The 144,179-nt window shown below is 39.3% G+C and overlaps 1 long non-coding RNA gene and 1 pseudogene across 2 annotated transcripts; one reads left to right on the forward strand and one right to left on the reverse strand.

Moving 5' to 3' along the window:
* Positions 1-2,090: 2,090 nt before the first annotated feature.
* LOC113931505 lies at positions 2,091-112,144 on the reverse strand. 2 transcript variants are annotated; one of them, XR_004819794.1, is made up of 4 exons: positions 112,093-112,144; positions 111,741-111,881; positions 52,399-52,553; positions 2,091-3,657 (listed from the first exon to the last, which is right to left on the reverse strand). It is a non-coding gene; the product is annotated as an uncharacterized LOC113931505 (long non-coding RNA). The 2 variants fall into 2 exon arrangements; XR_004819793.1 differs by lacking the exon at positions 2,091-3,657 and having other exon boundaries at positions 52,256-52,553.
* On the forward strand, positions 109,015-116,271 carry LOC113931504 (annotated as a pseudogene).
* Positions 116,272-144,179: the final 27,908 nt, after the last annotated feature.

A 144,179-nucleotide genomic window follows, 5' to 3' on the forward strand; every position in this document is an offset into this window, starting at 1 on the left:
TTCTTGTTTTCTTGGGATCCAAACACTCTGCATTTTACCTTTATTTTTTTCTTAGTGTTTTTATACCTTTCTTTGCACACATCATGCATTTTTGTTACTGAAACTAGAGAGACTATGGATGAGCAAAGTGAAGCTCCCTGTGTTGTTCATTTTGAGCTTATGGAATGACATAAATAGCCAATGTGTCAAAACCTCGATTAAATAAACTCTTTTAAGAGTGAATACACAGAACTAGCACAGATTTAGCAGAGAACAGGGTGTTTACCCTCTGTTACTTCACCCTTGTACAGGCTGCCCAGACCCTCTTTCACCCACTGCCTGTCACTCCCTGTCCATGACACAGGACACAGCTGTTCAGACTCTGCTGTGATGCTCCACCCTCTCTCAGTCACCTACCTCCTGTTTTGCCCTGCACTGCCACGGCATACCTGCTACTATGACCATGGCACTCCACTGGTACCTGGTGTTTCATTGTCAGCAGAAACCCAGAGTATATGTTTTCATAATCTCCCTTTGCACCGAACAGGTTTTTTTTTTTCAGAGTTAAAATAATTCTGTATAGGTTCAAATCCTGAGTTTTGAGGGAAATTATCGTTATTTTATTTTACTCCCGGTAGACAAGGCTAGGAGAGATGTTTGATTATGGTAGTCCTTTGGTGCCACCTTGTGATAAAAGCCTGAACTGCTGCTTGACCAGTAAGGCACAGGAAAAGTGGGAGGAAAGGTCTGTGACCCAAATCCTACAGACAGAGCTTTCTGAAAGTCAGGATGGAAAGGGCGGTGTTCCTTGGGTATAGCATATTGACAGCCATTCGCTGGACACGTCAAATAATGGAATCACACAGCTTTTTGCATTTTTTGGCTTCTTTCACTTAGTTTAACGTTTTCAAGGTTCATCCATGCTACGGCAGGTATTAGTACTACATTCTCCTTTTTTAAAAAATACTGCCACGGGGCGCCTGGGTGGCTCAGATGGTTAAGCGTCTGCCTTCGGCTCAGGTCATGATCCCAGGGTCCTGGGATCGAGCCCCGCATCAGGTTCCCTGCTTGGCGGGAAGCCTGCTTCTCCCTCTCGCTCTCCCACTCTCCCTGCTTGTGTTCCCTCTCTTGCTGTGTCTCTCTCTGTCAAATAAATAAAATCTTACTAAAAAAAATAAAAAATAAAAAAATATTGCCAAATAATATGCTACATTTTATCTATCTACTTATTAATTGGTGGATATTTTGGTTCTTTCCACTATTATGAATAATGATGCTACGTCCATTCGTGTACCGGTTTTTAAGTAGACGTATGTTGTCATTTCTCCTGGCTGTGTACCTAGAGTGGAATTGCTGGATCCCGTGGTAACTCTCTGTTGAAATGTCTGAGGAATGTTTTCATGACCCTGACCGTCTTGAGGAGTACAGGCATAGGCTGTTAATTTTCTCCTGATTAGACGGCAGTTAGGAGTTTTGGCAAAGAAGGCCACAGAATTGAAGTGCCCTTCTCATCACCTCCCATTTAGGAGGAAGTGATACCCACTTGACCTCACTGTGCCACTGGGGATATTGACCCTTATTAACAGGGTTCAGGTGGTGTTTGTATAGCTTCCCCAGTGTACAGTAACTTCAATTCACCTACTCAATTCTTTGGAAAAGAATCACTAGGTCTGCCCTGGCCTTGGATTTGTAGATTGGAATTTCGTCTCACCTCATGGAGGCGGGGTATCTACGTGTATTATTTGGAATTATTTGATAAGGACAACTTTTTATTAATTCAAACATTTTTACATTTATATTTATTTATATATTTAGATTCGTGTATGATATTTTGTAGATTTTTTTTTCATGGAAACATCCCCAAAGAAAGTCTAGCATCATGATTTCTATGGTGCAGAAAAAGAATTTTAACTGAACACTCAGAAGCCTGCAAAAGAATTCTCTATCTCCACCATTATTTATCACCACCATTATATTGTCTAAATATGGCATATTAGAAAATGTGTTCAGTCGATATATTTAACCATATCAGAAATTGGAACATTATAATTACACACTATTTTATTTCATACTTGTAATCTTTATTTTATTCCATACTGGTAATCTTTTAAAAGAAATAAAAAAAAAAACAGATAAGACAGAGGTTATTGAAATGACGATAAAGATTATTGCTAACATGTATAAAATATGTTTGAACAAATTCTTTTCAATGAATAGATGTATGTAGCGTAAAATTTACATATTTGTCAGCCCATATAGATGCAAGAAAGTATATCTAAAGACATACGTTACATGGAATGTGTATAAAATAAATTTCTGAAATTAAAAATATATGATTATTATTTTCTTAATTACTTGACTATTCTTCAGTTAAATATGTATGTAGGAAACAAAACAAGCAATTCCTATGGTTTGGTTTTTATCATCATCAAAGCACAACATTTTCCTTTATAAAAGAAAGAAAGGCTAATATTTCTATTTTCCCTTCTTGGGGACAGTTTCATAACTCCACCTTGTTATAGTCACATATTAAATATTTACTATAATCTTAAATCTGAAGAGAATCCCGTATGTTTTTCTACTTCAGTGTATACGAATTGGATAATTTGGTGATTCACAAAAGAAATGGTAATCTACATGATTCCTAAACAGAAGTCTTCTTTAATATATATTAGGTATTAAATATTCAAGAAAGTATTTCCCAAACGTTCATAAATGTTTCATATATTTTTGTCAAATAAAAGATAATTTAAATTGATAAACAAATAAATGGCTGAACATAACAAGCCAGATGAGAATAAAATGCAACCTGTATGATTCCACGGACATAAAATTATAGGAAATCAAAACTAATCTACTGACAAAAGATTGGTGGTCGCTCGGGGACGGGGCATGGTGTGGTTGGCAACTATAAATCTAAATGTGATGTCCTGGGAATATAATCATAATGATGTTTAAGAATTTCCGATTATTATAAGCGATATTACTTGGTATCACGATAATAGGGCAAAGACCCACAGGTCATTATTATTTTATAAAATTCCAAATCCTTTTAACTGACATTTTAAACTAACACTTGAAAAATTTTAGGCTCCTAAAAAATTCTCTTTACCAAACAGATAAAACCACGGTTACCAGGAAAGAAGACATGTTAGAATCTCAAATTGCTAGGAACCCTTCAAACTAATGCATATTTTCACATTCTCAGAGAGAACGTAGGATTAATCATTTCTACAGCAAGAAAAAATATATGTGTATTTATTGCAAGTGCATGTTAAAGAACAAGTGTTCGTCAAGTTGGAACCATTCACTGCTTTCAGACAATGGCAGATTTCTCTAAGATGGGGCTCAAGGGCTATTACACTAAGCTTGTAGCTGCTGACCAAATGAAATTCCACCTGCTAAACCTCTTCTCCCATCATGAGATCAAAGTGGCTTCTCTACATTCAGCCTAGTTTGTGAGCCTTACCGGAGCTGTTATACTACATGATATTCTTCATATCAATGAACCCACTTGATCCAGGGTTCATATCCCACCAGGGATGTGAAGTTTTGGGGTCTCCTGAGGACTGCTGCCCTTGAGTCTGGAATGGAAGCTTCAGCAGCCATCAGGACACAGAACCTCACAACCTGACTCCTTGAGGCACCTGATATGAGCTGGGCCACTGTCGTGAAGAGCTGCACAGGGAGAGACAGATCCAGAAATCACTATGCTTTACTGGAGTAACTACATGCTTGGCACCATGCTAGGCACTAGTTTAGTGACATGACCCTGATGCAATTGGGTCATGATCATGACAACCACATGTTATAACAGACTTCTCACAGGGCTTTTTTCTTTTCCTTTCTTCCTTCCTCCTCTAATGACAAAATTGAAGAGGAGTAAGAAGTGGCCTGAATTCATATAGGCATTCATGATCCCACAGTAGCCACAGGGCCATGGGCTTGCTCATGTGTATCACTGAGGGTTCTCAGCAATCCTGTGGGTGAAGCATTCTCATCCCCATTTGACAGACATGAAAGCTGGGACTCAGAGGCCTTACCTGTCTTCCCTCCTGCACCCCTCTCTGCCTTTAGAGGAAAGCAGCTCTAGGACACTCCTGAAACAGGACCCACACTCACTGGAGTTGGCAGGAACCCATGACTACCTTTCAGACATCCAGGGCATGGAGCCCCAAAGGTGGAAGGAGGAGACTTGGTTCTGAATCCCTTTGCTTCCCCACACCCCAGGACAGATCCGCAACCCCCTCCAAGATCCACCCTCAGCTGAGTCTCAAGCACTTAAAGGAAGTACTTGCTCTTCTTGTCAGGCGGTGACTGTGTCTATTACAATGTCATCACGATCCTCACAATGACATCAGGTCTCCTTGGTGACCCTCAGGCCAGTCCCATACACCCTCAGTGCCTTCCATCTTGAAGCCATCAGTTCCAGAGCCCTGAGAAACTGCATCCTCTTAGCCACTGAACACCATGGGTTCATCAGCTTCAAAGAAGAGAGCTCTGCTTTGGCACATAAAAATCTGTGACTTCCAATCAGAGAAAGACATGTATCACATGACCTCACTGATATGAGGAATTCTTAATCTCAGGAAAGAAACTGAGTGTTACTGGAGTGGTTGGGGGTGGGAGGGATGGGGTGGCTGGGTGATAGACATTGGGGAGGGTATGTGCTACGGTGAGCGCTGTGAATTGTGCAAGACTGTTGAATCACAGTTCTGTACTTCTGAAACAAATAACGCAACATATTTTAAGAAAAAAGAAAAAGAAGAAGATAACAGGAGAGGAAGAAAAGGGGAGTATGTCAGAGGGGGAGACGAACCATGAGAGATGATGGACTCTGAAAAACAAACTGAGGGTTCTAGAGGGGAGGGGGGAAGGGGGATGGGTTAGCCTGGTGATGGGTATTGAGGAGGGCACGTTCTGCATGGAGCACTGGGTGTTATGAACAAACAATGAATCATGGAACACTGCACCAAAAACTAATGATGTAATATATGGTGATTAACATAACAATAAAAAATTAAAAAAAAATCTGTGACTTCACAGCACATCTTAGACACTTCTTACATCCATCCATCTATCCATTCATCCATTTATCTAATTAAGAGGCATTAAGACCAAACTCTACACCATTTGGTTATGTTTAGGGCTTCCCCAGAATGGAAACAAGGACGTCAGGTATGGATAGGGTAGTGTAGTCAATTTAGATGTTAAATCTAAGAAGAGATGGTTCCTTCCCATTAGGATTTCAGCCTGATGCAGTCTCTTAGAATTAATGATTTTAAAATTTGCTTGAATCTTTGGGACCCTACCTACATCTCTAGTTACAGCCCCTTTACATATATTCTCACCTTTGCACCAAAATTCTAAGAAGAATTCTCAATACTCAATGCATATTTCCCTGCACCTGTCCTACAACTCAGTCTTCATCCCTCATGCAACCAGGCCATGTTCTCTCTTGCTTCCATAGGAATTACCCTTGGCCAAGTCAACTATCATCTCTCTGTCACATGTAGAGATCAGGAATGTCGAAATGATTGTGCAAATGAAGACAAAGTATTTTCCCACAGGGAAAGGATTTGCTTCCTCCAGGAAAGAATACAGTTGCTTGAGTAAGACAGGGATTGTATTTCAATGCAGTCAGTTACCTAAAAGTTAGAGCTGTAAAGGACCTTCCATAGAGTCAGGGTCAGATAACTATGTGTCCACCAGCAATTGCCCTCTCTCCCTTTTTACATAGATATGTGAACTCTCTTATCCAGAATAACTGGGAAATGAGGTCTTTTCTTCAACTGAGTATCCATCTACAGTGTGGCATCATTGATTTATCAATGGATTTCATATATTCTGAACCCCAGATCAAGACCTCACCCTTTTTCACCTGTCCTTGATGACCCAAAAGACACTTTAGAATCCAGCCAGGTCTCAAGGTCACTGGTTTTTGATGGACAAAATTAAGTGATGTAGATGGTTGGTTAATCTGTCCTGACTCTGGAAAGTGTTTCTTTGAATAAGGTTTTGACATACTTACTCTGTATGTCATTCTGTGGGCATAAAATAAGCACCACAGGGAGCTTCACTTTGCTGATCCATAGTTGCTACATTTTTGGTAATGAAAATGTATTATTTGTGGAAAAAGAGTTACAAAAACACTAACACAAGATTAAAGGTAAAGTGCAGCACATTTGGATCCCAAGAAAACATGGATTTACTGTGGTAGAAGTCAGGATGACTGATCACAGAAGTATGTAGTAATTGACAATGCTCTTTGAACAGACTGCATTTTTGCAAAGTTTTGTATATTACCATTAGCCTCAGTTTTCTATCTGATTTTCATTACTAGAATCAATAACTGGAAAATTTAAAACGTATCAATAATAACTATTTCCAGGTAAGTCACCCAGTACACACTTCTCACATTTCTTTTAGTTTTGGACATAAAGGGGATCTCATCTCAGAGAACAATCCTTGCTGCACACCCACCAGCTCACGCATTCCCCTTTTTTTTGCTGAGAAGCTCCAACTCTCACGACAGTTACAAGGTTAAGTGCTCCTCTGATTTTTGACATAGTGCTTTTGGGTCTTCAAAAAAAAAAAAAATAGAGGTATGCAATTCCTTCTTAAATATGGCTTCCAAGTGGAGGTCTTTGACCAAGAGCTCCTCTTTGACTTCATCAAGTGTCACTGGTGATCTGGGAGCTCCAAAGCTTCCCACTCTCTCTTGAAAGCTTTGTTGGTGTCTGCAGGCATGGCCATTGGTGACTCCAGCCATCTGCTCCTGCATCATTCCTCATTGGTCTGTGGCATTATCTTGGGCCAAATCAGAGTAATTGCTCTAAAGTCCAAAGACACGGGGGAAGTACAAGGATAGAAACCTGACCCAGGATGCATCTAATGTGAGTAGCTGGATTCTTTGCTGTAGCATAGGTTTAAAATAAATGGTGAGTGGATCACTGATATGGGGAATTCTTAATCTCAGGAAACAAACTGAGGGTTGCTGGAGTGGTGGGGGTGTGGGAGGGATGGGGTGGCTGGGTGATAGACATTGGGGAGGGTATGTGCTGTGGTAAGTGCGGTGAATTGTGTAAGACTGTTGAATCACAGACCTGTACCTCTGAAACAAATAATACATTATATGTTAAAAGAAGAAGAAGAAGAAGAAGAAGAAGAAGAAGAAGAAGAAGAAGAAGAAGAAGAAGAAGAAGAAGAAGAAGAAGAAGAAGATAGCAGGAGGAGAAGAATGAAGGGGGGAAATCGGAGGGGGAGATGAACCATGAGAGACTATGGACTCTGAGAAACAAACTGAGGGTTCTAGAGGGGAGGGGGTGGGGGGATGGGTTAGCCTGGTGATGGGTATTAAAGAGGGCACATTCTGCATGGAGCACTGGGTGTTATACGCAAACAATGAATCATGGAGCGCTACATCAAAAATAATGATGTAATGTATGGTGATTAACATAACATAATAATAAAAAAATAAAATAAATGGTCAGTGGAAACGGGACCTTGTTTGTGACAGAGCCTACAAACGTCATGCACCTTATTCAGATTAAGTGTTTCCAGAATGACTATCCAGAGCTGCACAGACTTAGCAAACCTTCTATATTACTTAATACTGTCCAGCAAAAATCAATGATCCTGAGACACTTTTGGATTCTCAAGTGCCTTTGGGATCATGAAAGACAAGTTAAATAACATGAGATTTTGATCTAGATTTAATAATATATCAGATCCAATGAGAAATCAATGTGCTGTACTTTATAAGCCTACTCAGGCTTGAAGAAAAGACCTCATTTCCCAGTTATGCAAGATAAGAGAGAGCTTACATATATATGTGAAGTAAGGAAGGGCAATCGCTGGCAGAAACATAGTTAAGGGTTGCCCTGGAAATATTCCATCTGCCTTAACTGTCCCGAGGAAGTGTCAGGGTACCCTTTTTGTACCAAGTGATGAATGTAAATTTGTGTGTGTGTGTGTGTGTGTGTGTGTGTGTGTGTGTGTGTGTGTTTCTATATCCCCATCCAGCTCTACCACCTCCATACATTCCACAGTTGCAGCATTATTCTCAGTTCAGACAGGAGCTGGACCTCCAATCTCAGGCTTAGATATCCCAAGAAAAGTATTTTTTTATATCTTAGAAAAGTGATGGATACAGAGGGATTGTACCAGTTAAACAAAAATTCAGCTGTAAAAATCCAGAAAGCCGCTGATCCCATAAAGTCAAGCTCCCAACCTCTTTCCTCCCTCCCCTTTGCTGAGTCCCCTGGTCTGAGACTCTCAGAGGCTCTATCTTAAGTGTGAACACTGGGTGGCATCATATTTCCTCCATTTTTTTTCAATAATGAAAAGGAGTACATTTTACAAAGGGTAAAAAATATCACGAAGTGGTTTGTTTACCATGATACCAATTCTGCTTGGAAAATTCATATGTATATTAAAGTAATTCCATATAGTGTTGAACCAAAACTACATCAAGCTCATTGATTTACAGCTTTCCTCATCACTATCAGCTGACGCTCACTGTGGATTCTTCAGAGAGACCCTATCAGAGAACAGGGCATTCATCATCCATTCTCCCACCCTTGTACAGGCTGCCCAGACCGTCTCCCACCCCTTGTCTGTCAGCCCCCGTCCACGACACAGGACACAGCTGTGCAGACCCCGCTCTGCTGCTCCATCCTCTCTCAGGCTCCTACCCCCTGTTCTCATCTGCACAGCCCTTCACACACCTGTCCCAGATTGCCAAAGCATGCCACTGCCACCTAAGGTTTCATCCTCTGCAGGCCCAGGAGTATATTTTTTACAGTCTTGTTTTACCCTTATCTGTTTTTTCAGACAGAATTAGAACATTCTACATAGCTTCAAAACCTGGGTTTTAAAGGTTATGTTTATTTTTTTACTCCTTGCAGACACTTAGGAAAGTTTGATGATGGTGGTACGTTGGTACCACCTTGTGACAAAAGTCTAAACTACAGCATGAACGTTTGTGGAGCCTGAAAGTGGGAAGAGAGGCTGTGACCCAACCCTACTAGATCTTTCTGGAAGTCAGGATAGAAAGGAGGGAATTCCTTGGACACAACTATACTGATAGCCTCTTTCTGGATATTTCATATAAATGGAATTACACAATATATGGTCTTTGCATATGTGACTTCTGTCACTGGCATAATGTTTTCAAGATTCATCCATGTTGTAGCATGTATCGTCAGTACTTCATTTTTTTATTAACAAATAATATGCCTCACTTTTTATCTATTCATTAAATGGTTGACATTTGGGTTGTTTCCACTTTGGGATATTATGAATAATGATTCCATCTTTGTACATGCGTATACTAGTTCTTATGTAGACATATGTTGTCATTTGTCCTGGCTGTGTACCTAGGAGTGGAGTTGCTGAGTCATATAGTAACTCTGTTGAACTGTTTGAGAAACTCCTAGACTGTTTTCATGACCCTGACAGTCTTCAGGAGTGCAGGTGTAGTCAGTTATTTTTCTCCTGATTAGACAGACTGTGGTTATGGGTTAGAATACCACAGTTGAAGTCTCCTTCTCATCACCTCACATTAAGAAGGACATAAGACCCATCTGATATCATTGGGTCATTAAAGACGCTGACCCTCATCACAGGGTTAAGGTGGTGTTTGTCTAATATCTCCAGTGTACAGTAACTATTTTCCATTCACCCACTCTATTCTTTAGAAGGAAGTCACTAATTCTGTCCTGCCTTCAGAGGTGGGAGGGAGATTAAAGTTCACCTCATGGAGGCAGAGTATCTATACATATTATTTTAAATTATATGATAAAGACAGTCTGCCACTTGTGACCGATTTTTATTAATTAAACCATTTATGTATATCAGTATGGATTCATATTTACTTATTTTCTCATTTAAAAAAAAATGAACCCATCCAAAAAGTTTTAGCGTCATGATTTCTATGGTGAAGAAAAAAAGAATTTTGACTCAGCAGGCAGGAAACTATAAAAGAGTTCCCTATCTCTGCCATTATGTATCACCACCATTTATTGTCTGAATATGGTATATTAGAAAATGCATTTAGGCAATATATTTAACCGTGTGGAATTTGGAACAACAGTATGTATTGAGACAATTTTATTCCATACTTGGTTTCATAAAAGAGAAATAAAAAAACTGATAATACAGAGGTTACTGAAATGAGCATAATGTTATTGCTAACATGGACAAACATTAGCATAATCTTTTTTTTAAAGAATTTAGTTGTTTATTTGAGAGAGAGAGAGAGAGAGAGAGAGCACACGTGAGAGAGCGGAAGAAGCAGGCTCCCCTCTGAGCAGGAAGCCTGATGTGGGGCTCTGTCCCAGAATCCTGGGATCATGACCTGAGCCCAAGGCAGACAGTTGCTTAGTCGACTGAGTTACCCAGGCCCCCCTGCATAATCCTTTTCAATGAAGCAAAATATGAGCTATGCTGGAGAATATATGGGCTTCATTTGAAAACTCACTGTCTAAAGCATAACCCTCCAGTTAGCTTACCCTAACACTGCAGAAAAGATTCAAATCTCTAGCATTTGCATAACAAATTGCACTGCAATAGAATCCTTGTCTATACCCAAGCAATTGAATTCTATTATTGGAAAAGGACATTCCTTTCTCTTGGGGAAATGTTTTTGTGTTTCCATTGGAACAATCATTTCAACGTTCCTGATCTGTGCATGTGACAAAGAGGCGGTGTGGAATTGTCAAGTGTAATCTCTGTAGGAGCATGGGGGAACACATCCCCATTAGATAACGGATGAAGATGCAGTTGGAGGGGAGAATCGGGGGATTTCAATTGCTTATCAAAAATTCTTAGAATTTCAGTTCAAAAGCGAGAATATATGCAGAGAGAGCAGTAATTAAAGATGGAGACAGGGGCCCAGGGTATTAGAACTTACTTTTAAATCATCACTTATAAGAGACTTGATCAGGTTGAAATCTTTATGGGTAGGAGCCATCTCTTCTTAGATTTCACTTCTGAATTCACTTGTCCCACCCTTTCTGCACTTTACTTCCTTGTTTTCATTCTGGAGAAGTGTAAAAGTTAACCAAAGGGATGGTGTAGAGTTTGGTTTTAATGCATGTTAACCGGATGAGCGGATGAACAGATGGGTGGATGGATGCAGGAGGTGTCAAATATGGCTGCGGTAGTATATATGTAGTTTATATGTTTCTAGGAATTTATCCATTTCTTCCAGGTTCTCCAATTGTTGGCATATAGTTTTTCATAATATTCTCTTATAATTATATTTCTGTGGTGTTGTTATTTCTCCTCTCTCATTTGTGATTTTAATTATTTAAGTCCTTTCTCTTTTTTCTTTCTTTTCTTTTCTTTTTTTAGGGAGAGTGCAAGGAGGCGGGGTGGGGGCAAAGGGAGAGAGAATCTTAAACAGGCTCTATGCTCAGCACAGAGCCCAATGCAGGGCTCAATCTCATAACCCTGAGATCATAACCTGAGCCAAAATCAAGATTTGGATGCTAAAAAAAAAAAAAAAAAAAAAAAAAAGAGTTGGATGCTAAACTGACTGAGCCACCTAGTCACCCCCTTTCTCTCTTTTTTGGATAAGTCTGGCTAGATGTTTATCAATCTTGTTGATCTTTTCAAAGAACCAGTTTCTGGTTTCATTGATCTCTTCTATTGTTTTTTATAGTTTCTGTATCATTTATTTCTGCTCTTGTCTTTATTTTTCCTTCCTTCTGCTGGTTTTAGGTTTTGTTTGTTGCTCTTTTTCTAGCTTCCTTAGGGATAAGGTCAAGTTGTTTATTTGAGAGTTTTCTTGCTTCTTGAGGTAGGCCTGTATTGCTGTAAACTTCCCTCTTAGAACCACTTGTGCTGCATCCCAAAGGTTTTGGACTGCTGTGTTTTCATTTTCATTCATTTCAGTGTACATTTTTATTTCCTCTTTTATTTCCTGGTTGACCCATTCTTTGTTTAGTAGCATATTCTTTAACTTTCATGTATTTGTGGTCTTTCCAGATTTTTTTCTTGTGGTTGACTTCTAGTTTCATAGCATTGTGGTCCGAAAAGATGCATGGTATGACTCTGATCTTCTTGAATTTGTTAAGGCTTGTTTTGTGGGCTAAGATGTGATCTATTCTGGCGAAAGTTCCATGTCCACTCGAGAAGAATGATATTCTGTTGTTCTAGGATGGAATGTTCTGTATGTATCTGCAAAGTCCATCTGGTCCCATGTGTCATTCAAAGCCATTGTTTCTTTATTGATCTTCTGCTTAGATTATCTGCCCATTGCTGTGAGTGGGGTGTTGAAGTCCCCTACTATTATTGTATTATTATCAATGTGTTTCTTTAATTTGGTTATTAATTGGTTGTTATAATTGGCTGTTTCCAAACTAGGAGCATAAATATTTATAATTGTTAGATCTGCTTGTTGGGTAGACACTTTAAGTATGATATAGTGGCCCTCTTCATCTCTTGCTACAGTCTTTGGTTTAAAATCTAATTTGTCTGATATGAGGATTGCTACCCCAGCTTTCTTTTGATATCCATTAGCATGATAAATTGTTCTCTATCCCCTCACTTTCAGTCCGGAGGTGTCTTTAGGTCTAAAATGAGTCTCTTGTAGACAGCATATGGATGGGTCTTGCTTTTTCATCCAAACTGATATCCTGTGTCTTTTGATTGGAGCATTTAGCCCATTTACATTCAGAATAACTGTTGAAAGATATGAATTTAGTGCCATTGTACTACCTGTAAAAATCCCTGTTTCTGTAGGTTGTCTCTGTTTCTTTCTGGTCTATGTGACTCTTGGGCTGTCCCTTCACGTACAGGATCCCCCTTAATATTTCTTGCAGGGCTGACTTAGTGATCACATGTTCTTTCAGTGTCTGTCTTTCCTGGAAGCTCTTTATCTCTCCTTTCGTTCTGAATGACAGCCTTGCTGGACAAAGTATTCTTGGCTACATGGTTTTCTTGTTTAGAAGCCTGAATATATCATGCCAGCCCTTTCTGGCCTGCCAGGTCTCTGTGGATAGGTCTGCTGACAGTCTAATGCTCCTACCCCTGTAGGTTACAACCTCTCATCTCGAGCTGCTTTCAGGATTTTCTCTTTGTCTCTGAAATTTGCAAGCTTCACTGTTATATGTTGGGGTGTTGATCTATTTTTATTGATTTGGGGAGGGGCCCTCTCTACCTCTTGGACTTGAATGCCTGTTTCTTCCCCAGATTAGGGAAGTTCTCAGCTATGATTTGCTCAAATATACCTTCTGGCCCTCTCTCTCTTTACTCTTCTTCAGGCATCCCAATAATTCTAATATTGTTTCATTTTATGACATCACTGATTTCTTGAAGCCTCCCCTCATGGTCCATTAGTTGTTTTTTTTCTCTTTTCCTCAGCCTCCTTCCTTTTCATCACTTGTCTTCTGTGTCACTTACTCTCTCCTCTGCCTCATTTACCCTAGCTGTTAGAGCATCCAATTTAGACTGCATCTCAGTTAGAATATTTTAACTTTGGCCTGATTAGATCTCATTTCTGCACTGAGATTCTCTAGCATCTTTTATGCTTTTTTCAAGTCCAACTAGTAACTTTATAATTGTTATCCTGAATTCCAGCTCTGACATTTTACTTATATCCATATGGATTAGATTTGTGGCAGAGTATTACCTCTGGTTCTTTCTTTTGTTGTGAATTTCTCCTTTTAGTCACTTTGCCCAGAGAAGAATGGATGAACGTGTGAACAAAATAAAAAATATCAACCACGACCAGAACAAAATACACACTTTGGACAAATCTGAAGAGCTCAGAAACCAAAAAAGAAAAAAAAAAGGGGGGGGGGAGAATATAATCTCACAGGTTGGACAAAACCGGGTGATCCACTTGGTCCTGAGTGTATTTTGGTCTGTGTGTTAGAAGACACTAAATCCCAAAATTGTAAAGAAAGCAAAACTTACACACACACACACACACACACACACACACACACACAAAGATTGAATAGCGTGAAAGGAAGCCAAAAGCGAAGAATATACCTATAAAAAGTAAATTTAAAAAAATGAAAGTTAAAAAAGACTTAAAAACAAAGTTGATACAATAAACTAGTTGAAAAGGGAAAAAAGGAAAATAATGCAAAATTTTAAACTGGAAGATAAACAAATCATGAGAAAAAAACCTCGAATTCTATATACTATATCCTATATACTAGCGCTGGTGTTTTGCAGTCCTGTGAGGTCTGTAAACTTGCTGTTCGCCTGTTCTTTCAGGTGTTCTTCTGGGGGTGGGGCCTGCTGCACTGATTCTCAGTGCATGGAGTTGCATGGCCCCTTGCTAGGGGGCCCGGGCTTCAGCGTAAGCTCTTTCTGGTTGCTCTGTGTGGCTTTTATTCCCTGAAGGCTTTCTGCACCTCTTTAGAGGATCAAAATAAAAATGAACGCTCCCAATCTCCAGCCCCAGAACTGTAAGACTGTGGTCCCCTCTCTTCAGTAAACCCTCAGAGATAAGCCGTCTTCACTTTTGTGTGTACCAAACTCTGCAGACTCCTGCAGTGCATGCCCACACCTATCCTCCTGGGGGAAGGTGGAGGATCTGGCCTTCCTGCACTTTGCAGGGCTCCAGCCCAGAGAGTGGTCACCTGATCATGTGTGCACCTGCTCTGCCCCTCCCTGGAGAAGTCGGATAATCACCCCGTTCCTTTCCTTTAGCAGGGCCCCTGCTCTGAAAGCGGTCACCCCATCAGACTGTGGCTCATGGTTTATGGTGAACCAAGCTGAGAGCCCCCTCCCGGACTCACTAACCTAACCAGTTTCACCGCTCCAATGCTTGGGAACTTTACGGGCTCAGGCACCCCTGTTCTTTCTGTGATTCCGGGGATCCTGAGACCACACTGTCCCACCTAGAATTCTGCCCCATTTCTCCACCTGAACTCCTTTCAGGCAGGGATGTCTCTCACTGGAGCAGATTTCTAAGGGTTCTGGTTTTGAGCTCCAGGGCTATATCACTTTCTGGTGGCTGGCTTACAGAGGCTCCCTCTCCCCACCATTTATCTTCCAATATATCCCCTCAGATTCATTTCTCCACACCTCCTACCTTGCAAAAAGTGGTCGCTTTTCTACCTGTAGAGTTTCAACAATTCTTCTCTTACATCTCAGGTTGAATTCATGGGTGTTCAGAATGATTTGATAGTTCTCTAGCTAGATTCAAGGGACCAGATGAAACAAGGTCCCCTACTCTTCTGCCAGCTTGCCTCTCCTCTCAGAAAGGATAGTTATTTCAACAAATGGTTCTGAGACAAGTGGGTCTCCAGATGCACAAACATCAACTATGAGGGTGCCTGGGTGGCTCAGTTTGTTAAGCGACTGCCTTCGGCGCAGGTCATGATCCTGGAGTCCCGGGATCGAGTCCTGCATTGGGCTCCCTGCTCAGCGGGGAGTCTGCTTCTCCTTCTGACCCTCTTCCCTCTCGTGCTCTCTATCTCTCATTCTCTCTCTCTCTCAAATAAATAAATAAAATCTTTAAAAAAAAAAAACATCAACTATGATCCGTGTATTGCACCATAAACAAAAGTCAACTAAAAATTTATCACAGACATAAATATAAAAGCTAAAATTATAAAACTGTTAGAAGAAAATAGAGGATAAAATCCCTCTGGCCCTATGTTAGATGAATATTCCTTAGATATGACATCAACAGCAAAATCAAAATCATAAATGAATAAGCTGAAAAACTAGAATTCCTTAAGCTTAAAGACTGGTTCTTCCACACTTACTGTTGAGAGAATTAAAAGACAAGCCGCTGCCTGGAAGAAAATCTATGCCACCCCAATGTTTATAGCAGCAACGTCCACAAAAGCCAAAATATAGGAAGAGCCCAGATGTCCATCAACAGACGAATGGATAAAGAAGATGTGGTGTATATTTATACAATGGAATATTACTCAGCCATCAAAAAAATGAAATCTTACCATTTGCAATGACATGGATGGAACTAGAGGGTATTATGTTAAGCAAAATAAGTCAAACAGAGAAAGACAATTATCATATGATTTCACTCATATGTGGCATTTAAGAAACCAAACAGAGGATCACAGGGGAAAGGAGGCAAAAATAAAATAAGATGAAATCAGAGAGCGAGGCAAACCATAAGAGACTCTTAACTATAGGAAACAAACCGAGGGTTGCTAGAGGGGAGGTGGGTGGGGGGGATGGGGTAACTGTGTGATGAGTATTAAGGAGGGCATGTGATGTAATGAGCACTGGGTATTATATGTAAATGATGAATCACTGAACTCTACCTCTGAAACTAATATACACTATATGTTAATTAATTGAATTTAAATAAAATTTTCAGGAAAAAAGAAAAATGTATGCAAATCATATATCTGATACAGGGCTTGTATCCAGAATAAAAAAAATATCACTAAGGTAAATGAGAAGATACAGATACTCCAATAAATAAGTAGGTAACATATTTGAAAATATACTTCACCAAAAAAGACACACAAGTGTCACATTATTACATAGGAAGACGCTGAACATCACTAGTCATTAGGGAAATGTAAACCCATTATACCCGTCTGAGAATGGATAAAATAAACCGACTGACCATACCAAGTCCTGGCAGGGTTGTGGAATATGGAACTCTCATACACTGCTGGTGGCAATGAAAAATGGTGCCAACACTTTGGAAAAGAGATTATCGGTTTTTCCCTTTTTTTCTTTTAATTCCAATATAATTAACATACAGTATTATATTAGTTTTCAAGTGTACAATATAGTCATTCAACAATTTTATACATCACCCAGTGATCATCACGACAAGTGTACTCTTTAATCACCCATCCCCTCCACCCACCTCCCCTCTGGTAGCCAGGAGTTTGTTCTCTATAGTTAAGAGTTTATTTTTTGGTTTGTCTCTCTTTCTCTCTCTCTCTTTTTTTTCCTTTGCTCATTTGTTTTGTTTCTTAAATTCCACATATGAATCAAATCATGGTATTTGTCTTTCTCTGACTTATTTCACTTAGCATTATACTCTAGCTCCATCCATGTCATTGCAAATGGCAAGATTTCATTTTTTTTTATGGCTGAATAATACTCCATTGTATATACACCACATCTTTATCCATTCATCTATCGATGAACACTTGGGCTGCTTCCATAATGTGGCTATTGTAAATAAAGTTGCTATAAACAGACAAGTGCATGTATCCCTTTTAATTAGTGTTTTTGTATTTTCAGGGTAAATACCCAGTAGTGTGATTACTGGATCGTGGGGTAGTTCTATTTTTATGTTTTGAGGAACCTCCATATCATTTTCCAAAGTGGCTGCACCAGTTTGCATTCCCACCAACAGTGCAAGAAGTTTCCTTTTTCTCCACATCCTCACCAACACTTGTTGTTTCTTGTGTTTGATTTTAGCCATTCTGACAGGTGTGAGGTGATATCTCATTGTAGTTTGATTTGCACTTACCTGATGATAAGAGATGTTGAGTATTTTTTCATGTGTCTATTGGCCATCTGGATGCCTTCTTAGGAGAAATGTCTGTTCAAGTCTTCTGCACATGCTCAATGTCTTCTGCACATTTTAATTGGATTATTTCTTTTTGGGGTCAGATTGTCAGTTTCTTATAATGTTAATCCTACATCTACTATATGATCTTGCTGTTGCACTCCAAGTGTACTTATCAAAAAAAAAAAGACCTATGTCCAAGCAAAGTTATGTTCATAACTACATTATCTTTAAGAGCCTCAAAATGGAAAAGAAAAAAAAAAAAACAGAAACAAATATCTATGACCAGGTGAATGGATAGAACAAATTATGATATAGCCATATAGTGGAATAATATTCAACAATAAAAAAGAAGGAAATATTCCTTTATGCCACAAATAGATAAATCTAGAAATAATTAGGTCGAAGGGAAGAAGACTGACATAAAAGAAAACACATTGTAGCATTCCACGCACATAAAATTACAGAAAAATAAACTTATCCATAATGACAGAAGATCAGTAGTTGCCTGGGAACAGGGTCAAGTGACGTGAAGAGGAAAACTGGAGGGGGGGTAGATGGGACCATTACAACTGGACACAAAAAAGCATTTTGAGGTGATAGATATGTTCATTATCTTAACTATAGTGTTGGAATCACATATATCAAAACTTGTTAAAGCATATACCTTAAATATGTACAGTGTATTTTATATCAACCATGCCTCAGTGAAGTATTTCACATATATTTATATATTCATAATTCCCTGATACAATTAAATAAATCAGGTGGAAGATTCCCGCGATTATATTCTTATACTATTAACAAACTCATACTATATCTTATCAAACTGGTCCACACTACATATAATCTAAATAGAAATCATCATTTGCAATGAAATTTACCCAAATATTTACAGAAAGTTGATGTTCATTTATTGCGTTGAGGATAGAAATAAAAATATTATAAATTAGGAAGATAATCATAATGTTATCTAAGAGTAACTGGGTTTTTTTGCGGAAAGAGGCTAAGTATCATTATACTAGGGCAAACTCTCAGGTAATAAATACTTTTAATATATTAAATTCTAGTCATTGGCATTTGAAACTAACACTTGGAAAATTTCTGGCTCTTTAAAAAAATTTCATTATGTAGTGGAAAAAAACTCAGGGAAGAATCTATATTACAATGCCCAATTGTGAGGCCAATCTAACAACCGCACATTTCCATATGCATCTATGAGATACACGGTAATTGTTAATTATTATTTATATGGTGAGAACAATGTAGGTTTATTTATTGCAAATTCATATTAAAGTCCAGCTTCTTTCTCCAACTGGACTGTTTATTTCTGTTGAGCAAAAAAAAAAAAATGCATCTCTAAGATGGTGCTCAAGGGCTACTACGTAGTTGCTGATGGGATGACATTCCACTATGTTAAACCTCTTCTCCCATGATGAGATCAAAGCAGCTTCTCTACTTTTAGGTTGGTTTGCAAAGCTCACAGGAGCTATTCCACAATGTGCTTTTGTTTATTTAGGTTCATGAACTCACTTGAGCCACGAGTCATACACCAGCAAGGATGTGAAATTTTGGGGTCTCCTAAAGACTGCTGCCCTTGAATCTGGAGTAGAAGTTTCAGCAGCCATCAGGACACAGATCCTCAGAACCTACCTCCTTCAGGTACCTGATATCAACCTGACCACCAGCATGAAGAGCCGCATGGGGAGAGACAGACACAGCTATCACTATGCTTTACTGGAGGAACTATGAGCCCTGCACCATGCTAGGTGACACTGTTACAACTGGGTAGTGATCGTAACAACCACATGTTATAATGAGCTTCTCACCGGAGGCTTTTTCTCCCTGTTTCCTTGTCTACCCCCTAACAACAAAGTTGAAAAAGAGTAAGAAGTGGAATTTATACAGGCACTCATGATCCTGCAGTAACTATAGGGCCATGGGTTTGCTCTTGTGTATCACTGACTATTCTCAGTGATCCTGTGGGTGAAGCGTTTCCATTCCTCTTTTACAGAGGGGCAAGCAGGAGCTCAAAGTCTTACCTGTCATACCACCTGTGACCCCTGCCTTTAGAGGAAAGCAGCTCAGAGGTGTTCTGGAGCCACACTCACTGGGGCCAGTTGGGACCCTAACGTCTTTACCAATGAGATGGCCAAGGCACAGAGCCCCAAAGCCGGAAAGAGGTGATTTGGATCTGAGATCCTTTTGGTCTCCCCATACCAAAAGGAGGCTCCACTTCCACATAGCTGAGTTCCAAACACCTGAAGGCTGGACCCTCCTCGCCAGGGTACTCTGGCTCTATAAAAGTGGTCAGGCCCACCAAGTCAAAGTCTGGTTTCTATGGCAACATCTAGGCGCCTGTTAATCCTCCAAGTGGAAATGCCTCCTACACTCACCCACTCAGAGGCCTTTCACTGAAAATGAAATATCTTATTCTTGAGTCCACCATGTGAGAAAGCATATTAATTAGAGGATCTAGACTTGAACCTGGGCAATAGGCAGAACTGTACCCAGACTGACGGAACAAGGAATATTACTGCATTTGGAATTGTTTCTCGGGATTTCAGTCTATTGTACAGCAGACACATCTTAGTACTCTGTTATTCTGTACTGCCTCCTTTCTGCCACTCAAAGGAAGTTTGCTATTCCAGTGTCAAATGGAAGGTACAAAGATCAGAAGGAACATTAAAAAAAAAAATAGATACGATGATTTCCTTTTCACTTCCACCATCTTCAGGTAATTCATCCTATAAATAAATATTACCAAAGCTTAACCCTCATAAATATGTATATATTTCCTTTCCCTCTGCTCAATCTGAATGATCTCTGTGAAACATCTCTTTTGTGAGTGGAGGAACGCAATCAAAACTATACACATATTTGCTGAAATATTATGTATCAGATTCTTTCTAAAGGTTTGCTCATTTCTCATAACAGCTCTCTGAAGTAAATACCAATATGCCCATTTTACAGATAAGTAAGTTCAAGCTCACAAAGGGTAACTCACTACTCCAGTGTCACACACATCTTTAAAAGCTGGAATGCAGTTCTACAAATTTTATGTATAAATATATAACAAAAATGTTCATTTACATATAATCTTTGCCCAAATTATTACATTATACATACTCTTTTTTTTAAGATTTTATTTATTTATTTGTCAGAGAGAGAGAGAGCACAAGCAGGAGGAGTGGCAGGCAGAGGGAGAGGCAGCAGGGAGCCCAATGCGGGACTTGATCCTAGGACCCTGGGATCATGACCTGAGCCGAAGGCAGCTGCTTAACCAACTGAGCCACCCAGGCGCCCCCATTATGTATACTCTTAAGAAACATCTTTTTCACTCAGCCTCACAGCTCAGCATATTAATTTGCATTCCTTTATGTATTGTAATTGAGCACATTTTTAAGTTAATGAGTATGTATATTGTTTACTATGTGAACAATATGTTCACATTACTGACCATTTCTATTTATTAGTAAGACTTTATTCCCTATCAATGATATTAAGTAGGGTTGTTAATGATTTAGTATGAGTACCACCAGAACAAAACAACAACCATTCTAAATACTAAATAAAAAAGGAAAACAAATCAAGCACACAGTCTGGCGTAAGAATATATCATTTCTGTGAGTTTATGAACAATGTGACACAACAGAACATAAGTGACCAAAGGTATTGATTATATCAGTAAATATAAATGTGCTTAACACCCATAGTAAAAAGAAAAGTGTTTTCAAATTGCCTACTGAAGAAAAACCCAAAACTACGCTTTATCCAAAACAATACCTAACACAAAAGGAATTCAGAGGTTAAAATTTAAAATAAGGAAATATATATCAGGCAATTGTCAATAAAATAGAGAAGGGGTTACAATCTTGATATGGGAGAGTAGAGCTGAGATCAAAATGGGTAAAAGACAGAAAAGCACAGTTTCTAATGCTAACAGCTAAAATTCACAAGGAAGATGTGAGATTTTATTTTATTTATTTTTTTAAAGATTTTATTTATTTATTTGTCAGAGAGAGAGAGAGGGAGCACACAAGCAGGGGGAGCAGCAGGCAGGGGGAGGGAGAAGCAGACTCCCCGCTGAGCAGGGAGCCCGATGCGGGGCTCGATCCCAGGACCCTGGGGCCATGACCTGAGCCGAAGGCAGATGCTTAACCAACTGAGCCACCCAGGCATCCCAGATATGAGATTTTAATACATATATACCAAATAATACATCAAAATATTCACGGAGAAAAAACTACAGTAGGTGCAAGGGGTAACAGAAGAAACACAGTAATTACAGTTGATTCTAACAAATTTCCTTTAATCCAAAATGATCAACTGGAAAAATATTTAGTCATTGTAGAGAAGACATAAACAACATAATCCCAAAGGCAGATCTTACACATAGAGACACTGAATTATGAAGCCTATTAGACAATACTTACTTTCTGGAAAAGTGTAGACCATTCATGAAAATTGATTCTATTTTAGAGTGTTAAACAAACCTTGGGCCCCAGAGATTACTGAATTTGATTAGGATAATGGTAATGAAAAAATAACGTACCAGTATCTAGTTAAAACAATCGTCAGAGGACATTTGAAGCATTAAATACCTATATGAGGGGTGGGGGTTGGGCAAAATGGGTAAAGGGGGGTCAAAAGGTACAAACCTCCAGTTATAAAATAAATGAGTCATGGGAATATGATGTTCAGCATGGTGACTATAATTAATAATCCTGTATTGAATATTTGAAAGTTACTAAGAGAGTGGATTGTAAAAGTTCTCATCACAAAAAGAAATTTCTTTACCTATGTATGGTGATGGATGTTAACTAGATTTATTGTGGTGATCATTTTTTTTTAAAGATTTTATTTATTTATTTGACACAAAGAGAGACAGCAAGAGAGGGAACACAAGCAAGGGGAGTGTGAAAGGGAGAAGCAGGCTCCCCACCGAGCAGGGAGCCCCGCAGGACCCTGGGATCATGACCTGAGCCAAAGGCAGATGCTTAAAGGCTGAACCACCCAGGTGCCCCTGTGGTGATCATTTTGCAAAATACAAATATTGAATCATCATGGTGTACATCTGAAATTTATATAGTATTATATGTCAGTTATACCTCAATAAAGAAAAGATGGAGGTAGTCAAAATGTACAACTTCCAGTTATAAAATAAATCAGTTCTGGAAATGCAAAGTACAGTATAGTGACTATAGTTAACCATACTGTAGTGTATCTTGAACAGCTGCTGAAGGAGTAGAACTTTAAAGTTCTTAGCACAAGAAATAAAAATTGTAACTATGTGAGGTGATGGATATTAATTAAATTTATTACAATTTTTTTGCAATACATACATATATCCAATCATTATGTTGTACTCCTTAAACCCATACAGTGTTATATTTCAATTATATCTTAATAAAGTTTGAAAAAAAGAAACAATAAATACCTATATCAATAAAAATAAATTAATTAAACATTCAATTCAAAAAGCATGATAAAGAATAACAACCTAAACTATAAAATGAGAATAAAAGATAGTTAAAGGTAAAAGCAGAAATAAATGGGTTAAGAAACAACATCCCTGTTAAAGCTCAGAGCAACTGGGATGGAAAGGAAGCAAAAATTGACATTGTGGGTGATGCATCCAATAGTGTGCCAGGATCTTGAGAGACATTTCCCTTTGAACTTCTCACAACATTTTCTTGAGAATAATGATCATGTTTTCTGTGTGTGTGTGTATAAATATACACTATACACGTACACATATATTCACACTATATACATAAATAAATTATATATATGCATATATTATCTATAAGACATATATATATATATATAAATGTATGTATGTACACACAATGTTTAATTAGCAAGCCAGAGAATGGGGGCACCTACTTTGTTTATATGTATGTGTGTGTGCATCTTTATATAATGAAATCATAAAAAAGAACACTATATTTTGTCTAGAAAAGCTCTCATTTGGTTTCTATAGCAACTGAGATGCTCAGGCGGGCGAATGCCTCCCATCCTGCAAACATCAGTTGCAGAATCCTGAGAAAGCTGCATCCTGTTAGCCACTCAACGCTGCAGGTTCGTCAGTTGCACTTAAAACTCTGTCCTGAAACATAAAAATCCATGACTTACCAGCACATGTTTGACACTTCCTGCGTCCATCCATCCATCCATCCATCCATCCATCCATCCATCCATCCAACTAGTAGGCATTAAGACCGATGTCCTTATACTATCCCTTTGGAAAAGTTTCAGGCTTCTTCAGAATGCAAACAAGGAAGTAAAGTGCAGAAAGGTTAGTGTGGTAAATTCACTTGTTAAATCTAAGAAGAGATGCCTTCTTCCCATTAAGATTTCAGTCTGCTCAAGTCTTTTATAATTGATTGTTTAAAACTATGCTTTAATGCCCTGGGCCCTTCTCCACATCTTTAGTGACTCTCCTCTTTACATATATTCTTGCCTTTGCATCAGTATTGTAAGATTTCTTGATACTCAATTCACATCCCTCTGCACCTCCCCTCCAACTCAGTCTTCATCCCTCATCTAACGAGGCCACTTTCCTCCATGTTTCCATTTGAAATTACACTTGCCAACTCAACAACAATCTCCATGTCATATGCACACATCACAAATGTTGAAATGATTGTCCAAATGGAGACAAACAAGTATTTCCCTGAAAGGAAAGGATTTTCTTTTCCCAGGAAAGAACTCAATTCTTGGGTAAGACAAGGATTGTATTTTGGTGCAATCAGTTACTTAAAGGTTAGTAACTTAACTTCCGTATAGTCAGAGTCAGAAATCTGGAAGGCTGTCATTCAGACAGTGGATTTTCAAATGAAAGATACATTTTCTATGACATATCTCATTTTTTCTTCAGTGAGAGTGATTTTTCAAGTACATTTTCTGCATTTACCAATAATGTGATATCATCATTCCAATAACCTCTGTCTGAACTGTTTTTTTATTTCTTTCTCAAGAAAACCAAGTATGTAATAAAATCATATGAAATTAAAATGTGGTTCCAAATTCTGCCATGGTTAAATATATTGTCTACAAGCATTGTCTAATATGCCACACTTAGACAATACAATGCTGGTGATATATAATGGTGGAGGTAGGGAACTCTTTAGTAGTGTTTCAAGTATTAGATTATTTTTCTGTGCCATAGAAATCATGATGCTAAACTTCTTTTGAAATGTGTGTATTAAAAAATAACCTACAAAATAAGTATACATGAGTAAATACTGACATAAATAATGTTTGAATTGATAAAAAAAAATAGGTGAAAAGAGACAAACTGTTTTTATCAAGTTATACCAAATAATATATGTAGATAACCCGCCTCCATGAGGTGAACTTTAATTCCACCTCTCACCCATGAGGGCAATGTAGACTTAGTGATTAACTTATAAAGCGTAGGGTAGGTGATGGAAGATAGTTACTATACACTGGAGAAACTAGGCAAACTCCACCATAACCCTATGATGATGGTCAACATCCTTAGTGACCCAGTAATTTATGTGGGGAGCATGTCTTCACAGATATCATGTGACAAGAAGAGCACCTCAAGTCTGTTGTGTTCTTTCTCAAAACTCATAACCACAATCTAATCAGGAGAAAAATGACAAACTATGTCTGCACTCCTCAGGAATGTCAGGGTCATGAAAACATTCTGGCAGCTCTTTTTTTTAAGTTTACTTAACATACAGTGTTATATTAGTTTCAGGTGTACAATATAGTGATTCAACACTTCCATACATCACCCAGTGCTCATCACAAGTGCACTCCTTAATCCCTATCACCTATTTCACCCATTTCCCCCTCCCTTCTGGTAACCATTCATTTGTTCTCAGTCCTGCAGTACTTGAAATGCTTCAACAGAGAGTTACCATAGGACGCAGTAATTCCACTCCTAGGTACACAGGGGAAATGACAACGTATGTCTACAGTAAAACTTGGACAAGAGTGTATGTAGCATCATTCATTATAGCCAAAAGTGAAAAACCCCAAATGTCCACCAATTAACGCATAATTAAAATCTGGCATATATTTTGGCAATAAAAAGATATGAAGTACTAAGAAATAGACTCTCCAGAGAAGTGTCTGTTCATATCTTCTGCCCATTTTTTGACTTGATTATTTGTTTTTTGGGTGTTGAGTTTGAGAAGACATACAAATGGCTAACAGACACATGAAAAAATGTTCATCATCATTAGCCATCAGGGAAATCCAAATCGAAACCACATTGAGATACCACCTTACACCAGTTAGAATGGCAAAAATTGACAAGGCAAGAAACAACAAATGTTGGAGAGGTTGTGGAGAAAGGGGAACCCTCTTACACTGTTGGTGGGAATGCAAGTTGGTACAGCCACTTTGGAAAACAGTGTGGAGGTGCCTCAAAAAATTAAAAGTAGAGCTACCCTATGGCCCAGCAATGGCACTCCTGGGTATTGACCCCAAAGACACAGATGTAGTGAAAAGAAGGGCCATATGCACCCCAATGTTCATAGCAGCAATGTCCGCAATAGCCAAACTGTGGAAAGAGCCAAAATGCCCTCCAACAGATGAATGGATAAAGAAGATGTGATCCATATATACAATGGAATATTACTCAGCCATCAGAAAGGATGAATAACCAACTCTTACATCAACATGGATAGGACTGGAGGAGATTATGCTAAGTGAAATAAGTCAAGCAGAGAAAGTCAATTATCATATGGTTTCACTTACTTGTGAAACATAAGGAATAGCATGAAGGACATTAGGAGAAGGAGGGGAAAAATGAAGGGGGGGGGAATTAGAGCGGAAGACGAACCATGAGAGACTATGGACTCTGAGAAACAAACTGAGGGTTTTAGAGGGGAGGGAGGTGGGGGGATGGGTTAGCCCAGTGATGGGTATCAAGGAGGGCGCATACTGCATGGAGCACTGGGTATTATATGAAAACAATGGATCGTGGATCACTACATCAAAAACTAATGATGTATTGTGTGGTGACTATCATAATAAAATAAAATTTAAAAAAGAAATAGACTCTTGACTATAGAGAACAGACAGATTGTTGGGAGGGGAGGTGGATGGGGGGATGGGTGTAACAGGTGATAAGTACACTTATCATGATGAGCACTGAGTAATGTATAGAATTGTTGAATCACTATATTGTACACCTGAAACCACCATAACACTGTATGTTAACTATGCTGGAATTAAAATTTAAAAACTTAATTTAAAAAAAAGATATGAAGTACTGATACATGCCACAATATGGATGAACCTTGAAAATCTTAAGCTAAGCAAAAGAAGCCAAACATTCAAAAGAACACATATTGTCTGATTCCATTTATATAAAGTGTCCAGAGAGAGCCCTTCAAAATGCTGTGCCCAAGGAGTTTCCTTTTCCATTCTGACTTTCAGAAAGCTCTGTCTGGTTAGTGAGAGTCACAGCCCCTTTGTCCCTCTGATCTGCTCTATGATGTTTACATTACAGTTCAGGCTTTTGTCACAAGGTGGCACCAACGTACCATCATCCTGAAACTTCTAAGCGTCTGCAAAGATTTAAAATAATAACAATAATCTCAAAAAAAAAAAAAAAACCCGCAAAAACAAAACCCCACAACACAGGCTTTTAATGTATACAAAATGATTCCAATTCAGTCTGAAAAAACTGATAGGTGTAAAGGAAGAATATGAAAACATACTTCGGGGCCTGCGGAAGAAGAAACACCTTGGTGGCAGTGGCATAACTTGGCAGTCAGTGGCAGGTGTGCGAAGGGCAGTGCAGGGCAAGAAGAGGGTAGGTGACTGAGAGGATGGGGTGTCAGAGGGGGGTCTGGGCAGTTGTGTCCTCTTGTGTCATGGGCAGGGGATGATACACAAGGAGTGGGAGAAGGTCTGAGCTGTATGTACAAGGTTGGGGCAATGGAACATGAACACCCTGTTCTGTGGTAGGAATCCTCTGTACAAGCCCACACTACACATCAGCCAATAGTGATGAGGAAAGAGATAAATCAGTGAACATGATGAAGTTTGGGGTCAACAGAAAATGGATCAGCTTTAATATACACAGAAATTTTCCAAAAAGATTTGGTTATGGTAAACAAACCATTTCATGGTTTGTTTTGTTTTGTTTTGTTTTGTTTTTGCTCTTTGCAAAAGGTACTCTTTTTCATTTAACAAGAACCACAACAATTGAGATAAATGTGATGTCAGCTGGTGGTTAGATCCAGGATGACAGCTCTATAGTCTCCACCACGGGGTTCTCAAAGGGTCAGGGGAGGATAAAGGTTAAGAGCTTGACTTCATGGGATCAGTCAGCTTTCCGAATTTTCACATAACTCAAACAATCCCTCTACAACCATCAGTTTTCTAGGATATAAAAAAGCCACATGATCTGGCTATCCAAACCTGAGACTGGAAGTCAGCTCTGGTCTGAATTGAGAGCAAGCTGCAACTGTGAGGGTGTACTGTATGTGATAGAGCTGGAGAGAATATAGAAGCACATAAACACACCCACATTTCAATATTTTTATGAGAAAAAGGGATGGTTTAATTTGTAGAGTCAGGAGTTGTTCTTGACTACAGCATTCAACAGGGAAATTACATTCACATCCTGCTACAGAAATGGCACCCTGCCACTCCCTTGGAAAGTTAATCCAGACGGAAATATTCCCGGGCAGTCCTTAACTATGTGTCTGCCAATTGCCCTCTCTCCCTTCTTCCATAGATACGTAAACTCTCTCTGATCCAGAATAACTGGGAAACTAGGCCTTTTCTTCAACTGAGTAGCCAGATACACTAGAGCACCACTGATTTGTCAATGGCTTTGATATATTCTGAACTCCAGATCAAAGCCTCACATTAAACCTGTTTTTGATGATTCCAAGGGCACTTGAGAACCTGGCAGTGTCTCAGGGTCACTGATTTCTATTGGACAGTATTAGGAAATATGGAAGGATGCCAAGTCTGTCCTGGCTCTGGATATTCACTCTAAAGAAAGGTTAATCTGAATAAAGTTTTGACACATTTGCTCAATGTCATTTTGTAGGCTCAAAATAAACAACACAGGGAATTTCACTTTGCTCATCTATAGCCACTACATTTTTGGTAATGAAAATGCATTATTTGTGTAAAGGGAGTTTAAAACCAATGACAAAAGGTTAAAGGTAAAATGCAGGGCGGTTGGATCTCAAAAAAACAAACGTTTACTGTAATTAGAAGTCAGGCTGTGGAACTGGAGGGTGTTATGCTGAGTGAAATAAGTCAGTCAGAGAAAGACATGTATCATATGACCTCACTGATATGAGGAGTTCTTAATCTCAGGAAACAAACTGAGTGTTGCTGAGTGGTGGGGGGTGGGAGGGATGGGGTGGCTGGGTGATAGACACTGGGTAGGGTATGTGCTATGGTGAGCGCTGCGAATTGCGCAAGACAGTTGAATCACAGATCTGTACTTCTGAAACAAATAATGCAAGATATGTTAAGAAAAAAGAAAAAGAAGAAGATAGCAGGAGGGGAAGAATGAAGGGGAGTAAGTCGGAGGGGGAGACAAACCATGAGAGAGGATGGACTCTGAAAAACAAACTGAGGGTTCTAGAGGGGAGGGGGGTGGGGGGATGGGTTAGCCTGGTGATGGGTATTAAGGAGGGCACGTTCTGCGTGGAGCACTGGGTGTTATGCACAAACAATGAATCATGGAACACTACATCAAGAACTAATGATGTAATGTATGGTGATTAACATAACAATAAAAAAATTTTAAAAAAGAAGTCAGGCTGACTACATATAATAATGAGGAATAATTCACAATGCCTTTTCCACACAACTGATTTTTTGCTAAGCTTTGTATATTATCAGTGGCTTCAGTTTTCCTTCTTTCTCTGATTTTCATTACTGGAACCACCAGGAGGAAAATTTAAAATATTTCAAAAATAGGTATTTCTGGGTAAGTCACCCAGCACAGTCCTCATATTTCCTCTAGTTCCAAACATAAAAGGGGATCCCAGCCCAGATAAGAACAATAATGATACTCAGCGTCTTTCCATAAAATAACCAGTTACTCTTAAATATTATTATAATTATTGTCCTAATATATAATATTTTTATTTCTGTACTTCAGATAGAAATGAACATCAACTTTCTATAAGTACTTGGATAAATTTCCTTGCAAATGATGATTTCTACTTGGTTATATGTAGTGTGGGCCAATTTTACAAGATATATTGTGGGCCTGTTAATACTGTGAGAACATAACTGTGGAATATTTTACCAAATTCATTTAATTGCGTCGGAGAATTATAAATATATAAATATATATCAGATACTTCAACGAAGTATGGTTGACACATATAATACACTGTAAATAGCTAAAGCATATGCTCTAATCAGTTTTTACATACATATACACCTGTGAATCCAATCCTACATACACACCTGTGAATCCAATCCTACAGTCAAGATAAAGAACATATCCATCACCTCAAAAAGCTTCTTTGTACCCCTCTGTAATTCCCCTATCTACTTCTCTCCAGCCCCTCTCCACGTCACCCACCTCCACTCCCAAGCAACCACTGATCTTCTGTCACTCAGATTAGTTTTCTTTTCCTACAATTTTATGTGAATGGAATCATACAATGTATATTTTTTTCTTCTTTCCTTCAACCTAATTATTTCTAGATTGATATTGATCAATATTTCCTTCCTTTTAATTGTTGACTAATGTTCCATTATGTGGATATACCACAATTAGTTCTAACCATTCAACTGGTCACAGATATTGCTGCTTTTTTTCAATTTGGGGCTTTTGTAGATAAAGGTGCTATATAAACATTTGTGTATAATCTTTGTTGGACATATATTTTCATTCTCTTGGGTAAATACATATGGAGTGCAATAGCTGGATCATATGGTAGGTGTAGGATTAATGTTGTAAGAAACTGACAAGCTATTTTCCAAAGTGTTGGCACCATTTTTCATTGCCACCAGCAGTGTATGAGAGTTCCACCCTCCACAACCCTGTCAGCACTTGGTATGGCCAGTGTTTTTATTTTAGCTATTCTCAGGGAGGTGTGGTGGGATTACATTTCCCTAACGACTAATGCTATTCAGTATTTTTTCACATGCTTATTTGATATTAGTGTATCTTCTTTGGTGTAGTATCTTTCCAAATATGTTGCCCACTTTTCTATTGGAATGTGTGTTTTCTTCTTATTGACCTTTGTGAGATTTTTTTCTAGATACAAGTCCTTTAGTAGATACACAATTTGCAAATGTTTTCTCCCACCTAATGGCTTGTCTTTTAATTCTCTCAACAGTGTCTTGAAAGGGGAGAACAGAAGATTTTATTTTGAGAGAGTCTAGTTTTTCAATCTATTCATTTATGGTTTTGATTTTGCTTTTCATGTCATATCTAAGAAATCTTCATCTAATGTAAAAAAAAGAATACCTGAAAGAACTTATATGACTCAACACCACAATAACAAATAATTCAATTAAAAAATAAGCAGAGTAGCTGAACAGACTTTTTTCTAAAGAAGACATTCAGATGGACAACAGACACACACAAAGATGCTCAAGATCACTAATCATGAGGGAATTGCAAATCAAAGCCACAATGAGATATCACCTTACACCAGTCAGGATGGCTAGTATCAAAAAGACAAGAAATAACAGTGTTGGCAAAGATGTGGAGAAAAGGGATCCTCATGCCCTGTTGGTGGGAATGTAAATTAGTGCAACCATTGTGGAAAACAGTATGGGGATTTCTTACAAAATTGAAAATAGAAATACCATATGATCCAGTAATTCCTCTACTGAGTATTTACCCAAGTAATGTGAAAATGCTAATTTTAAAAGATATATGCACCCCATTGTTTATTGAAGCATTATTTATAATAGCCAAGAGACGGAAACAAACTAACTGTGCATTGATAGATGAATGGATAAAGATATTGTGTATTTATACAATGGAATATTTTTCATCCATAAAAAAGAATGACAATCGGGGCACCTGGGTGGCTGTCGGTTAAGCGGCTGCCTTCGGCTCAGGTCATGATCCCAGGGTCCTGGGATCGAGCCCCGCATCGGGCTCCCTGCTCAGCGGGAAGCCTGCTTCTCCCTCTCCCACTCCCCCTGCTTGTGTTCCCTCTCTTGCTGTGTCCCTCTCTGTCAAATAAATAAATAAAATCTTAAAAAAAAAAAGAATGACAATCTTGCCATTGTCACAAGATGGATGAACCTAGAGAGTATTATGCTAAGTGAAATGAGTCCGACAGAGAAAGACAAATACCGTATGATTTCATTTATATGTGGGATCTAAAAAACAAAACAAACATACAAAAAAGACTTTTAAATTAAAAAAAAACTTAAAAAACAAGTCTGCAGTAGCTAGTAAAATTTTCTGCTATAGACCATTAATATTACACTGGTATAAAACAAACAATTTTTAAATTCCTCATTATGTGGGATAAAATATCCTACTTATAAACCGATATACATGCAATAAATTATATCGAAAGATATTTGTTCCAAAATACGTCTAACATAAATTTCTGAAATTAAAAATATTCATGTGATTATTTTCTTGCTATCTTTCCTATTCTTGCTTTAAGTATGTATGTAGGAAACAAACACCAGCCATTTCTGTGGTTAGGTTTTTACCATCAAAGCACAAAATTTTGCTTTACAAAAGGAAAAAATGCTGATATTTTTATTGTCACTTCTTGAGAGAGTTTAATAATTCCAACTTGTTATATTCACTTACTAAATATTTACTATAATCCTAAATCTGAGAATAATTTTCTATGTTTTCCTACTTCAGTGTATATGAAATGGATAATTGGGCGATTCACAAAATAATTGCTAATCTACATGATTCCCAACCACAAGTCTTCTTCCAGCAGATATTGGGTATTTAATATTCAAGGAACCGTTTCCCAAGGAACTCTAAATAAATAAGTAGCAGAATGGAACAAGCCAGATGAAAATGAAACGCAATCTCTATAATTCCTTTTTCATAAAGCTATAGGAAATCAAAGCTAATGTATTGTCAAAAGATCAGTGGTTGTGTAGGGACAGGGCATGGTGACCGAGTGGGTGGATGGTGACTACAGACCTAAAATGTGATGCTTTAGGAATATAATCACAATGATATTCAAGAATATCTGCTCATTATAAGGGACTTTGCTGGGTATCGTTATAATAGGGTAAATGCACAGGTAATTATTATTTTATAAATTTCCAAAGCCTTATAACTGACATTTTTAACTAACGGTCAAGTATTTTAGGTGCTTAAAAAAATTTCATTATAAAATGGTTAAACCATGGTTACCAGGAAAGAATACATGTTACAATCTTAAATTGCTAGGAACCCTTCTAACTAATGGCATATTTTCATATTCTTCTTAGAGAACATAGAATTCATTTATTATTATTTACATGGTCAGAAAAATAAATGTACATTTATCCAAAGTACATGTTAAAGATCAAGTGTTTGTCAAACTGATTTATTCATTGCTTTCAGACAAAAGGGAACTCTCTTAGATGGGCCTCAACGGCTACTACACAGCATGTAGCTGCTAATGGAAATTCCACCTCTTCTCCCATGATGCGGTCAGAGTAGCTTCTCTACTTTTAGGATAGCTTCTGAACCTCACAAAAGCTATTGCACAACAACTTTTGTTCAGGTCTGTGAATTCACATGTGCCAAGTATCATACACCACCAGGGATGTGAGGGGTTGGGGTCTCCTGAGGACTGTTGTCCTTGAATCTGGAGTAGAAGCTTCAGCAGCTGCCAAGACACAGATCCTCACAACCTGCCTCCTTCAGGCATCTGGTATGAGCTGGGCCACTGGTATGAAGAGTTCCACAGGAAGAGACAGATCCAGCTATCACTACGCTTTACTGGTGTAACTATGTGCCCCGTACCATGCTAGGCACTAGGTTACTGACAATGACACTGATACAACTGGGTTGTGGTCATAACAACATGTTTCAATGGACTCACCAGGGAATTTTTCTTCTCCTTTCCTTGTCTATCCCCTAACAACAAAGTTGAAAAGGAATAGGAAGTGGCCTGAATTCATACAGGCATTCATGATCCTGCAGTAACCACAGAGCCAGGGGTTTGCTCCTGTGTATCACTGACTGTTCTCAGCAATCCTGTGGGTGAAGCATTCTCATCCCCGTTGTACAGAGGGGGAAGCAGGGGCTCAGAGTCCTTACCTGTCCTCCCTACTGCACCTTTGCCTTTAGAGGAAAGCAGCTCCAGGACACCCCTGGAGCCAGACCCACACTCACTGTTGTCAGGCAGGACCCCAGTGGTTTTACTTAGGAGGCAGCAGAGGGCACCAAGCTCAAGGCAGGAAACAGACAACTTGGATCTGGATTCCCTTGTCTCCCCACACCCCAGTGCAGTTCAGCCCCCACCGCTTGGACCTCAATGGCTTTACAAAAGAGATAGCCCAGGGCACTGAGCCCCAAAGTGGGAAAGAGGCTACTTGGATCTGGATCCTGTTGTCTTCCCACAACCCAGGACAGATCTGCTGCCACTGCAGGGATGTACTCTCCCAACTCAGTTCCAGGCATCTGAGGTGGGACATGCTCTGGAAATTGCCGGGACACATCTGTCTCTATTAAAGAGCCATCACGGTCACCAAAAAAACAAAACAAAACAAAACAAAAAAAAAACTTTGTCCTAAGAAGACATAAAAATCTGTGACTTTCCAGCACATGTTTCACACTTCCTGCATTCATCTATCCATCAATTCATCCATTTATCCAGTTAACAGCTATTAAGACCAAACTATTTCATTGGTTAAGATTTAGTCTTCTCCAGAATGGAAAGTGTGGATAGGGTGGTATGGTAAATTCAGATGTTAAATCTAAGAAGAGATGGTTCCTTCCCATTAAGATTTCAACCTGCTCCAATGTCTTACAATTGATTATTTAAAAAAGACTCTCAGCTAAGTTCTTTGAGAAGAAAGACTATTCTTAAAATACCATTTCCCCACTAATTTACCAAAATAAAAACCAAAACAAAAGTCTCTTGGCTACTTTGCCTAATGTTGAATAGGGTTTTCAAGAGAAGAAACTAACATGAACACCCCATCATCAGTAAAGACTAAAAACCAGCTGGATCATATAATATATATGCCACTGCTGTGTGTGTGTCTGTGTGTGTGTGTGTGTGTGTGTGTGTGTGTTTTGTTTCTTTTTTTGTTTTTTCTAAAAGTGCCCACATGGGCTTAAGCCTGCCAGACTGCACACACACCTACAGCAACAAGGGCTTCTCCTATTCCATCTACAACATGTATTAGGGGGAAAAAGAGGGATAGGGGAAAGAAGAGCAGAGGGGGAAAAATATACACTCAGCACCACTGAAAGAAAGAAAGAAAGAAGAGAAGAGAATAAAAGAAAAGAAAAGAAAGAAACGAGAGAAGAAAACAAAGGAAAGGAAAAGAAAAGAAATCCCACAACAGGGAGATCTATGTGCCAAGCATAATGGAAGAGTGTGCTCCCCAAACAGATGGTTCTGCACAGGCTAATGGTCTGCTGGTTTTCCTCAGAGGCTTATTTTGAAAAGTTAAAAAAGTCCAGGCAGAGAGTTAGCACACTTTCTACACTTTCTAGAATTGTGGGTTTGTAGCATTACTCTGATTTTCTGTCTGATGATGTCAGAGAATGCTGGTAGTTTAAAATTTTTATTTAGGACTTACTCGTACTATGAATTTTCAGGAATGGTGAAAGGAATAACAGCAAAGATAGGACATTTTGGACTTGAGAAATGCCTGTGATGCGTATTTTCCAAACTGCCCCCATATGTACAGTTCAGTTTAACCACTGATTGCCTTGTTATTTTCTTACTAGGTTCTTTATGAGATTAAAACAAAACAAAACAAAACAAAACAAAACAAAACAAAAAACAACTGCTCGTTCTAAACCAACAATGCCTAGTGAGTATGTGTCCACAGGCCATACAGGGTAGAAGAGAGACATAAAGCAACCCAATGAGTAGCAAAGAGACTGTTGCTGACGAAATGGTGTACTGTTATTTTCGCGGATTCTCTGCCAGGTTCAATGTGCTGATCTAGAGAAGCTGTTCTTCTGCTCCTTCGCAGAAGGCAGTTGTGACCGGGCTGCACTGACAAAGCAAGTTGAAGGAGACCATGCCGGGGCTCTTGCACTCTACCTCTAAATATTAATAGTGCTCTGCTTCTAAGGATTTGAATAAAGGCTCAGGGTCATCTTGTCTTGCTGGAATTTGCTATGCAGAGCCATAAACTTCCCATTTTTTTAGGATCAGCTAGGCCAATAGGAATGGACTGGGACCTTGTCGCACACTGATGATACCTCAGACGTTGGCTGGCTATGTGAACTGCCTATTTCCCATGCCGGAGTTGTTTCGATTTTTAACTAAATAAATATCTGTAGATTCTCTCCTCTCCCATCCCAGAAAACAAAACAAAATAATGCTTTTTGAAACTGTTTCTAGAATTTTAAAGTGAAAAATGATAGTACTCTCCAAAATTCTTTATTTCAGAACATGACAATAGATTCCTTTAACATAGGTTCAAGATCAAAACAGCATACCCTCTAAACTCAGACTGTCTATTGACTTCAAGGGTTTTGACCAATACAGTAACAGTCCTTTCCCCTTTGACATGCTCTGATTTTTGTTTGCGGGGAGTGTGTGTGTATGTGTGTGTATATGTGTGTGCAGTGTCCAGCAGTATCAGTGCCTGCCTGAGATAGGAAAATTACATTCCTGGTTCTGTATGAGGAGAAGGGTGTATAAAGCGACAAGAAACATTATCCCTCATTTTGTTTTAAATTACATACCAATGTTAATTATTCTCAGAACTCGATTTTCTTCCTCAAAATTAAAAGTTTTTTTCTTTTGGATTTAATGAAGTATTGCTAGCTGAAGCCAGTTCGACATGGTGAGAAAGATGTCAGACTGATGAAAGGTGTGCAGCCTGATTCAAAACCAAACCCTGAACCCTTTTAAAGAACAATAAAACTTATTTTACATGCTCAAAAAAAAGTATGCTTTAATGTCATGGGCCCTTCTCCACATCTCTAGTGACTCTTTACATATATTTTTTGCCTTTGCATCAAAATTCCAAGAACAATTCTCCACACTCAATTCACATCCCCCTGCAACTCCTCTCCAACTCAGTCTTCACACATTATCTAACAGGTTGGTGGTCCCCCATGCTTCCACAGAAATTACACTTGACAATTCAACACCACCTCTTTGTCACATGCACAGATCAGGAATGTTGAAGTGATTGTTCAAATGGACACAAACAAATATTATTCCAAAGGGAAAGGAAATCCTTTCCCCAGGGCAGAATGCAATTGCTTGGGTAAGACTAGAAATGTATTGCAGTGCGATCAGTTACCTAAAACTTAAGAGTTGGAAAATACCTTCCATAGAGCCAGGGTCAGATAACTGGAAGGCTATGCTTTAGACAATGGGCTTTCACAACGCAGAGTACTAACCACTATACGATCACGGCCGACAATGGGCTTTCAAATGAAGGACACATTTTCTATGATATATCTCATACTTTTTCTTTATTGAAAAGGATTTTTCAAATATGTTTTCTGTGTGTTAGCAATAATTTGTTATCATTATTTCAACAACCTCTATCTGAACCTCTGTTTTTTTATTTCTTCCTCAAAAACCTGTTTCTTATTTCTTCCTCAAGAAACCACATATGCAATAAAATCATGTAAAATTATAATGCTTTTCAAACTCTGCCATGGTTAATTATATTGTCTGAAAGCATTGTCTACTATACCTTATTTAGATAATACAATGGTGGTGATATATAATGGTGGAGTTAGGGAACTCTTTTGCAGTTTCCTGAGTGTTCAGTCAAAATTCATTTTCTGCACCATAGAATAATGTTAGACTTTCTTTTGTGATGTATCCATTTTAAAAAATCTACAAAATAAGTACACATGAATCCATATATATATATACACATATATATATAATGTTTCAATTAATAAAAAATTGGTCACAAGATATAAACTGTCTTTTAAAAATTCCAAATAATATATATAAATGCCCTGCCTCCATGAGGTGAACTTTCCTTCTGACTCTCACAGCTGCGGATAGGGCAGACCTAGTGACTCACTTCTAAAGAACAGAGTAGGTGAATGGAAACTAGTTACTGTACACTGGAGAAACTAGACAAACACCACCCTAACCCTGTGATGAGGGCCAACATCTCCAGTGACCCAGTGATGTCATGTGGGTATCACCTCCTCCTAAATATGAGGTGATGAGAAGGGCACTTCAACTCTGTGGTTTTCTTTCTCAAAACCCATAACCACAGTCTAATCAGGAGAAAAATAACAGCCTACGCCTACACCCCTGAATACTGTCAGGGTTATGAAAACAGTCTGGCAGTTCCTTGAACAGTTCAACAGAGAGTTATTATATGACTCAGCAATTCCACTCCTAGGTACAAAGCCAGGAAAAGTGAAAACATATGTCTACATAAATACTAGTATAATAGTGTACATAGCATCATTATTCATAATGCCAAAATGGAAACAACCCAAATGTCTACGTATTAATGCATGGATAAATAAAATGCAGTGTATTATTTGGAAACAAAAAGGAATAGAGTACTGATACATGATACAATATGGATGAACTTTGATAACGTTAGTCCAAGTGAAATAAGCCAAATATGCAAATGACATATTCTATAATTCCATTTATATAAAGCATACAGAAAGCACCCATCAATATGCCATCACATCTCTTCCCTCCCACTTCCCTGGAGATGTTCAAACTGCAGTTCAAGCTTTTGTCACAAGGTGGCACCAAAGGATCACCATCTTCAAAGTTCTTTCCTAAGAAGTGTCCGCAAAGAGTATAAACATAAAAAATAACAATAATCTCTCCCAAATACAGGGTTTGTACCTATAAAGAATGCTTCTAATTCTGTCTGAAAAACTAATAGGAATGAAAGAAAATTATGAAAGCATATACTCCAGGGCCTAGATACACCAAAACACCTGGTGCAGTGGTAACCTTTGGCCAACTGTGGCAAGTATTCCAACAGTGGTGCAGGGCAGAGCAGGGGTAGGTGACTAAAAGAGGTTGGGACATCAAAGAATGGTGCGTCCTGTGTCATGGACAGGGGATGAAAAGACAGGGGGTGGGAGAAGATGTGTGCAGCCTGTACAGGGGTGAGGTGATGAAGGGTGAATGCCCTGTTCTCTGATGGGGACCTTGCGTACAGTCCATACTGTACATAAGCTGACAGTGATGAGGGAAGAGAGAAATCAACGAGTACAGTGCAGTTTGTGGTCAACAGCAAATGGTTCTGCTTTAATATAATTTTTCCAAGCCAAATTTGTAAAATAGTAAACAAACAATTTCGTGATATTTTTATACTCTTTGCAAAATGTACTCCTTTCCATTGAAAAGGAAGGACAAAAATGGAGATAAATGTGATGTTACCTGGTGGTGAGATCCTGGATGGCAGCTCTGAGAGTCTCAGACCAGGGGCCTCCACTAAAGGGAGGGAAGTTGGAGGTAGGAAGTATGACTTCATGGGATCAGCCTGCTTTCTGGATTTTCAATTAAGTGGAACATCCCCTCTGTATCCATCAGTTTTCTAACATATATTTAAAAAATCATTATCCGGGATATCTAAACTGGAGATTGGAAGTCCAGCTCTGGTCTGAACTGAAAGTAATCTGTAACTGTAAGCATGTACGAGGTGCGGTAGAGCTGGAAGGGACATAGAAACACACACACATAATCCATTAAAAATTTTTAGAGAAATAACTGGATGGTTTAATTTGTTGTCAAGAGTTGTTTCTTCTTGGATGAAGGAAAAGATGGCAGAGGACTAGGGGACCCTATTCCAACCAGTCCCCGGAATTGAGCTGGATATCTACCAGATCATTCTGAACACCCAGGAAATCAGCCTGAGATGTAAGAAGATAGATCTGGATCTCTACAAACAGAATATCGCAGGCGTTTGGTTTCGAGGTACAAAGCGGGGAGCCCCGATTCTGCGGGCAGATATCGGAGGATAAACAGCAGCGGGAGGGAGCCAGCTGCCAGGATCCTACACCGATCGTGAGCGACAGCCTCCCGCACTGGGGACCGGGCACAGACTTGCAGACCTGTAGAGGCAGGGAAAGGACTTTAGGGCAGCCCCCAGGACGGAAATCCTGAGCGGCAGGGCTACGCAGGCAAACTGGGGGCAGCTGGCGGTTTTAGAAGCACAAAGGACAGAGACGTGCCCCGACCTGGAGGTGAGGACTGGGAGAGCTGCTGAGGGGCACACAACCCAGGACGCTGCAGTTTATAGCAGCACAGACAGAAACGGAAATAGTGTGGCCTGGAGAGCTCACTGAAGAACAGACTGCGATCTCTCTGCTCTGAGGCAGAGGGTGGGAAACCATCTCTTCTGCTCTGACTCTCCGAAAAGACAGGGAAAGCCGCCAGGGAAAGCCGCCAGGGAACAAAAGCCCCCCAAAACCGGTTTCCACTGAGCCCATCCCCCGCCACAGGGGGGGCAGGGCAACTCTGCCCAAAAAGGGTTGCCTGAGTAACAACGTGGCAGGCCCCTTCCCCAGAAGACAGGCTGGGAAAACAAGAGGCCAGCAACCCTAAGGTCCCTAGAAAACAGGTGCATCTAGCTTGGGTTGTGGTCAATAATTTGGACTCTATACATTCCCTCAACCACCCCTCAACAGAATGACTCGGAGGAGGAACCCCCAAAATAGGAAAGACTCAGAGACTATGACTATGCCACAGATTTACAAATGGATTCACATATAACCAAGATGTCGGAGACGGAATTCAGGGTAGCAATTGTGAAGATGATAGCTAGAATGGAGAAATTGATTAATGGCAACATAGAGTCTCTAAGGGCAGAAATGAAAGCTGAATTGGGAGAACTTAAAAATGCTATCAGTGAGATCCAATCTAATCTAGATAATCTAACAGCTAGGGTAAGTGAGGGAGAAGAATGAATTAGTGATTTAGAACACCAATTAATAGACAAGAAGTGAAAAGAGGAGGCCAGGGAAAAACAACTCAGAATCCATGAAAATAGAATCAGAGAAATAAGTGACACCATGAAACGTTCCAATGTCAGAATTACTGCGATCCCTGAGGGGGTGGAGAGAGAGAGAGTGCTAGAAGATATATTTGAGCAAATCGTAGCTGAGAACTTCCCTAATCTGGGGAATGAAACAAGCATTCATGCCCTAGAGGCAGAAAGGACCCCTCCCAAGATCAAGGAGAACAGACCAACGCTCCCGGCATGTCATAGTAAAACTCGCAAATCTTAGAACCAAGGAAACCATCTTAAGGGCAGTTAGGGAGAAGAGGATCCTTACGTACAGAGGGAGGAACATCAGAATAATGTCAGACCTATCCACAGAGACCTGGCAAGCCAGAAAGGCCTGGCAAGACATATTCAGGGTACTAAATGAGAAGAACATGCAGCCAAGAATATTCATTCAGCAAGGCTGTCATTTAGAAAGGATGGAGAGATACAGAGCTTCCAGGACCGGCAGAAACTGAAAGAATATGTGACCACTAAGCCGGCCCTGCAAGAAATATTAACAGGGGTCTATAAAAGGAGAAAGACCCCAAGAGTGATATACAACAGAAATTTACAGGGACAATCTATAAAAACAACGTCTTCACAGGCAACATTATGACACTAAATTCACATCTTTCAATAATCACTCTCAACGCGAATGGCCTAAATGCTCCCATGAAACGGCACAGGGTTGCAGATTGGATAAAAAGACAGGACCCATCCATATGCTGTCTACAAGAGACTCATTTTGAACCTAAAGATACATCCAGACTGAAAGTGAAGGGATGGAGATCCATCTTCCATGCCAACGGACCTCAAAAGTAAGCTGGGGTAACAAATCTTATATCAGACAAATTAGATTTTAACCTAAAGACTGTAGTTAGAGACACAGAAGGACACTATATCATTCTTAAAGGGTCTATCCAACAAGAAGATCTAACAATTGTAAATATCTGCACCCCCAAGATGGGAGAAGCCATCTACATAAGCCACCTGTTAACCAAAATAGTCATATTGATAACAATACGTTAATTGTAGGAGACCTCAGTACTCCACGCTCAGCAATAGACAGATCATCTAAGCAGAAACTCAACAAAGAAACAAGAGCTTTGAATGACACACTGGACCAGATGGACCTCATAGATATATACAGAACCATGCCACCCTAAAACAACAGAATACTCATTCTTCTTGAGCGCACAATGGAACTTTCTCCAGAATAGACCACGTACTGGGTCACAGATCAGGTCTCAAACGATACCAAAAGGTTGAGATTATTCCCTGCGTATTCTCAGACCATAATGCTTTTAAACTGGAACTCAATCACAAGAAAAAACTTGAAAGAAATGCAAACACTTGGAAGCCAAAGACCACTCTGCTCAAGAATGTTTGGGTCAACCAGGAAAGAAGAACTTAAACAATTCATGGAAACCAATGAGAAGGAAAACACATTGGTCCAAAACCTATGGGATATTGCAAAGGCGGTCCTAAGGGGGCACTACCTAGCCATCCAAGCCTCACTCAAAAAAATAGAAAATTCCCGGATTCACCAACTAACTCTACACCTTAAAGAACTGGAGAAAAAGCAACAAACGATGCCTAAGCCACACATTAGAAGAGAAATAATTAAGATTAGAGCAGAGATCAATGAATTAGAAACCAGAAACACAGTAGATCAGATCAACGTAACTAGAAGCTGGTACTTTGAAAGAATTAATAAGATCGATAAACCACTGGCCAGACTTATCCAAAAGAAAATAGAAAGGATCCAGATTAATGAAATTATGAATGAAAGGGGAGAGATCACGGCTAACACCAAGAAAATAGAAACAATTATTAGAAATTATTACCAACAACTACATGCCAATAAATTAAGCAACCTGGAAGAAATGGACGCCTTCCCGGAAACCTATAAACTCCCAAGACTGAAACAGGAAGAAATTGACAACCTGAATAGGCCAATAACCAGTAACGAGATTGAAGCAGTGATCAAAAACCTCCCAAAAAACAAGAGTCCAGGACCTGATGGATTCCCTGGGGAATTCTACTGAACATTCAAAGAAGAAATAATACCTAGTCTCCTGAAGGTGTTTCAAAAAATAGAAACAGAAGGAAAGCTTCCAGACTCATTCTATGAGGCCAGCATTACCTTAATCTGCAAACCCGGCAAAGACCCCATCAAAAAGGAGAATTTCAGACCGATATCCCTGATGAATATGGATTCCAAAATTCTTAACAAAATCCTAGCTAATAGGATCCAACAATACATTAAAAGGATCATCCACCATGACCAAGTGGGATTTATCCCCAGGATGCAAAGGTGGCTCAACATTCACAAATCGATCAGTGCGATAGAACACGTTAATAAGAGGAGAGAGAAGAACGATATGGTCCTCTCAATTGATGCAGAAAAAGCATTTGACAAAATATAGCATCCTTTCCTGATTAAAACTCTTCAGAGTATAGGGATAGAGGGGACATTCCTCAAGTTCATAAAATCCATCTATGAAAAACCCACAGCGAATATCATCCTCAATGGGGAAAAGATGAGAGCCTTCCCCTTACTATCAGGAACACGTCAAGGATGCCCACTCTCACCACTATTGTTCAACATAGTACTAGAAGTCCTGGCAACAGCAATCAGACAACAAAAAGAAATAAAAGGTATTCAAATCGGCAAAGAAGAAGTCAAACTCTCTTTTCACAGACGACATGATACTTTATGTGGAAAACGCAAAAGACTCCACCCCCAAATTACTCGAACTCATGCAGCATTTCAGTAATGTGGCAGGATAGAAAATCAATGCACAGAAATCAGTTGCTTTCTTATACAGTTACAATGCAACTGTAGAAAGAGAAAATAGAGAAACAATTCCATTTACAATAGCACCCAAAACCATAAGATACCTCGGAATAAACCTAACCGAAGAGGTAAAGGATCTATACTCTAGGAACTACAGGACACTCATGAAAGAAATTGAAGAAGACACGAAAAGATGGAAAAACAGTCCATGCTCATAGATCAGAAGAATAAACATTGTTAAAATATCTATGCTACCCAGAGCAACCTATACCTTCAATGCCATCCCAATCGAAATTCCAATGACATTTTTCAAAGTGCTAGAACAAATAATCCTAAAATTTGTATGGAATCAGAAAAGACCCCGAATCACCAAGGAAATGTTGAAAAAGAGAAAGAAAGCTGGGGGCATCACGTTGCCCGATTTCAAGCTCTATTACAAAGCCGTGATCACCAAGACAGCATGGTACTGGCACAAAAACAGACGTATAGACCAATGGAACAGAATAGAGAGCCCACATATGGACCCTCAACTCTATGGTCAAATAATCTTCGACAAAGCAGGAAAAAATATGCAATGGAAGAAAGACAGTTTCTTCAATAAGTGGTGCTGGGAAAATTGGACAGCCACACGCAGAAGAATGAAACTCGACCATTCTCTAACACCATACACAAAGATAAACTCAAAATGGATGAAAGACCTCAATGTGAGACAGGAATCCATCAAAATCCTAGAGGAGAACATAGGCAGTAACCTCTTTGACATCGGCCACAGCAACTACTTTCAAGATACATCTCCAAGGCAAGTGAAAAAATAGCAAAAACGAACTTTTGGGACTTCATCAAGATGAAAAGCTTCTGCACAGCAAAGGAAACCGTCAACAAAACAAAGAGGCGACCCACAGAATGGGAGAAGATATTTGCAAATGACACTACAGATAAAGAGCTGGTATCCAAGATCTATAAAGAACTTCTCTCTCTCTCTTTTTTTTTTTTTTGGTTACTAAAGACTTTTTTTATTATGTTATGTTAATCACCATACATTACATCATTAGTTTTTGATGTAGTGTTCCATGATTCATTGTTTGCGTATAACACCCAGTGCTCCATGCAGAACGTGCCTTCCTTAATACCCATCACCTGGTTAACCCATCCCTCCACCCCCCTCCCCTCTAGAACCCTCAGTTTGTTTTTCAGAGTCCATAGTTTCTCATGGTTCGTCTCCCCCTCCGATTCCCCCCCAAGAACTTCTCAAACTCAACACCCAAAAAACAAATAATCAAGTCAAAAAATGGGCAGAAGACTGAACAGACACTTCTCCAAAGAAGACATACAAATGGCTAACAGACACATGAAAAAATGTTCATCATCATTAGCCATCAGGGAAATGCAAATCAAAACCGCATTGAGATACTACTTTACACCAGTTAGAATGGCAAAAATTGGCAAGAAACAACAAGTGTTGGAGAGGTTGTGGAGAAATGGGAACCCTCTTACACTGTTGGTGGGAATGCAAGTTGGTACAGCTACTTTGGAAAACAATGTGGAGGTGCCTCAAAAATTTAAAAATAGAGCTACCCTATGACCCAGCAATTGCACTCCTGGGTATTCACCCCAAAGACAGATGTAGTGAAAAGAAGGGCCACATGCACCCCAATGTTCATAGCAGCAATGTCCGCAATAGCCAAACTGTGGAAAGAGCTGAGATGCCCTTCAACAAAAGACTGGATAAAGAAGCTGTGGTCCATATATACAATGGAATATGACTCAGCCATCAGAAAGGATGAATACCCACCATTTGCATGGACATGGATAGAAGTGGAGGGGATTATGCTAAGTGAAATAAGTCAAGCAGAGAAAGACAATTATCATATGGTTTCACTTATTTGTGGAACATAAGGAATAGCATGGAGGACATTAGGAGAAGGAAGGGAAAAATGAAGGGGGGGAATCAGAGGGGGAGATGAACCATGAGAGACTATGGACTCCGAGAAACAAACTGAGGGTTTTAGAGGGGAGGGGGGTAGGGGACGGGTTAGCCCGGTGATGGGTATTAGGGAGGGAGAGCACGTATTGCAGGGAGCACAGGGTGTTATACGAAAACAATGAATCATGGAACACCACATCAAAAACTAATGATGTATGGTGACTGACATAACATAATAAAAGAAAAGAAAAGAAATGTCTTTGTTTCTTACATATATATTTATCTGAAGGCTACTAGGAAAGTAATAATCACAAGAATATTTTGAATTTCAGAAATTTATATTATAGGTATTTTATGTAACACAACTTTAGATACAATCTTGTATGTATATGGAGTAATAAACATGTACATCTTTATCCCACATAATGAATAATTTTAAAAATAGTTTGTTTTATACTATATAATGTTAATAGTAATGGTAGCAGAGACTTTTACTAGTCAAATTTTAGATTATTTTTTTCAAGACCAGAATTTACAAAAATGTATTTTATGGGGCGCCCGGGTGCCTCAGTCATTAGGTGTCTGCCTTCGGCTCGGATCATGATCCCAGAGTCCTGGGATCGAGTCCCACATCGGGCTCCCTGCTCAGTGGGAAGCCTGCTTCTCCCTCTCCCACTCCCCCTGCTTGTGTTCCCTCTCTCGCTGTTTCTCTCTCTGTCAAATAAATAAATAAATCTTAAAAAAAAAGAAAGAATAACTTTAAAAAAATGCATTTTACATCTTGGCTTAGGGCAAACATAGATATGTTTATAGCTGAAACCAATAAATAATACTTCCTACCCAGTATATATTTTGTTCCACTCATCTTTAAACCCTCCTTTAGTTTGCTATAAAAATGTAATGGTATAGAAATGCAACAGGTATCTATATATTTATTTTGGATTCTGAAACTTTACTGAATTCATTTATCAGTTCTAGTAACTTTTTGGTGGTCTGTAGGGTTTTCTGTATAAAGTATCATATCATCTGCAAATAGTGAAAGTTTTACTTCTTTACCAATTTGGATGGCTTTTCTTTTTCTTATCTGATTGCTGTGGCTAGGACCTCTAGTATTAAGTTGAATAAAAGTGGTGAGAGTGGACATCCTATCTAGTTCCTGGTCTTAGAAGAAAAGCTCTGTTTTTCAATCCTGAATATGATATTAGAAGTGGGTTTTTCCTATGTGGCTTTTAATACAGCAAGGTATGTCTCCTCTAAACCTACTTTGTTGAGAATTTTTAACAGGAATGGAAATATGCTTTGTCAAATGCGCTTTCTGCCTCTGTTGAGGTGATCACATGTTTTTAATCTTTTTTCTTGTTAATGTGATATATTAGGCTGATTGATTTACAAACTGAACCACTCTTGCATCCCTGGAATAAATCCCACTTAGTTGTAGTGAATTATTTTTTAATGTATTTTTGGACAACTCAACACCAAAAAGCAAAACAATTCAATTAAAAAATGGGCAATGGACCCGATAGACATTTTTCCGAAGAAGAAATACGGATGGGAACAGACACATGAAAAGATGCTCAACATCACCAATCTCCAGGGAGATGGAAATCAATTCTACAATGAGATGACACCTTACACCTGTCAGAATAGTTAAAATTAAAAAAAAAAAGAAAGAAATAACAAGTGTTGGTGAGGATGTAGAGAAAAAGGAACCCTTGCACACTGTTGGTGGGAATGTAAATTGACACAACCAGTATGGAAAAAAGTATGGAGGATCCTCAAAAAATTTAAAATGGAAATAGCTTATGATCTGGTAATTCCTCTACTGGGTATTTACCCAAATAATATGAAAACACTAATTCAAAAAGATATATGCACCACCATTTTTATTATAGCATTATTTATAATAGTCAAGGTATGGAAACATCCTAACTATTCACTGATAGATGAATGTTTAATGATGTGGTGTATATATATATATACACACACACACATATGTATACACACACACACACACACACACACACACACACACACACACACACACACACTGGAATATTTCTCAGCCAGAAAAAAGAATAAAATCTTGCCATTTGCAACAAGATGGATGGACCTAGGGAGTATTACACTAAGTGAAATAAATCCGACAGAGAAAGAAAAATAGCACATCATTTCACTTATTATGGAATCTAAAAAACAAACGCACACAAAAAGAGACTCTTAGAAAAAAATCCTACAAAATCTAGTGTACCATAATTAGTAAAATTCTCTGCTATAGGCCATTAACATTACCCTGGTATGAAACAATCAATTTTTACATTCTTCATCATGTAGGATAAAATTTGCATATTTATAAGCCCATATACATGCAATAAATTATATCTAAAGATATGTGTTCCATGAAATACCTATAGCATAAATTTGCAAAATTAAAAATATTCATGTGATTGCTATTTTCCTGGAAACTTTCCTATTCTTACTTTAAATAGGTATGTAGAGCAAACAAACACAACTCATTTCTATGCTTTCGTTTACATCATCAAAGTACAAAATTTTGCTTTACAAAAGGAAAAAATATTATTTCAGTTGTCACTTCTTGGGAGAGTTTAATAACTCCAACGTGTTATATTCACTTATCATATATTTACTATAATCCTAAATCTGAAGATAATTCTGTGTGTTTTTCTACTTCAGTGCATATCAAATGGATAATTCATGATTCAAAAAAGAATTGAAAATCTATGATTCCCAGATACAAGCTTTCTTCTAGTAAGTATTATATACCAAATATTCAAGAAAGTATTTCCCAAGTATTCATAAATAATGTTCCATATATGCATGTAAAAATAAAAGATAATTCAGACCAATCAATCAATCAATGGCTGAATGTAACAAGCCACATGAAAATAAAATGCAACCTTTATGATTCTTTTCATGTAAAACTATAGGAAATCAAAACTAATCTACTGTCAGAGGAGCTCATACACAACTGCTTTTTTTCAGCCATAAAGTCACCCATGCCAGACATCATATCCCACACAGGATGTAAGGTGATGGGGTTTCTTGATGACCACTGTCCTTGAATCTTGAAATAGTAGCTTCAGAAACCATCAGGACACAGATCCTCAGAAACTACCTCCTTTAGGCCCCTGAGGTGAGCTTGACCACCAGCACAAAGAGCTGCACAGGGAGAGATAGATCCAGCACTCACTATGTTTTCCTGGAGTAATTATGTGCCCAGCACCGTGCTAGACACTAACTCGGTGTCATTGACACTGCTACAATGGGTCATAGCCCTAACAATCACATTTTAATGGATTTTTCACCAGAGCCCTTTTTTTCCCCCCTCCTTTCCTTATCTATCCCTTAACAATAAAGTTGGAAAGGAATAAGAAGTGTCCTTAATTCATACAGGCATTCATGATCCCACAATAACCACTGGGCCATGGGCTTGCTCCTGTGCATCACTGACTGTTCTCAGTGACCCTGTGGATGAAGCATTCTCATCCCCATTGTACAAAGGGGGACTTGGGGCTCAGAGTCATCACCCGTCTTACCTCCCACACCCCTGAATTGGAAGAAAAATAGCTCCAGGACACCCCTGGAGCAGGACTCACACTCACTGGGGTCAGATGGGATCCCAATGGCTTTCCGTAAGTAACAACCAGGGCACCACATCCCAAAGTCAGAAAGAGGTGACTTGGAACTGAATCCTGCTGTCTAGTCACACCTCGGGGCATTTCAGCCCCCATCACAGAGACCCACTCTCCCAGATGAGTCCCAACCACCTGAAGGCAGACATGCTCTTCTTCCCAGGACATATCTGTCTCTATTAAAAAATCATTAACATCCCACAATGATGTCAGGTTTCTACAGCAACTGCAATGCTCAGGCTGGTCCTCCACACTTGAAATGCCTCCCATCTTGCAGCCATCAGTTGCTGAATCCTGAGAAGCTGCAGCCTCTCAACCACCCAACACCACAGGTTCATTAGCTGCCTGAAGCTTTGTCCTAAGATGCAAAAATCAGTGGTTTCCCAGGACATGTTTGACACCTCCTGCATCTATTCATCCATTCATCTACTTACCAGGCATTAATACCGAACTCTATACCATCCTTTTAGTTAAGAATCAGACTTCTCCAGAACAGAAACAAGTAAGTAAAGTGTGGGAAGGGTGGAGTGGTAAATTCAGATGTTAAATCAAAGAAGAGATAGCTCCTTCCCTTTAAGATTTCAGCCTGCTCAAGTCTCTTATAATTGGTGATTTACAAATATGCTTTAATGCTCTGGGCCGCTCTCCACAACTCTTGTGACTCTCCTCTTTCCATATATTTTCACCTTTCCACCAAAATTCTAAGAAAAATTCTCCATACTCAATTTACATCTCCATGCACCTTCTCTCCAACTCAGTCTTCACGCATTATGTAACTAGGCCATGTTCCTTCATGCTTCCGTGGAAATTACACTTACCAACTTAACAGCCACTTCTTTATCACATGTACATATCTATAATGTTGAAATGATTGTTCAATGGATGCAAACAACTATTTCCCCAAAAGGAAAGGCTCTCCTATCCCCAGATCAGAATTCAATTGCTTGGGTAAGACAAGGATTATGTTACAATGGGATCAACTACATAAAAGCTAGAGTTGTAAAATACCTTCCATAGAATAGGAGTCAGACAACTGAAGTACCGTGCTTTTCACAATGGGCTTTCAAATGAAGCACACATTTTCTCTGACATATCTTATAATTTTGCGTCATTGAATGGATTTTGCAAATACGTTTTATGCATGTTAGCAAGAATTTGCTATCATCATTTCAATAAACTCTGTCATATGTTTTTATTTCTTTTTCAAGGAAATCAATCATGGAATAAAATCATATGAAAGTATAATGTCATTCCAAACTCTGCCATGGCTAAATATATTATCTGAAAGCATTGTCTAACATACCATATTTAGACAATACCATGGTAGTGATATATAATGGCAAAGTTAGGGAACTCTTTTGCAGTTTCCTGGGTGTTCAGTCAAAATCCATTTTCAAAGAAATGAGTATCAAAGAAATCATGATACTAGACCTTCTTTTGGGGTGTAGCCATTTGAAAAAACCTGAGAAAATATGTATGCATGAATCCATATTGTCATATAAATGTTTGAATTAACAAAAATGGATTCCATGAGATAAACTATCTTTAAATAACTCCGAATAATATATGTGGATACCCTGCCTCCATGAGGTGAACCATATCTGACTCCCACCCCTGAGGGCAGGACAGACTTAGTGACTCACTTCAGAGAATAGAATAGGTGAATGGAAAATAGTTACTGTACACTGGAGAAACTAGACAAATACCACCCTAGCCCTGTGATGAAGGTCAGCATCTCCAGTGACCAAGCGATGTCACGTGGGTATCATGTCCTCCTAAATATGAAGTGACAGAAAGGCACTTCAACTCTACGATATTCTTTCTCAAAACTCGTAACAGGAGTCCAATCAGAAGAAAAACGACAGACTATGCCTGCACTCCTCAACACTGTCAGGGTCATGAAAACAGTCTGGCTGTTCCTCAAACAGTTCAACAGAGAGTTACTAAATGACTCAACAATTTCACTCCTAGGCACACAGCCAGGAAAAATGAAAACATATGTCTATATAAACATAGAGATTGGGGGTGGGGTGGGAGGGATGGGGTGGCTGGGTGATAGACATTGGGGAGGGTATGTGCTATGGTGAGCGCTGTGAATTGTGCAAGACTGTTGAATCACAGATCTGTACCTCTGAAACAAATAATGCAATATATGTTAAGAAAAAAAAAAAGAAGATAGCAGGAGGGGAAGAATGAAGGGGGCAGAAACTGGAGGGGGAGACGAACCATGAGAGATGATGGACTCTGAAAAACAAACTGAGGGTTCTAGAGGGGAGGGGGGTGGGGGGATGGGTTAGCCTGGTGATGGGTATTAAAGAGGGCACGTTCTGCATGGAGCACTGGGTGTTATGCACAAACGATGAATCTTGGAACACTACATCAAAAACTAATGATGTAATGTATGGTGATTAACATAACAATAAAAAAATTTAAAGAAAAACAAAACTAGTATAGGAATGTACATAGCATCGTTATTCATACTGGCCAAAAGCGGAAACAACTCAAATGTCTGCCTATTAATGAATGGGTAAATAAAATGTGGTATATTTGGCCAAAAAAATTAATGAAATACTGATACATTCTACAATATTTGAAACTTGAAAACATTAAGCCAAGAGAAAGAAGCTCAATATGCGAAAGACAACATACTGTATGATTCCATTTGTATAAAATGTCTAGAGAAAGCCATCAATACGCTGTACCCAAAGAATTCTATCATTTCCATCCTGACTTCAAGAAAGTTCAGTCTGGTGAGTTTGGGTCAGAGCCCCTCCCTCCCACTTTCCTTCCCAGACACGTTCAAGCTACAGTGCAGAGTTTTGTCACAAGGTGGCACCAAAGTACCACTAATATCAAACTTTTCTCTGAAGCTTCTGCAAAGAATAAACAAATAATATCTTCCAAAATCCCAGGCATTAAACTTACGAAAAATGACTCTGATTCTGTCTGGAAAAACTGGTAGGTGTAAAAGAATATGGTGAAAACATATACTTTGGTGCCTGCAGATGAAACACCAGGTAGCAGTGGTGCACCTTGGAAGATGGTGGCAGGTATTTCAAGGGTGGTTTAGGGTAGAACAAGGGGTAGGTGACTGAGAGGACGGGGAATCTGAGTGGGATCTGGGAAGCTGTGTCCTTTGTCATGAACAGGGGGTGAAAGGGAGTGGGAGAAGGTCGGGCAGCCTATACAATGTTGGGGTAATGGAGGGAGAATGCCCTATTGGGAAGAGGGTAAGGAACATTTTGCCCAGTCCACACTGTACATCAGCAGACAGTGATGAGGCAAGAGATAAATCAATACACACGATGTAGTTTGGGGTCAAAAGCAAATGGATCTTCTTTAATATACATATGAATTTTCCAAGCAGAATTGGTATCATAGCTATTTTGTGATATTTTTTACTCTTTGTAATGCACTCTTTTTCATAAAAAAAGAATAACAAAAATGGAGACAAATGAGATGTCACCTGGTGGTGAGATCCAGGATGGCAGCTCTGAGTCTCAGACCAGGGGGCTCCACACAGCGGAGGGAGGATGGAGATTGGGAGCTTGACCTCATGGGATCAGCCAGCTTTCTGGATTTTCACTTAACTGGAACAATCCCTCTGTGTCCATCACTTGCCTAGAATTAAAAAAAAATTTTTTTTTTTTTCTGGGATGTCTAACTCTGAATTGGAGATCTGATGCTGGTCTTTACTGAGTTTAAACTATAACCAACAGGACCCACTGATGTGCGACTGTCGCCTTCTTTCTTTTTTTTTTTAGGTGAAATTTACATACAATAAAGTTCACCACCCCCCCAAAAATAAATAAACTATAACCATGAGTATGTGTAGGAGGTAGTAGAGCCAGAAGGGACATAGAAACACAAGAAACACACACGCAGTCAATTCAGTTTTTTAAGAGAAAACAGGATAGTTTAATCTGTAAAGTGAAGTGTTGTTTTTGATTTCAGCATTCAACAGGCAAATTCCATTCACCTCTTGGTACAGAAATGGCATCCTGCCTCTTCCTTGGGATAGTTGATCCATATGAAATTATTCCTGGGCAACCCTTAACTTGTATCTACCAGCAATTGTCCCCTCTCGTTTCTTATATATGCAAACTGTCTCTTATCCAGAATAACTGGAAAATAAGGTCACCTCTTCTATTGAGTATCCATATACAGTAGAGCACCATTGATTTGTCAATGGATTCGATATATTCTGAACTCCAGATCAAGACCTTGCATTATTTAACCTGCCTTTGATAATCCCAAAGGCACTTGAAAATCTGGCATGTTCAGCATCACTGATTTTTGTATTGGATAGTATTAAGGGATATATAAGGTTTGCTAAGTCTGTGCTGGCTCTGGGTATCCACTCTGAAAAGAGTTTATTTGAATAAGGTCTTGACACATTTGCTCTGTATGTCATTCTGTTGGATCCAAATGAACCAAACAGGGAGCCCCACTTTGCTTATCCATAATTGCTACATTTTCCACAATAAAAATACATTATTTGTGTAAAGAAAGCTATAAAAATGGTGACACGAAGTTAAAGGTAAAATTCAGGGTATTTGGATTCCAAGAAAACAAGAGCTTACTGTGTGGTTAGTAGTCAGGCTGACTACACATAATTTGGTATAATCAACAATGCTTTTTACACAGATTGAAATTTTGCTAAGTACTGCATATTATCACTAGCTTCAGTTTTCCCTCTTTCTCTGATTTTCACTACCACAGTCAGACACAAAGAAATTTAGCCATCAAAAATAGCTATTTCCAGGTAACTCACTCCCTCATGCTCCATATTTCCTCTAGTTTCAAACATAAATGGGATCCCGGCTCAGACAAGAATGATCCTTGGGGCACACCTGCCAGTTCATGCATCTTTCTTTTTATTCTGAGAGACTCCAGCTCACAAGAAAGTTACAAGGTTAAGGACTACTTTGAGTTTCTGTCAGCTAACTCCTCCTTGGTTTTCAAAAAATAAAGGTGTGTGATTCTTTTTATGAACATGTTTTTGAGGTGGAAGTCTTTAGCCATGAGCTCCTCTTCGACAACATCTAGTGCTCACTGAATGTCACACTTGGTTCTTCTCCTATTTCAGAAACTCAGAGTCCACACCTTTCTCTGCTGATCTACTAGAAGCGAGAGTCGGAGGATCAGACAGCACATGGGATAGAGGGGAAAGTGAGAAGAACAGAAAGCACAGGGGAAAGGGATGAGCATGTGCTTGCTTATCCCCACTCAGGTCACTGGAAGCTGTGCAGTGATGCTGTGCTTCTTCCCCAGCTCCATCCCACAGCCTCCTCCCATACATAGCAGACACTGAAGTTCTCACATCATGGAAATGTGGGCTCTTCCCTGCTTGCTGCTCCATGTCCAAGCATTCTCTCTGGTACTCATGCTATCATGTTCATGTCAGAGGCAGCAGGTTGACAAAATGAAGGAGGCAAAACTGGATAAACTATCATTTTGAGAGCTAACTAACATTTTGGGCAACTAACATTTTGAGAGCTTTCTTCTTGCCACATAGTATAGGTTGCTATTTTTAAACTTTTAGTCTTTAAATGTTCAAAGCATTGCTCTGAGGTTGGCAACATTATTTTCTTTCCACGGATTGGGAAATACTCAGGCTCACAGAGCAAAATACATTCTCAGGGAATTCAAGGAAGGCAACATATGGACACAGAAGCCAATTCGAAGGGGCTGACACTGCCCAATTCTGTGACAATGTGAGCATCAAAATATATAATTATAATGTCAGAGGGTAAATCTTTGAGCAAAATAGGAATCCATGAGTCATACTAAGAAAATAAATACATGAATGAATAAGTAAATGATAGAAGTGAATGGAAAAGCTCTACCCAACATCTGAATGCTAAATTATTAATCTAGAAAGAATGATGGCATTATAAAAACAACACTTAACAGCTATTAGAAAAATGAGTGGTTCAGGCAAAAATTATAAATGTATTTTCAGATTGTACCAAGTTCCACAGCGGTCACTGAGTCACCACAGTAACCACGCTGGCCAAGAAAGGCTGGGAAAACACACACAGCAACCATCCTGCTTTATTATAAAATATTTTGACAGCTTTCTTCTTGTTCTATTCAGTCCTCCACCTGATTGGATGAGGATCATCTACCTTATGGAGGGCTAATCGCTTTTTACACTTTTTTTAAAAAGATTTTATTTATTTATTTAACACAGAGAGAGAGTGGGAGAGTGAGGAGAGGCAGGCTCCCTGCTGAGCAGGGAGCCCGACATGGGGCTCGATCCCACTACCCTGGGATCATGACCTGAGCCTCAGGCAGACACATAACCGACTGAGCCACCCAGGCGCCCCTAAATAAATAAAATCTTAAAAAAAAAAAAGAAGACATACCAATGGCCAACAGACAAATGAAAAAATGCTCCACATCACTTGACATCAGGGAAATACAAATCATAACCACAATGAGATACCACCTCACACCAGTCAGAATGACTAAAATTAACCAAGACCGGAAACAACAAATATTGGCAAGGATGCAGAGAAAGGGGAACCCTCTTACACTGCCGGTGGGAATGCAAGCTGGTACAGCCTACTCTGGAAAACAGTATGGAGGTTCCTCAAAAAGTTGAAAATAGAGCTACCCTATGACCCAGCAACTGCACTACTGGGTATTTACCCCAAAGATACAAATGTAGGGATCCGAAGGGGTACGTGCACCCCAATGTTTATAGAAGCAATGTCCACAATAGCCAAACTGTGGAAAGAGCCAAGATGTCCATCAACAGATGAACAGTTAAAGAAGAGTTGGTATACATATACAATGGAGTATTACCCAGCCATCAGAAAGGATGAATACCTAGCATTTACATTGACGTGGATGGAACTGGAGGGTATTGCTGAGCGAAATAAGTCAATCAGAGAAAGACAATTATCATACAGTTTCATTCATATGTGGAATATAAGACACAGTGAAGAGGATCATAGAGGAAGGGAGGGAAAACTGAATGGGAAGTCATCAGAGAGGGAGAAAAACCATGAGAGACTCTTAACTATAGGAAACAGAGGGTTGCTGAGGTAGGTGGGGGAAAATATAAATAAATAAACAAATGGAAAAACATATTTGATAAAATACTTAATCAAAAGAAATATACAAATTTCAAATAAGGACATGAAATGATGCTGAATATTGCTAGTCATTAGGGAAATGTACTCTCACTACACCCCTCTGTGAATGGCTAAAATAAACAAACTGACCATACCAAGTCCTACATGGTTGTGGAGGATGGAACTTGCATACGTTGCTGGTGGCAATGAAAAATTTCAACACTTTGAAAAACATTTTGCCAGTTTATTTCAATGCTGATCCTACACCTGCCATATATGATCCAGCTGCTACACTCCAGATGTATCTTCCCAAGAGAAAGAAAGCATATGTTCAAGCAAAGATTATACACAAACGTTCATTGCACCTTTTTTAAAAATAAGAACTGCAAATTGGAAAAAAAAAAAAGTCCATTACCAGGTGAGTGGATAGATCAAATTGTGGTATACCCACATAATGGAATGTTGGCCAACAATAAAAAAGAAAAAAAATATTCATATACACAACACATGGACAAATGTGGAAATAGCTTGACAGAAAGAGGAATGACAAAAAAAATACACATTGTATGAGTCCATTCACATAAAATTATTGGAAAAAATCATAGTAACAGAAGATCAGTGGTCGCCCAAAAATGGGGTAGGGTGATGTAGAGAGGGAGGCTAAAGAGGTAGATGGGGGCATTACAAAGGGGTACAAATAAACTTTCTGAAGTGATGGATATGTTCCTTATCTTGACTGTAGGATTGGATTCACAAGTGCATACAGATATAAAAACTTATTAGAGATTATACTTTAAATATGTACAGTGTATTGTATGTCAACCAAACCTTAAGGAGATATTTGACACATATTTACATATTCATAATTTTTCGATACAATTCAATTAGGTGAAAAATTCCCATGATTATATTCTTACAATATTTTTTGTTTTTTTACATTTTATTTATTTTTTAAATTTTATTATGTTCTGTTAGTCACCATACAATACATCATTAGTTTTTAATGTGGTGATCCACGATCCATTGTTTTCGTATAACACCCAGTGCTCCATGCAGTACGTGCCTTCCTTAATACCCGTCACCGGGCTAACCCATCCCCCCTCCCCCCCTCCCCTCTAAAACCCTGTTTGTCTCTCAGAGTCCATAGTCTCTCATGGTTCATCTCTCCCTCCATTCCCCCCCCATTTTTCCCTTCCTTCTCCTAGTGTCCTCCCTGCTATTCCTTATGTTCCACAAATAAGTGAAACCGTATGATAATTGACTTCCTCTGCTTGACTTATTTCACTTAGCATAATCTCCTCCAGTCCCATCCATGTTGATGTAAAAGTTGGGTATTCATCCTTTCTGATGGCTGAGTAATATTCCATTGTATATATGGACCACATCTTCTTTAACCATTCATCTGTTGAAGGGTGTCTCGGCTCTTTCCACAGTTTGGCTATTGCGGACATTGCTGCTATGAACATTGGGGTGCATATGGCCCTTCTTTTCACTACATCTGTGTCTTTGGGGTAAATACCCAGAAATGTAATTGCTGGGTCATAGGGTAGATCTATTTTTAAATTTTTGAGGAACCTCTCCACTCTTTTCCAAAGTGGCTGTACCAACTTGCATTCCCACCAACAGTGTAAGAGGGTTCCCCCTTCTCCACAACCTCTCCAACATTTGTTGTTTCTTTCCCTGTCCATTTTTGCCATTCTAACTGGTGTAAGGTGGTATCTCAATGTGGTTTTGATTTGAATTTCCCTGATGGCTAATGATGATGAACATTTTTTCATGCATCTGTTAGCCATTTGTATGTCTTCTTTGGAGAAGTGTCTTTTCATATCTTCTGCCCACTTTTTGACTTGATTATTTGTTTCTTGGGTGTTGAGTTTGAGAAGTTCTTTATAGATCTTGGATACCAGCCCTTTATCTGTAGTGTCATTTGCAAATATCTTCTCTCATTCTGTGGGTTGCCTCTTTGTTTTGTTGACTGTTTCCTTTGCTGTGCAGAAGCTTTTTATTTTGAAGTCCCAAAATTTCATTTTTGCTTTTGTTTCACTAGCTTTTGGAGATGTATCTTGAGAGAAGTTGCTGTGGGTGATGTCAAAGAGTTTACTGCCTATGTTCTCCTCTAGGATTTTGATGGAGTCCCGTCTCACATTGAGGTCTTTCATCCACTTTGAGTTTATCTTTGTGAATGGTGTTAGAGAATGGTCGAGTTTCATTCTTCTGCATGTGGCTGTCCAATTTTCCCAGCACCATTTATTGGAGAGACTGTCTTTTTTCCATTGCATGTTTCTTCCTGCTTTGTCGAAGATTATTTGACCATAGAGTGGAGGGTCCATATCTGGGTTCTCCATTCTGTTCCATTGGTCTATATGTCTGTTTTTGTGCCAGTACCATGCTGTCTTGGTGATCACGGCTTTGTAATAGAGCTTGAAATCGGGCAACGTGATGCTCCCAGCTTTGTTTTTCCTTTTCAACATTTCCTTGGCGATTCGGGGTCTTTTCTGATTCCATACAAATTTTAGGATTGTTGGTTCCAGCATTTGAAAAATGTCATTGGAATTTTGATCGGGATGGCGTTGAAGGTATAGGTTGCTCTGGGTAGCATAGACATTTTAACAATGTTTATTCTTCCAATCCATGAGCATGGAATATTTTTCCATCTTTTTGGGTCTTCTTCAATTTCTTTCATGAGTGTCCTGTAGTTCCTAGAGTATAGATCCTTTACCTCTTCGGTTAGGTTTATTCCGAGGTATCTTATGGTTTTGGGTGCTATTGTAAATGGAATCGTTTCTCAAATTTCTCTTTCTACAGTTGCATTTTTAGTGTATAGGAAAGCAACTGATTTCTGTGCATTGATTTTCTATCCTGCCACATTACTGAATTGCTCTATGAGTTCGAGTAATTTGGGGGTGGAGTCTTTTGCGTTTTCCACATAAAGTATCATGTCGTCTGTGAAAAGAGAGTTTGACTTCTTCTTTGCCGATTTGAATACCTTTTATTTCTTTTTGTTGTCTGATTGCTGTTGCCAGGACTTCTAGTACTATGTTGAACAATAGTGGTGAGAGTGGGCATCCTTGACGTGTTCCTGATCTTAAGGGAAAGGCTCTCAGCTTTTCCCCATTGAGGATGATATTCACTGTGGGTTTTTCATAGACGGATTTTATGAACTTGAGGAATGTTCCCTCTATCCCTATACTCTGAAGAGTTTTAATCAGGAAAGGATGCTGTATTTTGTCAAATGCTTTTTCTGCATCAATTGAGAGGACCACGTGGTTCTTCTCCCTCCTCTTATTAATGTTTTCTATCACACTGATTGATTTGCGAATGTTGAACCACCCTTGCATCCCGGGGATAAATCCCACTTGGTCGTGGTGGATGATCCTTTTAATGTATTGTTGGATCCTATTAGCTAGGATTTTGTTGAGGATTTTGGAATCCATATTCATCAGGGATATCGATCTGAAATTCTCGTTTTTGATGGGGTCTTTGCCTGGTTTGGGGATCAAGGTAATGCTGGCCTCATAGAATGAGTTTGGACGTTTTCCTTCTGTTTCTATTGTTTGAAACAGCTTCAGTAAAAAAGGTATTATTTCTTCTTTGAATGTTTGGTAGAATTCCCCAGGGAATCCATCAGGCCCCGGACTCTTGTTTTTTGGGAGGTTTTTGATCACTGCTTCAATCTCGTTACTGGTTATTGGCCTACTCAGGTTGTCAATTTCTTCCTGTTTCAGTCTTGGCAGCTTATAGGTTTCCAGGAAGGCCTCCATCTCATCCAGATTGCTCAGTTTATTGGCATATAGTTGTTGATAATAATTTCTAGTAATTGTTTCTATTTCCTTGGTGTTAGTCGTGATCTCTCCCCTTTCATTCATAATTTTATTCATTTGGGTCCTTTCTCTTTTCTTTTGGATAAGTCTGGCCAGTGGTTTATCAATCCTATTAATTCTTTCAAAGAACGAACTTCTAGTTTTGTTGATCTGATCTACTGTGTTTCTGGTTTCTAATTCATTGATCTCTGCTCTAATTTTAATTATTTCTCTTCTAATGCGTGGCTTAGGCATCGTTTGTTGCTTTTTCTCCAGTTCTTTAAGGTGTAGAGTTAGTTGGTGAATCCGGGAATTTTCTATTTTTTTGAGTGAGGCTTGGACGGCTATGTATTTCCCCCTTAGTTAAGGGGGGAAATACACTTTGCAGTGTCCCATAGGTTTTGGACCGATGTGCTTTCGTTCTCATTGATTTCCATGAATTGTTTAAGTTCTTCTTTGATTTCCTGGTTGACCCAAGCATTCTTGAGCAGAGTGATCTTTAGCTTCCAAGTCTTTGAATTTCTGCCAAATCTTTTCTTGTGATTGAGTTCCAGTTTTAAAGCATTATGGTCTGAGAATATGCAGGGAATAATCTCAACCTTTTGGTATCGGTTGAGACCTGATTTGTGACCCAGTACGTGGTCTATTCTGGAGAAAGTTCCATGTGCGCTCGAGAAGAACGAGTATTCTGTTCTTTTAGGGTGGAATGCTCTGTAAATATCTATGAGGTCCATCTGGTCCAGTGTATCATTCAAAGCTCTTGTTTCCTTGTTGAATTTCTGCTTGGATGATCTCAGTCCATTGCTGAGAGTGGAGTATTGAGGTCTCCTACAATTAACGTACTGTTATTAATATGACTCTTTATTTTGGTTAACAGTTGGCTTATGTAGATGGCTGCTCCCCTGTTGGGGGCATAAATATTTACAATTGTTAGATCTTCTTGTTGGATAGACCCTTTAAGAATGATATAGTGTCCTTCTGTGTCTCTAATTACAGACTTTAGTTTAAAATCTAATTTGTCTGATATAAGAATTGCTACCCCAGCTTTCTTTTGAGGTCCGCTGGCATGGAAGATGGATCTCCATCCCTTCACTTTCAGTCTGGATGTATCTTTAGGTTCAAAATGAGTCTCTTGTAGACAGCATATGGACAGGTCCTGTCTTTTTATCCAATCTGCAACCCTGTGCCGTTTTATGAGAGCACTTAGGCCATTCACGTTGAGAGTGATAATTGAAAGATATGAATTAATTGTCATCATGTTGCCTGTGAAGACGTTGTTTTAATAGATTGTCCCTGTAAATTTCTGTTCTATATCACTCTTGGGGTCTTTCTCCTTTTATAGAACCCCCCTTAGTATTTCTTGCAGGGCCGGCTTAGTGGTCACATATTCTTTCAGTTTCTGCCGGTCCTGGAAGCTCTCCATCTCTCCATCCATTCTAAATGACAGCCTTGCCGAATAAAGTATTCTTGGCTGCATGTTCTTCTCATTTAGTACCCTGAATATGTCTTGCCAGGCCTTTCTGGCTTGCCAGGTCTCTGTGGATGAGGTGTGACGTTATTCTGATGTTCCTCCCTTTGTACGTAAGGAATCTCTTCCCCCTAACTGCCCTTAAGATGGTTTCCTTGGTTCTAAGATTTGCGAGTTTTACTATTACATGCCGGGGTGTTGGCCTGCTTTCCTTGATCTTGGGAGGGGTCCTCTCTGCCTCTAGGATGCGAATGTTTGTTTCATTCCCCAGATTAGGGAAGTTCTCAGCTACGATTTGCTCAAATACATCTTCTAGTCCTCTCTCTCTCTCCACTCCCTCCGGGATTCCAATTAATCTGACATTGGAAGGCTTCATGGTGTCACTTATTTCTCTGATTCTATTTTCATGGATTCTGAGTTGTTTTTCCCTGGCCTCCTCTTTTCCCTTTTTATCTATTATATTGTCTTCCAGGTCGCTTATTCATTCTTCTGCCTCAGTTACCGCAGCTGTTAGATTATCTAGATTGGATTGGATCTCATTGATAGCCTTTTTTTTTCTTTTTTCTCTATTTATTTTCATTGATAGCCTTTTTAATTTCTGCCAATTCAGCTTTCATTTCTGCCCTTAGAGACTCTATGTTGCCATTAATTGATTTCTCCATTCTAGCCATTGTCTTCACAATTGCTAGCCTGAATTCCATCTCTGACGTCTTGGTTATATCTGCATCCATTTGTAAATCTGCAGCATGAGTCATGATCTCTGAATCTTTTCTCTTTTGGGGGTTCCTCCTCCTAGTCATTCTGTTGGTGCGTGTTTGAGGGAATGTATAGAGTCCAAATTATTGACCAGAACCCAAGCAAGATGCACCTGTTTTCTAGGGACCTTAGGGTTGCTGGCCTCTTGTTTTCCAGACTGTCTTCTGGGTGAGGGGCCTACTGCGCTGTTACTCAGGCAACCCTGTTTGGGCGGAGTTGCCCTGTCCCCCTGTGGTGGGGGATGGGCTCAGCGGGAATCAGTTTTGGGGGTTTTTGTTCTCTGGCGGCTTTCCCTGGCGGCTTTCCGCGTCTCTTCCACGAGTCAGAGCAGAAGAGACCATTTCCAGCCCTCTGCCTCAAAGCAGAGAGACCGCAGTCTGTTCTTCAGTGAGCTCTCCAGGCCACACTGTCTCTGTTTCTGTCGGGGCTGCTATAAACCGCAGCGTCCTGGGTTGTGCGCCCCTCCACAGCGCCCCCAGTCCTGCCTCCAGGTCAGAGCACGTCTCTGCCCTTTGTGCTTCTAAAACCGCCAGCCGCTCCCAGTTTGCACGCACAACCCCGCTGCTCTGGGTTTCCGCCCCGGCGGCTGCCCTAAAGTCCTCTCCCTGCCGCTACCGATCTGCGAGGAAAGCAGCTCCAGAACAGCCCCGTCCCCAGCGCGCGAGGCAGTCGCTCACCGGCGGTGTAGGATCCCCACGGCCAGGCACCCTCCCACTGCCGTTTATCCTCCGAGATCTGCCCGCGGAATCGGGGCTCCCCGCTTTGTACCTCAAAACCAACCGCCTGCGATATTCTGTTTGTAGAGATCCAGATCTTCTTACATCTCAGGCTGATTTCGTGGATGCTCAGAGTGGTCTGGTAGATATCCAGCTCAGTTCCGGGGACCAGCTGAAATAGGGTCCCCTACTCCTCCGCCATCTTTCCTCCTCCCCTCTTATGATATTTTTAAAAAGATTTTGCGTATTTATTTGACACAGAGAAAGAGCACAAGCAGGGAGAGCAGCAGAGGGAGTGGGAGAAGCAGGCTCCGTGCCGAGCAGGGAGCCCGACACAGGGCTCGATCCCAGGACACTAGGATCATGACCTGAGCCAAAGGCAGACTCTTAACCGATTGAGCCACTCAGGAGCCCCTATTCTTAATGTATTAACAGATTCACAATCTGTCTTATCAAATTGGTCCATACGACATATAACCAAAATAGAAACAATCATTAGCAATGAAATTTATCCAAGTATTTAGAGAAAGCTGATGTCTATTTCCTTCTGAAGTACAGAGATAAAATATTGTGTATTAGGAATAATTATATTTATAAGTAACTGCTCAGATTATTGAGAGAGGAATAGGCCAAACTCTACTGTAAGAAATATTTTTTAAAATACTAAAATCTAGGGTTGCCTGGGTGGCTCAGTCAGTTGAGTGTCCAATTCTTGGTCTTGGTTCAGGCCATGATCTCATGGGTCACGAGATTGAGTCCTGAGTTGGGTTTTGCGCTCAGCAGGGAGTCTGCTTGAAGATTCTCTCCCTCTGCCCCTCTCCCCACTAGCACTCTCTCTCTAAAACAAATAAATAAATCTTTAACAAAAAATAAAAATAAAATACTGAGCCGCTTGGGTGGCTCCGTCAGTTAAGTGTCTGCCTTCGGCTCAGGTCATGATCCCGGGGTCCTGGGATTGAGCCCGGCGTCAGGCTCCCTGCTTAGCAGTGAGTCTGTTTCTCTCTCCCCCTCTGCCCCTCTGCCTGCTTCTGCTCTCTCTCTCTCTCTCTCTCTAATACACAAACAAAATCTTTAAAAAAATAAAATAAAATATTAAAATCTAGTCATTGGAATCTTAAAGTAACACATGGAAATGTTTTGACTCTTTAGAGAATCTTTTTGTAAATTGGGGGAAAACCATGAGCACTAGGGAAGAATCTACATTACCATGTCAAATTGCTAGGAAGATCTAAAAATGGTAAATTTCAACACCCTTCTAGGAGATACATGTGATTTGCCAATTACTATTTATGTGGCAAGAAAAATTTAGGTTATTCATTGCAAATGCATATTAAAGACCAATTTCCTTCTACAACTGGACAATTAATTGCTTTTCAGCAAAAAGGAATCCCTAATAGGGGCCTCAAGAGCTACTACACAGCAGTGTAGCTGCTGATGGACTAAAATTCCACCTGTTGTTAAACCTCTTCTCCCATGATGAGATCAAAGTAGCTTCTCTACTTTTAGGCTAGGAGAGGAGCTATTCCACAATATGCTTTTATTCAGATCTTTGAATACCCTTGTGTCAGATGTCATTTCCCATTAAGGATTTGAAGGGTTGGGGTCTTCTGAGGACTGCTGCCCTTGAATCTGGAGTAGAAGCTTCAGCAGCCATCAGGATACAGATCTTCAGAACCTGCCTCCTTCAGGCACCTGATATTAGATGGACCACTGACCAGAAGAGTGGCACAGGGATCAATCCAGCAATTACTATGCTTTACTGGTATAACTATGTGCCCAGCACCATGCTAGGCACTGGGTAAGGACAATGACACTGATACAATTGGGCCCTGATCATAACAACCACATGGTATTATAATGGGCTTCTTACCAGGACCTTTTCTTCTCCTTTCCTCCTCTATCCCCTACGAAGTTTTAAAGGAGTAAGAAGTGGCCTGCATTCATACAGGCATTCATGATCCCCCAGGAACCACAGGGCCGTGGGCTGGCTCCTGTGCATCACTGACTGTTCTCAGCAATCCTGTGGGTAAAGCTTTGTCATCCCCATTTGACAGAGGGGGAAGCTGGGGCTTAGAGTCCTTACCTCTTTTACCTACCGCACCCATGCCTTTATTTTTTTTAACTTTTTTTTTTCATTATGTTCAGTTAGCCAACATATAGTACCTCATAGGTTTTTGCTGTAGTATTCAATGATTCATTAGTTGCATATAATGCCCAATGCCTTAAGGAGGGCGCCCATGCCTTTAGAGGAAAGCAGCTCCAGAACAACCCTGGAGCAGGACCCAAAGTCACTGGGACAGGGCAGGACCCCAACTGTTTTACCTATGACACAGCCTGTAACACCCAAGTATTATGGCTGGGACACTGAGCCCCCAAGTGGGAAACAGGCTTGGATCTGGATTGCTTTGCCTCCCCACACCCCAGGGCAGTTCAGCCACTGCGGTGACCCATGCCCTCAGCTGAGTCCCAAACACCTAAGGTGGGACCTGATCTTCACACCAGGGTATGTTTTGTCTCCACTGAAAAGTCATCACGGTGGCCTTAATGATGTTAGGTTTCTATGGCAATCATGAAGCACAGGCAGGCTCCCCCACACCAGAAATGTGTCCACTCAGCAATCCATGCCCTGGTCTTTTGCCAAAAGCAAAACACCTTCATTCTTCAGGCTACCAAGTGAGAAGGCATTGTAATTAGATGCGCTAGACTGGGACCCCTGCTATTGGTGGAACTTTGCCCAGGTTAATGGCACAAAGAACGTCCCTGTCATCTGGAGTTTTGTTTGCTTTGAAGAGACAGTAGGGGCATATTATCAGTACACACACCCCAGGGAGGTATTTTAGGGTTCTTGGAGATGAGCTGGCCCTTGCTGGGTGAATATATAAAACCAAGGCTTTGGTAAGCAGTTAGTCAGCCATCTGTGGCAGAAAACTAAGGGATTGTCTATAATCATGTGACTGAACCATCTACACACACACACACACACACACACACACACACACGCAAGTCATTTAAGAAGTCTCAGAGTTATTTCAAGGAGGCAGGTCTAAAATATTACAAATCATACTTTTCCATTGTATTTTCCTTATGTTTTTTGCTTTTGTCATGTAATTTTTTAAATGAAATTAAATACATCACTCTTTCCCTTGTTAAAAAAAACAAAGAAACACAGACCCAAAACGGTGTTACTTCGACCATGTTCCCAAACGGGGACTTAATAACATAATCTAATTGCAGTTTCAACCTCCCCCAGACATGTAATCTTAACCAGTCAATCAGGAATTTTCAATCAGTGCTAATTAACCCAACACGTGGGCCCTCTCCATTCTGCCCCCCAACAGTTGAGGCAATCAGTGTAAGACCCTTTGCTTTCCACCCTATAGAAAAGCCAACTTGCCTGAAATAATTCTTTTCTTTTGCTAATAGCTTTCCTGCCCCACCTTCCTTCTATAAAAACCTTCCATTTTTTCTTTTTTTTTTAATTTTTTTATTGTTATGTTAATCACCATATATTACATCATTTGTTTTGGTGTAGTGTTCCATGATTCATTGTTTGTTCATAACACCCAGTGCTCCATGGAGAATGTGCCCTCTTTAATACCCATCACCAGGCTAACCCATCCCCCTACCCCCCTCCCCTCTAGAACCCTCAGTTTGTTTTTCAGAGTCCATCATCTCTCCTGGTTCGTCTCCCCCTCTGACTTACTCCCCTTCATTCTTCCTCTCCTGCTATCTTCTTCTTTTTCTTTTTTCTTAAAATATGTTGCATTATTTGTTTCAGAAGTACAGATCTGTGATTCAACAGTCTTGCACAATTCACAGCGCTCACTGTAGCACATACCCTCCCCAATGTCTATCACCCAGGCACCCCATCCCTCCCACCCCCAACCACTCCAGTAACACTCAGTTTGTTCCTGAGATTAAGATTTCCTCATATCAGTGAGGTCATATGATATATGTCTTTCTCTGATTGACTTATTTCACTCAGCATAACACCCTCCAGTTCCATCCACGTCGTTGCAAATGGCAAGATCTCATTCCTTTTGATGGCTGCATAATATTCCATTGTGTATATATACCACCTCTTCTTTATCCATTCATCTGTCGATGGACATCTTGGCTCTTTCCACAGTTTGGCTATTGTGGACATTGCTGCTATATACATTGGGGTGCATGTACCCCTTAGGGTCCCTACATTTGTATCTTTGGGGTAAATACCCAGTAGTGCAATTGCTGGATCGAATGGTAGCTCTAATTTCAACTGTTTGAGGAACCTCCATACTGTTTTCCAGAGGGGTTGCACCAGCTTGCATTCCCACTAACAGTGTAGGAGGGTTCCCCTTTCTCCACATCCCCGCCAACATCTGTCGTTCCCTGACTTGTTAATTTTAGCCATTCTGACGGGTGTGAGGTGGTATCTCATTGAGGTTTTGATTTGGATTTCCCTGATGCCGAGCGATGTTGAGCACTTTTTCATGTGCCTGTTGGCCATTTGGATGTCTTCTTTGGAAAAATGTCTGTTCGTGTTTTCTGCCCATTTCTTGATGGGATCATTTGTTCTTTGGGTGTTGAGTTTGATAAGTTCTTTATAGATTTTGGATACTAGCCCTTTATCTGATATGTCATTTGCAAATATTTTCTCCCATTCTGTCGGTGGTCTTTTGGTTTTGTGGACTGTTTCTATTGCTGTGCAAAAGCTTTTTATCTTGATGAAATCCCAATAGCTCATTTTTGCCCTGGCTTCCCGTGCCTTTGGTGATGTTTCTAGGAAGAAGTTGCTGCGGCTGAGGTCGAAGAGGTTGCTACCTGTGTTCTTCTTTAGGATTTTGATGGACTCCTGTCTCACGTTTAGGTCTTTCAACCATTTGGAGTCTATTTTTGTGTGTGGTGTAAGGAAATGGTTCAGTTTCATTCTTCTGCATGTGGCTGTCCAATTTCCCCAACACCATTTGTTGAAGAGACTGTCTTTTTTCCATTGGACATTCTTTCCTGCTTTGTCAAAGATAAGTTGACCATAGAGTTGAGGGTCCATTTCTGGGCTCTCGATTCTGTTCCATTGATCTATGTGTCTGTTTTGGTGCCAGTACCATACTGTCTCGATGATGACAGCTTTGTAATAGAGCTGGAAGTCCGGAATTGTGATGCCGCCAGCTTTGCTTTTCTTTTTCAATAGTCCTCTGGCTATTCGGGGTCTCTTCTGGTTCCATACAAATTTTAGGATTATTCGTTCCATTTCTTTGAAAAAAGTGGATGGTATTTTGATGGGGATTGCATTGAATGTGTAGATTGCTCTAGGTAGCATTGACATCTTCACAATGTTGGTTCTCCCAATCCATGAGCATGGAACGTTTTTCCATTTCTTTGTGTCTTCTTCAATTTCTTTCCTGAGTATTTTATAGTTTTCTGAGTACAGATCCTTTGCCTCTTTGGTTCAATTTATTCCTAGGCATCTTATGGTTTTGGGTGCAATTGTGAATGGGATCGACTCCTTGATTTGTCTCTCTTCTGTCTTGTTGTTGGTGTATAGGAATGCCTCTGATTTCTGTGCATTGATTTTATAGCCTGCTACTTGACTGAATTCCTGTATGAGTTCTAGCAGTTTTGGGGTGGAGTTTTTTGGGTTTCCGACATAAAGTATCATATCATCTGCAAAGAGTGAGAGTTTGACTTCCTCTTTGCCGATTTGGATGCCTTTGATTTCTTTTTGTTGTCTGACTGCTGTGGCTAGGACTTCTAATACTATGTTGAATAGCAGTGGTGAGAGTGGACATCCCTGCCGCGTTCCTGACCTTAGGGGAAAAGCTCTCAGCTTTTCCCCATTGAGAATGATATTCGCTGCAGGTTGTTCGTAGATGGCTTTTATGATATTGAGGTATGTACCCTCTATCCCTATACTCTGAAGAGTTTTGATCAAGAAAGGATGCTGTACTTTGTCAAATGCTTTTTCTGCATCTATTGAGAGGATCATATGATTCTTGTTCTTTCTTTTGTTAATGTATTTTATCACGTTGATTGATTTGCGGATGTTGAACCAGCCTTGCAGCCCAGGGATAAATCCCACTTGGTCGTGGTGAATAATCCTTTTAATGTACTGTTGGATCCTATTGGCTAGTATTTTGGTGAGAATTTTTGCATCCAGGTTCATCAAGGATATTGGTCTGTAATTCTCCTTTTTGATGGGGTCTTTGTCTGGTTTTGGGATCAAGGTAATGGTGGCCTCATAAAATGAGTTTGGGAGTTTTCCTTCCATTTCTATTTTTTGGAACAGTTTCAGGAGAATAGGTATTAATTCTTCTTGAAATGTCTGATAGAATTCCCCTGGGAAGCCATCTGGCCCTGGGCTTTTGTTTCTTGGGAGATTTTTGATGACTGCTTCAATTTCCTTAGTGGTTATAGGTCTGTTCAGGTTTTCTATTTCTTCCTGGTTCAGTTTTGGTAGTTGATACATCTCTAGGAATGCGCCCATTTCTTCCAGGTTATCTAATTTGCTGGCATAGAGTTGCTCATAATATGTTCTTATAATTGTTTGTATGTCTTTGGTGTTGGTTGTGATCTCTCCTCTTTCATTCATGATTTTGTTGATTTGGGTCATTTCTCTTTTCTTTTTGATCAGTCTGGCCAGGGGTTTATCAATCTTGTTAATTTTTTCAAAGAACCAGCTCCTAGTTTCGTTGATCTGTTCTACTGTTCTTTTGGTTTCTAGTTCATTGATTTCTGCTCTGATCTTTATTATTTCTCTTCTCCTGCGGGGTTTAGGCTTTATTTGCTGTTCTCTCTCCAGCTCCTTTAGGTGTAGGGTTAGGTTGTGGATTTGAGACCTTTCTTGTTTCTTGAGGAAGGCTTGTATTGCTATGTACTTTCCTCTGAGGACTGCCTTTGCTGTATCCCAAAGATTTTGGACAGCTGTGTTTTCATTTTCATTGGTTTCCATGAATTTTTTAAATTCTTCTTTAATTTCCTGGTTGACCCATTCATTCTTTAGTAGGATGCTCTTTAGCCTCCATGTATTTGAGTTCTTTCCGACTTTCCTCCTGTGACTGAGTTCTAGTTTCAAAGCATTGTGGTCTGAAAATATGCAGGGAATGATCCCAATCTTTTGGTACCGGTTGAGACCCGATTTGTGACCTAGGATGTGATCAATTCTGGGGAATGTTCCATGGGCACTAGAGAAGAATGTGTATTCTGTTGCTTTGGGATGGAATGTTCTGAATATGTCTGTGAAGTTCATTTGGTCCACTGTGTCATTTAAAGTCTTTATTTCCTTGTTGATCTTTTGCTTAGATGATCTGTCCATTTCAGTCAGGGGGGTGTTAAAGTCCCCCACTATTATTGTATTGTTGTCAATGTGTTTCTTCGCTTTTGTTATTGATTGCCTTATATAATTGGCTGCTCCCATGTTCGGGGCATAGGTATTTACAATTGTTAGATCTTCTTGTTGGATAGACCCTTTAAGTAGGATATAGTGTCCTTCCTCATCTCTTATTACAGTCTTTGTTTTAAAATCTAGTTTGTCTGATATAAGGATTGCCACCCCAGCTTTCTTTTGGTGTCCATTAGCATGGTAAATGGTTTTCCACCCCCTCACTTTCAATCTGGGGGTGTCTTTGGGTCTAAAATGAGTCTCTTGCAGACAGCATATTGATGGGTCTTGTTTTTTAATCCATTCTGATAGCCTGTGTCTTTTGATTGGGGCATTCAGCCCATTTACATTCAGGGTAATTATTGAAAGGTATGAATTTAGTGCCACTGTATTGCCTGTAAGATGACTGTTACTGTATGTTGGCTGTGTTCCTTTCTGGTCTTTGCTGCTTTTAGGCTCTCTCTTTGCTTAGAGGACCCCTTTCAATATTTCTTGGAGGGCTGGTTTCGTGTTTGCAAATTCCTTTAGTTTTTGTTTGTTGTGAAATCTTTTTATCTCTCCTTCTATTTTCAATGACAGCCTAGCTGGATATAGTATTCTTGGCTGCATATTTTTCTCGTTTAGTGCTCTGAAGATATCTTGCCAGTCCTTTCTGGCCTGCCAGGTCTCTGTGGATAGGTCTGTTGCCAATCTAATATTTCTACCATTGTAGGTTACATATCTCTTCTCCCGAGCTGCTTTCAGGATTTTCTCTTTGTCTCTGAGACTCGTAAGTTTTACTATTAGATGTCGGGGTGTTGACCTATTATTATTGATTTTGAGAGGGGTTCTCTGTGCCTCCTGGATTTTGATGCCTGTTTCCTTCCTCACATTAGGGAAGTTCTCTGCTATTATTTGCTCCCATATACCTTCTGCCCCTCTCTCTCTTTCTTCTTCTTCTGGGATCCCAATTATTCTAATGTTGTTTCGTCTTATCGTATCGCTTATCTCTCGAATTCTGCCCTCGTGATCCTATAGTTGTTTCTCCCTCTTTTTCTCAGCCTCTTTATTTTCCATCATTTGGTCTTCTATATCACTGATTCTCTCCTCTGCCTCATTTATCCTAGCAGTTAGTGCCCCCATTTTTGATTGCACCTCATCAATAGCCTTTTTGATTTCGACTTGGTTAGATTTTAGTTCTTTTATTTCTCCAGAAAGGGTTTCTTTAATAACTTCCACGCTTTTTTCAAGCCCAGCTAGTATCTTTAAAGTCATGATTCTGAACTCTAAGTCTGACATCGTACTAATGTCCGTATTGAGTAGGTCCCTGGCTGACGGTACTACCTCTTGTTCTTTTTGCTGAGGTGATTTTTTTCGTCTTGTCATTTTGTCCAGAGGAGAATAGATGAATGAGAGAACAAAATGCTAACAGGTTTACAACGTCCCCAGCAAATATACTGTATACAAATCAGAGAAGACCTGAAACCAGGGGAAAAGAAAGGGAAAGAAAGAAAAAAGAAAGAGAAAAAAAAAGAAAAAAAGATAAAAACAAAAACAGAACAATACAAAAAAAGCAGAATGTGATCAAATATGATCAGACTAGTGCATAGATCAGTGCCACACAGTAGATTTGGGGCGTATTTTGGTCTGTTAGAAAAAAGTGCCTCCTAAAATTTTAAAGGAAGAAAGACATATATGTACAAAATAAGGGTTGATACAATGAAGGGATAGAAGATGACTGTAAAGATGAAAATTATAAAAGATTTTATAAAAGGACTTGATAAGAAGTTGTTTGAAAAAAGAAAGAAGATTTAAAAAAAAAAAAGAAAAAAGGGAGAGAATGTGATCAGGCAGGAGACTAGAACAGAGCCATACACTAGTGATTTAGGGTATATTTTGATCTGTTAGAAGAAACTGTATCTCAAAATTTTAAAGAGAGAACAACTTATATATATATGCCAAAAATAAGGGTAACTACTATGAAGGGATAAAATATGACTCTAAAAATGAACAATAAAAAGTGTTTTTTTTTAAAAAGAGATTGATAAGATGTTGGTTGAAAAAGGGAAAAAGAAAAAAAAGTTAACAAAAATTAACTTTGATGAACTAATGAATCATGGTAAAAAAAAAGCCATGAATTCTATGTGCAGTATTCCCCTAGCGCTGGAGTTCTCCAGTTCTCCTTGATCGGTAAACTTGGTCTTGGCTTGCTGGCTGTTCGTGCTGATCTTCTGGGGGAGGGGCCTGTTGCTGTGGTTTCCAAATGTCTTTGCCGGAGGCTGAATTGCCCCGCCCTTGTCGGTCCGGGCTAAGCAAGCTGCTCGGGTTTGATCTCAGGAGCTTTTGTTCCCTGCAAGCTCTCGGTACAGCCTTGGAGGACCAGGTCAAAAATGGTGGCCTCCCAATCTCCACCCGGAGGAGCTGAGAACTCGGGGCCCCGCTCCTCAGTGCGCGCACAGAGAAAAGCAGTCACTCCCTTGTCCCCGGTCTCCGGCCGCTCTCCGTGCTCACCCGGCCTGTGACCAAGCGTTGCTATCTCTGGCACCCGACCCCGTGTGGAGTCTCCAAACCCAGCAGATCCCTGTGGCGCGTTCCCGTGCCGCTCCTCCCCGGGAAGGAAGGGGAGTCTCCCCGGATCTGCCGCCTGTTGGGTCCCTGCTGGAGGAGCAGTGGCCCGACTGGGCCGCGGATCACAGTTTATGGCAACCCCAAGCTGAGACCCCGCGCCTCAGCTCCATCTCTGCAGCCAGCTTCCCTGCTCCGATACCTGGGAGCTCTGGCGCACTCAGGCACCCCCGGTCTTTCTGTGACCCCAAGGGTCCTGAGACCACACTGTCCCGGGAGGATTCCACGCCCTGCTTAGCCACTGCAGCGACGTCCCTCAGCGGATCCGACTTCTAACAGTTCCGATTTTGTGCTCCGCGGCTCTATCACTTGCCAAAGTGGCCGGCGGAGGCCCCTCCCCCGCCATCTATCCTCCCGAATATCGCCCCGGATTCACTTCTCCGCACGTCCTACCTTCCAGTAAGTGGTCGCTTCTCTGTTCAGATAGTTGTTGCTACTCTCCTCTTTGATCTCCTGTTGAGTTCGTAGGTGTTCAGAATGTTTTGATCCCTATTCAGCTGAATTCCTGAGACCAGACGAAATCTAGGTCTCCTACTCCTCTGCCATCTTGCTCTGCCCCAAACCTTCCATTTTTTACATCTCCTAGGAATGCCCCTCTATTTGTTTGATGGGATGCTGCAGATTCATGAAAATAGTTTAATAAAGCCAATTAGATCTTTGCAATTTATTCAGCTTAATTTTTGTTATATCACTCCCCAATTGTCTATGGATTGTTAGTCATAGCTGGAAAAGTTTCCTTTACCACCAGGTTATAGAGGAATTTCACTGGCTGTACTTCTCTGGACAAGAGAGAAAGTTGGATCATAGTGGGGTGTCAAGCATAAGAGGAACAGTTTGAGGGGGCGACCGTCTTGTGAGAAAGGTACAGAAACCATGTTACTAACTCAGGAGAATTAGATGTTGAGATCAGGGTCCCGGTCTCAGGCTTGTCTTTGAGAACTGTCTCTCCTCTTTCTCCTGTGCATCTGAGTCCAGGCCCCCACAACCAGGAAACAAGGTCTTCAATGAAGCAGAAACTCTATGTCACCTCAGATAGACCCCCTCAGAGGACTAAATGGTAGAGATGAACTTCCTAGGATAAGACAGCCACAAAATCATTTTTGAAACCTACCATACAGGGCGCCTGCGTGGCTAAGTCAGTTAAGCTTCTGCCTTAGGCTCAGGTCATGATCCCAGGGTCCTAGGATCGAGTCCCACAAGGGGCAGCCTGCTCCGCAGGGAGTCTGCTTCTCCCTCTGCCCCTCCTCTCACTCGTTCTCTCAATCTCTCTCCCTCTCTCAAATAACGTCTGCTTCTCCCTCTGCCCCTCCTCCCACTCGTTCTCCCAATCTCTCTCTCTCTTTCTCAAATAAATAAATAAAACATTTAAAAAAAAAAAAAAAGAAAGAAATCTACCATACAACTTGGCCATGGACTAAAGAGAAAGTAAAACCTCTAGTATGCACCCATGAAAGAATCAAGACTGAAACCACACAAGTGTTACCTTTTCCTTCACTCACTCTCTCTGGGAGTGAGGTCTCCTCAAGAGAAGGTAGTAGCCTCTGAGTGCTATTCAAGACAATGGAGGTCTGGGTTACAAGTAGCTTCAATTTCTGAAGGTACAACTTCCCCCTTCAACTGAATTATTTCCTGTTGAAATGCTGGGTTTCCAGGACTCAGGGTTAAGCTTAGTCAAAAAGTGCTTCGAATGGAGTCTGTTTTAGGACAACCTAAACACCCCGTGGGGTGGCCACTAACACCCATCTTTCCACCTGTGAACATTTTCAGTTACCCAGTCTAGATATCAAGACAGGGAAGATGTGGATGCAGATATGGAATTGGAGTGACAATTGCTGGCACACAGTAGACATCTAATTCACATTTAATAAACATGAGGTGTAGATATAGGCATCAGTAGGATATAAAATTATGTATATGTTCTTCCAGGCTTTTTATTCACATGTGAACTTTTCAAAGAGCATTCAATTACAACAGCTATTCTTTCATAATCTGGTTTGAAGAAAACTTTGCATTACTTTATCTAAAAGTTACAACTTTTCATTAAGAAAAAATAACCTGTAGAAAATGAAAAAGATACTTCTACATAGATGTATGTGACCCTGTTTTTTTATATTCTAAGCAAGTGATAGATACAGAGGGATTGTCCCAGTTAGGTGAAAAATCCAGAAATCTGGATGATCCCATGAAGGCTTAATACATATTCTTTTCAAACTATTCTAAAAAAAGAAGAGGAAAGAAATCTTCCAAATTCATTTCATGAGGCCATCTTGCCGTGATACCAGAAGCAGATGAAGATACTACAAAAAAGGAGAACTACAGGCCAATATCTCTGATGAATGTAGAGGCAAAACTCCTCAACAAAGTACTAGAAAAATGAATCCAACAATACATTTGAAAAAATCGTTCACCATGATCAAGTCAGATTTATTCCTGGGATGCAAGGGTAGTTCAATATTTACAAATTAATCAATGTGATACACAACGTCAGTAAGAGAAAGGATAAAAACCGCATGATCATTTCAAGAGCTGCAGAAAAAGCATTTGACAAAGGACAACATTTATTCATGATAAAAACCCTCAACAAAGCAGTTTAGAGGGAGCATACCTCAAAACAATAAAGACCATATGTGAAAAACCCACAGCTAACATCATACTCAATGGGGAAGAGCAGAGAACTTTTCCTCTAAGATCAGGAATAAGACAAGGATATCTATTCTTACCAATTTTATTGAACATAGTACTGGAAGTCCTAGCCACAGCAATCAGACAATAAAAATAAATAAAAGACATTCATATTGGTAAGGAAGAAGTCAAACTTTCACTGTTTGCAGATGACATGATACTATATATAGAAAACCCTAAAGACTCACCAAAAACTACTAGAACTGATAAATGAATTCAGTAAAGTTGCAGGATACAAAATCAATATACAGAAATCTGTCGCATTCATATCTACTAATAATCAAGTAGAAGAAAAAGAAATTAAGAAAATAATACCATTTACAATTGCACCCAAAATAATAAAATACCTAAAATAAACTTAACCAAGGAGCGAGAGTCCTGTACTCTGAAAACTATAAAACACTGATGAAAGAAATTGAAGATGACACAAACAAATCGAAAGATATTCCATGGTCATGCACTGGAAAAACAAATATTGTGAAAATGTCCATACTACCAAAAGCAATGTACACATTTAACGCAATCCCTATCAAATTACCAACAGCATTTCTCACAGAACTAAAACAAATAATCCTAAAAATTTGTATGGAATCAGAGAAGACCCCAAACAGACAAAGCAATCTTGAAAAAGAAGAATAAAACTAGAGGTATCACAATCCCAGATTTTAAGATACACTACAGAACTGAAGTAATCAAAACAGAATGGTACTGGCACAAAAACACAGATCAACTGGAGAGAACAGAGCCCAGAAATAAAGCCATGATTATATAGCCAATTACTCTTCGATGAAGGAGGCAAGAATATGCAATGGGAAACAGTCTCTTCAACAAATGGTATTGGGAAAACTGGACAGCAACATGCAAAATAATAAAGCTGGACGACTGTCTTACACCATACACAAAAATAAACTCAAAATGGATTAAAGACATAAACACGAGACCTGGAACCATAAAAATCCTAGAAGAGACCACAGACAGTAATTTCTCTGACATTGGCCATAGCAACATTTTTCTATGTGTGTCTCCTGAGCCAAGGGAAACAAAAGTAAAAATACACTATTAGGGCTACACCAAAATGAAAAGCTTCTGCACTGCAAAGGAAACAATCAACAAAACTAAAAGACAACCGAAAGAATGGGAGAAGATATTTGCAAATGACATAAGCGTTAGTATCCAAAATATATTAAAAAAAACTTATACAACTTAACATAAAAAACACAAATAATCCAATTAACAAATAGGATAGGCAGAAGACATGAAGAAACATTTCTCCAAAGAAGACATACAGATGAACCACAGACACAAGATGCTCAATATCGTCCATCAGGGAAATGCAAATCAAAACTACAATGAGATATCACCTCACACTTGTCAGAATGACAAAACAAACAAACAAACAAACAAACACAAGAAATAAGTGTTGGTGAGGGTGTGAACAAAAAGGAACCCTAGTGAACTGTTGGTGGGAATGCAAACTGGTGCAGCCACTATGGAAAACAACATGGAGATTCTTCAAAAAGGTAAAAATAGAACTACCCTATGATCCAGTAATCGCACTACTGGGTATTTACCCAAAAAATACAAAAGCACTAATTCAAAGGGATATATTCACCCCTATTCTTACTGCAGCATTATTTGCAATAGCCAAGATATGGAATCAACCCAAACGTCCATTGATAGATGAATGGATAAGAAGATATTGCATATATACCCCCCGACACACACAATGGTATATTATTCTGCCATAGAAAAGAATGAGATCTTCCCATTTGCAACAACATGGATGGACCTAGAGGGTATAATGCTAAGTGAAATAAGTCAGTAGAGAAAGACAAATACCGTATGATTACACTCATATGTGGAATTTAAGAAACAAAATAAACGAACAAAGGAAAAAAGAGGCAAACCAAAAAATAGACTCAACTATAGAAAACAAACTAATGGTTACCAGAGGCGAAGTGAGTGGGGGGATGGGTGAAATAGGTGAAGGTGATTAAGGGTACACTTATCATGATGAGTACTGAATAATATATAGAATTGTTGAATCACTATATTGTACACCTGAAACTATTATCATACTGCATGCTGATTACACTGGAATTAAAATTAAAAACTTAATAGAAAAAGCATGATAAAGAATCACAACCAAAACTATAAGAATGAGAAGGAAAGAATAGTTAAAGGTAAAGAAGAAACGAATGGGTTAAGAAACAAAATCCCTGTTAAAGCTCAGAGCAGTTAGGATGGAAAGGAAGCAAAAATTAGCATTGTGTGTGACGCACCCAATAGCGTTCTAGAACTGGAGGGAGGTTTACCCTTGAACTCTTCCCAACACTCCCTTGAGATTATGGACTGGGTTTTCTGTGTATGTGTACATATACACTCTACACATATACACATCATATATATGTTCACCATATGTATATAAATTATACACACACATATATTATTTATAATACATATATATGAATGTATGTATGCATACATTTTGCTAAATTAGCAAGCTGAAGGATGAGAACATCTACTATGTTTATGTGTAAATGTGTGTGTGTGCATCTGTAAGTAATGAAATCATATAAAACATGATTTGTTTTATTCCCTATGTTTTGTTTAGGGAAGCTCTCATTCGGAATAAAGTAAGAAACGAATGCATGGAAATGATAATCATGTCATTCTGGATACTGATTATCCTAAGGAGAAAAGGAAACAAGTGTTAAGATTTTCCTACCTGGATTAATTTCATGGCTCACAATATTTTTTAACTGAAATATTTCATAAGTAGCAGAGTTTTAGGGGATAGTGTTTTTAATCATAAATATAATCCATACTCATATTAACAAATGTTTAACATGGAGCCAAGTGCAGAGGCAAAAATATCAACACCCAGTGGGTTTAGAGGGAACACACTTCAACATAGTAAAGGTCATATATGAAAAACAGACAGCTAACATCATATTCAATGGGGAAAAAAATGAGAGCTTCTTCTCTAAGATGAGGAACAAGATAAGGATGTGCATTCCTACCACTTTTATTCAACATAGTACTGAAAATCCTAGCCACACCAGTCAGAGAAGGAAAAGAAATAAAAGGCATCCAAATTGGTAAGGCAGAAATTTAAATGTCACTATTTGCAGATGACACAATACTATAAATAGAAATCTCTAAAGATACCATCAAAAAAACTATTAGAAGAAATAACTGAATTCAGTAAAGTTGCAGGATACAAAATTAATACACAGAAATTGGTTGTGTTTCTATACACTAATAACATAGCAGAAAGTGAAATTAAGAAAACAATCCTATTTACAATTGCACCAAAAAGAATGAAATACCTGGGAGTAAACTTAACCAAGGAAATAAAAGACTCTACTCTGAAAACTATAAAACATTGTTGAAAGAAATTGAAGACAACACAAATAATTGGAAAGATATTCCATGCTCATGAATTGGAAGAATTAATATTGTTAAAATGTCCAGACCACTCAAAGCAATCTACAGATTCAGTGCGATCCCTATCAAAATGCCAACAGCATTTTTCACAGAACTAGAACAATAATCCTAAAATTTGTATGGAACCACAGAAGACCCTGAATAACCAAAGTAACCTTGAGAAAGAACAAAGCTGGAGTTGTCACAATCCCGGATTTCAAGATAAAGTATAAAGCTACAGTAACCAAAAGTGTATGGTACTAACACAAAAATAGACACATAGATCAATGGAACAGAACAGAGGGTCCAGAAATAAACTCATGCTTATATGGTCAGTGAACATATGCCAATGGAGGCAAGAATATACAATGGGGAAAAGATAATCTCTTCAATAAATGGTGCTGAAAATACTGGACAACTACAAGCAAAAGAATGAAACTGGACTACTTTCTTATACCATACACAAAAATTAACTCAAAATAGATGAAGGACCTAAATGTAAGACATGAAACCATAATGCCCTTAGAAAAAAAATATATGCTTATATAATATCTTTGATATTGGCCTTTAGCAACATATTTTTAGATATGTCTCCGCAGTCAAGGGAAACAAATGCAAAAATAAACTATTGGGCCTACACCAAAATAAAAAGCTTTCGCACAGCCAAGGAAACCAACAATAAAAAGAAAAAGCAACCTATTGAATGGAAGAAGATACTTGCAAATGATTTATCTGATAAGGGGTTAATATCCAAAATATATGAAGAACTTCTATAACTCAACACCAAAAACAAAACACAACAAAATAAATAATCTGATTAAAATGGGCAGAGGACTTGAGTGAACATTTTTCCAAAGAAGATATACAGATGGCCAACCAACACATGAGAAGATTCTCAGTGTCACTAATCATCAGGAAAATGCAAATCAAAACCACAATGAGATACCACCTTTCACCTGTCAGAATGGTTAGAATAAAAAATACAAGAAGTAACAAGCATTGGCAAGGATGTAGAGAAAAGGGAACCCTCGTGCCCTGTTGGTAGGAATGTAAATTGGTGCGGCCACTGTGGAAAACAATACAGATGTTGCTCAAAAAATTAAAAATAGAAATATCATATGATCCAGTAATTCCGCTAGGGAGTACTTACCCAAAGAAATTGAAAACACTAATTCAAAAATATATATGCAGCTCTACATTTACTTCAGCATCATTTACAATAGCCAAGGTATGGAAGCAACCCAAGTGATAATCCATAGATGACTGGACAAGGAAGACGTGATATATATAAAAAAATGGAATATTATAGAATATAATATTCTATATAAGAATAGAATGATATCTTTTGCGACAATATGGATGGACCAAGGTGGTGTTAAGTGAAATAAGTCGAAGAGAGAAAGACAAATACCATATAATTTCACTTATAAGTGGAATCTAAACAAACAAACAAACAAAAAATTACAACAAACCTATAAATACAGAGAACAAACTGGTGTTTGCCAGAGAGGGGCTGGGGGAAGGGCACAATGAGTAAAGGGGAGTGGGAGATACAGACTTTTAGCTGTGGAATGATTAAGTCACAGAGATGAAAGGTACGGCATAGGGATTACAGTGAATGGTATTACAATAGTGTTCTATGGTGACAGACGATAGCTGCACTTGTGGTGAGCATGGCATAATGTATGCCTTTGTGCCGTCACCATGCCGTATACCTTAAACTAATTTAACATCATGTGTCAACTACACTTTGAGAAAAAATTCAATATTCAGGAATCTCAAAATCATCAAAATTAACATTGTACACTTTCATTTTTTTGCTAATTCGGATGTATGCACATGTACTATATATGCATTAATATACAATTCATGTAACTATTATCATACCATATGTGCAGATTAGATCCTGTATTGTTGTTGGTTTTGATTTTGCTTTTATCAAGTACTAACAAGTAGATGAAGCCTTCTTAAGTGACAAGCGTAAGATGTGATTTAACTTTGCCTTTTGACAAACCCTTTACCAGCTGACCAACTCGTATTCTTGATCAATGCATCTGATTGGAAATGTCATACCTGTACCATATGAAATAACGTTATATGTGTGGGTCTGCTCATGAGCTTTCCATAGAACTCCCTTTATACGTATGTCATCCACTCTATCCAAAATTTATAAAATTCTAGGCTCATGGAACACTGTAATACCTGGCAATGTAATCCTCACTCCTACAGTCTATACTTTGTAGGAGTGGTGTAAGTATTATTATAATTAGTATACGGTGATAAAAACACCAAAGATTACAGGGGACATAGCAAATAAATTGCTTGTGCTAGATCATGCAACCTGCAAGTAATGCTTCCCAGTGTGTCAAATCCTGATCCTTCCGACCCCAAATATCACACCCATAACCACTATTTCTTATAGTGAGTATTTTTTTGTGCTAGGCTGAAGGCCAAGAAACAGACAGGATCATGTAAGGCCCGGTGGTCGGTCAGTTGAAGGTTCCGGCCACTGGGATACAGGTTTGATGACTTCCATGTTCTATCTAGCTGACCCTTTATTATTCTTCACTCTACTGAAGTATCTCCTCTTCCTGAAGCTCAACAACAAATTGCTACACCCATGTCAACTTACAAGGAAAATAAGAAATCAGAAAGTACATGGACTGAAAGGAATGATGAAATAGAACCAAACTTTACTTCTTGCTGCCATGTTTGCACATGCATTCTGTCCCAAATCGTCTACTTTATGAGACAGAAATATTTTCTCTTAGAATCAGGAATCTCTCTTCTAACAATCTACCCAAAAGATATCATTACAAAGAAAAGAAGGCATAAGCATAAAACCATTCCTGAGAGAACAAATCATAACAGCAGAAGACCAGAAATAAGACAGATCCCCAGCAATAAGGAACAGGCCGAATATTCTAAGGACATCTATGTACTAGATTACTACACACCAGCAAGAAGCAATGAGGACTCCCTCCCTATATTGCTACGGAGTGATCTCCAGGACATATTGTTCAGTGAAAAAAGTAAGGTGCAGAAAAATGTGTAGAGCTGCTGCTGTCCAATACATTAGGCACCAGCCACATGTGGATCGTTATTATTTATGTTACTTAAATTTAGATGAAGTTAAAAACTCATTCCTCAGTCCCACTCACCACATTTCAGGTGTTCCACAGTCGCAGGCAGCTAGTGGCTACTATATTGGACAATTAAGATTGACAAAACCGGAACAAAATCTTTAAGCACTATGAGACAACTACAAAAGGTGCAACTTCCATGTCATGGCAATTCTAGAAAGAGAAGGAAGAAAGAAACAGAAGACATATTTGACACAACAACGAAGAATTTCCCCAACTTAATGTCAGACAACAAACCACAGACCCAGGAAGAGCAGAGAACACCAACCTGGATATATGGCCAAAAATTATACCTTGGCACCTCATTTTCAAACTACAGAAAATCAAAGATAAGTTCCCGAAAGAAGCCGGGGCGGGGGGGGGGATCCCTTACCTATAGAGAATCAAAGATGAGAATTATATCTGAATTCTCAGAAACCATGCAAGCAAGGAGAGAAGAGAATGAAATATTTAAAATGTTGAGAGGAAAAAACCCACCAACTTCGAATTCTGAACCTGCCAGATTATCCTTCATAAGAGACAGAGAAATAAAGACATCCTCAGAAAAATAAAAATTGAAGAAATGTGTTGCCAGTGAACTTGTCTTATAATAAGTATTAGGAGAAGTTCTTTAGATAGAAAATGATATAGATCAGAAACTTGATCCACATAAAGGAAGGAAAAGCCTTAAAAAAGGAGTAAGTGAAAGTAATTTTTTCTGACTCTTAATTGATCTAACAGGTAACAGTTTGTTCAAAATTATAACAGCAACAATATATTCAATTCCATATGCTTTTGTATAAATGTGTATGCTGATAGATTCTTATACATAGATGAAATGAAAGAAATAACAGCAATGATACAAGGGATGGAGGGAAAAATAGGATTATTTTGTTATTATAAGGGATTTGCGCTCCCTGTGAAGCAGTATAATATTATTTGACAGTGGACTTGGATTAATAAATGTATAATGTCAACTCTAGGTTGGCCACTAAAAAGAAAAAAAAAATATAACTGATATCCAAAGAAAGAAGGGAAAGTGGAACCATATAAAATGTGAGGTGTTGGGGCCTCCCGAGGACTGCTGCCCTTGAATCTGGAATAGATGCTTCAGCAGCCATCAGGACTCAAGTCCTCAGAACCTGCCTCCTTCAGGCACTTGATATGAGCTCAACCCAGGTAAGAAGAACTGCACAGGGAGAGGCAGATCCAGCAATCACCATGCTTTACGGGTATAACTATGTTCTCCCACCATGCCAGACACTAGGTTAGCGAAAACGAGGGTGATACAATTAGATTGTAATCATGATAACCACACGTAACAATGGAGTTCTCACCATGGCTTTTTTTCCCCCCTCCTTTCCTGATCTATCCACTAACAACAAAGTTCAAAAGGATTAAGTGGCATGAATTCAATACAGGCATTCATGATCCTGCAGCAACCAATCACAGGGCTATGGGCTTGCTCATGTATATCACTGACTTGTCAGCTATCCCGTGGGTAAAGCATTCTCATCCCCACTTTATACAGGGGGAAGCTGGGACTCAAAGCCGTTACCTGTCTTATGTCCTGCGCCCCTGCCTTCAGAGGAAAGCAGCTCCAGGGACTCCCCTGGAGCAGGACCCCACACTCACTGAGGCCAAGAGGGCCCCCAGTGGGTTTTTCTAGGAGATAACTCGGGCACCAAGCCCCAAACAGGAAAAGAGGTGACTTGAATTTAGGATCCCTTTGTCTCCCCACACCCCAGGGCTAATCACATCCCACTGCATGGACCCACAACCACACCTGAGTCCCAAACACCTGAAGACAGGACTTGGTGTTCACGCCAGGCCTCACCGTCTCTATTAAAATGTTGTTGGGGCACCTGGGTGGCTCAGTTGTTAAGTGTCTGCCTTCAGCTCAGGTCATGATCCCAGGGTCCTGGGATCGAGCCTCACATCGGGCTCCCTGCTAAGTGGGGAGCCTGCTTCTCCCTCTCCTACTCCCCCTGCTTGTGTTACTTCTCTCACTGTGTCTCTCTCTGTCAAATAAATAAAATCTTAAAAAAGAATAAAAAAATGTTGTCATGGTCCTGTCAATGACTTCAGGTTTCTAGAGCAGCTGGGATTCTCGGGCTGGTCCTCCACACAGGAAATGCCTCCCATCTTGCAGCCATCAGTTGTAGAGTCCTAAGAAGCTGTATCCTCTCATCCACCCGACACCAGGAGTTCAGCAAGCTGCATTAAGAGCTCTGTCCGAAAATGTAAAAATCCATGACTTCCCAGCACATGTTTGACACCTCCTGCATCCACCCATCCACCCATCCACCCATCCATCCATCCATCCATCCATTCATTCATCCAGTTAACAGGCATTAAGATCAAACTACCACACCGTCCCTTTGGTTAAGTTTTAGGCCCCTCTGGAATGTAAACAGGAAGTAAAGTGCAGAAAGTGTAGTGTGATAAATACAGGCGTTAAATCGAAGAAGAGATGACTCCTTCCCTTTAAGATTTCAGTTTGCTCAAGTCTCTTATAAGTGATGATTTTAAAATATGTTTTAATGCCCCGGGCTCATCTCCACATCTTTAGTGACTCCTCTTTACATATATTCTTACCTTTGCATCAAAATTCTAAGAATTCTTGATACTCAATTCACATCCCCCTGCAACTCCCCTCCAACTCAGTCTTCATCCCTCATCTAAAGGAGGCCCTTTCACCCCATGTTTCCACTGAAATTACACTTGCCTACTCAACAATCACCTCTTTGTCACATGTACGTATCAGAAATGTTGAAATGATTGTTCAAATGGAGACAAACAAGTATTTCCCCAAAAGGGAAGTATTTTGTTTTCCCAGGATAGAAATCAATCATTTGGGTACAGACAAGGATTGTGTTGCAGCGGATCAGTTACGTAAAAGCCAGGGTTGTAAAATACCTTCCACTAAGTCAGGGTCAGATAACTGGAAAATTGTGCTTTATATGATGGGCTTTCAAATGAAGTACAAATTTTCTCCGATACACCTCATACTTACGCTTCACTGAAAAGGATTTTTGCAAAAGTGTTTTGTGCATGTTAGCAATAATTTTCTGTGGCCATTTCAATAACCTGTCTGACCTGCTTTTTATTTCTTTCTCAAGGAAAGCAAGTATGGAATAAAATCATGTGAAATTATACTGTGTTTCCAAACTCTGCCGTGGTTAAACATATTGTCTACGAGCATTGTCTAATATGCCATACATAGATAATACAATGCTGTTGGTCTACAATGGTGGAGGTAGGGGGCTCTTTTGTAGTGTCTTGAGTATTAGTGAAAATTCTTTCTCTGCACCACAGAAATCATGATCTAGACTTTCTTTTGAAATGTGTCCATTATAAAATCATCTACAAAATAAGCATAAATACTGATATAAATGTTCATGTAATGGGTGAGAAAAGACACACTATCTTTATCAAGTTATACCAAATAATATATGTAGATAACCTGCCTCCATGAGGTGAATCTTAATTCTACCTCCCACCCCTGAGGGCAACATAAACTGAGTGATTCACTTAGTGATGGAAAATAGTTACTGTACACTGGAGAAACTAGACAAACACGACCTAAATTCTGTGAAGATGCTCAATGTCCTTAGTGACCCAGTGATTTACATGGGTATCGTGTCTTCACAGATATTACGTGACAAGAAGGGCACATCAACTCTGTGGTATGCTTTCTCAAAAGCCATACCTGCGCACTCTAATCAGGAGAAAAATGACAGACTATATATACATTCCTCAAGACTGTCAAGGTCATGAAAACAGTCTGGCCGTTCTTTAAATGCTTCAACAGAGAGTTACCAAATGACCCAGCAATTCCACTCCTAGATACACAGCCAAGAGAAATAACAACCTATGTCTACAGAAAAACTTGGGCAAGAATGCACCATTATTCATAATGGCCAAATGTGGAAAAACCCAAATGTTCACCAATTAATGAATGCATAATTAAGATCTGGTATATTCTTTGACAGTAAAAAAAAAAAAAAAATGAAGTACTGATACATGCTACAATACGGATGAACCTTGAAAATATTATGCCAAGAGAAAGACATCGAATATGTAAAATACAACAAATTGTATGATTCCATTTATATGGAGTGTCCAAAGTGAGGCCATAAATATGCTGTACAAAGGAATTCTCCCCTTTCCGTCCTGACTTCCACAGAGCTCTATCCCTGAGTCCGGGTCACAGCCCCTCTCTCCCTCTTTCCTGATGCTCAAAGTTCAAGCTGCAGTTCAGGCTTTTGTCACTAGATGGAAGCAACGTACCACTATCATCAAACTTTTTCTTAAAAAGTGTCTGCAAAGATTGAAAAAATTAACAACCACCTCCTTTAAAACCCTGGTTTTGAACCTATACAGAATGATTTTAATTCTCTCTGGAAAAAAAAAGATGATAAAAACATACTCCAGGGCCTGCAGAAGATGAAACACCTTGGCGGTCAGTGGTAGGTATTCCAAGGGTGATGCAGGTCAGACATGGGGTAGATGACTGAGAGAGGATGGGGAGTCTGAGCAGGGTCTGGACAGCTGTGTCCTGTACCATTGACAGGGTCTGGACAGCTGTGTCCTGTACCATTGACAGGGGATGACAGACGGGGTCGGAGAAGGTCCATACAGCTACAGAAGGGTGGGGTAAAGGAGGCTGAACATCTTGTTCTCTGATGGGGACCTTCTGTATAGTCCATATTGTACATCAGCTGACAGTGATTAGGGAGAGATCAATCAACAAACACGATATAGTCTGGGGTCAAAAAATAATGGATCTTCTTTAATACATGTGAATTTTCCAAGCAGAATTGATACCATAGTAGACAAACTATTTCATGATATTTTTCTAGTTTTTGCAAAAAGTACTCCTTTTTACTTGAAAAAGAACAACAGAAATGGGGGTAAATATGATGTTACCTGGTGGTTAGATCCAGGATGGCATCTCAGAGTCTCAGACCAAAGAGTTCTGAAAAGAGGACAGAGAATGTAGTTTGGGAGTTTGACTTCATGGGATCAGCCAGCTTTCTGGATTTTCCCTTAACTGAAACAATTCCTCTGCAACCAATTTTCTAGGATATAAAAAAGCCACATGTTCCGGCTATCTAAACTTGAGACTGGGGGTCTGGCTTTGGTCTGAATTGAGCGTAAGCTACAACTGTGAGCACGTATTGCAGGTGCTAAAGCTTGAGGGGACGTAGAAACACACACACACGCACACACGCGTGCGCGCACACACACACACGCGTGCGTGCACACACACACACGCACACACACACCTCAATTTTTTTCTTTTTACAGGAAAGCAGGATGATTTAATTTGTAGAATCCAGAGTGTTTTGTTCTTGATTATGGCATTTAACAGGAAAATTTACATGCACAGCTTGGCACATAAATGGCACTCTGCTTGCTCCTTGAGACACAAAATCCAGATGGAATTATTCCTGGGCAACCTTTAACTATGTGTCTGCCAGCAATTGTCCTCTCTCCCTTGTCCCATAGATATGTAAACACTCTCTTGTCCAGAAAACAGGTCTTTTCTTCAACTGAGTATCTATATATAGTACAGCATCATTGATTTGTCAGTAACTTTGATATATTCTGAACACCAGATCAAGACTTCACATTATTTAACCTGTCTTTCACGATCCCAAAGGCACTTGAGAACCTGGGAGTGTCTCAGGGTCACTGATTGTCACTTGACAGTAATAAGCAACATAGAAGTTTTGCTAAGTCCGTGCTGACTCTGGGTATTCACTCTGAAGACAGCTTATTTGAATAAGGTTTTGACATATTGCTCTGTATATCATCTGTAGGTTCAGAATGAACAACACAGGGGCGCCTGGGTGGCTCAGTCGTTAAGCGTCTGCCTTTGGCTCAGGTCATGATCCCAGGGTCCTGGGATCGAGCCCCACATCGGGCTCCCTGCTCTGCGGGAGGCCTGCTTCTCCCTCTCCCACTCCTCCTGCTTCTGCTCCCTCTCTCACTGTGTCTCTCTCTGTCAAATAAATAAAATCTTTTTTTAAAAAAAATGAACAAAACAGGGAGCTTCACTTTGCTCATCCATAAGTTGCTATACTTTCAATAATGAAAATGCATGATTTGGTAAAGAAGTTATAAAAACACTCACAAAAAATTAAAGGTAATATGCAGGGAATGTGGATCTCAAGAAAACAATAGTTCACTGTAGTTAGAAGTAAGGTTGACTGCATATAATTATGAATGATTGACAATACGTTTTCCACAAACTGAAACTTTGCTAAGTTTTGTACATTATCCCTGGCTTCGCTTTTTCCCCTTTCTCTACCCCTTACTAGAGTCACTAGAAGGAAAATTTAAATTAGTTTTTATAATAACCATGGCAGGTAAGTTGCCCTGCACACAGTCCTCATATTTTCTCTAGACTCAAACATAAAGGGGATCCCAGCTCAAACAAGAATGATCCTTGCTGCACACGTGCCAGGTCATACATCCTCCTTTTTATTCTGGGAGGCTCCAGCTCACATGAAACTTACAAAATTAAGCACTACTCTGAACCCAGGAATTCATCAAGGTGGGTGGATTTGTTTGGGAATAAAAGAAAATTTCACAATTAAATTCTAATCACACACAAAAAAGTTGAAAGCTACTAAACTATTTCATTTTGGTGACTGATTTTCTGAAGACAACCTGTAGAATGTTCTGTGGGACATTTTACTTCCTAGGATCAATACATTGCCAATCACATCTAAAAGCTAATATGGAAATCTAGGCAAATGAATATTGTGAGGATGTTTCTGCTTGGCAGGGGCACAGTGCCCAGATATTTGATCAAACATTATTCTGGCTGCTCCTGTGAGAGTGTTTTTGAATGATATGTACGTTAAAATAGGTAGATCTTGAGTAAAGCAATTAGCCCTCCTTAGGGTTGGTGGGCCACATCTAATCAGGTGAAGACACGAATAGACCTGAGGGGCCATTTCCCCTTAGTGAGGAGTTCTTCCAGGAGACTGCCTTTGACCTCACTACAACATCAGTATCTCATAACACCCAGGAAGACTACCTTCACACTCCAACTGTAACTTTCCTGAGTCTCCAACCAAGTGGCCTCCCCCATTAGATTTTGCCAAGGCTCCACACTCTCATGAGTCCATTCCTTAAAATAATTCTCTATCCACATATCAACATCCTATTGGTTCTGTTCCTCTGGAGAACCCTGACTAATACAGGTGTTAAGAAGTTTTAGGTATCGGGCGCCTGGGTGGCTCAGTCGTTAAGCGTCTGCCTTCGGCTCAGGTCATGATCCCAGGGTCCTGGGATCGAGTCCCACATCAGGCTCCCTGCTCAGCCAGAAGCCTGCTTCTCCCTCTCTCACTCCCCCTGGTTGTGTCCCCTCTCTCGCTGTGTCTCTCTCTGTCAAATAAATAAAATCTTTGAAAAAAAAAAAAAAGAAGTTTTAGGTATCTATTCTGTCCTAGAGTAACTTGTGCTTTCACCAAAAAAGAATCCCTAAATAACATTTGGCTACTGACAGTTCAGTAAAAATTGCAGTAAAAATACAGCTATTGACAGCAGCAACAAAAAGTATGAACTATATAGAGATAATCTATGTTGCACACCTAAGCCCACAGGTGTGCAAGGCCTATGCTCTGAATGCTGCAAAACGTTACTGTGAGTAATTAAACGAGGCCTAAATAGAGAAACATACTGTATTCAGGGGTCAGAAGACTCAGTATTGTTAAGACATCTATCCTCCCCAAACTGATCCGTGGATTCAATGCAATCACTGTAAAAATCCTAGCACAAATTCTTTCTTTTTTTTTAAAGACTTTATTTGACAGAGAGAGAGAGACAGCGAGAGAGGGAACACAAGCAGGGGGAGTGGGAGAGGGAGAAGCGGGCCTCCCGCGGAGCAGGGAGCCCGATGCGGGGCTCGATCCCAGGACCCTGGGATCATGACCTGAGCCGAAGGCAGTCGCTTAACCGACTGAGCCACCCAGGCGCCCTGCACAAATTCTTTAAAAGTAACTGACAGTCCTATTCTAAAAGTCATGTGAAAATTCAAAAGACCTAGACTATGAAAATAACTTTGAAAAAGAAGAATAAAGTTGGAGGATAAGCACTACCTTATTTCAAGACTCATTATAAGTCCATAGTAATCCAGACAGTGTGGTATTGGGATGAAGGTGGAACTGTATATAAAAGGAACAACATGAAGAGTCCACAAACAGACCCACACATATATGGACAAGAGATTTTGACAAAGGTACAAAGGCAATTCAATGGAGCAAAAATAATCTTTTCAACAAATGGTGCTGGGACAAGTGGATCTATATACATATACAAACATCAACTGTAATCCTTTATTGCACCATATGCAAAAATCAAATCAAAATAAATCAAAGACCTAATTATAAAAGCTAAAAGTATAAAACTTGTGGAGAACAGCAAAGGAAACAATCCTGTGATCCTACGTTAGCTGAAGATCTCCTAGATATGACATCAAAGGCAAAATCAAAACCATGAATGAACAAATTAAAAAACTAAACTCCCTCAAACTAAACACTTTTGTCTTTAAAGACAACGTTTAGAGAATTAGGGTAAGCCACTGACCAGGAGAAAATATTTGTAAATCACATATCTGATAAAGGAATTGTACCCAGAATTAAAAATCTCACAAAGGAAGAAAACAGACACTCCAATAAAAAAGTAGGCAACATATTTGAAAAGATACACCAAAATAGATACGCACATGTCAAACAATTACATGAAAAGATGCTGAATATCATTAGTCATTTAAGAAATGTAATCCTACTACTCCTCTGAGAATGGCTAAAATAAAACACTGACCATACCAAGTCCTGGCAGGGTTGTGGAGAATGGAACTCTCATATACTCACTGTTGGTGGCAACAAAAAATGGTGCAACTGCACTGGAGAAAGGCTGAGCACTTTCTTACAATGTTAATTTTATAACTCCTCTGAGTAAATACACCTAAGTATTAAAGAAAGAAACCATATGTCCAAGCAAAAACTTACGCCTAAATGTTCATAGCAACTTTATTTACGAGAGCCCCAAATTGGAAATAACCCAAATATGCATGACTAGGTGAATGGAAACACCAAATTGTGGTATATCCACATAATGGAATATTAATCAATGATAAAAAAAAAAAGAAGGAAATTGAGGCGACTGGGTAGGTCAGTCGGTTAAGCATCCAACTCTTGATTTCGACTCAGGTTACGATCACTGCGCTCAGTGGGGAGTCTGCTTGAGATTCTCTCCTTCTCCCTCTTCCCCTACCTCTGCTCACTCTCTCTAAATAAGTAAGTAAATAAATAAATAAAATCTCTAAAAAAAGGAAGTAAATATTCTTACATGTAACAAATGCTTAAATCTAGACATAATTAGGTTGAACAAAAGAAGACTGACAAAAAAGAACACACTGTAGGATTCCATTCGCATAAAATTGTAAGAAAGGAAAACTTATCCATAGTGACAAAAGATCAGTGGTTGCCTAGCAAGGAGGTAGGGTGACATAGACAGGGACATTGGAGAGAGGCAGATGGCAACATTACAAAGGGGTTGAAGTTTTCTGAGGTGACTGATATGTTCATTATCTTGACAGTAGTACTAAATTCATAAGTACATATATATATATATAAATTGATTAAAGCATATACTTATTAAATATGTGTAGTGCATTGCATGTCAAGCATACCTCATAAAGCACTTGACATATATTTATATATTCCTAATTCTTTGATGCATTTAAATGAATTGTGTGAAAACTTCCCACAATTATGTTCTTATACTATTAACAGAGCCACACTATATCCAATCAAATTGGTCCACACTACATAAACCAAAGAAGAAGAAACATCATTTGCCATGAAATTTATCCCAATTTTTAGAGAAAGTTGGTGTCCACTTCCTTCTGAAGTACTGAAATAATATATATTAGGAAAATAATAATTATATTTAAGAGAACTGGTTAATTTTTGGAAAGAGGCTGAGTATCATTGCAGCAGGGCAAATTCTAGAGTAATAAATATTTTTTAAAATATTAAATTTTAAAGAGATGTGGGAGGTGCAGGCTTCTGTCGATGGAATAAGTCATGAAGATGAAAGGTAGAGCGTAGGGAATAGAGTCAATGGTATTATAATAGGGCTGTGTGGTGACAGATGGTAGCTATACTTGTGGTGAGCAGAGCATAACTTACAGACTTGTGGAAACTCTATGTTGTGCACTTGAAACTAATGTAGCATTGTTTGTCAACTACATTTCAGTTCAAAAATATATTAAATTCTAGCCACTGACATTTCAAACTAAGAGTTGGGAAATTATCTGGCTCTTTTAAAAACGTATATCTACGTTTAATATATACGTCATATTATATATGGCAAAAACCGCACTGGAGAAGAACCTATGTTACAATGTCAAATTGGTAGGATGATCTAACAACTACACATCCACACTCACCTATGAGATACAAGGGAATTGTGGATTATTATTAACACTGCGAGAACAGGGCGCCTGGGTGGCTCAGTCGGTTAAGCGACTGCCTTCGGCTCAGGTCATGATCCTGGAGTCCCGGGATCGAGTCCCGCATCAGGCTCCCCGCTCAGCGGGGAGTCTGCTTCTCCCTCCAACCCTCCCCCCTCTCATGTGCTCTCTCTCTCTCTCTCTCATTCTCGCTCTCTCAAATAAATAAATAAAAATCTTATAAAAAAAACAACACTGCGAGAACAATTTAGGTATATTTACTGCGAATACACATTAAGACCAACTTCCTTCACCATCTAGACAATTTATTGTTTTCAGCAAAAAATGGGTATTTCTAAGATGGGGCACAAGGGCTACTACACAGCATGAAGTTGCTGATGGAATGAAATTCCACCTGCTAAACCTCTTCTCCCATGATGAGATCAGAGCAGCTTCTTTAAGTTAGTTTGTGACCCTTACAGGAGCTATTATACTACATGATATTCTTCATATCAATGAACCCACCTGATCCAGGATTCCTATCCCACCAAGAATGTGAAGTGATGGGGTCTACTGAGGACTGCTGCCCTTGAATCTGGAGTAGAAGCTTCAGCAGCCATCAGGACACAGATCCTCAGAACCTGCCTCCTTCAGACACATGATATGAGCTCATCTATAAGAGACAGATCCACCTATCACTATGCTTTCCTTGTGTACATGTGCCCAGAACCATGCTAAGCACTAGGTTAATAACAATGACAGTGACACAGTTGTGGTCTGGTTATAACGACACATTATAACGGACTTCTCTCAGGGCTTTTTCTCCTCCTGTCCTTGTTTATCCCCTACCAGCAACATGGAAAAGGAGTAAGTAGCCTGAATTCATACAGACATTCATGATCCCACAGTAACCACAGGTTCATGGACTTGCTCATGTGTATTACTGAATGTTCCCAGAGATCCTGTAGGTGAAACATTCTCATCCCCATATTACAGAGGGGGAAGCTGGGGCTCAGAGTCATTGCCTGTCTTACCTCCTGAGCAGTTGCCTCTAGAAAAAAGCAGCTACAGGATACTCCCGGGGCAGGACCCATACTCACCGGACCTCCTGGGCAGGACCCCAATTGCTTTACCTATGAAACAGGTGGTGCACTGAACCCCAAAGCAGGAAAGAGGTGACCTGGATCTGGACTCTTTGTCTTCTCACACCCCAGAACGGTTCAGCCCCCACCGCGGGGAACCACACCCTCAAATGAATCCCAAACACCTGAAAGCAGGACCCTGCAATCTCCACCAAGGCACCTATGTCTCTATAAAAAATTGTTACAAACCCCAATTGACGTGGTGTTTCTACGGCAACCCAGATGCTTACGGTGTTCCTCCAACTCCTGAAATGCCTGTGCATACTCATCCAACCCCTTCCTTTCCCCTAAAAGCAAAACACCTTTGCTCTTCAGGCCACCATATGAGAAAGCACAGACAGTAATTAGAGGCTCTAGACTGAAACCTGGTAATTGACAGAATTCTGCCCTTGTTGATGGAACAAAGAATGTCCCTGTGGTCAGAAATTTTCTTTGCCTTAAAGAGACAGTATTAAGGGGAGTATTAACGGCATGAAGCTTCCTCGGTGCCTCCAGCTAACCTAGTAGTCTTTAAGCTTTAGCAACTACCTTCAGCACATGTGAATTGATTCACCTTCCTTCGTGTATCTATACATCATGCATTCTTTCCTAGGAGGAACAGAGCACTCCTGCACATTAGGAAACAGGAACCAAACCCCGTTGCACAACCACAAGGGACCAGGCCCCCTAGCACAACCTCCTAGCACTGAGTTAATAACGTCTGTAGCTGGCACCATTGAGTCTGCACATAATCAAGAAATGTTATGGACCACTGTACTCCCCTTACTGATTAACTGCCCTAAACCACTTAAAAAAATCCTTGGGCCAGGTAGAAATCTCAGACTTGGCCTTTGTACAAGAGTCCGCCTTCTCCCCAGGCAGCCGGCCTTCTGAATAAAGTTCATATCCTTTCCAGTCAAAACTCATCTCTTGAGTATTGGCTTTTCCATCAATGGGTGGCAGAACTTGGTATTTGGAAACAAGTACACTGAGACCCAGGGAGGTATAGTAGGGTTCTTGGAGGTGAGCTAAGCCCTTGGAGGATGAACATATGAAATCAAGGCCATGCTAAGAAGTTAGCCATGTGTGGCAGAAAACAAAGACACTGTCTATAATCATGTGACTGAAACATCTAGATACATACACAGAAAATGTCATGTAAGAAGTCTCAGAGTATTTCAGGAAAGCAGGCCTAAACTACTAGTCAGTTAGTTAGTAGGCAGAAACTTAGTCAGGTGAACCATACATTGGTTTTATCCTGGGGAATTCTTGTCCTCCGTTCCCAGTATTTTCTTCCAGGTAGGCACATCCATGACCAAACCCATCTAACCTCTCTAAACACTCCTTCCTCTACCTAGAAAATCACTTATCTGATTAGTGAGATTGGACGGACAAATGGGTTGCACAGCCCAGGCCTCTCTTCTTCAAACTTCTTGTAGCAAACTGCCCTTATGGAGCACGTGTTTTCCTCTGCCTCTTCCTCAGGGGTGGGTCCACAGCTCCTCTCTTATTCTGTGTCTTTCTGGCTCTCAAACTATTCCTATGTTCTTGCCTCATAAAGCTTTGGCCTTTAAGGGACCCCAAAGTACACCCTTCTCCACATCTGGGCCCTGAGCCAACTAAAATACAGTACAAAAAAAAAAAAAAAAGAAGGAAGATGCATCGGCTTTATTCCTCATAAAGGAGATATTGGAGAATGTGGCTTAGATTCATTACAAGGCAGGTGGTCTCCCTATTAACAAACCCAAGAATTGAACAGACTTTTCCACCCAGCAATGCTGCACAGGGACAGTCAGAAAGGCCAAGAACTACAATGAGTATTTATCTGTTGTCTGATGAAAGAGTCCTGTATACATGTATTCAGGAAAAGTGGCTTCCTTGCAAGGCTATCCCTCTAGCAGAAGAAAGTACTTCAGGACAACTTTTTTGAGAAAACTTCTCAAAATGAATAATATTCCTTGTTCCAACTGCACAATCACCAAGCCACTTTCTGAGGAAATGGGTTTTCCATGTTTCTCAGGGAGCAGTTTCAATAAATACCCTCTCATTGCCTTAAAAAGCATGACTGCAGTGGAGGCTCATCTTGCGGAAGGGGATTGGAATACATTTCTAAATTCCAGGAGTAGCATGAAAATCATACATTGTGAAAATGTCTCCTGAAATACCTTCAAACAATTAAAAGAATGTTCAAAATCCACACACAGACCCACACATAGACTATAGCCAGGCAAACATAGATAAAACATGCAAGAGAATAAGAGCATATTTCACATAAGGATATATACATATGTAAAAAAAAAAACTATAAATGTGTTGAGAATGAAAAATCAAAATTCTTGTGAGTGGCTAACTCTGGATAAGAAGACTACTGCAGCCAGAAAATACTTCAAATGAGTTATAACAATATGTGATATTATTTAGTAGGAAGATATAGAAGTGTTATATCATTTTAAGAACTTCTAAAATATTTTATAAGCAATGTTTCTTTAGGACCTTCAATATTGATTCTTAAAATGACTCATACTAATTTAGAAATTATGGGAAAAATAGTGAAATCTAGAATGAAATACACAATTAATCAGCAATCCTACCATTTTTAGTTTAAAAAAACAGTACCACGTTTGTGCATTTCCTCCCATTACAAACTCTATGCATGCATCTATAATGTATATTCATTACATGTGGTTTCACATATGAATCAATATTTGTTAAAGATCATAAAATTAGTCATTAAATTTTCCTAGGTTGACAAGCAACTTTGAGTCCAAAGTCCCTGTACCTAACCATTGGGTTTATACTCATTGTTCTGTTAGGGCTGAGGCCAGCACAGGGGAAAGGACTACCCATGGTACTACGGGCAAGGACCAATCTGGTATTTGGGACAGCAGATCCATCTTGATACTCTCTTCTTTACTACTGTCTCCTTTCTGGGGCTCAAAGGAAGATGGCTATTCTAGTGTCAAAATGAAAGTTGAAAAGAACAGAAAACATAAAAGAAAAAAAAAGAGGTGATGATTTGCTTCTTCATTTCCACCATCTTCAGGTAATTCATCCTATAAAGAAATACCAAAGTTTATCCATCATATAAATATGTATTCATTTCTTTTCCTTCTGCCCAATCTGAAGGACCGCTATAAGATGTTCATTTTTTAGACTCATTTGTGAAATAACACAGTGAAGACCATACATATATTTGCTGAAATATTAATGTATCAGGTGCTCTCTAAATGTTTGCTCATTTCCCATAACAGCTCTCTGAGGTAAATATCAATATGCCCATTGTACAGATGAGCAAGTTCAAGCTCACAAAGGATAACTAACTACTCCAGTGTCACACACATCTTCAGAGGAAAGAATGCTGCTGTACAGAATGTGTTCATTTATACATATTCTTTCCCCAGATTATTACATCACACACATTTTAAGAAACTTCTCTTTTTCACCAATCAATATGCTGCCCACAAGAGACTAATTTCAGACCAAAAGACATTTGCATATTGAAAGTGAGGGGATGGAGAAACATTTATCATGCAAATGGTTGTCAAAAGAAAGCCAGAGTAGCAATACTTATATTGGGCAAAATAGACTTTAAAACAAAGACTGTAACAAGACAAAGAAGGACACTACATAATAATAAAAGGGACAACCTAACAAGAGAATATAACAACTGTAAATGTTTATGCACCCAACATGGGAGCACCCAAATACATAAAACAGTTAATAACAAACATAAAGGAAATAACTAATGGTAATATTATGATAGTAGGGGACTTTAACACCCCATAAACATCGATGGACAGATCATCCAAACAGAAAATAAGGAAACAGTGGCTTTGAATGACACACTGTACTAGGTGGACTTAACATATATATTCGTATATATTCATATACTCATATATATGAATATATTCAGAACATTCCATCCTAAAACAGCAGAATTACACATTCTTTTCAAGTGTACAAGGAACATTCTCCAGAATAGATCACATGTTAGGCGATAAAACAAGCTTCAACAAATTCAAGAAGATTGAAGTCATACATGACATGCATCTTTTCTGACCACAATGCTATGAAACTAGAAATCAACCACACGAAAAAATCTGGAAAGAGCACAAATACATAGAGGTTACATAACATGTTATTGAACAATGAATGGGTGAACCAAGAAATCAAAGAGAAAATAAAAAAATACATGGAGATACATGAAAATGAAAACACAAGCATCTAAAATCTTTGGGATGCAGCAAAAGTGCTTCTAAGAGGGAAGTTTATAACAGTACTGGCCTACCTCAAGAAGCAAGAAAAATCCCAAAACCCTTTACACATAAAGGAGGTACAAGAAGAAGAACAAAACCCCAAACCAGTAGAAGAAAGGAAATAATAAAGATTAGAGCAGAAACAAATGATACGGAAACTAAAAAACAATAGAACAGATCACTAAAACCAGGAGCTGGTTCTTTGAAAACATCAACAGAAATGATAAACATCTAGCCAGACCCATCAAAAAACAAGAGAGAGGACTCAAATTAACAACATCACTAATGAAACAGGAGAATTGACAACCAACACCACAGAAATACAAACAATTGAAACAGAATATTATAAAAACCTATATGCCAACGAATTGGACAACTTAGAAGAAATGGATAAATTCCTAGAAACATATAACCTACCAAAACTAAAGCAGGAAGAAATAGAAAATTTGAACAGACCAATGACCAGCAATGAGACGGAATCAGTAATCAAAAAATTCCCCAAAAAACGAAAGTCCAGGACCAGATGGCTTCACCAGGGAATTACACCAAACATTCTTTTTTTTAAAACTTAATACCTATTCTTCTCAAACTATTACAAAAAACAGAAGAGGGAGGAAAACTTCCAAATTCATTCTATGAGGGCAATATCACCCTGATACCAAAACCAGAAAAGATACCACAAAAAAAAAAAAAAAAGAATTATGGGCCAGTATCTCTCACGTATATAGATGCAAAAATCCTCAACAAAGTATTAGCAAACCAAATCCAACAATACATTTAAAAAATCACTCACCATGGTCAAGTGGGATTTATTCCTGGGTTACAAGAGCATTTCAATATTCATAAATCAATCAACATGGTACATCACATCAATAAGAGAAAAGATAAAAATCATATGGTCATTTCAGTAGGTGTAAAAAAAAAGCATTTGACAAAGTACAACATCCATTCATGATTTAAAAAAAAAAACCTCTGCAAAGTGGGTCTAGAGGGGCCATACCTCAACATAATAAAGGCCTTATATGAAAAACCCACAGCGATCATCATACTCAATTATAAAAAAACTGAGAGCTTTTCCCCTAAGATCAGAAACAAGACAAGGACGTCCATTATCAACACTTTTTTTTTTTTTAATACAGTACTGGAAGTCCTAGCCACAGCAATTAGACAACATAAAAAAATAAAAAGCATCTAAATTGGTAAGGAAGAAGTAAAACTCTCACTATTTGCAGATGACGTGATACTCTATAAAGAAAACCCTAAAGATTCCACCAAAAAACTACTAGAATTCATAAACAAATTCAGTTAAGTTGCAGGATACAAAATCGATGTACAGAAATTTGTTGCATTCCTATACACTAATAATGAAGCAGTAGGCAGTGAAATTAAGAAGACAATCCCATTTACAACTGCACCAAAAATAATAAAATACCTAGGAATAAGCTTAACCAAAGAGGTGAAAGACATGTGCTCTGTAAACTATAAAACACTGATGAAAGAAATTGAAGACAACAAAAACAAAGGGGAAGACGGTCCACACTCATGGACTGGAAAACAAGTATTGTTAAAATGTCTATATTACCCAAAGAAATCTACACACTTAGTGCAACCCCTATCAAAATACCAATAGCATTTTTCACAGAACACCAACGAACAATCCTAAAATTTATATGGGACCACAAAAGACCTTGAATAGCCAAAGCAATCTTGAAAAAGAAAAACAAAACTGGAGGTATCACAATTCCAGACTTCAATTATATTATAAAGCCATAGTAATTAAAACAGTATGGTACTAGAATAAAAATAGACACATAGATCAATAGAATAAAATAGAAAACCAAGAAATAAGCCCACAACTATATGGTTAATCTTCAACAAAGGAAGAATGAATATCCAATGGGAGAAAAGATGATCTCTTCAATAAATGGTGTTGGGAAAACTGGACAGCCACATGCAAAAGAATGAAACTGAACCACTTTCTTACACCATACATAAAAATAAACTCAAAACGGATTGAAGACCTAAATGGGAAATCTGAAACCATAAAAATCCTTGAAGAGAACACAGACAGTAATTTCTCTGACATGGGTTGATGCCGCTTTTTTCTAGTTATATCTCCTGAGGCAAGGGAAATAAAAGTAAAAACAAACTATTTGGACTACATCAAAATAAAGTTTCTGCACAGTGAAGGAAATAATCAACAAAACTAAAAGGCAACCTACTGTATGAGAAAAGATATTTGCAAATGACACATCTGATAAAGGGTCAGTATCCAAAATATATAAAGAACTGATACAACTCAACCCAAAAAACAAATAATCCAATTAAAAAATGGGCAGAAGACATGAACAGACATTTCTCCAAGAAGACATCCAGATGGCCAAAAGACACATAAAAAGATGCTCAACATCACACATCATCAGAGAAATGCAAGTCAAAATTATAATGAGGGATGCTGGGGTGGCTCAGTCAGTTGAGCATCTGACTCTTGGTTTCGACTCAGGTCATGATCTCAGGGTCATGAGATTGAGCCCTACGTCAGGCTCCACACCCAGCAGGGAGTCTGCTCCAGATTCTCTCTCCCCCTCTCCCTTTGCCCACCCCCACTCTCTCTCTCTCTCCCTCAAAATAAATAAGTAAATCTTTAAAAAAAAAACTACAATGAGATATCACCTCACAGCTGTCAGAATGGGTAAAATAATAAACACAAGAAACGATAAGTGTTGGTGAGGATGTGGAGAAAAAGGAACCCTTGTGAACTGTTGATGGGAATGCAAACTGGTGCAGCCACTCTGGCAAACAGTATGGAGGTACCTCAAAAAATTAAAAACAGAACTACCCTATGATCCAGTAATCGCACTACTGGGTATTTACCAAAAAAACACAAAAGCACTAATTCAAGAGGATACATGCACCCCTATGTTTATAGCAGCATTATTTACAATACCCAAACTATGGACATAGTCCTGTATCCATCAATATATGAATGGATAAAGAAGATGTGAGGGATATATATTTAATATGTTTATATATATATATATATATATATATAATATTCCACAAAATACAGGACTATTATTCAGCCATAAAAAGAACGAAATCTTGCCATTTGCAATGATATGGATAGAGCTAGAGAATATAATGCTAAGCAAAATACGTCAGCCAGAGAAAGACAAATACCATATGATCTCACTTATATGTGTAATTTAAGAAGCAGAACAAACAAGGAACAAAAAAAGAGAGAGAAAGAGAGACAATCCAAGAAACAAGACTCGTAACTATAGAGAACAAACTGATGGTTACCAGAGGGGAGGTGGGGGGGGGGGGAGGGATGAAATAGGTGATGGGGATTAAAGAGTACACTTATCATGACGATAAAGAGAAAATAATATGAAATTTTTAAAAATTTAAAGATATTTCAAAAAGAAACTTATCTTTTTTCACTCATATGGTAGCCCAGGATATTAACTGGTTTTCCTTTATGTATTGTACATGGCATATTTTTAAAAGTTTAATTAGTATGTATACTGCTTGTTACGTGAATTATCTGTTCATATCATTGACCGTCTCTCTATTCATTAGTAAGACTTCATTCCATAACAAGGATATTAAGTAGTGTATTTAAGGATTTAGTATAAAAGTACTACTAGAACACAACCACTACAATTCTAAATACTAAATAAAAAGACAGGAAATGAAATACACTATTGTAAAAGTATTATTTCATGAGTTTGTAAACAATGTGAGAGAACCGAACACAAATGATCAAAGATATTGATCATATCAGTAAGTGTAAATGTGCTTAACTCCCCTAGTGAAAGAAAAGTGTTTCCAATTGCCTATTGTAGGAAAATCCAAAACTATACTTTTTACAGAGATATACCTAACATAAGAGTATTCAGATAGGTTAAAAATTATATAATAAGGAAAAAGATACCAGGTAATTGCCAACAACAAGAAACAAGGGGTTATAATCTTACTACTAGAGAGAGTAGAATTGAGATCAAAATTGATTTACAAAGACAAAAAAAAGCACAGTGTCTAATGCTAAAGGCTAAAATTCACAAGGAAGAAATGTGATTTTAATACTTATATACACAATTACACAGTAAAAGGATTCATAAAACAAAAACTACAGTAAGTTCAAGGGGAAAAAAGAAAAATAAACTCACTAATAATAGATGATTCTAACATATTTCCCTTAATCCAAAAATGGCCAAGTAGAGAAATATGAAGTCATTGCAGAGAAGACATAAACAACACAATCCTGAAAGTGATGTTATGAAAAGACATTCTGAACTGTGATTGTTAATAGACAAGATACTTATTTTTCAGAACATGGAACATTCACAACAATTGATTCTATCTGAGGCTGTTAAAGAAATCTTGAGCCCAAATGGAAATACAGATTAAAATTGCCAAATTTGATGAAGACAATGATGATGAAAACACAATATATCAGAATCTAGTCAGAGTGGGATGACTGGGTGGCTCAGTCAGTTAAGCGTCTGCCTTCAGCTCAGGTCATGATCCCAGTGGGATCAAGCCCAGCGTCGGGCTCCCTGCTCAGCGGGGAGCCTGCTTCTCCCTCTGCCTGCCACTCCCCCTGCTTGTGCTCTCTCTCTCTCTGACAAATAAATAAAATCTTAAAAAAAAAAATAAATAAAACAACAGAATATTTTGAGGCATTAAATATCTATATGAGGGGTGGGCAGTGGGCAAAATGACTGAAGAAGGCAAAAAGTACAAATTTCCATTCATAAAATAAAAAAGTGACGAGGATGTAATGTTGAGAATGGTGACTATATTTAATAATCCTGTATTGCATATTGAAAGGTACTACCAGAGTAGATTTTAAAATTATCACCACAAAACAAATTTTGTACCTATGTATGTTGACAGATGTTAAGTAGACATATTGTGGTGGTCATCTCACAAGATAAATACAGAATCATTATGGTGTACACCTGAAACCAACATAATATTATATGTTAATTACATCTCAATAAAGAAGAAAAAATGGGTAGATGTAGTCAAAATGTACAAACTTCCAGTTACAAGATAAATCAGTTCTGCAGGGAGGAGGAGTTAAGATGGCAGAGGAATAGGGGGACCCCAAGTTTATCTCATCCCTCGAATACAGCTAGACAGTTATCAAATCATTCTGAACACCTGAGAAATCAATCAGAGGTCTGAGAGAACAAATGCTGCAAGTCTACAAGTAGAAAAGCGACCACCTTTTGGAAGGTAGGAGGTGTGCAGACTTGAATCCAGTGTGATATAGCTGAGGATACAGCCACGGGGAGGGAACCTGCTTATGGAGGCTACCACAAAGTATTATAAGCAGCAGAGTACAAAATCAGAACTTTTGGAAGTCTGCTACAGTGGGGGACATGCCTGGCTTAAAGGTGCTCGGGTGGCAAAGCAGGGCAGGATCCCAGGTGTGACATCATGGTCCGAGGATCCCCTGGGTTGCAAGAAGAATGGGTGGCGCCTAAGTGCTGCATTGTTCCCAGGCATAGGAGTGTGGAAACCGGCTGAGAACAGTGACTCTAGGTGCCAGCTTTCTGCTTCGTATTGCCATAAACTGTGAACTTCTGAGTGGTGGTGTGACTGCTTTCTGGTTCAGGTCTGGCAAATGGCGGAGGTGGAGTGAGACCTTCCCCAGGAGGAATAGCGTTGGCTCTGTGCCACAGGAGTCACTAAAATTTGGACTTTTGAAACTCAGTCATGAGCCTGAGATAAAAAGGCTCCAACACAGGCAGGATGAACACAGGATTCTGACGGAAACCAGGGAGACAGGAGCGATTGATTGCTCTTCTGTGAGGGCTCACGGAAGAAAGGCGGGCGCAAATTTTCAGCTTCTGGGCTGCCATATTCATCCTGCCCTGCCCATCAGTGCTGAAAGGCTTCAGGGACCAAACAGTGCCACCTAGTGGAGTCTGGAGCCGCTTACACCAAGCCCGGCCTCCCTGAGTCCTGGAGGGGCGTTTCCACCGGGGCAAGTCCACCTGAGAATCAACGCAACAGGCCCCTCCCCCAGGAGACCAGCATAAACAACTCGCTTGCACCAAGTTTACTGATCGTAGAGGGCTGCAAAGCTTCAGCTCTAGGGGAAAATAGGATCTACCCTCCTTTGTACTTTTATTCTTTATTTTTGTATAATTATTTTTTATTTTTATATATATTTATATGTTTTTATTTTTTATTTGCTCCCATTGTATTTTATTTTATTTTTAGACTTTCTTTTTCTTTCTTATTTTAAGATCTAGTTTCTTTTAACAAGCAGACCAAAACACACCCAGGATCTAGATTTTTTGTATTTTGTTCTTGCTGTTCTTTTTTTCCCCTTCTTTCTTCTTCTCTGGGCAAAATGACGAGACGGAGAAATTCACCCCAAAAGAAAGAACAGGAGGTAGTACTCACAGCCAGGGATTTAATCAATACAGTTATACAATACAGTTATATCAATACAGTTATAAGTAAGATGTCTGAACTATAATTTAAAACAACGATTATAAGGATACTGGCTGGACTTGAAAAAGGCACAGAAGACACTAGAGAATCCCTTGCTATAGAGATAAAAATACTAAAATCTATTCAGGCCGAAATTAACAATGCCATAACTCAGATGCAGTCCCAAGTGGAGCCATAAACATGAGGATGGAAAAGCAGAGGAGCTAATCAGTGATATAGAAGATAAAATTATGGGAAATAATGAAGCTGAAAAGCAGAGGGAAAGAAAACCAGTAGATCATGAAGGTAGACTTAGGGAATTCAGCGATTCCATAAAACAAAATAATATCTGTATCATAGAAGAAGAGTGGAAAAAGGGAGCAGAAGGTTTATTTGAACAAATTATAGCTGAGAACTTCCCTTCCTGGTGAAGGAAACAGGCATTCAAGTCTAAGAGGCCCAGAAAACTCCCCTCAAAATCAACAAAAACAGGTTAACACAATGACATATCATAGTGAAACTTGCAAAATGCAAAGACAAAGAGAGAATTTTTGAAAGCAGCTCAGGAGGAAAGGTCTTTAGCCTACCAGGGTAGACACAAAAGGCTGGCAGCAGACCTGTCCACAGAGACCTGGCAAGCCAGAAAGGACTGGTATGATATATTCAATGTGCTAAATGGGAAAAATATGCAGCCAAGAATACTTTATCCAGCAAGACTGTCATTCAGAATAGAAGGAGATAAAGAGTTTCCAAGACAAAGAAAAACTAAAGGAGTTCATGACCACTAAACCAGCTCTGAAGACGTTTTAAAGGGAAAGAGAGACCAAAAGCAACAAAGAATAGAAAGGAACAGAGACAATCTACAGGAACGACTTTATGGGTAATTCAATGGCCCTAAATTCATATATTTCAATAATTACTCTGAATGTAAATGGACTGAATGCTCCAATCAAAAGACATATGGTATCAGAATGGATAAAAAAAAAAAAAGCGCCCAAGACCCATTGATATGCTACTTGTAAGAGACTCATTTTAGACCTGAAAGACAGTTCCAGATTGGAAGTGAGGGGGTGGAGAACCATTTATCAGGCTAGTGGACATCAAAAGAAAGCTGGGGTAGCCATCCTTATATCAGACAAATTAGATTTTAAACCAAAGACTGTAATAAGAGATTAAGAGGAGCACTATATCATAATAAAAGTATCTATCCAACAAGAAGATCTAACAATTGTAAATATTTATGCCCCTAACTTGGGAGCAGCCAATTATATCAACCAGTTAATAGCAAAATTAAGGAAACACATGGAAATAATACAATAATAGTAGGGACTTTAACACCCCACTCACTGCAATGGACAGATCATCTAAGCAGATCAACAAGGAAACAAGGGCTTTGAATGACACACTGGATCAGATGGACTTCACAGATATATTCAGAGCATTTCATCCTAAAGCAGCAGAATAAACATTCTTTTTGAGTGCACATGCAACATTCTCCAGAATAGATCACATACTGGATCACAAATCAGGCTTCAACAAGTACAAAAAGATTGAGATCATACCATGCTTATTTTTAGCCACGGTGCTATGAAACTTGAAGGCAACCACAAGAAAAAATTTGGAAGGACCACAAATACATGGAGGTTAAAGAACATCCTACTAAAGAATGAATGCATTAACCAAGAAACTAAAGCAGAAATAAAAAAAAAATACATGGGAGCAAATAAAAATGAGAACATGACAGTCCAAAACCTTTGGGATGCAGTAAAGATGGTCCTACAAGGGAAGAAGATAGCAATATAGACCTTCCTCAAGGGCACCTGGGTGGCTCAGTCGTTGGGCGTCTGCCTTTGGCTGGAGTGATGGTCCCAGGGTCCTGAGATCGAGCCCCGCATCGGGCTCCCTGCTCGGCGGGGAGCCTGCTTCTTCCTCTCCCGCTCCCCCTGCTTGTGTTCCCTCTCTCGCTGTCTCTCTCTCTCTCTCTGTCAAATGAATAAATAAAATCTTTAAAAAAAAAAAGACCTTCCTCAAGAAGCAAGAAAAGTCTCAAATACACATACTAACCTTACACCTAAAAGGAGCTGGAACAAAATGCAAAAGCCTAAATCCAGCAGGAGAGGGGAAATAATAAAGATTAGAACAGAAATCAATGATATAGAAAAAAAACAAAACAGTAGAACAGACCAACGAAACTAGGAGCTGGTTCTTTGAAAGAATTAACAAGATTGATAAAGCCCTAGCTAGACTTACCAAAAAGAAAAGAGAAAGGACCCACATAAATAAAATCATGAATGAAAGAAGAGAGATCACAACTAACACCAAAGAAATACAAACAATTATAAGAGAATATTATAAGCAATTATATGCCAGCAAATCAGGCAATCCGGAAGAAACGGATGAATTCCTAGAAACATATATAAACTACCAAAACTATCGGCTGCACAGTTCTGAGAGGGTACATTCTCTCAGCGACCAACACCACGGCTTCACTCAGCTCCAAGAAGAGCTCTGCCTGGAATGTAAGTATCCATGAATTCCCCGCACATGTGTGACACCTCCTACATGTATGCATGCATGCATGCATCTATCCATCCATGCATCCAATTAACAGGAATTAAGAAAAACTACACCATCACTTTAGTTACGTTTTAGGCTCCTCCAGAATGGAAACAAAGAAGTAAAGTGTGAAAAGGGCGGGGTTGTTAACTCAGAAGTTAAATCTAGTATGAGATGGCGCCTTCCAAGCATTAAGATTTCAACATGCTCAGTTCTCTTATGATTGAGGATTTCAAAATATGCTTTAATGCCCTGGGCCTCTGTCCACATCTCTAGCTGCTCTCCTCTTTACATATATTCTCGCCTTTACATCAGAATTCTAAGAATCCCTGATACTCAATTCACATGTCCCTGAACTTGTCCTGCAACTCAGTCTCCATTCCTCATCTATGAGGCGGCATTCCCCCATCCTTCCATGGAAATTACACTTGCCAGCTCAGTGACTACCACATTGTCATAGGTACAGATCAGGAATGTTGAAGTGATTGCTCAAAGAGAAACAAACAAGTATTTCTCCGAGAGGAAAGAATTTCCTTCCCCCAGAAAAGATTCAATTGCTTGGGTATAGACAAGGATTGTATTGCCGTACAGTCATGTAAAAAAGCTAAGTTGTAAAATACCTTCCACAGACTCAGAGGTAGATAACTAAAAGACTGCTTTAGATAATGGGCTTTCAAATGAAGCACACATTTTCTCCCACATATCTCATACTTTTGCTTCATTGAAAAAAAATTTTACAAATACGTTTTGTACATGTTATCAATACCTTTTTATGGTCACTTCAATAAGCTGTCTTACCTATTCTTTATTTCTTCCTCAAAAAGCCCAAGTATGCAATAAACTCATGTAAAATTGTAATGTGCTTCTAAAATCTGCCATGATTAAATATAGTATAAAAGCATTGTCTAATATAGCATATTTACACTCTACAATGGTGGCAATATATAATGGTGGAGATAGGGAACTCTTTTGCAGTTTCCCTAGTGTTCAAATTTTTCTTCTACACTATTTAAATCATGATGGTAGACTTCCTTTTGGGATGTATCCATTAAAAAGCAATCTAGGGGCGCCTGGGTGGCTCAGTTGATTAGGCGACTGCCTTCGGCTCAGGTCATGATCTCAGGGTCCTGGGTTCGAGCCCCACATCGGGCTCCCTGCTCGGCGGGGGGCCTGCTTCTCCCTCTCCCACTCGCCCTGCTTGTGTTCCCTCTCTCACTCTCTCTCTCTCTCTCTCTCTCTCTGTCTGTCAAATAAATAAATAAATAAATAAAATCTTTAAAAAATAAATAAAAAGCAATCCACAAAATATGTATATGAATAAAGATTCATATAAATAAACATTCGAAATAATAAAAACATAGGTGACAAGAAACAAACTATCTTCATCAAATAATTCAAAATAACATATGTAGATACCTTGTCTCCGTGAGGTGAACCTTAATTCCATTTCCCAACCCTGAGGTCAGGACTGACTTAGTGACTCACATCTAAAGAATATAGTAGGTGAATGGAAAACAGTTACTGTACACTAGTGAAACTAAACAAACATCACCTTAAACTCGTACTGAGGGTCAACATCTCAGTGATGCCATATTGGTATCAGGTCCTCCTAAATGTAACGTGATGTGAGGGCACTTCAACTCTTTGGTGTTCTTTCCCAAAATGCATAACCTCAATCTAATCAGGAGAAAAAAATAACTCAATACTGTCAGGGACATGAACACACTCTGGTAATTCCTGAAATGCTTCAGCAGAGAGTTACCATATGACCCCAGCATCGCACTGTAGGTACACAGCCAGGAGAGATGACAACATATGTCTGTATAAAAACTTGGACATGGACGTACATAGCATCATTATTTATAAGAGCCAAAAATGGAAATAACCCAATTGTCCATCAATTAATGAATGCATAAATAAAATGTGGTATATTATCTGGCAATAAAAAGGAATCAGGGGCGCCTGGGTGGCTCAGTTGGTTAAGCGTTTGCCTTTGACTCACGCCATGATCCTGGGGTCCTGGGATCGAGTCTCGCATCAGGCTCCCTGCTCAGCGGGGAGTCTGCTTTTCCCTCTTCCTCTGCCCCTCCCCCTGCTTATGCTCGCTCTCTCTAATGAATAAATAAAATCTTTAAAAAAAAGAAAAAGGAATCAAATAGAGATATGTGCTATAACATGGATGAACCTTGAAAACGCTATGACAGTAAAGCCAAATATGCAAAAGACCACATGTTGCATGATTCCATTTATATAAGATGTCCAGAGACAGGCCATCAATATAACTGTACCCAAGGAGTTCACCCCTTTCCATCCTGACTTCCAGAAAGTTCTGTGGGTCACCAGCCCCTTGTTCCCATTATCCTGTTCAAGTTGCAGTTCAGGATTTTGTCACAAGGTGGCATCAACGTACCACCAGCACCAAACTTCTGTCCTACAGAACGTTTGCAAGAAGTAAAAACAAACAAACAAACAAACAAACAAATAACAATAACCACCCTAGAAACCCAGGCTGTGAACCTATACAGAATGACTTTACGGCTGAAAAAAACGATAGATGTAAAATAAGATTGTGATATACTATGGGGTCTGGAGACATCAAAACACCTGGTGGCAAGGGTGCCCTGTAGGCTCAGTCAGAAGAGCATGTGACTCTTAGATCTCAGGGTCATGAGTTTGAGCCCCACGTTGGGTATAGAAATTACTAAAAAAAAAATATAAATAAACTTAAAAAAAAAAAAACCACCTGGTGGCTGTGGCATGCTTTGGCAGTCTGTAGCAGGCATGCAAAGGGCAATGCAGGGCAGAAAAGGAAATAGATAACTAAGAGAGGATGGGGCTCGGAGTGGGGTCTGGGCAGCTGTGGTCTATGTCATGGACAGGGGATGACAAACAGGGAGTGTAAGTTGGTCTGGGTAGCCTGCAAAGATGGGGTAATGGAAGGTGAACACCCTGTTTTCTGGTAGGGACACTCTGCACAGTCCACAATGTACATCAGCTGGCAATAATGAGGGAAGAGACAAATCAATGAACACCATGTAGTCTGCGGTTAGTGGAAAATGAATCTGCTTTAATACACTTAGGAATTTTCCTAGCAGGATGGGTATCATAGTAAACAAACCATTTTTCCCTGGTATTTTTTTTTTTTTAATTTTAGATATCTGAACTGTGAACGCAGCCAGAGTCACCTTGTGAGCACATGAATCAGATCTTTTTTTTTAAGATTTTATTTATTCATTTGAGACACAGAGAAACAGAGAGAGAGAGAGCATGAGCAGGGGGAGAGGGAGAAGCAGGCTCCCCACTGAGCCAGGAGCCTGCCGTGGGGCTCGATCCCAGGACCCTGGGATCATGACCTGAGCCAAAGGCAGATGCTTAACCATCTGAGCCACCCAGGCACCCCACATGAATCAGATCTTGTTGCTCCCATACTGCAACCCTCCAAACTCACTCAGAATGACTCCAATCTCCATACACAGCCCAAAATATGCGGCTCCTGTCTGCCCTTCAATCTCATCTCTTACGACTGGCACTTTGTCTGCCAGACTCTGGCCACTTGAGTTCATCCTCTGCTCCTGGAACTAGTGCCATACACATCACAAACCAAAGTACCAGCCCAGGCCTGGTTTCCTCTTGTTCAGGACTCAGTTCAAATGTCACTGCCTGAGAAACAGCATCAATAACAACACCATCTATAACACTCCCTGTCCCCATCATTTCCTATGCAATGGATACATTTATTTTCTTTAAAGAACTCATCCCATATGAAATTCTCCTGCCTATTAATTTGCTTACCTGCTTATTGCCAGTTTTTCCAGGCTAGAAACAAAGCACCAGGGATGCTGCTTTGTCTTGTTCAATGTGATGCATCCATGGCAAGTGGCTACTTCAATGGCTGTTATAGATTGAACTGCAGTACCCCCAAAAAGATATGCTAAGTCTGAACCACCAATACCTCAGAACATAACCGTATTTGAAATTAGGGTTGCTGCAGATGTAATTAGTTAATACTGGAGGAGCGTCTGTCCTCAAACAAATGTGACTGGTGTCCTTATGAGAAGACAGCCATGTGAAGACAAAATAGGGACAACACACTGTGATGATGAAGACAGTGATTGGAGCCAAACATCTGCAAGCCAATAAATGCAGAGATTGCCAGCAAACCACCAGAACCTAGGAAGGAGCATGGATAGTCCCCAAAAGGATTTTGGGGGAAGCATGGCCCTAGAAATACTTTGGTCAGGGCTAGCTTCCAGAACTGTGAGACAAGAAATTTCTACGGTTTAAGCCATCCAGTTTGTGGTACTTAGTTACATGAACCTTAAGAAACTATGGCAGTCCTTCCCAAATAAACACTGAATAATATGACTGAAAAGAAAGAATTGTTCCCTTTCTGATCCACTGGGAGCACACACAAATATTTAAAGCTGAGCTTCCAAAGTAACTGACATCAAAATAAGACATTAAATGATTCAAAATTTTAAGAAACCCTTGTTGCAAAATCACAGCTGTGCTATTCAATCTTGGGTGAATACCATAACACACAGGAGAAATCATTCTCACTCCACCTCCCTGTTTTGGATACAGCAGACCTAGGGTGAGCTTCTGTACCTGTTATTTTAACAAGCACTCCATGCCAACTTGATGAGGGGGTGTATAGACCATACTTGGAAAACTCCTGATCTAAACATCTAACATTTCTGTACCATTAATTTAATGCCTACCTTGCAGACTTCTGTGATATGTGGTGTGTCTCTGTTAATAAATTACTCAAAAGGGCACTGGTCCTTCCCTCCCACCTACAACCACAGATTCCTTTCTCACATGGGATCTCACTTAAAGTCCACAATACTCCTGGGTGGTTGGGAGAGTTGGGTATTGTTATTCTGTTATATAAAAGACACTGGAGGAAGGGTAGTGACTTACCTAAAGTATCCCAACGATGGGACCCTGATCTTGTCGCTCTTGTTCCAGCAATTTGTCTAGCACACTGGACATCACACCGGGTTCTTCTCTATTGTTTCCTGTTTCTGGGGCTCACAGTTCACACACTGCTCTGCTGTTCCACTAGAAGGGAGAGACAGGGGATCATTCAGCACATGGAACAGAGAGGAAAGTGAGAGGAAGGGAGAGCACACGAAAGGCAGGGGAAAGGGGCGAGGATGTGCTTGCCTGTCCCCACTCAGGTCACTGGATGCTATGCAGTGACGCTGTGCTTCTTCTCCAGCTCCATCCCATAGTCCCCTCCTGCACACAGCAGTGACACTGAAGCTCTCACCTCGTGGAAATGTGGGCTCATCCCTGCTTGCTGTTCCATGTCCAAGTATTCTTTAAAAAAAAAAAAAAGATTTTATTTAATTGCCAGAGCGAGAGACACAGTGAGAGAGGGAACACAAGCAGGGGGAGTAGGAGAGGGAGAAGCAGGCTTCCTGCTGAGCAGGGAACCCGATGTAGGATTCGATCCCAGGACCCTGGGATCATGACCAGAGCCGAAGGCAGATGCTTAACGACTGAGCCACCCAGGCGCCCTATGTCCAACTATTCTATCTGGTACTCATGCTATCAAATTAATGTCAGAGGCAACATTACATTCCTTCTATATTTGGGGAAATACTCCATTTTGCAGAACAAAGTACATACTGAAAGTATTTTGGGAGGTGACAAATAGACACAGAACCTAATTTGAAGGGGTAAACACTGGCCAATTCGGTAACAACATGTGCATCAAACTACACAATTATACTGTCAGATGGTAAGCCTTTGAGCAAAATAAAAATCCATGAGTCATACTAATAAAATAAATACATGAATGAGTGAATGAATGAATGAATGAATAATAGAGATGGAAAAGCTCTTCCCAATATTCTAATGACAATTTATAAATCTAGAAGGAATGACAATTATAAGATCAACACGTAAAAGCTATCATGGTAACGAGTGATTCAGGCAAGAATCACAAATGCATTTTCACTCTGTATGAAATACCCCAGTAATCACTGCGTCACCATAGTAACCATGCTGTCCAAGGAAAGCTGGGAAAAAACAAACAGCAACTATCCTGACTTGTCTCCTAACATGTGCTAGGAACTAAGGAGGACTGACATAACTCACGGTAATTCACCTCACATATTCCTCACAAGAAATATTCCTCACAGCTACACACACACACACACACACACACACACACACACACACTCATATGTGCTCACTCCCTCTTTTTCTTACCACCCAAGATCCAAGGAATTCATTGAGGTGGATTTGTTTGGGGATAAAGAAGGAAAACTCCACAATTCAATTCAAACCAAACAAATAAAGTTAAAAGCCACTAAATTATTTCATGTTAGTAACTAATTTTCTGAAGATGACCTGTAGAATTTCCCATGGGACATTTGATTCCCTAGGATCAGTATATTGCCAATCACATCTAAAAGCCAATAAGGCAATCTAAGCAAATGAATACTGTGATGATGAATTTTGTGTGTCCATGTGGTGGGGCCACAGTGCCCAGATATTTCATCAAACATTATACTGGATATTTCTGTGAGAGTGTTTCTGAATGTGACTTACACTGAAATGGGCAGTCTTTGAGTAAAGCAATTAGCTCTCCATAACGTGGGTGGGCTTTATCTAATCAGGCGAAGGGCATGAACAGAACATAGGGCTGATCTTCCCTGATCTAGAGGGAATTTTGCCGGTAGACTGCCTTTGACATCATCTACAACATCAGTACCTTGTGGTTCTCTAACAGACTGCCTTCAGACTCCAACTGTAACTCTTTCCTGAGTCTTCAGCCTGGCAGATTCTCCCATTAGATTCTGCCAAGTCTCCAAAATCTCATGAGTCAATTCCTGAAAATATATCTCTATCTATCTATAAACACTCTATCGGTTCTATTCCTCTGGAGACCCTGACTAATATAGGTCTTAAACATCAAGTATTTTTTCCATCCTTAAGTAACTTGTGCTTTCAACCAGAAACATTACCCAGCAACGTTTTCCTACTGAGAGTTCAGTGAAAATATAGTGACTAAAAAGTGTAACACAAAATACTGCCATTAACAATAGTGTAAAAAGTATGAACCACACAGAGAAAACCATATAGCACATGCATATTCACATGTGCAAGGCCTGTACTGTGACCCCTGCAAAACATCAGCTGAGAGAAGTTAAACAAGGCCTGAATAAATGGAAGGATATATCATCTTCTTGAGGGAGGAGACCTAGTATTATTATCTATCCTCCCCAAACTGACCTATAGAATCAATACAATCCCAATAAGAATCCTAGCATACATTTTAAAACATAAGTTGACATTCTTATACTAAAAGTCATGTGGAAATAAAAAGAGACAAGAATATGAAAATAACTTTGAAAGAAAAGAATAAATTGGGAGGATAAGCACTGTCTTATTTCAAGACTCATCATAAACCCACAGTAATCAAGACAGAGTGGTATTGGGATAAAGATAGAATTGTATATCAAAGGAACAACATGAATAGTCCACAAATAGAACCACTCATAAATGAATAACTGACCTTCGCCAAAGCTACAAAGGCAATTCAGTGCAGGAAGTGTAGACTTTTCAACATATGGTACTGGGACAAGTGGGTCTCCATATCCACAAACAACAACTGCGATAGATATAGCACACCATAGGCAAAAGTCAACTCAAAATGAACAAGAGACTTAATAAAAAAGCTAAAACATAAAACTTCTAGAAGAAAACGCAGTAGAAAATCCTTCTGACCCCAAGTTAGGTAAAGATTTCCTAGACAGGACACCAAAAGCAAAATCAAAACAATAAATAAACAAATAGAAAAACTAGACTTCCTCAAAATAAAAAACTTTGTTCTTCCAAAGACATTATTGAGAGAATTAAAAGACAAGCTGCTGACTGAGAGAAAATTTTGCAAATCATATATCTGATAAAGGACTTGTATCTAGAAGAAAAATTCTTATAAATGTCAATTAGAAGAGGAGAATTACAGGGCGCCTGGGCGGCTCAGTTGGTTAAGCGACTGCCTTTGGCTCAGGTCATGATCCTGGAGTCCTGGGATCGAGTCCCACATCGGGCTCCCTGCTCAGCGGGGAGTCTGCTTCTCCCTCTGACCCTCTTCCCTCTCGTGCTATCTCTCATTCTCTCTCTCTCAAATAAATAAATAAAATCTTTAAAAAATAAAATAAAGTATAAAAACTACCCATTTAAAAAAAAAAAAGAAGAGGAGAATTACAAAAAAGATGATGGACTAGGGGGACCCTAAGCTCAATTCATCCTATGGATCCAACTAGATAACACTCACATCAATGGAAATAACCCAGAAAATGACCCAAAGACTGGTAGAGCAAACTCCACAACTAAAGGTAGAAAGGACCTGTACCTCTGAAACAAATAATACATTATATGTTAAAAAAAAAAAAAAAAGAAAAGAAAAGATAGTAGGAAGGGAAAAATGAAGCGGGGGAAATCGGAGGGGGAGACGAACCGGGAGAGACTATGGACTCTGAGAAACAAACTGAGGGTTCTAGAAGGGAGGGGGTGGGGGGATGGGTTGGCGTGGTGATGGGTATTAAAGAGGGCACGTACCGAATGGAGCACTGGGTGTTATAAGCAAACAATGAATCATGGAACACTACACCAAAAACTAATGATGTAATGTACGGTGATTAACATAACATAATAAAATTTTTAAAAATGTAAAAAAAAAAAAGAAAAGAAAAGAGGCCACGCCAGAGAGGGTAGGAAAGGCAGAGATACAGTTAGGAGATAAAGGGAGCCCTGGGACCTTCTGCAGAGGGAGAGACCCTGGCATGGAGAGGGGAAAGAAACAGACTATCACACCAGGAAGCCCACACAGGAAAGACAAATCCCCATAACATTTGGCTTTGAAAGTGAGAGGGGCCAAATTTTATGAGTTGGAAAGGAAAGACTGTAAGTAAGAGTAAGAAAAGTAGGAAGCACAAAAGCAGTAAAAACTGGTGTTTCTGTAAAAATCAGTCAAGGGATTAATAAAATAAAAGGATGTTAAATATGACACCATATACCTAAAATGTTGGGGAAGAGGAGTAAAGAATCGGTTCAAACTGAAGCGACCATCAACTTAATATAGACTGCTGCATGTATAAGATGTTATATACAGACATGCCCGTGGCCTTCATCAACACTGCTGGGAGTGTCCACCTGCCATCCACCAGTATGGCAACATAATTACAGTACCACCAGTTGCTAAGTGACTATGGGCTACCATCTCTAGGCTACACCCAGGGAACGGGGAACAGCTAGGCTCCCAAAAGCAAATATGCTGAGTTGCTAGCCATCATCGAGGAGTTGGGGAAGGAAATTAGACTCGCCTATGCAGGGAACAAGAGAGCCATGGAGAGACTAAAATGAGGCATTATTCACACCAAGAGGACTGGTGTGAGAGTGCTTGGCTGAAACGGAATGGAATGCCAGATCCTAGCTGCCTATTAGTGCAGAAGGTTTTCCATCTTCTTCCAAGATGAGAAGTTACAGCTCATCTCCCATGCTCAGATGAAACTCTTGTTTTCAAAAGGGTAGCAGTTTGTTTTCTCCTTCCCGTGTCCCTCCCATGGTTCATGAGGCTCTGAGATTGAGAAATATTTTGCAGATGACTAGGATTTACATTTTAAATAGTTAGGAACTACCCAGGATTTTTTTTTTTAAAGCATTGATTTAAAAGTTGCATGTAAAAGATACTTACCTCACAGCAAAGATACCAGTGTCTCCCTTTCATCCTCTCTTTTGAATACAGTTAGGTTACCCAGATTATTCTTTGTTCCTTTTCATAAGCTAATACAACAACTCTGAGGGTTTTGTTTCTAGTGCATATGTTTGCCACATGGTGTGGATTCCATTTAATGTAACTTCTTTTGTGCTTAATCATTTGCTTGTATGACTCTCAGCGCTTTAAGGCCAATTTAAAAAAAATGCACAAGTTATGAATACAGAAGAAAGAGCAACCTAACAAACCTAACCTAACAAGAACCCCTGAAAATTTTCCTATTGAGACTGTGTGTGGATTTCAGTTCCGCCTTTCCTGTAAGTTGATCTAAACATCTGGAAGAAAGTGAATAAAATTGTTTGCATCTTTGTATGTATTTATTACTTGATGTAATAAAACTTATTTTCATTAACAACAAAAAAGATGTTATATACAAACTGAACGGTAACCACAAATCAAAAACCAGTGATAGATATGCAAAAAATAAAGAGAAAGGAATCCAAGTATATCACTAAAGAAAGCCAGCAAACCATGAAAGAGAGCAAGAGAAGAAAGGAACAGAGAAGAACTACGAAAACAACCACAAAATGGCAATAAATACATACCTACCAATATCAACATAATGAAGGCCATGTATAAAGAACCCACAGCCATCATCATACTCAATGAGGAAAAACTGAGAGTTTTTCCCCTAAGGTCAGGAACAAGACAAGGGTGTCTACTCACCACTTTCATTCAACATAGTACTGGAAGTCCTAGCCACAGCAATGAGACAATAAAAAGAAATAAAAGGCATCCAAATTGGTAAAACTTTCCCTATTTGCAGATGACATAAAACTATATATAGAAAACCCTAGGACTCCACCAAAAAGCTACCAGAACTGATAAATGAACTCAGTAAGTTTGCAGGATACAAAATCAATGTACAGAAATCCATTGCATTTCTACACACTAATAATGAAACAGCAGAAAGAGAAATTAAGAAAACAATCCCATTTACATTTGCACCACAGTAACAACATATCTAGGAATAAACTTCAAGAGGTGAAAGAACTCTACTCTGAAAACCATAAAACATTGATGAAAGAAATTAAAGATGACACAAAGAAACAGAAAGACATTCCATGTTCATGGATTAGAAAAACAAATATTGTGAAAATGTCTACATTACCCAAAGCAATCTACACATTTAATGCAATCCCGATCAAAATACCAACAGTATTTTTCACAGAACTAGAAAAATCCTAAAATTTGTATGAAACCAAAAAAGACCCCAAATAGCCAAAGCAATCTTGAAAGGGCAAAACAAAACTGGAAGTATCACAGTTCCAGACTTCAAATATGTAGTAATCGAAAAACAGTATGGTACTGGCACAAATAGACACATAGATCAGTGAAACAGAATAGAAAACCCAGAAATAAACCCCCAATTACATGGTCAATTAATCTTTGACAAAGGAGGCAAGAATACGCAATGGGAAAAAGTCTCTGCAACAAACGGTGTTGGGAAAACTGGAGAGCTACAAGCAAAAGAATGAAACTGGACCACTTTCATACACTATACACACATATGTATATACATATATAGATACACAAATATGTATACATATTATACATATCAAATGGAATATTATTCAGCCATAAAAAACAGATGGAGTCTTGCCATTTGCAACAACACAGATGGATCTAGAGAGTCTAATGTTAAGTGAAATAAGCCAGTCAGAGAACGAAAAATACCATGTGATTATACTCATGTGGAATTTAAGAAGCGAAATAAATAAATAAGGGAAACAAACTGGTGGTTACCAGAGGTGAGGTGCGTGGGAGCATGGGTGAAATAGGTGAGGGGATTAAGAGTATACTTATCTTGATGAGTATTAAGTAATATAGGGAATTGTTGGACCACTATACTGTACAACTGAAACTAGTACAACATTGTATGTCAACCACTGCAATTAAAATTTTTAAAAAGAGAAGAAACAGACACTAAAATAAGTGATTGGGCAACATATTTGAAAGTCACCAAAAGAGATACACAAATGTCAAATAAGCACATGAAAAGATGCTGAACATCATCAGTTATTAGGAAAATGTAATCCCACTACACCCCTCTGAGAATGGATAGAATAAAAACAGTGAGCATACCGCATCCTGGCAAGGCCGTGGAGGACGGAACTCTCATACACTGCTGGTGGCAATGAAAAGTGGTGCGACCTCTTTGGAAAACAGTTAGTCTGTTTCCATGTGATTCTATCCTATACATACTCTATGATCCGGCTTTCACACTCCAAATGTACTTAGCGAAGAAGAAGAGAGCATATGTCCAAGCAAAGATCATACACAAATATTCATTGCATCTTCATCTACAAGAGCCCCAGATTGGAAAAAGCCCAAATATCTATTACCAGTTGAATGGATAGAATAAATTGTATATATCCACATAACGCAATTTTAGTCAATAATAAAAAAGGAAATATTCATATGTGCAACAAATAAATCTAGAAGTAATTAGGTTAAAGGAAAGCAAACTGACAAAAAAGAATACACATTTATGACTCCATTTACATAATATTGCAGGAAAAGAAAACTAATCCATACTGACAGCTAATCAGTGGTTGCCTGGGGATAGGGTCTGGTGATGTGGAGAGCAAGCCTGGAGAGAGGTAGATGGGGGCATTACAAAGGAGCACAAAGGTTTTTGAAATGATGGATATGTTCATTATCTTGACTGTAGTGTTGAATTCACAGGTGTATACATATATCAAAACTTACTAGAGCACATACTTTAAATATGTACAGTATCAACCCCACTTCCATGAATTATTTAACATATATTTATATATTCACACTTGTCTGATGCAATTAAGTCAGGTAGAAGATTCCCATGATTATGTTCTTACAGTATTAACAGACCCACACTACATCTAATCAAATTGGTCCACACTACATAAAACCAAAAAAGAAGTAATCATTTGCAATGAAACTTAACCAGATATTTAGGGAGAGTTGATGTCCATTTCCTTCTGAAGTACAGATACAAAAATATGATATCCTAGGTAAAAATTATAATATTTAAGAGTAACTGGTAATTTTATGGGAAGTGGCTCTCATTATAATAAGGCAAAGTCTAGGGTAATAATATTTTTAAAAATATGAAATTCTAGTAACTGACGTTTTAACTGAGTCTTCAAAAATTTCTGGCTCTTTAAAAAATTTCATTATATAATGGAAAACAAACATGGGTATCAGGAGAGAATCTATGTTACAATGTGAATTTGCTAGGAAGATCTAACAACTGCACATCTCCACATCCATCTATGAGATATGTGAAAATGGAAGTTATTATATACATGGCAAGAACACTTTAGGCATATTTACTAAAAATGCATATTAAAGACCTACTTCCTTCTCCAAATGGACAATTTATTGCTTTTCAGCAAAAATAGGCATCTCTAAGATTGTCCATGAGGGCTACTACACAGCATGTAGCTGCCAATGGAATGAATTTCCACCTGCTAAACCTCTTCTCCCATGATGAGACCAAAGCAGTTTCTCTATTTTTAGGCTGGCTTGTGAACCTCACAGGAGGTATTCCACAACATGCTTGTATTCCTATCTGTGGAATCACTTGAGCCAGGCATCATGTACCACCAAGTATGTGAGGTATTGGGGTCTCCTGAGGACTTTGGCCTTGAATCTGGAGTAGAAGCATCAGCAGCCATCAGGACACAGATCCTCAGAAACTGCCTCCTTCAGGCATCTGATATGAGCTGGGCCACAAGCATGAGAAGCTACATAGGGAGAGACAGATCCAGCTACCAATATGCTTTATTGATGTAACTAAGTGCCCAGCAGCATGCTGGGATAGTAGATTAGTGACAATGACACTGATACAATGGGTCACGGTCATAACAACCACATATTATAATGGAATTCTCACCTGGCCTTTTTCTTCTCCTTTCCTTATCTATCCCCTAACAACGAAGTTGGAAAGGAATAACAAGTGGGCTGAATTCATACAGACATTCAAGATCCCACAATAACCACAGGGCCATGGGCTTGCTCATGTGTATCACTAAATGTTCTCAGCGATCCTGAGTTAAGCATTCTTATCCCCATTTTAAACTAGGGGAAGATGAGGCCCAGGGTCGTTATCTGTCTTCCCTCCTGGACCCCTGCCTTTAGAGGAAAGCAGTTCCAGGACACCCCTTGAGCAGGACCAACACTCATTGGAGCTGGGCCATACCCCAGTGGCTTTACCTACAAGACAGGGTCACCCAGTCCCAAAACGGGAAAAAAGTGACTTGGACCTGGGATCCCTTTGTCTCCCTACACCCTAGGGCAGTTCAGCCCCCACCGCAGGACCCATCCCTCAGCTGAGTCCCAAACACCTAAGAGGCAGGATATGCTCTTCTTGCCAGGCCAGGTCTGTCTGTATTAAAATGTCACCACGGTTGCCACAATGACTTCACATATCTATGGCAACCAGGATACTCAGGCTGGTCCTTCACATAGGAAATGCCTCCCATCTTGCAGCCATCAGTTGTTGAGTCCTGAGAAGCTGCACCCTCACAGCCACCCAACACCATGGTTTCATTAACTGCATGAAGAGCTCTGTCCTGAGATGTAAAAATCAATGACTTCCCAGCACATGTTTAACACCTCCTGCATCCACCCATCCGTCCATCCAGTTAACAGGCATTAGGACCAAACTCTACACCATCACTTTGGTTAAGCTTTAGGCTTCTCCAGAATGAAAAAGAAAAGGAAGTCAAGCGTTGAAAGGGTGGGGTTGTAAATTCAGATGTTAAATCTAAGAAGAGATGGCTCCTTCCCATGGAGATTTCAACCTGCTCAATTCTCTTATCATTGATAATTTAAAAATATGCATTAATGCCCTGGGCTTCTCTCCACATCCCTGTCATATTCTCCCCTTAGCAGCAAAATTCTAAGAAGAATTCTCAATACTCATTCACATCCCACTGCACCTGCCTTCAAACTTAGGATTCATCTCTAATCTAACTGGGGTGTGTTTCCCCGTGCTTTCACAGAAATCACATTTGCCAGCTCAGCAACCACCTCTTTGTCACACTTAACAGATCAGGAATGTTGAAATGATTGTTCAAATGGAGGCAAACAGGTATTTTCCCAAGAGGAAGAGATTTCCTTTCCCCCGTGACAGAATTCAATTGCTTGGTTATAGAAAAGATTGTATTGCAGTACGATCAGTAAAAGCTAGAGTTTATCATAGGAATGCCCCTTTTCCTCCCAGAGTTGCAGAACGTTCTGCCCGGTAGGTTTGGGCACTTCCTTCCCAGTTTTCAGCTCCGCGATGTTTAAGCTGCAGTTCAGGCTTCTTTCACGAGGTGGCACCAACGTACCGCCATTTTCTCATTCTTTAAAAAGACGTTTATTTATTTTTTTAAAGATTTTATTTATTTGACAGAGAGAGACATCGAGAGAGGGAACACAAGCAGGGGGTGTGGGAGAGGGAGAAGCAGGCTCCCCGCTGAGCAGGGAGCCCCATGCGGGGCTCCATCCCAGGACCCCGGGATCAGGACCTGAGCCTAAGGCAGACGCTTAACGACTGAGCCACCCAGGCGCCCCAAAAGACGTTTATTTAAAGAGTAAAAAAAAAAAAAAAAACCCAAAAAACAAAACAAAAAGCAATACCCTCCCTTAAAATCCAGCCTATGAAGCTATGTACAGAATGATTCTAATTCTGCCTGTGTGTGTGTGTTTGGGGGGGGGGGGGACCTGATAATATAAAAGAAGACTGTAAAAACATATACTCCAGGGTCAGCAGACGATGAAACACCACGTGGCAGTGGCGCCTTGGCAGTGGGCGGTGGGCGAACAGCAGCTCAGGACAGGTGGGAAGTGACTGAGAGAAAATGGAGCGTCCGAGCGGGATCTGGGCAGGTGTGTCCTGTATCATGGACAGGGGAAGACAGATGGGGTGGGTGGAAGAGAAGGTCTGATTTGTCTGTACAGGGGTAGGGGGTAATGTAAGGTGAACACCGCGTTCTCTGGTAGAGAGCCCTGTGTACGACCTACAGGGCACATCAGTGGACAGTGATGAGGGAAGAGATAAATCAACGAACGTGATATAGATTTGGGGTCAACAGCAGATGGAACTGCTTTAATATACTTATGAATTTTCCAAACAGAATTGGTTTCATAGAGTACACAGACCGTTTCGCGGTATTTTTTACTCTGCGAAACGCACCCTTGAAAGAACACTTATGGAAATGGATGTGGTGCCACCTGGTGGGAAGATCTAACACTGCAGCTGTGAAGTTTCAGATAAGGGGCTGAGCAAGGGGGAGAGAGGGGTGGAGGTGTGGGAGTTTGCCAGGGTTTCTTGCAGTTTTATTTAACTGGAACAATCCCTCTGCATTCATCACTTTTCTAGGATATAAAAAAGCACATATTCTGGAATATCTAAACCTGAGATTAAAAGTCCTGCTCCAGTCTGAATTACACACACACACACACACACACACACACACACACACACACACACAGAGTCAATTTAATTTTTTTAATCTACTTCATTATCTATCTTCATTTCTCCATGAAATTGAATATAATGGAGACTTTACAAAGTAAATATATGTACACATTTCTCAATCTGTTCACAAGTCTTTTTTGTTTCCAAAATTTTATGAAAGTACCATTTTTCCTGAATACAACATTCCAAATAATAAAATATATTTATAAAGTGAAATTGTCCTGCATCTCTCACTAGACCTACTCCTACCCCCTGACCCAAATGGTCTGTTGTCAATAGAATGGTGCCTCCTAACCGCATATCTGAGATATTTGCAAACACTTTCCCCAATGTCTTCACACAATTCTTTGTTAATTTTTACTTTTTTTTTTTTTAGATTTTATTTATTTATTTGACAGAGAGAGAGACAGTGAGAGAGGGAACACAAGCGGGGGGGGGGGTGGGAGAGGGAGAAGCAGGCTTCCAGCTGAGCCAGGAGCCTGATGCAGGGCTCGATCCCAGGACCCTGGGATCATGACCTGAGCCGAAGACAGATGCTTAAAAACTGAGCCACCCAGGTGCCCCTATGTTTTTTTACTTTCAAATTTGCTTTTCAATTTCAATAATATCGTGACTTTAAAGCTTTATGGAGCATAATTTTTTTAAAGTTGAGTAACACTGGGAGCATGTAATGACATCTTATGGAGAGACTAGAGTGTTCAGAGCCCTGGAGGCATTAAAAAATTACAGAAAAAATTTCAGAGTTATTCCAAAATTAGCTGTTGATAGGGAGATGACAAAAAGCATTTCCCAATTTACATGAACTCCTCTAAAGTCAGTATCCTGGTATAGATATTAGTAATAATGCTGAATAACTTGAATAGCTGTTAGGATTAGATGAGATGAAACATAAAGTACAATTTCTTTTTTTTTTTAAAGATTTTATTTATTTATTTCAGAGAGAGAGAGAATGAGAGATAGAAAGCACGAGAGGGAAGAGGGTCAGAGGGAGAAGCAGACTCCCTGCTGAGCAGGAAGCCCGATGTGGGACTCGATCCCGGGACTCCAGGGTCATGACCTGAGCCGAAGACAGTCGCTTAACCAACTGAGCCACCCAGGCGCCCTAAAGTACAATTTCTTAAGGCAGTTCTATACAGATCACTTTCCTTCCCTCAAGATAACCTGTCCCAGGGTCAACACCCGAGCTTCTGCCCAAACCCCACTCCCCATTTCAGGGATCGGCCAATGGATGTGGTGCAACACCCAGGTCTCTCAGCACAAGGGGTAGAATTTCATCTCCTCTGAGTGAGTAACCAAGGGGCCACAATAGCAGGGGGGTTATGATCCAACCATTTCTCCAGCCCTGAAAACCCATCTTTGAAAGGGGGGGCTGCTCTGTGTTCTCTAGGGAGGGCAAGGGATAGAACCTCATTCCCATCTTGCCGCTTATTTGGAACAATGACTTAGGCTCTGTCAACCTGAGCCTGGTCGTCTGTGAAGTGGGACTCACCATACTTTTGTACAGAACTGTTCGAAAGAGTAAATGAGAAAAGTTGTCTATATCATATGGCATGTAGTGGGACTTCAGGGGCCCTTTAAATGTTGAGCTAGAACAGTAGGTGCTGGCTGAGCCTCAAGGCTAAGGCAGGCACTGTGAAAAGTTGTTTCTCTTAATGAGGTTACAGATATGTAGAGGAGGGAAGAAAATATCTCTCTGACATGCTTTGAGTCAAATTTTTGGAGACAGAGGTTCTCTACTTTCTTAAGTGATTCAGAATCTCATAAGAGCTGTTCAACCTCATGCCCCTGAGCAGACCCTAATACAGTTCCCCATGCTGGGAAGACAGGCTTGTCTGACTCATCTGGTGAGCTCAGTGGCGATAACACCAGGGTAGCACACTGTGGTGTTTGCCTAACTGCTGCCCCTGGACGGCTCCATATCCTGATAGATTTATAGGAAAATTCTGGACCCATCACACAGTCACCAGTGCAGGGGTCCTCAGAGTCCTCGGAGCGTGCAGTATCCAGCCACATCACATCAGGATTCCTGCCATCCACTGCCTCTCTGAGAGGCAACAATCCACGAATTACTAGCATTTCGTTGACATGCAATTATCCATTCTTCCATTCACCTGTGGCTAAATATATATTGATCTCAAAACCCATACCGTTCCACTGGAGATGTCCCACTAGCTTCATCCTCATTCAGACATAGACCTTCTCTCTCTTTCCCTCCCCACCTTCCTCCTTCCCTCTCTCCTTCTCTCCCTTCTCTGCCTCCCTCCCCACCCACTGGCCCTCAAAATCAAAGTTCCAGAAAGCATTTTCTGCATTCCCTGTTATCATTCTTCACTTTCCACTTTTTCTCTACTTTCTTAAGTGATTCAGATTCACTTTCCACTTTTCTTATCTCACTGCACTAGAGCTTCTGTCCCCAGAACAGAACATGCTCTCACCAAGGTCACAGGCACCCTTTTGTCACCAAGTCATTATTTGTATAAGTATATGAAGATATGAATATTACCTTTAATGACTACCTAAAATATGTGTACTTTTGCAGACTGCTTCTGTCGCTTCATAACAAATCTTTGACTGTTTCCAGGCTCTGGAGAATGTGGTGCTATACAAAGTCAAGCTGTCCTGCTCCTTAACTGTGCAGTCCTGGGCCAAGTCCCTATTCCCTGTGTCCCTCAGCTTTTCATTTATAAAATGAGGACGAGCAACAGTATCTACCTCATAGGGGTGCTATGAGCATTAGATGACTCAGCAAACAAAAATCATTAGCACATAAGAAAAATTTAGCCATATTTGTTTTTCTTATATGTCCTTATTAGCATTACTATCCTCTCAGGCATGAAAGATAAGATATAGACTGATGTTTATCCACAATCAACGACTTTTGGGGTGTGTGGTTAATGAATGTATTAGTGCTCAGAGCTGCCATAACTAAATAACAGGAACTTCGTGGCTTAGAACTATAGTAAGTTATGATCTCATAGTTCTCAAGACCAGAAATCTGAAATCAGGTGTTGGCGGGACCGGGCTTAGAGCCTGCAGCCTTGAGAGGAGAATCCTTCCTTACCTCTTCCAGCTTCTGGTAGCTACTGGCTTTCCCTGGTTTGTGGCAACATAACTCTGCTCTATCTTCACATGGCCTTCTTCCTGTGTGCGTAAAATCTCCCTCTCCCTTATTTATAAGGACACCAGTCATTGGATTTGGGGACCATCCTAACTCCAAAATGACCACTTTTCAAGATCTCTAACTTAACTATATATTTTTTTTTTCAGAGAGAACTTCCTCATTCTTTTTAATAGCTGCATAGTATTCCATTGTGTGTTTGTACTATATCTCCTATGCTTGGATCTAACTTAACTATATTTGCAAAGACCCTATTTCCAAGTAAGATATGGAGGGGGTGGTAGAATTTGGAAATATTTTGGGGGCACACAATTCAATCTACTACAGTGAGACAAGCAAGTTATAAAATTAAATGTAAGATGAGATCTTATGTTTTGCACATAAATATATAAATGTGTGAATACATGCATAAATATATAAGTACCTGCATAAGAATACTTGAATACTTCTGGAAGAATACGATACAGATGAAAATACTAAAAGGGCTTTACATTGGGTGGTGAACTTTGAGGTATTATTTTCCTTACCATATCATCTACTTTTAACTATAATAAACACCGATTACCCTTGCAATTACACAAAATATTAAAATGGCTGGGAAACATAAGCATTTTCTCCCCCAACCACAGGTAAGCCATTCATTTTAGAACAGAACATCCCTGGGGCCCAGGAAGGGAGACAAGATACTGGAGGGCCCAGGGAGGGAGACAAGATACAAGATTCCACAGTATAAGAGGACACCATTCCCCAAATTCCAAACCACACTACTGAAGATCAATATTTTAAATTTTTGCCTAGTTAACTGAGAAAAAAAAAAACATGAGACCTTAATTAGTTTTCTTTTGCTGTACCCTAATTCAACAGTAAGGTTGAGGATCTTATCAGATGAAAAGCAGTAGTGTACACTGGTTAAATGTAGGGGCTCAGCAGCCACACAAATTCTGTTCAAATCTAGTCTTGTGACTTGCTAGCCCTGCCCTCACTGTGCCTCAACTCCCTGTTGTGTAAAGTTGAACAACAATAGCTCTTCCTCCTAGGCTGCATATATTTACTATATGAGTAAGCATAGGTTTAGCACTTACAACAGTTTGGGGCACAGAGGGAATGAGCAATAATATTAACCTTTCTTATCATTATTATCATACCAGAATGGACCATTAGTGATTTTACTAGCATTTTTATTATATGGGCTTATATTAATTGGCAAGGATTGACCTTCATGTTTGTTGTAAAAAAAAAAAAAAGTGGTTTACAAAGCTGTAAGTAGGACATCATCTCATTGCTATTCTTAAATATATATGGCTATATTTGGATGGCAAAATTTCTGAAAATTACAAATCTATTAAACCACTAGTACTTATCCACGAATAGTAGGCTTTTAAATGTTTCTAATGATTTTTATTTTGCTTTCATTCGTTTTCCGTTTTTTATCTACAATGAAAGTGCCTCGGTTTTGGAAATTAAAAAAAAAAAAATCAGAAAAAACAAGTATCTCCAGCCTTTCCCATAGGAAATGGGCTCAGTGTTAGAATGGGGAACATCCCTAAGCCAAAGGAATTAGATAATAGGATGGTCCCAGAACTAATTTATGCATCTACCACATGACAGTCTTAACTGGACAGCTTCAGGGACATGCGGATGCCTAGGGGAAAGGCAAGCATGTCTCTCAAATAAACTTCATATTCTCCAGTCCTACAGTGTCTCTCCTTCCCAGGGTTTAGCGAAGGTCATGAGACAAAAGTATTTTTACAACATGCTTCTTTCTGTTCTCTCCAAATAAAGGTACCTTTAACTAAAAGCAGGTTCATGAGTTTAACCCCCGGTTAGCCAAACAGGGAACCACAGGGGAGAGAAAGGGAGAAACTGCATGAGATCACCCAGCGCGCTCAGCCCACAGCTTCCAGAGGGGAAAATGCTGCAACAGCAGGATTCACGGGCAACTTTAGTCACAGGCTCCTTCAGCCTAGGGACCAGGATAACCAACACACATGGATTAAAACAGCCTTGAAATATTTTCCTTGTGCAACTAAAATAGTAAAAGGAAAGGTGTTAATAGGATATAGATCCTAAGGGTTTTCATCACAAGGAAAAAACTTTTTCTTTGTATCTGTATGAAATGATGGATGTTAACTAAAATTTTTGTAATCATTTCACAATATATGTAAGTCAGTCATTATGCTGTACCCCCTTAAACAAATACGGTGCTATATGTCAATTGTATATCAATAAAATTAGAAAAAAATTTAAAAAGAAAAAATTAAAGTATAAAAAAAATCAGCTCAAGTTCTAAATGGGATACAACCCTAAACCAACCAAGGGATTTGGATGTCTTTACAAGAAAGGAAAGTTTCGAGTCTCTTACGTGAAAAATCTGCAGAATTTCATTCAAGTACAACTGGCTGTTGAACAACACAGGGGTTAGGGGTGCTGAGCCCCTGCACAGCTGAAAATTAGAGTGTAACTTTTGACACCCCAAAAACTTAATTACTAATATCCTACTGTTGACTAGAAGCCTTACCAATAACATGCAGTTGATTAACATATATTTTGTATGTTATCTGTATTACATACTGTATTCTCACAATAATACCTTTTTCTTAATTTTTTTGGTAAATCTAGGCTACACAATTCATCTGCTTTTTTTTTTCAAATTGTTGCAAATCTCCCAAATTTTCCAATATATTTATTGAAAAAGAGCCACGTGTGAGTGGACCCATGCACTTCAAACATGTTGTTCAAGAGTCACCTGTACATTTAAAATCACTGACAAAATGGATAAACATTTTGAAAATTACAACTTATTCAAATTGACCCGAGTAGAAACAAAGAGTCTAACTAGGCCAATTACATGGAGAAACAATGAACAGACAATGAATCATGGAACACTGCACCAAAAACTAACGAGTTTAAATAATTCTCTCATGAAAAAGCACAGGATGAGATCTTTCCAGAGGAGAATTCCACCAAACCTTTTAAGAGTTTAAACTATTTCATGGGCTTAGAAAATATGTAAAGTGCTGAAGTATAAGACTGATCTTAAAAACAGTAACAGTTTCACAAAAAAATAAATTACACACTAGTATCTATAAGAATAGGAAGGAATGTTCTTAAATAAAATATTACCAAACACAATTGAATAGCACATAAAACTAGATCGTGACCTTATAAAGCTTGTTCCAAAAAACGCAAAGGTGTTTCAATATCAGGAAATCTATTAATACAATCTAGTGTATTAACAGACCCAAGGAAACAATTATATGACACCTTCACTTGCAGAAAGGTATTTATCAGCATCAACACTCACTCATGTTTTTAAAAAACTCAATAAAATAGGAATTGCTGGGTAACTTCTTAACATGAAAATAGGTAACTTGTTGTGATGAGTACTGGGTGTTGTATGTTAGTGATGAATCACTGAATTCTACTCCAGAAACCAATATTGCACTGTATGTTAACTAAGAAAAATTTAAGTTAAAAAAAGAAAATATGTATACACACCTCAGACAAAAAGCTAGCATTCTACTAAACGGAGAAACACTAACGGCATCCCTTCTAAAGCCCCGCAAACTAAAGACAAATCATCATCATCATCATCATCATCATCATCATCATCATCTTGAACTCAGTAAGAGAGAAAGAATGCATTACTTAGGGGAAGAAAATGGCATGAAGGATAGCATATTTCTTGTCAAAAATCGTGTAGTCCAGAAGGAAGTGGCACATTTTTCAAGTGCTGAAATAAAGGAACGGTCAACCTCAAATTCTATCTCCAACTAAGTTATCCTTCAAGAATTAATAGCAGTAAAAAGACATTCTTAAATGAAGGGGAAACTAAGAATTCCCTTAAATGAAGGGAAACTAAGATTATTTGTCACCAGCAGATATACCCTAAAGAATGGGTGGGTAAAGGAAACAGAAAGGAATTGACATAAGAAGAAATTCAGGGAAATATGGAAGGAAAAAAGAACAACAGAAAGCACAAAAATATGGTTATTTTCCTTTTCCTCTTGAGATTTCCAAATTCTGCTTGATGGTAGAAGCAAAAATTATAACACTATCTGATGTGGTTCTTAATATATGTCGAGGAAATACTGAAGACTGTATCACTATAAATGGTAGATGGTAAAGGGATTGTATTGACCGCACCAGCAGAAAGTGCTGGGCATGCAGGTACTCACCACTGTTTGGGGCACCTATTATTCATGAATGTATGAATCAAGAAATGAATGAGAGATATCCTGAGATAGGGCATACCTTTTCCCCATATTCTAACTAGATGGTTATGAACTGAACATCACTTCTTAAGACATTTGGTTACTTGGACCTCAGTGATCTTTTCTTAAAGAAAAGATTCACACAATTCATCTGCTTTTTTTTTTCAAATTGTTGCAAATCTCCCAAATTTTCCAATATATTTATTGAAAAAGAGCCACGTGTGAGTGGACCCATGCACTTCAAACATGTTGTTCAAGAGTCACCTGTACATTTAAAATCACTGACAAAATGGATAAACATTTTGAAAATGTATGAAACTTTTAGTTTCCTTAAACTAAAATATCCTTAAAAAAATATCTCCTTAAAAAAATATCTCTATTGGAATGCAATGCTTTCCAGGTGTTCCAAACTGTACAAATACTACATATCTTACTTCATCAGCTCCATTCCCTGGTTATTAGATACTTCTGCTCTAAGGTCAAAGGACTCACAACAGCCTAGGAATCATCCTTTGCATGTTGGTTAATTTCTACCTTCTGTAAGCTGGCAGAAAGATGAATTTAGAGATAAACGAAAAGAGCATTGTGGGTCCACCTGGTAAAACACTGAAGCTACCCAAAAAGAATCCAGGATAGGGCCAACTGTGCATGCGCATGCAGTTAACATGACTGAAAGCCAGAAAAAAACCCACATCCCAGGTGAGATCCTCTGCAGAGAGTCCACTGAACACAGTTTAAAAGGTCGGGTAGTGTGAACACATTTAAAAAGGTCAAGTAGTATGGACAATAGCAAAATGCATTTTTGTGTAAAGTATGCAGAGCTCATGTTTCTACCACAGCACAGTTACCCAATCATCAGGGGGTGTTCGGTCAACAAATCCAGCTCCGGTTGTGGTCATGGTGCCACATTTAACCCTGCAGAAATTATAAGTGTGCAAAAGCAATATGTAAAAGACAGTGACAGTGAATGTTAAATTTTGCTTAAACTTGTCCAAGCCGTGTGGTTCTCTGATATAACCCACTGAACTTATGAAAGGAGTCGAGGCAACAAAGGAGGAGAAAAGCCTCACCGAGTGATCTCTGGGAGGATACAGAGATGAAACAAATGAAAGCATGGACAGAGAGCTAACGCACGGAGAGAGTGTTCTGGTTATGCGACTGCAGGAGGCAGGCAGAAACTTGCTGACACATGGGATTCTATGGGACCCAGGGTCAGTGAGAAACGAAAAAGTATCATTTCCAGCCAGTGTGGGGTTCCATTAATGGTAAATCCTTCCCCTTGATGTCTGCTTCTACTTTAATGAAGGTTTAGGGAGCTGAACATCAAATCAGCTTTACTACTGTCGGTGCTCCTGGTTTTTTCCTGCCCCCATGGACCAGTGAGACATATGGGGCACTTTCCTTCTCACCAACAGTTGTGTCATTTCAGTGTGTAAAGGGACTACGTAGCATCCCATGGAAGCAAATGTGTCCTTTTAAAATCTCCAATCAATCCTAAACCAGGGTGGTCTCAGCCCCCTAGAGTGTCCAGTCAGTTACCTCTGAGCCCTGTCTGCTCACCTGGGAGCCCCCATTCTTCACTAGTCAGTTTGGACTCCCTGTCGCCACCCTCCTATTCATCACCCATAACTCCTGCCCACTGTGCCAGGCCCAGTTCCTCTTTGAGGAGTGTCTGACGACTCCAGTGAACCCTTTCTCCTCTTTACATATTAAGGAGGTTCTACAAAGGTCACTATAACTTCTAAAAGGACCAGGACCCTGTGAAACCATTACCATGACCTCTGCAGCCCCCAGGCCACTGAAGGTGTAAAGAGTGATGGATGCTCAGTGAACACCTGCTTCGTGGTGCAGGTCACAAGCAAGGGAAGGAACTCATCTTGGGATGGCTCAGGTACTGAGACCCAGGAAGAGCTCCTGACTCTCAGTGCAGTCTTCTTCCCTGCCAATCCCCCAGTCACCTCTTCCTGGAGCTTCCAATAGGTTCCAGACTCCCAATTATGTGCAGTCCTAATGTGAACAAGGAGGGCACCAAGAGAAGAGAGGAAAAATACAACTATTACCATGTGAAGGCTGAGGACTTTCCCCAGCCCATCTCCTTTACACTGCATATCACACAGATGGCACCAAATTTCCTACGTAATGTGTGTGTGTGTGTGTGTGTGTGTGTGTGTGTGTGTGTGTGGTGTCTGGTGTTCTCTACTTCTTATATTCTCAAATGCTCACTAAAATATAGTAATTCTATTGAGACTAAGAAACAACATCCTTGCTAAAGATCAGAAGAATTGGAATGGGAAGGCAGCAAACATTGGCATTGTGAATGATGTACCACATACTGAACTACAACCTCAATGAAGTTTTCTTCTGGAACTCCTCAAAACACTCCCTGAGTATAAGGACCAGGAGGGACATATGCAACATGTAATTTTAATAAATAGATATAAAGTTAGATCATATATAGAGAATAAATAATAATAATATATAGTAAATATACATTACATATTATAATATTCATTACATATTATATATTATTACATTATACATTTATTAATTATATAATATATAAGTATTACATACCATGTGTTATATTATATAATTAATTATGTATAATAAACAATATATATGATATTAAATATATTTTATATATACTATATTATGCATGATATACATATTAGGTGTACATAAATAAATCATCAAGGTGGAAGATAGCTGTGTATGTATGCAGTGAAAATGTGTAAAGCAGTATTATATTTTGTTCATGGAAGCTAAGAGAGTAGATCTTAAAAGTTCTCATCACAAGAAAAAAAATCTGTACCTATGTGTGGTAACCGATGTTAACTAGACTTATTGTGGTGATCATTTTGTAAAATACACAGATACTGAATTATTATGTTGTACACCTGAAACTAACATAATGTTATATGTTAGTTATACCTCCATAAGAAAAAAAGACAATGTACATAAAAAGCAATATAAATCCCCAACAAATACTTAGAAACACACCACACATAAATAAAATGGAAAAAGAATCACATTTAGTCAGTCAAACAAGTCAAAAATATAATGTAGGGGGTGCCTGGCTGGCTCAGTCAGTAGAGCATGTGACTCTTGATGTTGGAGTTGTGAGTTCAAGCCCCAGACTGGGCCTAGAGCTTACTTAAAAAAAAAAAATTTAAGGCGCCTGGGTGGCTCAGTTGGTTAAGTGACTGCCTTCGGCTCAGGTCATGATCCTGGAGTCCCGGGATCGAGTCCCACATCGGGCTCCCTGCTTAGCAGGGAGTCTGCTTCTCCCTCTGACCCTCTTCCCTCTCGTGCTATCTCTCATTCTCTCTCTCTCAAATAAATAAATAAAATCTTTAAAAAAAAATTTAAAAATAAAGACAATAAAAAAAATAAAAAATAATGTAGAATATGGGCCTCATTATGCAAAAGAATACATATCTCAACATGGATTTATAGATATTTACGTGTGATTAAATATAAGTTAGTATATTATATATAGAGAAAAAAGTCTGGAGAATAGGTATGAATAAATCAACAGTGACTATATTTGTATTATGTAGGGGGAGAAGGCGAAGACAGAAAGGAGAGACAGAATAATTTTAATTTCTAATGCACTGTGATATCGCTTGGTATGTCTTAAACAACTAAACCATTAACTGGTGATGTGACAAATACTGAAAGGTGGGGCCGTGCCTAAGGGACACTGGCACACACTGTTAAGCAAAACGAGGACTCACTGAATCTGAAACAGAGAAAGATATTCCCACACAAGGCAACAAACCTGGCACAGGCTACGTGGGCTCTTTATCTCTTGGGAAATAAGCGTTCCAGGCCCAAGGCCCATTCTTATTGTAACTGAGTGGGAGTTGAAAGACTGTGCACATAAGCCTTTCATTCCCAACAGGGAAGAATGTAGCAGGATTACCACCAGTGTGTAGAAAACTCCAGAAAGTTTTGCCTACACAATAAAATCAATATACTACCCTCACTCTCTGACATCACCTCACCCTTTGCCATGTTCCCTAGAAGAGGCTTTTACACTTGCAACTGACTCTGATCACCAGGTGGCATCTTTCTCCATTTTCTATAGGTTATTTTTTTTCCCAATGAAAAGGCATAATTTTTAAAAACCAGACACAAAATGTTTTCCTCAAAGCAGATTATGAAACAATAAGTAGTTGGTGATCAAATTCTCTTTGAAAAATTCATATGTTTATAAAAATATTGAGCAGACATATACATGGTTTCCTGTTCTGCTTATTCCTACATCTCACTAATTTATTAATGTGTATTGGGTTTTTACTTTGTGCCAGGCACTGTCAGTCCAACTCAATATCTGTATCCCACACCTTGTCTCTCTTGATCTCTAGATCTGCATAATTGGAAATGTCCACGGGCAGCAAGATGGGTATTAGCCCTCACCCCATGGGGTGATGAGACTTGACCTCAAATGGACTCCATTCCAAGCAAGTTTAGTCCAACTTTCAGCCTGAGTCCCGGCAACTCAGCATCCAAACAGAAAATCATGTGGTTTAGAGGTGAGAATTTGAACCTTGAAAAACTGTCGCACCTTGTAACCCACACCTCCTTCCTCCTGCATATAGCACTCACAGGCTCCTACTTTCTCCTCAAAGATCTCACTCATAGAAAGTAAAAAACAAGGTCAGTCTTGTTTCTTCTCATGGCAAGAACTACCTACACATTTTACTCTTTCCTTTAGCCCTTTGTTAGGTGAGATTGGTGGGTTTCTGAACTGGTTTTGTGCCTGCCTCATCCCTGAAGGCAAGTCCTTCCCACTAGTATTCTCAGGTAACACGGAGTTTCTGCTTCATGTTAAGACTAATAAAACATAATAAAAAAAAAGGAAGGGAAAATACGTTAAAACAAAACAAACAAACAAAAAAAAAAACCTCCTCTCTCAGTTGGAGGGGCCTAGATCCACAGGAGACAGAAAAGAATAGAGCCAGAGTCTCAAAGACAAGGACTAGGACCCTTGTCCAAACATCTAATTTTCCTGATTTATGAAATAGTTTTCATAGATTTCTCACATCATATTCACTTTCCCTCAGGGTTCCTCTTTTTAAAAAAAAAGACGTTATTTGAGACAGAGAGAGCATGAACAGGGTGGAGGGGCAGAGGAAGAGGAGCAGACTCCCTGCTGAGCTGGGAGCCCTACGAGGGGCTTGATCCCAGGACCCCGGGATCACGACCTGAGCAGAAGACAGATGCTTAACCAACTGAGCCACCCAGGCGCCCCACTCAGGGTTCCACTTAGAGAGCCTGTGAGGAAACAGGATTCTGATGTATTGCTGGAGATACAGCACAATCTCTGGAGAGGGGATTTGATGCTATCTAGTACAAGTACACAGGTATTTAAGGTATACCTACATCCTAGAGTATATGGAGTGATCTCCAGGATACGCTGTTCAGTGAAAAACAAGGTATAGAAAAGTATGTAAAGCTCCTCCTGTCCAATGCAGTAACCACTAGCCATACGTGGCATTTAAACTTAATAAACCAAATTTAAATAATACAATAAATTCAGTTCCTCATTAGCACTCACCATGTTTCATATTGGGCAACACAGATACAGAACATTTTCATTTCTACAGAAATTTCTATTGGACTGCACTGGTGCAGAATATGCCAACTTTTACCTAAGAACAGGGGTAAAAACTAATAGATGTGTTGTATTTGCTTATATTTTTAGACACTGAAAGGATAAATAAAATCTGATTTAAAAAAAATGACTGTCTATAAGGGGACAGAGGAACAGCCCATTTTGGAAGCCAATGATGTATATATTCTCATCAAAATGTAAAATGGGACTTCTGGTTTCTGGTCCAGCATGTGAGAAGTTGGAAGTTAACACACTATTCTAAAAAGTTAAAAAGCTGAATGAATTGGAAAAAAAAAATCAACAACTCGTCTTAGATCCATAAGAGATGTGAGATACTAACTATCAACCTAGAATTCTGTACCCTCTGAAATTACCCTTCAAAAACAGAATAAAGACTTCCTCGGGGGAGGGGGGGGGAAAGAGGGAATTTGCTGCCTTGCAAGAAATGTTAGAAGTTCTTTAAAGACAGGGAAAATGATGTAGGTAGAAAACTCAGATCTACATGAAGCAAAGGAAGAGTGAAGGTAAAATAAAAACTTTTCTTTATTCTTAATTGATCAACAAGTTTGTTCAAAATAATAAGAGCAACACCATCCTTGATTATCTATGCTTATGTATACACTTATGCTTATGTATAAGTAAAATGAATGGCAGCAATAAGACCAGGATGGGAGGGAGAAATTAGGATTATTTCATTATTATGAAATACTTGCATTGCTCATAAAGCTGTATAATGTTATTGGAATGTAGAATTGGATTAATTATAAATATGACAACTTCTAGAACAACCGCTTAACAAAGTTTTTTTTTTTTTTTAAAGTACAATTGAGGGGCACCTGGGTGGCTCAGTTGGTTAAGCGTCTGCCTTTGGCTCAGGTCATGAACCCAGGGACCTGGGCTCCAGCCCCGCATCGGGCTGCCTGCTCAGCCGGGGCCCTGCTTCTCCCTTTCCCTCTGCCCCTCCTCCCTGCTTGTGTTCTTTTCTCTCTCTCAAATAAATAAATAAATAAATAATCTTTTAAAAAATAAAATAAAAAAATAAAAAGTATAATTGAGGGGCGCCTGGGTGGCTCAGTCAGTTGAGTCCAATTCTTGAATTTTGGCTCAGGGTCATGATCTCAGGGTCGTGAGATCGAGCCCTGTGGCTGACTCCACGTGTGCAGAATCTGCTTGAGCTTCTCTCTCCCTCTCCTCCTCCCCCAGCTCACTCTCTCGCTCTCTAAAATAAATAAATAAACAAAATCTTTTTTAAAAAAAGTATAATTGATAGGGGCAGCTGGCTGGCTCAGTCAGTAGAGCTTGTAACTCTTGATCTTGGGGTTGTGAGGTTGAGCCCCACATTGGGTGTAGAGATTACTTTTTTAAAAAATCTTGTAAAAAGCATAACTGATACACTCTAAGAAAGGAGAGAAAATGGAATCGTGTAAAATGCTCAATTAAAAGTACAAAATGCAGGAAAAGGGTAGGAGAAAAATAGAAATAGAAAACAAGGGCAATAAATGGAACACAGTGTCAGCTATAGTAGATGCTATATCAATAATCACTAAATGTACCAATTAAAAGGCAGAGATTATCAGAGTGGACTAAAAAGCAAGACCCAACAATATGCCATCTACAAGAAACCTACTTTACATATAATGACACATATAGATTAAAAGTAAATGGATGGACACCCCTATGTTTATTGCAGAATTATTTACAAAAGCCAAGATATGGAAGCAGCCTCAGTATCCACTGATAGATGAATGGATAAAAAAGTTGTAGTATGTATGTGTGTTTGCGTGTGTGTGTGTGCATGAACGCAATGGAATATTACTCAGACATAAAAAAAAAAAGAATGAAATCTTGCCATCCATGACAACATGGATGGAACTAGAGGATATTATGCTAAGTGAAATGGGTCAGACAGAAAAAGATAAATAACATACGATTTTACTTATGGTTGGAATCCAAAAAACAAAGCAAATATAAAAATAGAAACAGACTCATACACACAGAGAACAAACTGGCATTTGCCACAGAGGAGGAGGGTGGGGGGATGGGCAAAATAGGTGAAGGGGTAAAGAGGTACGAACTTCCAGTTATAAAATAAATAAGTCAGGGGGATGAAAAGTACAGCTAGAGAATATAGTCAATAATATTGTAATAATTCTGTATGGTGACAGATGATAACTATACTTCTTGCAGTGAGCATTTTGTAATGTATATAATGGTCAAATCACTATGTTTTACACCTGAAACCAATATAATATTGGATGTCAACAGTACTTCAATAAAAAAAAAAGTTTTAAGTAAATGGACGGAGAAAGATATACCATACTAACACTAATCAAAAGAAAGCAGGAGTAGTTCTATTATTAGAGTAGACATTAGAGTAAAGAAAGTTATCAGGGATAAAAAACGGCATCATATAATTATATAGGAATCAGTTCTCCAAGAAGACATAATGATTCTTAACATGTATGCACCTAACAGAATACTGTCAAAATATACCAGACAAAAACTGATAAAACTTCAAGGAGAAATAGATAAATCTATTATAGTTGGACACTTCAACGGCCCTCTATCAAAAATTGACAGATCTAGCAGGCAAAAAATTAGTAAAACTATAGTTTAGCTCAATAGCACCATCAATCAACTGAATATAATGGACATCGATAGACTACTTCATCTAACAGCATGGTACCCATTCTTAAACTCACATGTAACATTCACCCAGATAGATCACAGTCTGGGCCATAAAACACACTGAACAAAGTTTAAATGACAGGAATCATACAATGTCTGCTCTCAGACCACAATGGAACTGAACTGGAAATCAATAAGAAGAAAGATAGCTGGAAAATACCACAACACTTGGAGATTAAACAACACATTTCTAAATGACGCATGAGTCAAAGAAAAAATCTCAAGAGAAATTTTGAACTAAACAAAAATTACAACTTACCAAGATTTGTGGGATACAATGAAATCAGTAAATAGAGAGATATTTATAGTAGTGAGTGCATATATTCAAAAGAAAATCTAGTCAATAATCTAAGCTTCTACCTTAGAAAACTAGAGAAAATAGAGCAAATTAAATCTAAAATAAAAGAAATAATAAAATTTAAAGCGGAAATCAATGAAATTAAAAACAAGAAATCAATAGAGAAAATCAATGAAATCAAAAGCTGGTTCTTTGAAAAGACCAATAAAATTGGAGGAGTTAAGATGGTGGAGGAGTAGGGGACCCTAATTTTGTGTGGTCCCTGGAACTCAGCTGGATAGTTATCAAATCATTCTGAACACATACAAAATCAACCGGAGATCTGAGAAAAGAATTGCTGCAATTCTACAAAGAGAAAAATGACCACTTTTTGTAGGAAGTGTGGAAAAGTGAATCTGAGGCAATATATTGGAAGATAAACTGCAGGGGTGGGGGGCGAGCCTCCATAAGCCAGGTACTGGAAAGTATTATAAGCAGCGGAGTGCAAAATTGGAACTTTTAGAAGTCTGCCTGAAAGGTGCTCGGGTGGCAAAGGGGGGCAGAATTCCAGGTGGGACAGTGTGGTCTCAGGATCCCTGGGGTTGCAAAAAGTATGGGGGTACCTGACTGCAGCAGCGTCCCCAAGGCATTTTGGAGCAGGGAAACCAGCTGAAAATAGTGAGTCCAGGTGATGGCTTTCTGCTTGGTGTTGCCATAAACGGTGAACTACTACACAGTTGGGCGACCACTCTCTGAGCAGGGGCCCAGAAAAGAGACAGAACATCGGCAAGAACCCCCTCCCTCCCCAGAGTGCAGGTGCCCACCGCAAGAGTCCATAAAGTTTGGAGACTCGAAACAGGGTCAGGTGCCTGAGATAAAGATGCTCAGTCATAGGCTGGGTGAACGCAGAGTTCGGTCGGAAACCAGGGAGACAAGAGTGATTCACTGCTTTTCTGTGAGGGCTCACTGAAGAGTGGGGGGCAGGAACTTTCAGCTCCTGGGCTAGAGATCGGAGCGCCACCATTTTCATCCCCCCCCCCATTAGTGCTGAAAGCCTTCAGGCACGAAAACAGAGCCCCATAGTGCAATCCGGGAGCCCCATACACTGGCTAGGCCTCCTGGCAATGATGGTGCAACTCCGCCCAGGCAAAGACGCCTGAGAATCGCTCAACAGGCCCCTCCCCCAGAAGACCAGCGGGAACATCACGCTAATACCAAGTTTACCGATCACAGAGAACTGCAAAACTCCAGTTCTTGGGGAAAACACTATATGGCATTTGTGTTTTTTTTCTTATTATTCTGTAGTCTTTCAGTTTTATATTTCTTTTCCCTTTTCAGCTATTTTATCAATTCTTTTTTAGTCTTTTAATTTTCATTTTTACATTTATGTTTTATATATATACTTTTTCATTTTTGGCTTCCTTTCATTGCATTCAATTTTATTTTTGTATATATATGTTTTTCTTTCTTTCCTATTTTGGGATCTAGTTTCTTCTAACAAACAGACCAAAATGCACCCAGGATCTAGTTTATTGTTGTGTTCTGTTCTACTTCTTGTTTGATTTTTCTCTCGTTTCTTTGGTTTCTGTTTTCTTCTGTTTTGTTTTTAATCTTTCAGGTGTTGTTGTTGCTATTTTTTTTTCCAAAGATTTTACTTATTTATTTGACAGAGACACAGCAAGAGAGGGAACACAAGCAGGGGGAGTGGGAGAGGGAGCAGCAGGCTCCGCCCCGCCCCCAGCAGGGAGCCCGATGCGGGGCTCCATCCCAGGACCCTGGGATCATGACCTGAGCCGAAGGCAGACGCTTAATGACTGAGCGACCCAGGCGCCCCTGTTGTTGCTATTTTTTGTATTTTCTCTCTCTCTCTCATCTATTCTTTTCTGGACATACTGACAAGATGGAAAAACTCACCTCAAAAGGAATAACAGGAGGAAGTACTCACTGCCAGGGATTTAATCAATATGGACATAAAGATAAGATGTCAGAACAAGAATTCAAAACAACAATTATAAAGATACTAGCTGGGCTTGAAAAAAGCTTAGAAGACACTGCAGAATCCCTTACTAGAGAAATAAAAGAACTAAAATCTAATCCAGCTGAAATCAAAATGTGTGTGTGTGTGTGTGTGTGTGTGTATGTGTGTGTATATATATATATATATATATAGAGAGAGAGAGAGAGAGAGAGTATACATATACAATGGAATATTTTATTCAGCCATCAAAAAATGAAATCTTACCATTTGCAACAACGTGGATGGAACTAGAGGGTATAATGCTAAGCGAAAGAAGTCAATCAGAGAAAAACAATTATCATATTATTTCATTCATATATAGAATTTCAGAAACAAAACAGGAGATCATAGGGGAAGGGAGGGAAAAATAAGATAAAACCAGAGAGGGTGACAAACCATAAGAGACCCTTAACTAAAGGAAACAAATTGAGGGTTGCTGGAGGGGAGGTGGGTGGGGAGATGGTGTAACTGGGTGATGGGCATTAAGGAGGGCACATGATGTAATGAGCACTGGGTGAAATATCCAACTGATGTATCACTAGACTCTACCTCTGAAACTAATAATATACTATATGTTAATTAATTGAATTTAAATTAAAAAAAGAAAAGACCAATAAAATAAGAAGCCTCTAGCCCAGCTAACTAAGAAAAAAGAAAGAGGACACAAATTATTAATATCAGAGATGAAAAAGGGGACAACACTATAAATCCCATTGACATTAAAAGGATGATAAAAAAATACTATGAACAACTCTGTATTAAGAAATTTGATAACCTAATGAAACAGACTGATTGAAAGACCCAACCTGCCAAAACTCACACAATAAATGGACAATCTGAGTAGGCCTACATATATTAAATAAATTGAATCAATAATTAATAACCTTCGAAAACAGAAAGCACCAGGCCCAGATGGGTTGGCTGGTGAAGTCTACCAAATATTTGAGGAATAAATTATATCAATTTTCTACAAACTCTCAGAAGTTGGAAGCAGAGGGAATATTTCCTAATTCATTCTATGATGCCAGTATTACCCTAATACCAAGACTGCATGAGACATCACAAGAAAAGAAAATCATATACCAATATATCTTATGAACATACATGCAAAAATCTTCAACAAGGGGTGCCTGGGTGGCTCAGTCGTTAAGCATCTGCCTTCGGCTCAGGTCATGATCCCAGGGTCCTGGGATGGAGCCCTGCATCGGGCTCCCTGCTCCGCAGGAAGCCTGCTTCTCCCTCTCCCACTCCCCCTGCTTGTGTTCTCTCTCTCGCTGTCTCTCTCTCTGTCAAATAAGTAAATAAAATCTTTTAAAAAGATCTTCAACAAAATATTAGCAAATCAAATACATCATTAGTAATATATAAAAAGAATTATACACTATGACCAACTGGGATTTCTCCCAGGTATGCAAGGCTGGTTTGAAATTCAGTTAATGTAATCCATCACATCAATAGGCTAAAAAAGAAAAATCACATTATCATATTAATTGAGATGCAGAAAAAGCATTTGACAAACTCCAACACACACTCATGATTAAAACTCTTAGTAAACTCGGAATAAAGGGGAACTACCTAAATGTGGTAAAGAATGTCTACAAAAAACTTACGGGTAACTTTATACTTAATTGTGAAAACGTGAAGCTTTCCCACTAAGATGAAGAACAAGGCAAGGATGTCCCCTTTTACCACTGCTTTTCAACATCTAACTGAAAGTCCTAGCTAATGCAGTAAGACAAGAAAAGGAAATAAAAGGTATACGGATTAGGAAGGAAGAACTAAAACTGTCTTTGCTCACAGATGACATGATCCTCTACGTAGAAAATCTCGAAGAATCAACAAAAATCTCCTGGAACCAACAAACCATTATAGCAATGTTGCAAAATACAAAGTAAACATACAAAATTCAATAGCCTTCCCATGTGCCAGCAAAGAACAAGTGGAATTTGAAATTAAAAACACAATTTTATATATATATATATATATATATATATATATATATTAGCAACCCCCAAAAGGAAATACGTAGATATAAATCTAATGAAATATGTACAAGGTCTCTATGAGGAAAACTACAAAACTCTGATAAATGACCAAAGAACTAAATAAATCGAGAGATATCCCATGTCCATGACTAGGAAGGCTCGATACTGTCAAGATGTCAGTTCTTCCCAACTTGATCTATAGATTCAATGCAACCTTGATCAAAATCTCAGGAGGTAATTTTGTGGAAACCAACAAACTGATTCTAAGGTTAAATGGAGAGGCAAAGATGCAGAATAGCTGATATCATACTTAAGGAGAAGAACAAAGTTGTAGGACAGACATTACCAGACTTTAAGGCTTATGATAAAGCTATAGTAATCAAGACAGTGTATATTAATGAAAGTATAGTTAAAGAGATCGATGGAACAGAATAGAGAGCCCAGAAATAGACCCAACATAAATATATTCTCATTGGGAGCCCAGTGTGGGGCTTGATCCCCGGACTCTGGAATCATGACCTAAGCCAAAGGCAGACGTTTAACGAACTGAGCCACCCAGGAGCCCCTGATGATAACTTTTTAGATTCGACACCAAAAGCATGATCCATGAAGAAACAATTGACAAGCTGGATATCATTAAAATGAAAATCTTCTTCTCTAAAAAAGACAACCTCAAAAGAATGAGAAGACAAGCCACAGAGTTGGAGAAAAGTTTTGTAGAAGACACATCTAATAAAGGACTGTTAATCCAAAACACAAAAAGAACCCTTAAAATTTAACAATAAGAAAACAAGCAACCCAGTCAAAAAATGGGCCAAAGACCTTAACAAACACCTCACCCAAGAAGATATACAGATTGAAAGTAAGCATGTGAAAAGATGCTCCACATCATATATCATCAAAGAAATGCAAATTAAGACAAGATACCCCTACACACCTATTAGAATGACCAAAATCCAGAACACTGACAACACCAAATGATGCCAAGGATATAGGGCAATACGAATTCTCATTTATTGGCAGTAAGAATAAAAAATAGTATGGCCACTTTCAAAGACAGTTTGGCAGTTTCTTATAAAACTAAACATCCTCTTACCATGCAATCCAACAATCATGCTCCCCGGCATGTACTCAAAGGAGTTGAAAAGTTATGCCCTCACAAAAATCTGCACACGAATGTTTATAGCAGTTTC

This window comes from Zalophus californianus, chromosome X (genome assembly GCF_009762305.2).
Source record: "Zalophus californianus isolate mZalCal1 chromosome X, mZalCal1.pri.v2, whole genome shotgun sequence".
In the NCBI taxonomy this organism is placed as follows: Eukaryota; Metazoa; Chordata; class Mammalia; order Carnivora; family Otariidae; genus Zalophus; species Zalophus californianus.